The sequence below is a fragment of the Balaenoptera acutorostrata genome, chromosome 9, assembly GCF_949987535.1.
Source record: "Balaenoptera acutorostrata chromosome 9, mBalAcu1.1, whole genome shotgun sequence".
NCBI lineage: Eukaryota > Metazoa > Chordata > Mammalia > Artiodactyla > Balaenopteridae > Balaenoptera > Balaenoptera acutorostrata.
In genome coordinates, this window is record NC_080072.1 from 56,047,016 (window position 1) to 56,189,194 (window position 142,179).

General features: G+C 51.2%; 3 protein-coding genes across 11 annotated transcripts in view; 1 reads left to right on the forward strand and 2 right to left on the reverse strand.

The window, feature by feature from the left end:
- Window positions 1-12,516: 12,516 nt before the first annotated feature.
- Window positions 12,517-25,781, reverse strand: LRRC32 (leucine rich repeat containing 32). 6 transcript variants are annotated; one of them, XM_007187564.2, is made up of 4 exons: window positions 25,646-25,781; window positions 21,843-21,883; window positions 20,880-20,970; window positions 12,517-16,585 (listed from the first exon to the last, which is right to left on the reverse strand). In XM_007187564.2, the coding sequence occupies exons 3-4, from the start codon at window positions 20,964-20,966 to the stop codon at window positions 14,681-14,683; spliced, it is 1,992 nt and encodes a 663-aa protein (XP_007187626.2). In that variant the 5' UTR covers window positions 20,967-20,970; window positions 21,843-21,883; window positions 25,646-25,781; the 3' UTR covers window positions 12,517-14,680. The 6 variants fall into 6 exon arrangements, with proteins under 6 accessions (XP_007187626.2, XP_057409747.1, XP_007187625.2 ...); XM_057553764.1 differs by lacking the exon at window positions 21,843-21,883 and adding an exon at window positions 24,934-25,090; XM_007187563.2 differs by lacking the exon at window positions 21,843-21,883.
- Window positions 25,782-32,429: 6,648 nt separating this feature from the next.
- Window positions 32,430-83,793, reverse strand: LOC103002685 (guanylate cyclase 2D-like). The gene is given in 22 exon segments (XM_057553267.1): window positions 32,430-32,555; window positions 35,206-35,402; window positions 44,864-44,939; window positions 46,525-46,611; window positions 48,206-48,300; window positions 49,159-49,262; window positions 50,257-50,426; window positions 56,361-56,553; window positions 56,978-57,141; window positions 59,915-60,063; window positions 63,518-63,667; window positions 63,970-64,125; window positions 64,365-64,539; window positions 66,937-67,049; window positions 69,028-69,093; window positions 69,201-69,266; window positions 70,572-70,629; window positions 70,950-71,255; window positions 73,000-73,340; window positions 77,449-78,069; window positions 83,335-83,467; window positions 83,788-83,793. Coding segments are annotated over 22 exon segments (3,552 nt in total).
- A 54,933-nt stretch (window positions 83,794-138,726) lies between these two features.
- TSKU (tsukushi, small leucine rich proteoglycan) overlaps window positions 138,727-142,179 on the forward strand; it is a 13,703-nt gene continuing 10,250 nt past the window's right edge. Inside the window, exon 1 of one of the 4 annotated variants that reach the window (XM_007187569.2) lies at window positions 138,727-138,852. The gene's annotated coding sequence lies outside the window, so the exon portion shown is untranslated. Of the gene's footprint in view, window positions 138,853-138,927; window positions 139,659-142,179 lie in introns of those variants that run through there. The other 3 variants (XM_007187567.2, XM_057552640.1, XM_057552639.1) reach the window with 3 other exon arrangements.

Below are 142,179 nucleotides of genomic sequence, written 5' to 3' on the forward strand. Positions count from 1 at the left end.
TCACCTGTTATGGGTAGAATTGTGTCCCCCCACCAAGCCAGATTCATAAGTTGAAACCCTAACCCTCAATATGTCAGAATGTGACCTTAATTGGAAATAGGGTCGATGCAGATGTTACTTTGTTAACGTGAGATTATAATGGAGTAGGATGGGCCCCTAACCCAATATGACTGGTGTCCTAATAAAGAGGGGAAATTTGGACACAGAGACACATACATAGTGAGAATTCCATGTGAAGACTGCAATTGTGCCGCTCAAGCCAAGGAACTACCAGGAAGCCAGGAGAGGGCCCTGGAACAGATCTTTCCCTAGTGCCTTCAGAGGGCACGCAGACTTGCCAACACCTTGATCTTGAACTTCCAGCCTCCAGAACCGAGAGACAATATACTTCTGTTGTTTTAACCCACCCAGTTTGTGGTACTTTGTTCCAGCAGCCCTAGCAAACTAACACACCACCTAAAAGGGGAACTTATTTTTCTGCTACAAATATCATGTTCCTATCCTTACCTTCTTTTAAAAATTATTTAGTATTTATTTATAAATAAACAATATTTTTGTCCTAACCCTTGTAATCCCTTTGTTCCTCTGTTTATGTGTCTATCTTTCTTGACTCCCTGTTGGACTGTGAGCCCCTTGGAGGCGGGGCCTGTGTCATTCTCATTGTTGTATCTTCAGGACCCGGCAAAGAGCCTGGTCCACAGGATACATTAGCAAAGTTTTCCTGGAGATCTCTTGAAAGAGGTAACTCTGATGCTTGCCCTTGAAGTGTGGCCCCTTTGGACAGGCAGAGCTACCAAAGGAAGGCATTCCGGCGAGGAGAATTGCATGAGCAAAGGCACAGAGGCAGGAAAATGCAGGGCACGAATGAGTGAGCAGCTCACCATTGGCTGGGGGCTAGGGTGTGGGACACGGGAAGGCGCAGAGGCAGGGTGGGACCAGAGGGTGGGGAGAGGTGGGCGGCAGGGTTTCAGGGTTTGGGAATGCATTTAATTGAGAATGCAGTGGGGGTGGTGGAGAACCATGGATAAGAGAGGGAACAACAGTGGGGCTCTGGGAACGGAGCTACAGAACAGACTGAAGACAGGGAGGCCACAGCCCAGGTGAGAGATGACAAAAGCCTGAACCCTCAGGGGCCTGAGGATGAAGAGAAGATGAAAGACATTTAGGAGGAAGAAATGTGGGCCTGATGACTGATTTAGAGATATTTTCCCCTTTGAGGTGTCTACGTCCAAGCTCCTCCTCCTTCTGAAGATGCCACACTGACAATTTCCATGATGTCGGCAGTGACATGTAAATCACCCCGCCCCCGGTGCCCTCTGTGACAGCTGTCAGTCTTGGGGAGGCAGCAAAGGGATGAGCAGTCCCCACCTCCGGCTGCTGAGCTTTCTGGTCCACAGTTCAAAATGTCATGGTAGCGAGTAATTTTTCACCATTTTTTTAATAGCATTTTTTTCTTATCACTCATGACTAATGTAAGTTAACTGTATAAAGAAAATCTGAACGTACAGTGGCATTAGATCTTATAAGGTGAAAATTGCATTCAATAAAAATGACCCTGGATAATCCCTTAAGTGGAAGGACCTGGGATATTAGAAATTCAAAAGACAAAGATTACTTTGTATAATGACCTTTTTACTGTGACCTCTGTTTCCCTGGAGCATCAAAGACCAAGGTCTAGTTTGAAATGGGTGAAAGGGCAGAGTTTGGAGGTGGTGGGTAGGTAGATTAAATGCTTGCTGGGTATGAGTCCATTATATGGATAAATCAAAGAAGAAAATAAAAATCACCAGAAATCCTCCTCTTACTCTTAGTTTGTGGTGAATATTCTCTTTCCAGTTTTTTTTTTCCCCCTAATGCACATTAAAAGCTATACTCAGTAGAGTATGAAGTGCCTCTTGATGTGGTGACCTGAGAAAGACACATCACCTCTGTGGTATTCCTGCCAAAAAGGCAGAACCTGACAGAGGAAACATCAGACAAACCCAAACTGAAAACCAGTCTATAAGATTATTGGCCCAGACTCACCAAAATGTCAATGTCATGAAACACAATGAAAGACTAACTGTTTCAGACTAATGGAGATGAAAGAGACATGGCAACCAAATAGAATGCATGATCCTGGATTTCATCCTAGATCAGAGGGGAAATTGCTATAAAGGACATTATTGGGGCATTTTTAGTGAAATTTGAATCTGGCCTGAGGGTTAGATAGCAGTGTTATAGCAATGTTAAATTTCCTGAATTTGATAACTGTACTGTAGTTATGTAAAAGAATGTCTTTTTTCCTAGGAAAAATATGTTGAAATAGTTGGGGTAATGATGTATGCAACTTATTCTCAAATAGTTTGGGGAAAATGTGTATATAGAGATAGAAAATGACAAAGCAAAATGTTAACAATTGCTAACAGCTGGTGAAACTGAGTGAAGGATATTTGGAAGTTCAATTCTTCTGCAAGTTTAAATATGTTTCAAAACTAAAAGGTAAAAAAAAGTCCAGTCCAATTAAAATGAAAACTTCAATCTCTGGGAAAAAATATTTGAAAAGACATATCCGACAAAAGACTATTATCCAAAATATACAAAGAACACTTAAAACTCAATAATAAGAAAACAAACTGCACAATTTATTAAATGTGCAAAATACCTGAACAGACAACTCACCAAAGAAGATATGCCAACTGCATGAAAATCATATGTTATCAAGGAATTACAAGTTAAAACAACAATGAGATATCACTACAGACCTATTTGAATATCCAAAATCCAAAACGCTGACAACACCAAATGCTGGTGAGGATGTGGAGCAACAGGAACCCTCATTCATTGCTGGTGGGAATGCAAAGTGGTACAGCCACTGTGGAAGAGAGTTTGACAGTTTCTTACAAAACTAAACATACTTTTACTATATGATACATCAATTGCACTCCTTGGTATTTACCCAAATGAGCTGAAAATTTATGTCCACACAAAAACCTGCACACAGATGTTTATAGCAGCTTTATTCATAATTGCTAAAACTTGGAAGCAACCAAGACGTCCTTCAGTAGGTGAATAAACAAATAAACTATGGTACATCCAGACAATGGAATATTATTCAGAGCTAAAGAGAAATGAGCTATCAAATCATGAAGACAGGGAGGAAATTTAAATGCATATCAGTGAGTGAAAGAAGCCAATCTGAAATGGCTACATACTGTATGATTCCAATTATATGACATTCTGGAAAAGGCAAAACCATGGGGACAGTCAAAAGATCAGTGGTTGCCAGAGGCTGCAGGAAGAAGGGGATGAACAGGCAGAGCATGGAGGAGTTTTGGGGAAGTGAAACTATTCTGTATGATGTTACGATGGTGGATACATGTCTTTATACATTTGTCCAAACCCACAGAATGTCCAACACCAAGAGTGAACCCTAATGTAAACTATGGACTCTGGGTGATAATGATGTGTCAGTATAGGTTCATCAGTTATAACAAATGTACCGCTGTGGTGGCGATGTCAGCGGGGAGAGGTTGTGCCTTTTGGGGGACAGGGAATATGTGAGAACTCTCTGTACTCTCTGCTCAATTTTGCTGTGAACCTAAAACTGCTCGTTAAAAAGTCTGTTAAAACAAAACAAAATTTTAGTCTCCTACTACACTCCTATTAAATGGATTAAACAGAACGACAACAATACCAAGTTGTTAGTGAAGACGAACAGCAACTGGAACTCTTATTCATGGCTGGCGGGAAGTGAAAACTGAACAGTCGCTTTGGAAAACAGTTTGTCAGCATCTTTGGAAGTTAAACACACACTTGCCATGGGACCCAACACTCCCACTCCTGGGTATTTACCCAAGAGAAAGGAAAACTTATGCTCACACAAAAACCTATAGGTGAATGTTTATACCAGCTTTATTTATAATTCCAGCCCCAAACTGGAAACAACTCAAATGTTCTTCAGTAGGTGAATGGTTGGACAAACTGTCATTCAGCAGAATACTACTCAGTAATGGCAAGGAACCTTGATACTTTCAGCAATATGGATGACTCTCAAATGGGTTGTACTAAGTGAAAGAGCCCAGACTCAAAGGGCTACATATTGTGTGGTTTCATTTATATGGAAAAAGCAAAACTACAGCAGAAAACAGATCAGTGATTGCTAGGGACTGGGGATGGAGGAAGGAGTTGATGACAGAGGGGTGTAAGGGAACTTTTTGGGCTGATGGGAATGCTTTACATGGTGACTCTGCTGGTGGTTACATAACTGTTATGAGTTTGTCAAAACTCATAGAACTGTACATTAAGGGTGAATTTACCATATGTAAATTATATCTCAATTACACAAAAAGACAAACGAACAGAATTTCTCAAAACTTCTCTCCTCCCCTACAGCTCTCAGACAGATACACTTCAGAAACATGTGATGGGAAAAGGAAGGTTTGAGGCAAACAATTTTGGGATTGTGTGGAGCCCCCTTTGTGGTCTCTGCCAGCTGGTCCCTGGGCTTGGGGCACATACCCCTGGCTGACCACCTGTCCCTGCCCCCTCCATTCCTGCTGAGGGGTTCTTCTATAGCGTCCCCTTGTCCTGGAGGGCAGACTTCTTGGGTAGGGATATTTTGGGATGACTTAGGCCCAGCTACCGTGCACTGTGTCCAGTTGGTCCCCTAAGAAACATTTTGTTGCCAAACTCTGGAAGCACAGGCTGCTCCCACAGCAGTCCCCACCCCCGGTTTGGGCTACCGCCAGGGGCAGCTCCCACCGTCCTCTTATCTTCAGACTTTTCCATGTGAGAGGTGGTCTCGGGCTCTGTGTCCTCTCAGCTCCAGGGAAGCCCCGGTGGCCAGGCTTGAGCCTTGTGTGGTGAAGCACAGCACTTGGACAACTCCTTCCATGGCAAGTCTCAGTCCCTTTCCTCCTCTCCCAGGTCGGAGTGAGTCTGGAGGCAGGTGATGGGGTGAGGACATCTTAATCTCTGCCCGAGTCCTGCTGGTTGTGTCTGGTGCTGCTTTTGAGGTTCTGGGAGACAGCAGCAATTCTGAGACAGGAAAGTCCCATTTAGCATACAATTACACATAACTAGTATGTTATTTTAACAAAACTGGGATCTTACACATGTTTTATAATCTGCTTTTCCACTTCACACTATGTTTTGAGCATCTTTTCATGTCAATAAACCCACCTCTACATTCATACCCTTTTAAATGACTGATCAGTATTCCCTTGTATGGATGTATTGTAATTTACTATACTGAACCCTGATTGTTGGCTGTTTTAGGTTGTTTCTAATTTTAGGTTATTATTAACAATGCTATGGTTGTCTATTTACATGTAGCTGATGGTGCTTAAGCTGCAGGGTCCTCACTTGCTCAGAACCTTTCCACATGCCCAGGAGAGGAGTCTGGCAATATTATATTCATGATTTTGTCTTCTTTTTGTAAGAAGGGCCCTCTAAATTGTATGAGCTTCAGGCTCCACAAAAGCTGGATGTGCCCTTGGCTGTGATAAACATCCTCACAGTCGTTTTCCTTTGGCTACATCTAGAAATGTAACCAGAATTGCTGGGTTAAAGCAAATGCACATTTTTAAGATTCCTGGAACATATTGCCCAGTAGCTCTCCAGAAACACTGATCTAATTTACACCCCATCCCTGCCCTGGACAAGAATACCCAAGACTGTGGTGATTTCTATGGGATTTGTAGTTCCCTGTTACTGTGGCTTGGTGGTAGCTGCCATTAGCATTTTCTCCCCAAAGCAGGGGTCTTGACCTGAGATCCATGAGACACAAGGGTAGAATTCCTGGGGCTGTGAACCTGGATGAGAAAAATGTACATCTTTCTTTTCATCATTAGCCTCCAGTTGAAATGTAATAGCTCTTTCCATCATGAATGTGGGCCACAAATCCCTGAAGCATTACTAGGACCTGTGACGTTAGCAGTTCCACTACCAACAGAAATCAGAGATGTTTTCATGTCTCGTTACAGCTGTTGAAGATCTCTCAAAATATTGTTCATGCCCAACAGTGCTTCAAAATTACAGTAATTATTAGCTCTGCAACGAGGTTTTGGTATTTAACGTGTTAATTAAAAAACATGTATTACCCAATTACAATTATTTTTTAATATTTTGAAAACTGCATTCAGTAGGATTGATCCTTTGTAATCATGCATTTTTGTTTTGTTTTATGAATTAAAAAACGTTTTTCTGAAAAGGGGTCCACAGGCTCATCAGACTGCCAAAGGGTTCACGCACAGTCAAGGTCAGAACACTTCCTGTATGGGACTCTTGACTCACATGTTCTTGAAACTTGTGCATGATACAAAAGGAAAGGAATTAAACTTTCATGTCTGCTGCCTGCAGCCAGGCTCTGTGTCAGGTGCTGGGGTACAGAGCGGGCAGGATGGTCCCTTGCCCTTGAGGAGCGCATAGTCTAGGTGGGAGATGCAATTTCACAGCTCCTGCCACTCACTGCCCTGTGGGCTGGGGATTCAGGTTCTCAGATTTTCAAGGATTTTAAGAAAATCAGATGTCCATGTTTTTATATGGTCCCATATAAAACAACTCTTTCAATTTTTAAATGTTGGCACCCAATCCAGATTTTTATAAACCACTGTGTGGGCCAAATAAAGCATGTCTGAGGGCTAAATCTGGCCCACAGGTCACCAGTTTTCAACCTTTGCTCTAGGAGGAGAACAGAATTCCAGTTAGGGTGGAAAAAATTCATTCTGTGGAACAAAGCAGCAAGGATTCTGAGCCCCCATACACACCTCAACTCTGCTCCTGCAAACCAGAGAGACAGGGAATTGGAGCCCTGGTCTGGGGAAGAGAAAACATGTGAGAAGGAGCTCTGTGGTGGGCAATGCGGGGGGCGGGGCGGTGGAAATCCCTGCAACCTGGTTGCAGTCCAGGTGAGGAGAGGCCTGGCTGGAGGCAGATGCTACCGTGGTGAGGGCATCAAGGGAGCTATGGGAACAATGGGGTCAATTAAGTGATCGTATACCCAGAAAACCCAAGAGCCTCTGGCAGAAAAACAAAAACCAAAAACAAATGCAAAAACAAAACAAAACAAACAACAATAAAGACAAAAAAAGGGCCTCCCTGGTGGCGCAGTGGTTGAGAATCTGCCTGCCAATGCAAAGGACACGGGTTCGAGGCCTGGTCTGGGAAGATCCCACATGCCGTGGAGCAACTAGGCCCGTGAGCCACAACTACTGAGCCTGCGCATCTGGAGCCTGTGCTCCGTAACCAGAGAGGCCGCGATAGTGAGAGGCCCGCGCACTGCGATGAAGAGTGGCCCCCACTTGCCTCAACTGGAGAAAGCCCTCGCACAGAAACGAAGACCCAGCACAGCCAAAAATAAATAAATAAATAAATAATAATTAAAAAGCTCTTCGCCTTTAAAAAAAAAAAAAAGGTTATCTCACAGGTTGTTTGTGGAAATATGAAACATTATTGTCCTTTTGAAAAGTAGCTTTAATAAAATTATGTATCATCTATATCTATATCTATCTATCTATCTATCCACTGATGTAGAATCTCACTTATAAGCAGTTATCTGACAGAAGTACAACTCCCAGGGACTATGGGCATAAGAACAAGGATGATTTTGCAGCATGTTTACATTTGCAGGATAACAAAGTGAATATCCACCAATTGTGAATGGTTGAATAAATTATGGAATATTCACGTAATGGAATATTGCGTACTGTCAAAAATGAATCAGAGCTTTTTGTTTGTTTGGTAGGATTTCCTTGAAGTATTGTTGAATAAAAACAGCAAGATGCAGGAAACCATATATGATACGATCCCATTTTTACAAAACAGTGATACATGCATAAGTTTATTTGCATATAATTTAAATGTATCTGTCAACGGTGACTTGCTTATGGAGAAGACATACAGAAAGTTAGATAGGAGAATGTTAGTAAGCTACCTAGGGAGAAAGAGTATGGTTGGTGCAAGCTGACATGGGTGGCTCAGGAATGGCGGAGGGAGCGAAGCCCATCCAACCGCCCCACCCCAAATAAAGCAGGGGCCTTTGGAACTTGACTTTCTTACCCTGTAGCCTAGCCAGTCCCTCACCCCCACAATGCTTGACTCCTGGCACCCATCCCTTGGCCATCCCTCCCACCACCCCTTATGGGTGGCCTTCCATATTTTTCTCCATGATTCTAGAATGGGACAGCCAAGGTACTGAGGGGAGGGGAAGGCCAGGAGGGTCCCAGGGTAGGGGGACCTTTCAATGCATGAGAATGGACCTCAGGGTCTAGAGTGCAGCTCTTGCAAATTCATGGTAGTGAGGGGAAGAGGCTAGAAGGAATATTAATTCATTCACTCATCTTAAGTCCTCCTTCAGTCTCAGCTTACAGATTCCATCCTCAGAGAGGACTTCTCTGAGTCTGCCCATTTCATTCCGTCTCCCTATTATTTTCTCTCATAATACTCATCAAAGTTTGCCATCTTGCCTTTATTCTTGTGTGTGTGTGTGCGCACGCACGCGCACGAGCATCTATTTAATGCCTATTCCCCTCCCCACCAAATAAACAGCACCACCAGCAACACCAGAGGAGGGAGCTTGTATGTACAGCACAGCATGTCAGTTGAATTCAATAATTTCCTACTCACTTATTCTCTTTTTCATTGACTCACTCTTTTATTCATTTATTCCCATATTCATTCCAGAAACGTGCTCTTGGCCAGTGACTTTTCCCCTGATCTGAGTCTTCCACTTTCTAGGGTGGCTTTTTGGGGGGAGGTGGGAGTGGGAACATGACTGCATAATTCTGGGAATGCATCCACAACCTGGGAGAGCTGGGTGAGTCTGAAGCTCTCCAGGGAAGGAGGGAAGATTCCAAAAAGCTAGAGGGTCAGAGCGGAAGGTGCTGGAGGATCAGAGAGGACAAAGTTGGGAGTGATAGGGTGAAGGATGCACAGAGGGAGACTCTTCTTTGCCCCCACCCTCACATCTTCCCACTGCCCAGCTTGTGCTCTGGCAGTCTGCTCTGCCTGGAAGAGGCTCTCCCCATCTCCACATGCTGAAATGCTACCCTTCCCTGCAGGGCCAGCCCAGATGTCCTCGAGGTCTCCTCTGAATCCTCCAGCTGGAAGGGCCGCTCCCTGCTGCAAACAAACTCCCAGAACACAAAGTCTGGACCTCCCTCGTGGCGCTGACCACTTCCTGCTTGGGCTGTGGTGTGGCCCCTCCCTCCGCCCAATAGGCAGAGGCTCTGCCTGCCTGTTCCCAGGGATCCCGCACGGCCCAGGGCCCAGCATCAAGCAGACGCTCAAGCCTAACATGTGAACAGCACTGCATATTTGGGGGGGGTGGGCAGTGATTATGACCCCATTTCACGGATGGGGAAATGGAGGCACAGACCAGGGGCGTGACTTGCTCCCAAAGCAAAGCGGCAGCACAGCTTAGACTCAGCCCTGCATTTCTGGTCCCAGAGGCAGGGCTCTTTCCAGGGCAGCTTGGTGGGAGGTGGGAGTAGGGTGGGGTGGGGTGGGAGCTGGGTCCTGAGAACCAGCAGGCCAGAGAAATTTGGAGTTCGAATGGCCAAGTTCAGGGAGAGCACAGCTGGGGAGGAGCCAAGGTATTTATTATGCTTGGTCTCCAGCTCCAAACAGAGCTGATGGATGGAGCTGCTCCAGTTCCTATAAACAGCTTGGGCCTCCCTCCCCTCCACCCCTCCATGTTCTCAGCACCACAGCTCCAGCTCATCCCAGTGAGAGGGGGTTGGGGGAGAGATGACCAAGGGAGGAGAAGGAGAAGAGAAGAGGGGTTGGGGGGAGAGAGGGGGATGAAGAAGAGAAGCCAGGGTCCTAGAGGCAAGAGGAACTGAGGGGAATGAGAGTGGTGAGAGAAGATTCCTGTTCCCCTGGGCAGCCCACACCCTGCGGTCCCTCTGTGTCCTCTACGTTCCTGGGGTCTGTCTGAGAAGTTTATCACCCATTCTTGGTCTGAGGGCTGATGTTAATCCCCACAAGTGTTTAGGTCCTGGAGGGCAGGGCCATCCATTCAGGAAACCTTTTCTGAACTTGCCTCTGTGTTGGCTCGGGCACAGGGGACACAGAAGGGACTCTGGGTAAGACCTCCTTCCAGGAGCTCCTGGTCTGGTGGTGGATCAGGCAGACATCCCGATGTTGTGAGCCCGGGCAGCCCAGGGCTGATGGCAGCTGGAGGAGGGAAATCAGGGAAGTCTCCCCAGAGGAGGTGATGCAGGTAAGCATTGAAAAAGGAGGAGTTTGGCAGGTGGGTCAGGGTAGGTGAGACATTTCAAGTAGAGGAGGTGGGAGAGAGCCGGAATTGGGAGGGTCAGGAAGCAGTGCTGCCTAATGGTTAAGATTGCTGGCTCCAGAGAGGAGCAGGGCAAACCTGGGTTCAAGTCTCAGCTCTGGCACTTGACAGCTATGGGATCTTGAGTCTCAGTTTCTCTAAAGTGAGGATGATAACAATAGAAATCTCTTCAAAGAGTGTTAGAATTATATACGACCATGTACATCAAGTATTCAGCGCAGGGCCCACCTGGAAGTGCTCAATAGCTGTCAGCTCTGAATAGGAGGTGGGAGGTGGCCAGAGAGAGATGAGGGTGGAGGGCCGCAGGGACCCGGACTTGCAGGGCCTGTGAGCTGCTAAACAACAGGGGCACAGAAAGCAGACTGTGGATCCTGGATCCTGGGGGATTGTGCCAGCACAGGGAACTGACAGGGTGAGGCAGCTGGTGGGCCAGGGATGCTGGCTTCCTCTCCTCCCACCTGGCCTGCGAGCCCGGCTCCTGCTGGGCCTGGTCCTCGTGGATTGAGTGAGCCAGGTGACCTGACACCGCAGTCTGTCTGTGACGGGGGCTGTGCAAGGGCATCCTCTCGCCCTGGAACCTGCCGGATGCTCCGATGACCTAGTTGGCAGCTGTGTCCATGTTCGGCTGAAAACAGGAATTTCTGCCTTGCTGGGGGTCTTGGTCAGGTGAGCAAACTCCCCTGTTTGCCAGGAAAAGGGGTTAGGGGCCTGGTGGGCTCCCGGCTGAGTCAGAGGTTCCCAGAGTCCTGGGTTGAGCTCAGCCCACGCTACTGCCCTCCTGCAGGCCTTCACGGAGCGCCTACTGTGTGCCAGGGCGTTGAGTCACATACCCTGTCACCCCCTAGTCCCATCCATGAACTAGGCATTTCAATTTTTCCTTTGGAGAGTAGGAGCTGGGAGCAGGAACTGGGAGGTGAGAGGTCACAGCCCAGGGAGGAAGCTGGGCTGGAGAAATCTCCAGGATGCTTGCGGATGGGGGAGGTGGAGCTGGAGCCTGTGGGAGAGGAGGTGGAGAAGAGAAGGTTGGCACCTGCAAAGGGGGTGATGTCTGGGTGTCAGGCAGCTGAGAACGGGAGGCGGGGCCACATGAAGACAAGCACAAGGGGCTGCAAAGTGGGAGAGCCAGGGGGACCACTCCCTGCCCTCTAGACTCTGCCTCAGCCCGTCGCCTGACTCCCACCCCCACCCCAGGTGAGGTGGCTCTTGTCCCCTCCCCCAGAGCCCACAGCCCACACCCTCACCCTCCAACCCCCTTCTAGGAACCACGAATGCTCTTCTTCTGGCCCCTCTTGGTTCTTCCAAGTTCAACCTTGAACTGCAGCCTGGCCGCTCACTCTCAGTCCTCCAGCCCCTGGGAGACCTTTAACTCTCTAGCTGGGGAGGCCTCTGGGTGTCAGGGTGTCGGGGCTGGACGCTCAGGAGGGGCTGGGGCTGGAGACAGAGATGTGGGCATTGTCAGAGCGATGGGGTGGCTAGTCAGTGAGGGTGATGACATTCCTGAGAGAAGAGTCCTGCTGAGCACCATTCTGATGGCTCGAGGAAGGTGAGCGCATAGCGGAGCCTGAAAAGGAGTGGCCCGAGAGGAAGGCACCTAGGGTCCTAGATGTCGGGAGAGTGTGCCGAGGGGAAGGTGTGGGTGATGGGGGGATAGAGGTGAGCGGCCCCGCAGCTGACGGGTCAGAGGCGTGGTCTGAAAAGTACACGGCTGGAGGTGGCCTGGGATGGGTTAGGATGGAGGGGAGGGAGAGGAAGCTACTTTACCTAGAAGTTTACCCGTGAAGTAGGGAAAGGAAAGGGGAAAGTGGCTTAAGAGTCTCCTTACTGTTCGTAAGATGGGCAAGACTTGAGCACAGCTGAAGTCTGAGAGGAAGAAGCAAACAGAAAGGAAAGGCTGAAGGAGAGGAAAGAGAGAAAATGGAGCTGCAGAGGAGGGAAAGGTGCTCAGCAGCTCCTGCTGGAAGTCACTGTTTTCTCAGGGGTGGGTGGGGAGTGGGGTCTGCTGAGTGTGAGGGGACAGAGGTGTGGCAGGGACACGATGGGGGCTGAGGCACCCAGGTCCAGGATGGTGATGACCCAGAGCCTCAGTCTCCCACCCAGTGGTCCTCAGCCTGTCTCCCCAGGGGTTTGCCATGAGGCTTCAAAGGCTGGAAGGGAAGTAGAGGAGGGCAGGGTTCAAGTGGACGCAATGATTACCCGCAGCAAGGAGGAGGCCGGCAGGCTGCACTGTTTCTCCAAAATCATTTTTTAATACATTCACGTGGGTTACACAAAGAGCTGGCCCCGAGGCCTGGGTTGTAGCCTGGGTCCTGGGGGGTGAGAGCAGCATTGTGTAGTGTTCTCAAAGATCAGGCATGGAGGGGCCCACACCTTGCCCTCCAGGCCTGAGGAAGAGTGTTTGTGTGCAGTGAGCACCTGTGGTCATGATCCCAAACAGGACTGGACCCACCGGCTGCCCCACTCGCTACCAGGGCCCCAGGCTGGGGCCAAGCCACCAGGTTCTAGCCCCGGCTCTGCCGTTGACTCCCTGAGTCCTCGACCCGCTCTGGGCCTCAGTTTTCTCATCTGTAAAGTGGGGTGGAGAGAGGGGCATTTTCATCATCTCACACTTTACCGAGCACCATCGTGAGCCTGAGTGCGGGCCAAGCACGGGTAAGAGGGTGAAGACAATGACACAGGGTCCCGGGCTGATCCCAGGGCTTCCTTTCTTCCCAGACAGCCCACGATTTCATGGGTATGAGAAACAGGCGGTTATATCTGGATGGGATTTTTCTATCCATTTTTCTAGGGGGAAAAAAAAGTCCCTGCATGATGAGGACTAGTAAGAGAGTTTGGAGCCAGCATCATCTTGTGATGTCACAGCTGAGAGAGAAGGAAACCATTCAGGTCCAACCACCAAGCCCCCCCGCACACCCCCTCAATGAGGTCTGAATCCACCTTGTTTCACAGGCTCTGCCACTGACTTGTGCAGCTCTGAGCAAGTCCCATTCTCTTCACAGTCTTAGCCTCCCTATCTGTGCAACAGGGAGGTCGGACTCGATGGTTTCAAAGTCCAGGCTAGGCTCAAAGGAGGGAGAGGGAAGGAGGGCACTCAAGAGCAAGAAGAGAACAAGGAGAGCCCGCCTAGTCTGCAAATGAGGGAATAAGGGAAAATGAGGCACAGGAGGAGGAGAGGGCCTGTGGCTGCGCATCTTCTCTCTGCCCGCCTGGGAGAGAGGAGGGAGAGGAGCGGGTGGGTGTGCACAGCACAGGATGCTCCCGGGCCTTGATCCGGCCACGTGGGGCCAGTTCCTGTCCACCTAACAGCCTGCAGCCCCTGCAGTGGCCAAGCTCAGGCTCTGGACTCAGGAGGATGTGAGTCTGGAGCTCAGTTCTGGCATTTCTTAGCTGGAGGTCCCTGGAGGGAGACTTTTGGAGCCTCTTGTAAAATGGGATAAAATACCAACCTCAGAGGGTTGTCATAAAGAGGCAGATGCAGGCTTGGGTTTGTCACCACTGCCAAGTGTGGTGCAAAACAGAACCAGATACCTAAGGTTCTTACTCCTGGCTCACCAGCCAGGGTGGGACTGGGATGGAGCAGGGGGCCTGGGCAGGAAGTAGGGGGGCTAGGGCAGTATCTTGGCCGGTGTGTGCAACACGAGAGTGCCAGGTAGGGGAAAGAGCCTGCCCGGAGCAGGAAACGGAATGGTCCAGTGCTGGGCTGGAGCCCAGGGAGACCGCCTCTTAACCAGGCCCTGCTGGAGCTGCCGCAGCCCGCCTGATAGCGCTGGATCCAAGCCTTACTCAAGTGCCTCCAGCTCTCTTCCGGTCACAAGCTTTTTATGTTCCAGAGAAGCTGAAAGTCACTATCAGAAGACGTGACAAAGAGTCTGCCTGGAAACATCTCAGACAAATCCTCTTGGTCTTGCCCCTCTCCTACCCTGGCCCAGCAGGGGCAGGACGATCCGCACTCAGCCAGCTGGGGCTGCAGAGCCCTGGCTTCCACACTCCGTGTGGTCACTGCATGCTCTGCAGCCACCTCCCCACCCAGCCTGGGCGATGCTGAGGGTAGGGATGTGTCTCATTCCCTGGTGTCCCCAGTGCCCAGGGCAGGGTGTGGCACAAAACAGACGCCTGGTGAAGATGTGTTGATCCGATGGGTCAACCTTACACTCTGTCACTCCTGCAACTGCCCATCTTCCAGCTTCCACAGCTGGACCACATGTGTGCCCTGTGAAGTGGGTCACCTACTGATGCAGCAGGATACAGGGAAAGGAGCCCAGGGCTGGGACTGAGAGACCAGGGTTCTTGGATCCTGGCTCACTGGGTAATCTTGGGTCAGTCCCCACCCTTCTTCGTGCCTCTGGCTCCCCCACTGACCTGGCAGGGTCCCCTGACAGAGGCGGTCTGTAGCCCCCAGCCTCTCTAGGCTTTGTACTGTTGGTTGAACTTCTGTCGGCGGACAAAGCAGCAGGTGGCCAGCGTGGTGAGAAGGACGGCACACACCAGTGCGAAGGTGAGGATGATGATGAGGTTGACGTTCTTGAGCCCCCCCTTCTCACAGTCCTCAGGACGCACGTGACTCAGGGACACCTCCTCCTGGGAGCCGAAGCGGCAGATCAGGTCCTGGGTGGCGTCCACGTCCACACGGCCCTGGTGCAGCTGGGCCGCCAGCCAGCCGTTGCCGCAGCAGCTGAGGGGGTTCCCCTGCAGGTAGAGGCGCCGCAGGCTGGTCTCCAGGCCGCCCATGGCACTGCCCGGCAGGAGGCTGAAGCTGTTGTTCCTTAGGTCCAGCACCTCCAAGGACACAGCCTGCGTCCAGGCAGGCAGGCGGCTCAGGCGGTTCTCTGCCAGATTGAGCCGCTTGAGGCAGCTGAAGCAGGGCAGGTCCACCTGCAGGATGGCCAGCCCGTTGCCCTGCAAGGCCAGGACCTCCAGGGAGCCCTCCAGGCCCGCCAAGGCCCCTGTGGCCACATCCAGCCCAGGGTTGGCAGAGAGGTCCAGCTCAGTCAGCGGAGTGTGGAGGAAGGCACCTGCCCGGAGCATCTCCATCTCATTGTCCGCCAGGTTCAGGACGCGGAGGGAGGAGACGCCAGAGAAGGCCACACAGCCCGCGGGTCCAGGCTCACCTGGGCCCCCGCAGGGGCTGACCCGGTTCCCGTGCAGGTTGAGCCTCTGCAGGCTGGCCAGGCCGGCGAAGGTGTACGGGGGCAGGCCCCGCAGGGCGTTGTCCTGTAGGAGCAGCGTCTGCAGAGACCCCAGGGCCCTGGCACCCAGCTCCAGCGTCTCCAGCGCATTGTGGCTCATGTCCAGGAGTACGAGGCAAGGCAGGGAGCCCACACGCCGGGCCTCAAAGGCCCGCAAGCAGTTCCGGCTGAGGTTCAGGAAGCGCAGGGAAGTCAGGTGCTCAAGAAAGCCCTCCGGGACGAGCTCAATCTCATTGTAGCTCAAATCCAGATTCAAGAGCTGAGAGAGGGGTTGGGTGCTGGCGTTGCGGCCGAGGTTGGAGAAGGGCAAGGCGGACCAGCCCTCGGAAGGCGCGTGAAGGCCCTCGCCGCCCTGGGGCGGCCCCGCAGGGAGGCGGATGAGGTTGTTAGACACGTTCAGGAAAATGAGCCTCGGAAGTGCGGCCAGGTCGGGGAAGTGGAGCAGTTTGTTCTCCCGCAGGTCGAGCCAGGCGAGCTGATACTGGGCCCGGGGCTCCGGGGCCGTCTGAAAGGCCTCGATACTGTTGCAGCTCAGGTCTAGGACCCGCAGCTGCTGGAGGCTGAAGTCGGAGATGCAGGTAAGGGAGTTCCTGGAGAGGTTGAGGTGTGCCAGGTGGGGCAGGGCCTCGAAGGCTCCGTCCTCGATGTCCATCAGCACGTTGCTGTGAAGGTCCAGCCGCTCGAGCGCGGGCGTGCCCCAGAAGGTGTGGCGGCCCAGGCGCGTCAGGCTGTTCTCCGCCAGCGAGAGGCTGCGCAGGGCGGGCGCCTCCGCCAGCAGCCGCTCCGCCAGGCCGCTGTACAGGCTGTTGCCAGACAGGTCCAGGGACGTCAGGTGTGGCAGGGGACCCAGACCCCCAGTGCTCAGCGCTGTGCCCACCGCCAGGCGGTTGTGGGCCAGGTTGAGGTGCTCCAGGTGGGGCAGGGCCTGGAAGACCCCTGGCTGGAGGAAGCTAATCTCGTTGGCGCTCAGGTCCAGGTGAAGAAGCGCTGTGTAGAAGCCCAGGGGCGAGGCCAGAATGCTCCGCAGCTGGTTCCCAGACAGGTCGAGGACCTCGATGTCCCGCGGGAGCACCGAGGGGACCTGGAGTAGGCCAAGGCCCCGGCACAAGACTTCCTTGTCCACCTGGGGAGGGGGAGGGCAGCGAGAGCAGCGGGCATTAGTGGGTGCTGTAGGAGGGGGAACCAGACACGTGCCTCTAGGAAGTATGACTGGAGCTGCCACCAGGCTTGGCCAGGCCTCTACTCTGTCCTGCCAGCGTGCTCGACGTCCTCCCCCCGAGCCCAATCACCCCACGTCTGCGTGACCCCTACTCTGCTCCCTGCCCCTGTCTCTGGTACCCAGTATGGCAGTGCTGGCATCAGGGAGGGACTCAAGGAAGCTTTGATTGGTAGACAGAGAGAGAGAGATGACAGACAGATAGAAGGACAAATGCACTAACAAAATACTCTATACTGACTATTATCCGATTTTAGAAGACACTAAGCCATGTATCACCTAGAGTGCCCCAGAGCCAGTGAGGAGCAGGGCCAACTGGGACCCAGGCCTCCTGGTTCCACATCCCAGTTTCCTTCCATGGACCCAGAGAGTTAAACTTACCCAGCTGATGTTTTACAAAAAACCACTTTGGGAGAAATGTTTCCAAAAGGGGAAAATGCTATTTGCACTCCTGTCTTCGGTGTTAATTTTGGTCTCTCACCCTCAGATCTCATTCAAGCCCTCACTCCACGAGGCAGAGCTCGGGTCCCAGAGCCTGCCTTCCTTGCTGACACTCACCAGATGACCTCGTTCTGCTGCTGCCCCCACCCCCATCAGTGGCTTCACTTTGCATGGTCCAGTCCCAATGGGCCCCTGGAGATGGGGTAGGGGCAGGAAAAGATGACCAGAGTCTAAACCCACATTCTTTGATGACAAGACTGATGTTGCTGTGTCACATTACCACTCTGGTTTCTTATCCAGAATGTAACTCATCCTTCCCCAGCACCCATTCAGCATTTTATATTTTATTTAGCATTTTCAGACCCCTTGTCTCACTGGATCTTCACAATAGCCTGCCCATCAAATCTGATCACCCCTCTTTAAGAAACCCAAGCTTAGAGAGGGGAAGGGAGGCCCCAGAATCATCCAGCTGGTGAGGAACAGAGCTGGCTTTTGAACCCCAGTCTCTTAACAACCAAAGACCCCACTTTTGTCCCTCCATCACATGTGCCTTCAGGGGCCAGAATTCTTTCCATGGAAATGCAATCTCCCTCTGTCTTTTCCCACACACCAGGAACCCCAGCCTTTCCCAGCGAAGGCTCTGGCTTCCATAACCACCAAGCACAGGCCCACTCCGCCCTGGCCTCTCTGTCTCCACTGACCCCTTTCCGCCAGCCAAATGCATGGCAACTGCTCAAAAACTCCACTCTGACTGTGCTGCCCTCGGCTTAAACCCCTTCTGGGCAAAGTCCAGCACCCTCAGCAGAGTTCAAGGCTGTCTGTGGCCCCTGCTGACCTGTCCCCTTTCCTCCCAACCCACTCCAGCCCAGCCCGCACCTGACCCCTGCCCACTGTGCCCTCCCACACCCACCTCTGGGCCTCCTCCTTGCTGTTCCCTGTGCTGGTTATGCTCTTCCCAACCAGATCAGCATGGTGAACTCTGTGTGCTGAGCTCCAAGGTCTCCTCCACCTGGAAGCCTTCCCTGACTGCTGGGCAGGTCGGGGCCTCCTCTGAGCTCTCACAGCCCCTATGCTTCCTCTCTCACAGCTTTGGCCCCCTGAATTGTGACTGTTTGTGTGCAGACCTGCTAGACAGTAAGCTCAGGGCAAACAGGGTTTGACTGAGTGACTATTGTGGACCTGGGCCATAGAAAGTGCTCAGTACATTTTTCAGTGAATGAAAGAGTCACAGACATCATCAGCTTAGTAAAAGTCTGAGGGATGGACTGAATCACTTTTCTGAAAGGAAAAGAAAAGAGATGATGCATATATTCAGACTAGAGTCAAAGACCGTTAGAGCAAAAGGGGTCCAGCCCACCCACTTCCCAGATGGGGAGACTGAGCCTAAAGATGGCAGTGACCTGCACGAGGTCACAGAGAGTCAGTGGCTGAGCCGACAGGGCAGGAACACCAGTCTGGGTGTTCCCTGCCTGGCCCAGCTCTCAGCTTCCTCCCAAGAGCTTCAAGGTGAAGTGGGGGGAGGAACGGACTGCCCTCCATCAGGCAATGAGACTCTTCCAGCTCCATGCAGCTTCCAACTCCACAATACTGCCCTACTCAGAGGCCCGAGGCCACCCCTGCAGTTGGGCACCCATGCAAACTGGAATCCTACCCCGGCCACCTTGCTAGACCTGCTTGGCTCCTTGCCCCTTCCTCCCTCACAACAGTCTCTGCCAGCTGGGGCCACTGGGCGCAGCCTTCCTATCCATATCCTCAGCTCCTCAAACCATCCTGATTAAAGAAGAAACAGCAAAATGAACACGAATACAGCGTGTGTTGGGGGATGGGGCTTATCCCACCTGCAAGCCCACACCCCATTTCACCCCAGAGGCAATACTCAAAGGCTCCCTGGGGCACCAGCTCCTGAGAGTTAAACCGGGACACAAAGCTGGCCAAGTCCAGCACCTAATCCTGCTTTCTGCCCAGTGCCCAGGACCTGTGTCACAGAGGCCCAGAGGGACTGCTACAAGGCAGGGCTGCCCAGCTCTCCAGTTCAGTCTAGGAAGGAGCTTGAAGGCGTGGGCAGCTCTCAGAACCCCATTTGTCAGGTACCCACCACTCCCTGAGCTCCAAGCTGAGTGACTTATTTGGGGAGGGGTCTTGGGGGCATCAGCCCTTAATCAAGTTCAGAGCTTCCCCTAATGACCCCCTATCCACTCTCTGGTATGCCAGGATTCCACTGCCCAGCTTTTTTTTTTTTTTTTTTAGAGGGAAGAGGGTGCCACTCATCACCATTTTACCACCTGCACATAGAAGGGAAGCAGGGTAGGGAGAGTTACCCGGCAGTGGACAGCATGAGTTCGGGAGGGATGGGTTCGAATCTTGGCTCTGTTACCTCCTATCAGTATGACCTTGTGGGTCACATCTCTTCTCTCAGCCTTGGTTTCCTCAGCTGAAAAGAAGAGTTTTCTCTCATTAAATGAGAGAAAGCCCTTAGCGTGGAGCAGGCCCCTTGTTAGCCCTCGGCATGTGGCAATTTGTTTTTACTATTTTGAAAAGCATCATAACCGCTTCCATGGGAGTTCAGAAATTGCTTTCCTGCCTGTTACCTCATTTGCCCCAAATCCAAAGCCCACCCAGTTCCCCTCTGCCTGTTGGGTGGCCCAGACCCTTTATCTCTCTGAGTCTATTGCTCCAGGTAGATGTGGGGCTGCATTTGGTGACGTCTGAGGCCTTCTCTGCCTGTTATTCTGGGTTCTGGGAATCCCAGAAGGGCTCCAAGGAGTAAGAAGTGAGGTGGCAACAGCAGGACACTGCAAACCCCGGGGAAGGGTTGCCGGGCCCTGGCTGCCAGCTCATCCAGCCTCCAAAAGCAGCTGCCCATCTTGTGTCATGAGCTTCCCGTCCCAAGTCCAGGTGGGGCTACTGGAGGGCCTGTCCCTTCCCCAGCCCAAGCTCTGGTCTTGACTTCAATGATTGCCCAGCCTTACGAGTGGACCTAGAGGGTTCCTTTTCTCTGTACCCCACAGGGTCACAGTAACCTCAGGGCTAGTCTCCCTGACTCCTGGCAGAAAAATGGAACAAAGTGAATCAAACCTGGTCGCTGCCCTTGAGAAGCTCTTGGTCTGGTAGCTGAGACAGGTGTGGACCATTCACCAACTACCCCATGTACTCAATATTGAGATGGAAGGAAGCTTAGGGCTGTGGGAGCCCCAAAAGGGATCAAACAGAACCAGGTCGGCCTGGAAGGGGTCAGGGGAAGCTTCCTGGAGAAGGCAGCATTTGACCCCGGCACTAATAAGTGACAGGCATCACAGCAGAGATGTGGCAGATGGGCTCGAGTAAAGGAGCCCAGTTAGGAAAGGGGACTTGTCCCCCGAAGGGGCCTAGTACAGAAGAGCCTTTCCCAGATGCCCACTCCAAATTCCCCACACACATATACATATTCCTCATCAGCCAGCTAGACCCACTGCCCTTTGGGGGCAGCTTGAAGGGCCCTAGTTGAATGACCTTGGACAAGTTTCCTACCTTCTCCAAGCCTCAGTTTCCAACTCTATAAAATTGGAATTATGGTACTTACCCAGCAGGATTAACAGTAAACAAGGCATTTAAACATTCTAGTAGGTGCTCATTAAATGCAAGTTTTAAAGGCACTAAATGCATCCTCCTTCCTTTTCTGACCCCTCTAGCCTCTGGCTTCTGGGGCTGGGGCAGCAGGACAGCCCTGGGCCGGGGGTAGGGGGAGACAGGGAGTTCTCCCTGCCTAGGCAGAGCTTCTCACCTTCTTACAGGGCACCTTGTCTTGGTGTTGGGAGGTAGCCAGGCCCAGGGTCAGCACGGCCAGAAGCAGCAGGATCCGGTGGCTCATGGCTCTGCATAGGGCAGGAGGAAAGGGGAAGGCTGTAAGACCACAGGCTCCTTCCCACCGCCAGCCCCCACCGCTCCTTCCTGTCTGCACCTGCCCTCAGGGAACCCCAGACCGCAGCTGTAGCTGGACCAAAGGTGCTGTGAATGGGGCACCTTGTGAAGGGGATGGGAAAAAGGGCTGCAGCCCATCACAAAGGGCCTTCAGTGCCGGGCCAAGGAGCTAGGCCATTACCCTGGACAAGAGTTTTTAAGCAGTGGGTGACATGGTCAGATTTGGGTTTCAAAAGACCCTACTTGGAAGACAGCCTGGAGGAGGTGAGCAGGAGGGAGAGGAGCCCTAAGGGCTGCCCTGGCCAAGCTCAGGGCTGGGGTGGGGTGAGGTGGGGAGCTGGGGCTCTGACTCCAGTTCCACCCAGGCCACAAGCAGGTCCCCCCATCCTAGCTCTTCAAGCCCCAAACGGAATTCCTCAATCCCCCAACCCGCAGACCTTTATTTTGCCCTTTCTCTTTTGATTTTCTGGTTCTCGAGTCCCTGCCATTGTTTGAAGGCTGGGCCTGGAGCCTTGACAGGAAGCCCCGCCAGGAGGCCTGCCCTGCCCCCAGCACTGCGGGCCGTGGACTTCCCCAGGAACAGGCTGCCAGGCCCTTAACTTTCACTGAAGCCACCGCCCACGCAGTGGGACACCCAGGCATGCTGGGCCAGCCCTTCTCGCTATGAGCAGCGGGGCTGAGGTTGAGGGGGACCACAAAGCCCTCAGGAGGGTCACATCCCAGTGCTGCTAGGGGCTCATTCACTGAGAACCTGGGCCAAGTGCTAGGAATACACAGCTCAATCCATCAATTTCATTCATTCATTCATTCATTCATTCACTCACACCTTTACTGAATGCCTCCTCTTGTCTGGCTCTGTCCTGGGAACTGGGGACACAAATAAAGGCACAGAAGAGACCATAATACATACAAAACATTAACAAGGAGAGACACATAATGCCCTCCAAGAGCACTGGACCCAGTCACCCACACCAGACTCCTCCCTCTGTCTCCTCCGCTTACCTGCTGTGTGACTTTGTACAAGTCACTTCACCTCTCTGAGCCTCAGTTTCCTCTTCTGAGGCTAATGCCAACCTCAAAGTTTTGTTAAAGATCAAATGAGACATATTCTATGAAAGTGCCACTTACAGAGCCCTCATTATGCACCAGGCACTCTTCTTGACACTTTACATGTATGAACTCATTTAATCCTTCCAATAATTCAACGACTTGGTTCCATGATCACCATTACCACTGTGCATACAGGAAAACTGAGGGTCAGAGAAATTAAGCAACATGCCCAAGGTCACACAGCTAACAAGTGGCAGGCAGGAAGTCGGGCTCCTGGGTCTGTGCCCTTAACCTCTACACTATAAGGTCTCCTGCAGGTGCTCAATAAATAAGTGCTGAATTGTGACTCTGAGGGATGTTTTGGAAGAGGCATTTATAGAAACTTTATGGCTGAGTCTTGACTGTTAGAACCCATAAGCATCCTTGCTATGAATTTTAAATGAAGGTGGGTGCTCTGAGGTCCTTTCTTGTTCAAACATGCAAAGGCCCAAGCCGTGTCTTCTAAGCCCTGTTCCCTGGGTTCCCCTGGGGCCATGGACCCCCTGCCCCGCAGATGTCCTCCTCTCACCTGCATTACAGGTTGGGTTTTCACAGGAAATTTTGTTCTGCTGTTTAAAAAGCAGAACATCACCACCCTTTTGAATGCTAGTGTACTCAGAACTGAGTGGAAACCCCTCAGAGGGGCCTTCGAGGCCCTTGGGGAGTGCGCCCTGCCCAGCCAGCTCTTTTCTCCAGCTTCATTTCTCATTATCCCTTCTCCCACTGTGTTATGGAAGCCTCGTATTTCCTTCAGTTCTCTGAGCATCTTTTCACTGCCCCAAACCTTCACTTCCTCCCCTCTCTTGTGCTGAATACCTCCTCATCCTTTGGGTCTCAGCCTAGATGTCACCTCCTCCAAGAAGCCTTCTCTGGTTCCCCAAGTCTGGGCTATATATTGTCACCGAGCACTTCATCACTCCGTGGTTCCCTCCCCTTTACCCACCAACCCCCACCACCACCATGGGAAGAGCCCCCAGGGCAGAGGGGCCTCACTCTCCTCTGGGAACCATCTTACACTGTGCAAGCTGGGGAAGGCGCTGAGAATTGACATGAGGCGCCTCGGTGACATGGTGACGCTGGTGAGAGCAGTTTTTCTCCTGGACTCTCCCTTCACCTCCCCGCCACACTCCTTCCCCCCATCAGCGGGTCCTGTCTGCTTTCCCTAAAACACAGACTCTGGATCTGCCTACCTCCATCACTGCCACAGACTTAGGCACCACCACGACCCTGGGCCTCGACCCCAGCAACACCCTGACCTCTTTTAGTCCGTCCTAAGCATGGCAGCATGAGTGATGTCTTTAAATCATGTATCAGATCATGAATCTCACGGCTTGAAAACCTCCCATAAAATCCAAGCTTATACAATCTCCTCTCTGACTCCATCTACCATGTGCTCTTCCCTCACCAAATTCTAGCTTTCTCACCATCCCTCAAACACAGCAAGTGCATTCTTGCCTCAGGGCCTTTGCCCTTGCTGCTCCCTCCACCTGGAATGCTCTTGCCCAGATCTGCACGTATTTTATTGTTTTCCTCTCATTGATCATTTCCCGATCGTTTATTTCTTATTCTATGAGAACAGGGGTCTATTAAGCGGTGCTCACTAAAAGTCTACTGAACAAACAGCAAAGTGAGGGGTAGCAGTCCACGGCAAAGGGCTGAGCGGTGAGTGTGAGGTGAGGATAAGGAAGGACCTGGATTAGTTCTGAACCTGAGAGCACTGCTGCCCAAAGGGGCACTCGTTTCCCCCTCCCCTGCCTGCCAAATTCCACTCTATCCCTGAGGTGAGCATCTGAGCCTCCAGGAGGGGCCCTCCCTGCAGCACGTGGAACTCCACCCTGCCGTCTAACAGAAAGGGGCCCCTCGGCAGTGGACACCCTTGAGCAGTGCCCCAGACACAGTGTGGAGAATTTGAGGGTTACTCGCTCTCAAGAGGGAGGATTGGGATCATTGAGACCCAGGCTCCCAACCAGCCTCTACTGCTCACCAGCCCTGCTCCCTGGGGCAAGTCCCTTAAGCTTTCAGGGTCTCAGTGTCCCATCTGTAGGGCAAGCAGCCTGCTTCCTGTTTTGCCACTGTTTGACCCCAACGGTTGTGATGACCAAGCTGAGAATGGCTGTGAAGGCACCCTAGACACATATTGTCTTTCCCAGCTGGGACAAACCCACAGGGCTGAGCAGCCCAGGCGAGGTGAGGAGTGCTGAAGAGGGAGGCCCCAGGCCAGCAGACAAGTGGCCTAGGCAAGAGGAGGCAGGAGGCATCTTAGGACACTGACTGGGGAGAGAAGTGCCAAAGAATATCTGTGTGTGTGCGTGTGTGCGTGCACACAACGCAGGGAGAGAGAGAGAGAAAAATGGGGTGGAGGGCAACACCTACTACCATAATAAGCCCATCCCTAGTGTTTAAGGATGTAGATACTCTTCTAAGCACTTGACCTATATCATTTCATTTAATTCTCACAACAAGCCAGTGAAGCAGTTACTATAATTTCCATTGTACAGATGAGAACACTGAGGCTCAGAAAGGTGAAGTGACTTACCCCATAGTTACCCAGCTCATAAGTGTTTTGGGATTTAGCCCCAGGTCTGTATGACCCAAATGCTGTGTTTTCTCCAGCAGGTGCTGAGCTGCCTGCCCCCTGTAGAGTTTGCCCATGAGGGAAACGAGGCTCAGAGAGGTGACTTACTCAAAGTCACACAGGCAGTAAATGGCAGAATCAGGATCAGAATCCAGCCTGTCTGCCTCCAAAGCAAATGTTTCCACAACACCAGGCCAAGATCTCCCTCTCTAACCCCCTCCAACCAACCCCCAACCCCAGCAGACAGGCTCACAGTGCTGGGCTCTAGGGTGCTCCTCTCCCTCCTCTCAGCCTGGATCACTGGCAGAGTGGGGTCCTGGGAGAGCTGCTGTGGACGTTCCCAGCGAGCAGTGAATCACTAAGGGCAAGCCCCATTCTGGAGACATGTGCATCCCACGGGGGAATTAGACCTTAACCCAAAGGAATGTGGCTGTGATGGCGGAATTTCAGGCAGCTGAGGGTGGGGGTGGGGGTCCCTCACGTCTTACCACCCATGAAGAAGGCTGGCTGCGGAGCTCCTTGGAGGGAGGTGGGTGCCACCACCACCCCCCATCCCCGCCCCTAGAGATGGGTAGGCTATCTGGTGCGGTGGGATGGGAAGACTCACGCCCAGCCAGGGTCAGAGGGCAGTAGCAGACCAGATTGAAATCTCGAACTGCCCTTGACTAGCTGTGTGTTCCCTGCTCAAGTGCTGGCCTTTTTGCGGTTGTTTTCCCATCTGTCAAATGGGAACGCCGGCCTCGCCCTTCGCGGGAAAGATCCGCTGAGCTAGGAGCCTTGGAGACTTCTGGAGTCAACCCTGGCTCCACGCGCAAAGCAGGGGGCGGTGGCGGGTGGGGACTGTTGAAGATCCGCGTCTCGATGGACTAGTCCCAGCCCAGCTCCGCGCCGGGTGCCCGAGAGGGGCGCGGGACCGCCGGTTCCCCGAGGGGGCCGGCCAGCCTCGCCCGCTGGGCGGCTCCTACCTGGCTCAGCGCGGCCGCCGCTCCTCTCCCGGGCAGCCCCGGCACATTTTGCGCAAACCTGCCCTTCCCGTCCCACCCCGCGCCAGACCCCGGGGTCACGGCCCGAGGAGGCGCACGGCCGCTCCACAGCCCCACGGGAGCCAGACCCGCGAGAGGGCGGCTCGGGCTCCAATTTAAATACCTCTCCCGCCGACCCGCCCCACCACGCCCACCCCCTAGGCCCAGCCGCGGGGTCCTAGCGCCGGGCCGGCACGCCCCCGTGTGACTCGGTTTATCCGGAACCCGCGAGGGGGCGAAGCTTTTTCTTGACACTGAAACCCGGACTGGGAAGGGGCGGGTCGAAGAGGGCGGGGATGGAGAGGGGTCGCTAAGGAAGCGCTGTGCCAGCCAGGCCGCCCCGGGCCGCCGCACGTGCAGTTCGTGGCCCCGCGGGGTCCAGGGGGGCGGGTGGCTCTAGCAGCCGCGGGTCCGCAGAGGAAATCCGGCCTGGCCCCGATTTCCCCCGCTGTCGGCGCCGCCGCAATTAGCCGGGGAAACAGGAGAGGTGACGGCGGGGCTGAACGCGGAAGGAAATGACCCTTTGCTGGCCCTGGGGTGGCCACAGAGGGGGTTCCCCACACCGCAGCCATCCCATCTGGTGAGTCCAGGCAGGTCACTTCTCTCTGGATTGTGGTCTAGTGTCCAGACTCTTCCTCCTTCATCATCTCCTGGACCCTTAAGCAGCCCTGTGAAAAGGTCCCATCAAAGCCCCCAGAATTCAGGTGGAGAAACAAGCTATGGATGGGGTCATCGAGTATAGATAAAAATCACTCGTCTGGGACTAGTAAGGTCTCCATTTATATTTAGGGAAACCGAGTCTCAGAGAGGTTAAATAGCATATCCAAAGTCACACAGAATATAAGAGACAGGGATTTCCCCCCAGTCTGTCCACAAAGCTAAGCCCTGCCCAAACTGGGTACACTTTTCCAGCACTATGTTAGTCAGGTTGTCTTTGAGTGCTGTGCAAAAAGTAGCACGGTGCTATTATTGTCTTTTACGTGGGAGGTTGAGGCGCATCTTCCCAAAACCACCTTCTCTTCTAGATGCCTTGGCCCTACCAGATCACAGCTGCCCCGCCCTGCCCTGCTGGGTGTGGACCTGAGGAAGGGGAGCCTAGGAGAGGAGGGTCACAGCTGTCCTTCAGGCCCTGGTTCCAAGGGTAGAAGAGAATTCCTCCTCCAAAATTTTTCTCTTCCGTGATGGTCACCAGCCCTGAGAGTAGTACAGCGTGTCCCATTTTACCGGTGGGAAAGTGACCACCCAAAGCTTTGTGGTAAATCAGGGTGAAGCTAGACTTAGAAGCTGGGTTCCCTGAATTCTATATAGATGGCAGCTGCATTTCCTTCCTCCCATCTGGCTTACTGTGGGGACAGGCCTGGGGAGATGGGGACAGCTCAGAGAAGACAATCTGTGATAGCTAGGAGGGCAGGGTGGGGGTGGGGCAGGGCCTAACCTAAACTCAGAGGAGGAGATCGGGGAAAGCTTTCCTAAGGAGGGACCTGAGCTGCTATGAGGGCATAGGTAGGAAAGGTCACAGGACCTGGGAAGGGTGTCCACACCTTCCTCTCCCTCCCAGCCACTGGGAACCTCAGATCTATGCTGAGGGAGGGCCCAGCTGGTCAACCCCCTCTCCCCGCCTCGCCAGCTTTAGTCCTCATCTGGTCAAATGGAACCTCAGTTTCCCCATCTGTAAAATGGGAAAGATAGTAGCTTCTTCTCGGGTTGGTGCCAAAACAAAGAATAACGGACTTAGCCTGGGGCCTGCACCCAGTGGGTGTTAGGCAACTTCTGGCTGTCTTTCTTGTGGCAATTAATGATGCCTCTGCCACACCCTGTGGGCTTCCTTTTCCAGATCCTTGTCCAAGGGGCCAAATATCCAGGAAGTGCTTCGCAGCAGCCCTGCAGCATGGGCAGAACATGGCTGAGTTGGACTCAGACAATTCCTGGGCTCTCCCACCTGACCTGCTCCCCCCATATCCAGCGCCACCTCACCCTTCTCTGAGCTGCTGCCAGCAGAAACCGCTGGGCTGGCGCAGAGCTTTGGCTCGGGCTGGGGTAGGGCGGGGCTGGGGCTATGGCGGGCTCGGGGGAGAGCAACCTGCCTCCCACACACCCCCAAACGCTGCGGTTGTGGTTAGTCAGTTCACAGGGGTCCACTTCACTCAGTGCCTGGATGGGGCTCCCCAAGAGTTGGAGACGGATGGGCAACCAAGCGTGCCTACCCGCTGCAGATGCCTCTTGGGACTAGGGGCTGAAATCGGGAACCCCACGTGCTCAACGCCCCTTCCTTCACCTTTTCACTTCTTCAGCATTCATGTTGCTGTGGGACTTTTGGCAGTTTGCTTGATCTTTCTGACCTCAGTTTGCTGATCTGCAAAGTGAGACTAATAATAACACCTGATGTTCTGGCTTGTTGTGAAGCCCAAATTGCAGCAACGTGTGTAAATACCTGGTCGGGGGCCTGGTCTGTGGTCCTTGCCCAGGAAACATGACCTCCCTTCCCTGGCAGGTCCCGGAATCAAAACATACAGGACCGGGGCTTCCCTGGTGGCGCAGTGGTTGAGAGTCTGCCTGCTAATGCGGGGGACACGGGTTCGAGCCCTGGTCTGGGAGGATCCCACATGCCACGGAGCAGCTGGGCCCGTGAGCCACAACTGCTGAGCCTGCGCGTCTGGAGCCTGTGCCCCGCAACGGGAGGGGCCGCGATGGTGAAGGGCCTGCGCACCGCGATGAAGAGCGGTCCCCGCACCGCGATGAAGAGTGGCCCCCACTTGCCGTAACCGGAGAAAGCCCTCGCACGAACCGAAGACCCAACACAGTCAAAGGTAAATAAATAAATAAATAAAGTAGCTATAAAATTAAAAAAAAAAAAAAAAAAAAAGAAACGAAGACCCAACGCAGCCAAAAAAAAAAAAAAAAACATACAGGACCTACCCTTGTGGAGCTCCCAGACCAGATGGGAGGCAGATGAGAACATAGGATGATGGAGTCCAGAAAACTCAAAGGCCAAGTCCGGGAGTCGGAGCTGGATCTGAAGCGGGAGGAGAGGTGGGAACTGAGCAGGGTTGGATTTGCCTGGCAGCCATGTGGAGGGTGGCTTTCTTTTAAAGGCCACCAAGGCCAACTTTCCACCCAATGTTGCTTAGCGCCTGCTCGCACCCCTCCAGCAGTGGGGCGTTCTCCTGGACAGCTCAGCAATGGGAAGCTCATCTTCACTGTGTTGGTGTTTTTGCGAAACACTTCTATACCCTCATGCATCTGTCAGTGAAGATAGGAGACCCATCTTTTCCTGTGTCTTCAAGACTACCGTTCTGAGATGAGAAAACCCTCCCAGGCATGAAGACAGGCTCAAGGCTCCCTGGGGGGGTTTCTTAGGCCTGGCTGATAACCAAAGGTCCCAAGTAGGAGTGAGTGCCCAGGAAAGCAATGATGTGCACATCCCATCTGACCTCGGAGAAGTCGCTAAACCTCTCTGAGCCTTGCTGGCCTCATCTAACTGTAGAAATGGGGTGGGAAGGACCATGGCACCCTGGACCCCTAACTTAGTTTCTGCTGCTCTTTTTACTGAACACCCACTGTGGGCCAATCCTTTATCTCATGTGGCAAATCAGAATAAAGATAGCCACAGACAGCCTTAGGTGTCTTTAGTCTCAATTACTGACTAGGAAACTGAGGCTCAGCGAGGTTAAGTAACTGGCCCAAGTCACACAGCTTGGGAGTCAGGAATTGAACCTGGGTCTCCAGACTCGCAGACTCCCAGACCAGATCGCAGTGCAAGGATGTGGCTCTCCTCACTCCCTGCCCCTGCCCAGCACCTCTGTGGGCCCCCAGGGAGTCAGGGAGTTTCCTCATCAGCCCCTTTTGGGGCCCTGCCTTCTGTGGCAAAACCCTGGGTTCCCCAGTTCTTCTCCTGCCCACCCTCCCATGCTCCCTAGGGCAGCTAGGTTTAGACCATACCAGCTATGGGCCACCTCCCAGAGGGACAGTAGGATAGGAGAGAAAATGCTTGGTGTCAGCTGTAGGGAGTTTGTGAGCCAAAAACCAACCTAGGGTGCTTGGGAAACAAACGCTGATAAAGAGACAGGTGGTGTTTCCTTTCTTCTGAGGACTAGCTTACGTGTTTAATGGGTATAATGAGGGCTGCAGGACCGGGCATGGTGCCAGGTACTTTACTTGCACTGTCTTCTCCTCACAGCCACCCGGCAATAGGAGGCTATTGTTCCCCCCCTTTTACAGAAGAGGGACCGAGGCTCAGGGGTCCTGTGACTTGCCCACAGTCACACAGCTGATAGGGCGGGGCACGGCAGCCCTTCCCATCGAGTCCTCAGACTCCAAGGCCCTCATGCATGTGGCCAGCAACTGGCTTGGCTGGTTTTCTGCTCTCAGTGGGGACACGAGACACCCCCTCCCTGGGCGCTCGAAGCCATCAATGCGGGGGGAGCGGGTGCTGTGTACCCCTTGGCCGCCACACGGGAGGCTCTTGGCTCTGAGTCTGGTTAGTGAGACCTGGGGCTGAGGAGTCTGGAGGCTCCCGGAGGCCCCAAGGGAGAGGGGGGGATGTTAGGTGAGAAACTTCGAGACTGGGTGAAGAAGGCAGGGCAGGATCAGAAGCGTCTCCACAGCTTGACTGTGCTGCTCCGTGGACCGTGAAACCACAGCTCTCTGCAGGCCTCAGGCTGCTGGGAACCTGAGGGTTTGTCCCTTTGAGCCACACAACTTTTTCATCTGTTTTAACCATTTGAAGCTTAAACCCCATGAATCCTTTTCTTGATGATCCAGGGTTATCAGGATGGGCCTTGGTTAGGGTCTGTGATGTCATAAATGTCACGTCCAAATGAACACATGAGCAACAGAACTGAGCCCGGGGTGAGATAGCTGCACACACACGAGTGCCCCCGAAGGCAGCGTTAATTAGAGGCGAGGCTGCTGTGGGGCGGCTTCCCCCCACAGGGGAGCTGGGCGCCCTTGGGCAAGTCACTCTCCCTTGGCGGCCTTGATTTCTCATCTGTCAAATGGGGACAGTCATTCTGCCGACTTCAAGGGGGTGTTGAGAGGATGACATTGTAGAAAGCTGAATGGAATGGGGACTGGGTCAAAATGACTGACATGGCCTTCCTCACACGAAAGCCTGTGACTCGGCGGTAGACTGAAGGGACCTGTGGGCAGAGGGAGCACCCAGTGATGGGAGGCAGTGACCGGGAGGGGCTGAGTCAGAGGGACCGTGGCACTGTGGGCTCAGGACCCGGGGCAGAGGTGGGTCCCAGGCCCTTCGGGGTAAGGGCTGTGACCCAGATAGGACAACCCATGGTGGGGTGCCCCTGCCTCTAGGTGTCCCCTGGAGGTCCCTTCCCACATTCCCAACCCTTCCAGACTTTGGGATCCCCACTGTGCTGAGCTCCCGCAGGCTATCGGCTCCTGTCTCCCTCCAGGTGGTCAAAGCCCCAAGACCTGGCAGAACTTCCAGAAACCGGCTTGCCTGTACCCAGATGGTTCCCACAGATAACGGTCACCTGCTGAAGTTTCAGATGCTCCTTCTTGCCTCCTCTACTTCCACTCCTGGAAGGACAGCAGATTCTAGGCCCAGAGAGCACGAGATCACACGTGGGTGATTCCCCCCCCCCGCCCCCGCCACCCTACTTTCCTTCACTTGCCTCACGTGAGGGACTCCCGGTTCACAGAGCAATCTTTTCAGAGGCCTCACCCAGTTCCTCTCAAACTTGAGAGAGTATCAGAATCCCTGAGGGTTTGTGAAGGCATATTGCCGGGCCCTACCCCCGAGAGTCTGGTTCAGTAGGTCTGAGGCAGGGCCCGGGACCTGCATCCTGAGCACCTCCCAGCGGTACTGATGCTGCCTGCCCGTCCGCAGGCGCCCTTTGAAAAGCGCTGCGCCTGCGAGGGCGTGGGGCGGCCAGGCTCCGTGGTCCTTACGTGGCGAGATGGAGGTAACCCCAGTCCCTCCCCACTGAGCTGCCGAAATGAAGGGATGAAACATGAAGGTTATGGTTAACGGGATTATGAATCTTTCTCACCATGAGTGAAATTCTGAGACCAGTGTGAGGCCCCTGTACTTTTAAGTTGAGAAGGGGATGGGCTGGCCCGGGCAGCTTTCTAATGCAACTTTCATGTTGTAACCCATTTAATCCTACAACACTCAGTGAGGTAGATATTATTATTATTATTATTATTACCTCCATTTTACAGACGACATATGAGGAAACCCAGAGAGGTTAAGTAATTAACTCAAGTTTGCACAGCCAGTATGGCTGAGTCCAGGCAGTGGGGCTCCAATGCCTACCCACTTAATACTCTACTGTATTGTCACATGATGGAGCATTAATTAGCCGAAAGAGCAAGTTATCTAGAATTTTTAAAATTTATCATGACATCCCCTGTGTGTAGAGTTGTATTTTCCCCCCTCTTGGGTGGGGTGAGGAGGGACCTGAGGAGGAGAAGCAGTCCAGGTTTCAGAGAGGGACTCACCTGGGTTCCCGTCCTCACTGCGCTGCCCACTGCTGTGGGACTTTGGGCTGGTGGCCTCACCTCTCTGAACTCATTCCGTCTCTAAAGTGGAGCAAAGATGGACGGACAACTGGGGCTGTTAGGAGAGTGAGCTCCCTGGTGTCAAGTGCCTGCTGTGGTGCTTACCCGGTCCATGGCGCTCACCCAGTCCGTGGCAGTGCTTGTGATTCCTGGCCAGGCGTTGTTTGCATTTGGGGGGCAGCAGCTCTATTTTCTTCATGCTCGTTTAGTTCAGGGCAGGAGTGAAGTGGTTCAGGAAGCATCCCTTGTCGGTGCCGAAGGGATGTGGGGAGAGGACCTGCCTAAAATGTAGCTGTGGCTGCCCTTCAGGGGAGGCGGCGGCATTCCCATCCTGCAAGGGGACAGGCGCAGCCCCCAGAGGTTGGGCGGAGGCCTGGCCACACCCAGCTCTCACTGGGACGGTCCTCCTCAGTGCAGTTCACAGTGCTCCCTTCTTGTTCTACTCACATTGCCTTCCTCCTCATGACCACAGGGCCTTCTTGGAATTCATCAAGTACTGACCCTTGGGGGGAATCTGAGGCTTGAGCGGGGCACTAACTAGCTCAGGTCACACAGCTGGGAGATGGTGAAGTTGGGGCTGGAACTCTGCCCCTTCTGCTGTGTTGGGCTCTCACACCTCCCTCCATGACATCCCTCCTCACACACACGCTCCCCCCACAGACACAGTCACCTGCAAAAGCACACTCTCCCGCCAACACACACAGCACACACACATACGCACAGCCTTCATATACACCGTCAAAGGCAACACAGGACACACAGGGCCGCAACTCAGGAAAACAGGAAGCATGCGTCCACCTCACATGTCACACAGGCACACACACTGTCCACAAACATTTCAATCATTTCAGAGACACCCTCAAAAGTCACCTAGCCACCACACACAGACACACCGCCCCCCCAGATTCAACTCTCGAATATCCACTATGCATGCACACACCACAAGCGTGCACACTGGACATACATGATGTGTACACAGTGCATATATCTCCCATGCAAACGCCAGTCACAAACACTCCATACGCACTGCCCACAGACACACTTCATAACCCCAATATACAGCGAAGACTTAAAATACCCAGGCTCCCAAAAGCAGTGCACACCCACAGGACACAGTGCACAGAGAAACACACCATCTGTGTGTGTACCATCTGTGTGTGTGGACACACTCGTGGGAGCAAAGCTGTGATCTCGAATTGCTCGTGAAGCTGATTTTCTCAGAAGCAGACCACACACGAGTCGAGTGGCTCCCACTAGAGCTAATTCCCTGGGGTGCGAAAGGGAAGAAGGGGAAAGGGCACAGTTAGACTGTCGTGGCTTCCCAGGGATTCCGTGATTCATCCCTATGGGTGCTGTGGGCTCAGAATCCCAGGAACTTGGAGGCTGGGCTGGGGCTCCAGAATGCAGAGGGCTGGATCCTGTCCCCTGGGGAGTGTACGCCCTGCCCTGTCCCCAAAGCCAGCTCCTCTCTCTAGGTCTGGAAACTTAGAGATGGGTATTCAGCCTTACAGACTCCTGCCCTCTGGCCTCTTCTGGGCTGTGTGACTTCTTCCTGTTTGCCTTCCCTACCCAGCGAATAGGAGACCTGGGTTTGAGGCCTGAACCAGACGCAAAAACCAACCTCACTTCTGCCTGCATCAGGGCCCAACTGGCCTCCCGGAGGACAGGCTGTGCTTTCTGCTGGCGGTGACCACCTCTTGGGAAGGCTTCTGGGCAGCTCCTCTCCCTGCAGGTTCTCCCATCAGCATAGACATGCCCCTATTTCACAACTCCCTTCCAGACCTCCCAGGTGCCCTGCCAGCCACTGCCCACCCACCCTCTTGTCTCCTCCTGGCCAGGCCTGTCAAGGCTGTTGCCTACTCCTGTGACCTCCATTTCCCAGCCCCATCATTCCACCCAGCTCACCCCCGGCCTCCACGTCCGGAGCTGCTATGGACAGACACTCTTCCGTCTCCAGCTCGTTTGGTCACTTGGTCACTTGACGGCTTTCTTCACAGCTGCCTGCTCCCGTGACTCCTTGTGACACCCACTCCTGGTCCTCGTCCCACCTCTCCATCACCTCCTCCTGCATCCTTTTCTGGCCCCTCATCTTCCTCTTCCTCCTCCTGACCTTTAAATGGGTCTCCCTCCCCCTTGGCCTTGCTCATTTCTCTCTTCACCTTCCTCTCAGGAGAGCTTCCTGCCCCGGGATCTCCCTTTCCTGTTCATCCATCCAGCCATTCATCCTCCACGTGGCGGCCAGATGGAGTCTCTCTAAAACACAGATTTGACCAGGTCACTCCCCTGGTTAAAACTCTTTGATGGCCTTGGGGGTCCAAGCACATGTCACATTTCCCATTTTCCTGTCTCTTTCACTCTCACAGGGGCCAGAGTCCCTATCAAGCGGCCACATGCATCCTCCATCGTCTCCTCTCTCCTTTCCGGATCTGTCCCAACTGTGCACAGTCATCTGTCAAGCTCCCTCTCCTCGCTTCTCTCTTCTTCCCTCTGCCTCTCCCTTCCCATCTCTCTGCTCTATCTCTGTCTCTGTCTCCGTTTAGAGTTGCCAGAGGGGAGGGCTGTAGGAACTAGCTTGTGGGGCTCGATATAAAAAGAAAAGATAAAAAAGCTAAGCCCTCTGACTGAAAAGGCTCTTCATGTCCATGCCACAGAAGTCCAGAGGCCAAGAGAGGGGAGACTGTGGCCGCAGAAATGAGAAACCCACCCTCCTTTGGGCTGCCCACAAGGGGAACCTTGAAGACATCCTGCCCAGTGCCTTAACCAGCCCTTTAAAAGGCTCCAGGATGGTCAGAGTTAATTCACTCTCCCAGTGTCTCACTCACACTGCAGGTTCCGACCTTGACCTCTGTCCACAGCACACTCGGACGTCTGCCCCATTCGGCTCTTCCATCCACCATCTGGACACCTGACTGTTGGCCTTGGCTTCACCCGGGGCCCCAGCCGCACCTGCCTGCCCCTCCGGACCTCACCCCAGAACTCACCGCATTTCCTTTGGCTGGTCTCACCCTGCGGCTGGTGACTGAGGCTGTCACTGTGCCTGCGTCACTTTTTTCCATGCGGTATGAGGCTGTGGCTGACAAGGCAGCCAGGATGGCGTGCGTGGTGGGGTCTTTGGAGTTGAGCTCCAGTTCCACCACTGGTTTACTGGGTGACCTTGGACTGAGTCGCAGTAGCTTCACTGAAAATACAGGGAGAATGTGTCTCCCTTGCCTGATTGTAGTGAGGACTAAAATGCAGATACTCCATCCACCTCAGGTCCTTCTTTTCAGTGAAATAAAGACCCTCCCATGGGCTGCCTGCAGAGGGAACCTTGAAGACCTCCTGCCCAGCGCCTGGAAGGCCTGAATCAGCCCTTTGAAAGGCTCCTGGGCCTTTGATCAATCCTGTAGTTGCTCTTTGGGTAACTACCAATGAAGCAGGAAGCTGAGGCTGGGTGCTGGTTGACCGGGGGCAACAAGGGGTGATGGGGAAGAGGAGGGGGAAGAGGGGGTAGCTGCCGGGAAGGGACCTGGGAGGGAGAACTGAGGTTCAGAGGGGTTCATGAAGCTTGGCCGCATGATGGGTGATGACGTACTCTCTTCTCTGGCTCCCAGGAAATCTCCAGCAAACTCCAAATTTCTTATTGCTGCACTGGGAGTTTGGACCTGGTTTTAGCGCTGTATCAAGTACTGAGTGTAGGCTCAAGGCAGACACACAGGGAGAACAAAGCCTGCACCCACGGCCTAGCTTCCCCCAGGCCATGCGCCTAATGACAACTCTGGAAATGGGCCAACTGGATATTCTGGTGTTCCTCAGGCTGGAAGTGTTCTGCATCTGGACACAGTGGTGACAGGCCAAGGTTACATAGTCTCCAGACCACTGGTCCCAGGTCTTGGGGGGTTATTATAACTACTAATAGGAATGCTTTTACAATAAAAATCCTCTAGGTTGAAACTGGGGTCTGAGCTATTTGAGAGGACAAGACAGGGCTGGGCATGGGGTTGGGAAAGGCTGGGTGTCAGGGGAGATGGTTGGCAGGAGCTCCATGACGGGCCCTGGCCATCAGCAGTGGGGGAGTGCTAAGGAGGAAAGCAACACGGCAAGGGTGGTGCTGCAGGCAGACTCGGGCTGGCTCGGGCCGGAGGGAATAGAGGCTGGAGAGCGGCACAGAGGCCGGGCTGTTGCTGAGGACGCAGATGATGGGGCCTAGACCAAGGCAGAGACCATCGTGGTGGGTGGGACAGACTCGGGGATTAATTATGGGGGTGAGGGAAAGGGTCATGGGAAGGACAGGAAAAAGAGGGTGGTCACCCCTGGTTCTGGCCAGGGGACAGGGCAGAGTACAGTCAGGGTGACCTGTGGCTCACTGGGGAGATGCGTGGCAGGCAGCCGGGTGCTGAGCTGGAGCCCAGAAGGAAGGTCTAAGTCAGCAGTGGAAGAGAACTGCCAGCCTCACTCTCATCTGTGTGTGGGGACCATCGCCCCTGCCTCCCCGGAGAGGGGGTGGTAGGCTGCGTGAGCCAGCGTCCAGGAGAGCCGTGGACAAGGTTAGCATCACCTCCGTGTTATTTAATAGGAAATGCAAACGGCTGGAGACTGGACAGACCCCCGACAGATGCTGACTCGGGCCAGGCCTTTCCGATGGTGACAGACGCTGAGATCTGTCGTCCGATCTCTGCCCGTCGGTCGTCAGGGAGATTCTCCAGGCAAGGCTCCCCTGTGGGGTGGGGCCCCCGCCTATCGCTCTGCTCAGCACCATCCTCCCTCCCTGGCTGGACAGCTGAGCCCAGGGAGCCTGACAGCCTGGGGAGGGGCCCGGAATCTTGGGGTTCCTGGAGGGGCTCTGGTTCTTTCGGGAACAGCTTGCCTGCCCCCTGGTGGACTTCTGAAGAGTCTCAAGGACTCAGGGAAACCTCTTGGAAAGGAACCTCGGAGATTTATTTAATCACCACGCCCACCCCACCCTCCACCCACGGTCCATGTCCTGATGGGGAGGCTGGAGCCCCAAGCAGGAGCGGTTTCTACAAGCAAGTCCAGGGGCAGAGCCGGGACAAGAGACAGCATGGCTGGCCCTCTGGAAAGCACCGGGCTTTTCATCCCACAGCCCCAGGTGAACTCAGCGGCAGTAGTGGTGAAGGCACCATTTCCTAGGGCTGCGAGGACTACTCCCTGAGACAGTGCACACACAACATGCTGAGTACAGGCGGGGCCCTTGCCTCCTGCTCTAGTCACTTCACCTCCCCTTGTAAGAGTGTAGACTTAGCTCTAAAGTCTTTGATCAAATCTGTATTTTCACGCAGGTGCATTTCCTTAAAGCGAGATTCACCTGCCACCACGGTGGCCTTCCCCACCTCCCCTGCCCTGTTACATTTCTTCTCCCATCGAAGTCACAGAAGGAGGGCTTCGACTCAGCCCTGCCCTCAGGAAACCCCCAGTCTGCAGGGATAGGGCTCAGTGCCCAGGGGTCTGAGAGGGCAGAGGAGGTGCCCCTCCTGCAATACGCAGGGGTGGAAGGGAGGGTTTCAGGGAAGGCTTCCTGGAGGAAGTGACAAAGGAGCAGAGGCATGGAGGGTGAGGAGGAGTTGGCCAGAAGGAGTGGGAAGCAGAGGGGCTGGGGAAGAGCACCCAGTCTTGTGCAGGGGTTGGAGGTGAGAGCATCCATAGCAGCAGGATGGGTGGTGGGGAGGAGAGACAGGGCAGCCATGGGAGCCACGGACTGACACACTGCCCACACCTACCTAGCATGCAGGATCCCAGCTAAGCATTAGACTAAGCAAGCCTAGATGCAGATACAGCAGAGGAGAAACTAGGCAGGAGACTCAGAAGCTGGCACTCATGCAGGAGGGGAGATGGTTCATCGAAACCTTTGGGTTAACTAGTTCATTAGCTTATTCATTCATCAATTCAACCTCCCAGTGCACGCCTCTTCCTGGGCATTGGACGAAAGGAATGAACTAGATAAGGTTCCTACCGACACGTGAGGGTCAGGCAAGGCAACTACTAATTACATACAGAGGGAGGTTGAGAAAGGGTTTTAGGAGGAGGTGGCTTTTTATTTATTTTTAAATTAAAAATTTATTTATTTATTTATTTTTTGGGCTGTGTTGGGTCTTCATTGCTGCACACAGGCTTTCTCTAGTTGCAGCGAGTTGGGGCTACTCTTGGTTGCGGTGCGTGGGCTTCTCATTGCAGTGGTTTCTCTTTGTTGTGGAGCACAGGCTCTAGGCACATGGGCTTCAGTAGTTGTGGCATGCAGGCTCAGTAGTTGTGGCGCACGGGCTCAGTTGCTCTGCGGCATGTGGGATCTTCCTGGACCAGGGCTGGAACCCGTGTCCCCTGCATTGGCAGGTGGATTCTTAACCACTGCAAGGAGGTGGCTTTTTAGATGGACATTGAAGGATGTGTAGGAGTTCACCGAATGTTGAAAAAGTTGAAAAGGTCATGTAGGTAGAGAAAACAACAAGAATAAGTTGTGGGGCTTCCCTGGTGGCGCAGTGGTTGGGAGTCTGCCTGCCAATGCAGGGGACGCGGGTTCGCGCCCTGGTCTGGGAGGATCCCACATGCCGCGGAGCGACTGGGCCCGTGAGCCACAATTACTGAGCCTGCGCGTCTGGAGCCTGTGCTCTGCAACAAGAGAGGCCGCGATAGTGAGAGGCCCGCGCACCGCGATGAAGAATGGCCCCCACTTCCCGCAACTGGAGAAAGCCCTCACACAGAAACGAAGACCCAACACAGCCATAAATAAATAAATAAATAAATAAATAAAATATTAAAAAAAAAAAAAAAGAATAAGTTGTGGCATCATGAATGGTATGGGGAAGAATAAGCAGTCTGACAAGGCCAGAGAGTTGGGAGTACAGGGGACAGATGAGGTGAAGACAGCGTGAGTAGAGCCTTGAATGCCAGGCTAAAATGTTCATTGTTTCCAAGGAGACCATCCCAAATTGTGCCTGCCTGAAGGACCCGAACCAAACAACTCCAGATCACCGGGGCCTGCGAGGACCTTCCAGGGCCCCATGGCCCCATCTGCCATATCGAGAACCCCAGCCCCCAGAGATGCCAGGAGTGTCCCATTGCTGGGAACCGACCTCAAGGGACAGGAGGATAACCCCGGGTTGGTGGGGGGAGGGTAGGGGACTTCATGGGGACCAGCTGGCACTGATTCATCATGAAAGTCATGACTTGGGGCCCCGTCTCTGAGGTTCCACACGAGCATATGCACGGAAGCCCCATGCAAATGCTAGGCCGGCTCCTCACGAGGGAAGGGCCAGCCCCGAGAGCCTCCTCAGCCTCATGAGGAAGGTTCTGTCCTCACCTCGTTCACAGAAAAAAAAACAAATTGTGTGTCGCTGAGGCCACCCCCTCTGGGGTGCCGCTGTTTCTCTGGGCTTCTATAGCACTGTGCAGCCACCTCGGATCAGGAGATAGACAGAGACCGGCGTGGACAGGTCACTTCACCCCTCTGAGCCTCTGTTTTCTCTTCTAGAAAGTGGGCAAAGCTCTCCTGTCCCAGCAGGTGACTGTGGTTGAGATAGTGTCGTGGGAGCTCCAGGCACAGGGCCTGGCCCATAGCAGGCAGCGGGCAAATGTAAAATAAACGAACCCCAAAGCCTCTGGGGGCAGAGGAAACCGGCCCAGCCCCAGGAGGGGACACAACGCAAGAGCCAGACAGGCACTGGCTGTCCTCCTGGGTCCTCAACTGATGAGGGAAGGTTGGAGAGAGGTGAAGACCCCAGTGTGTGGGGTCTGTTCATATGCAGTGTGTTGGCTTTGGTGATAGAGTTTCTCCCTGGAGCCCCCAGCTTCTGCCCTGGGGGGTCTGAGCCGAGGCCTCTGAGAACAGAGCTGCCTCAGCCCTTCTCAGCATGGGCAGCTCAGTGCCAGGGGCTACTCTCCCCTCACTACCATTCTGGAGGGCTCAAGAGCAAGGAGACCCAGGTCAGATCCAGGCACAGCCTGACTTATACCCACACGCACACAAGGTATGCACTGCGACACACACCACACACACACAGACCCACATTGTGGGCACAGACACGAATATCAGAAGATCTGCCGCTGCTCCCAGACTTTGGTGCCCAGACAGACACACCTAGACACATAACATACACAGTTAAGGCAGCAGACATGCAGACACACCAATGCACACACACATCCATGCACATGTACACAGAGGCACGGCACACGCACAGACATCCACAGACAAGCACACACATGCAGATGGAGTCACGTGCACGGGAACACGGTCACCTGTCTGCTCAGGGTCCTTTGAACGCTGACATCCACACAACGTACACGAAGCCACCCAGGTCTGTTTACACACATGCGCCCTCGGTCACAGCCGCTGCACACTCTCCTCGGGGACAGCGTGCTTTCAAAGCGTTGTCTCCTTTGACCTGACAGCATCCCCATAAGGCAGGCGGGGCAGGGCGCTGGTCCCCACTGTGCAGTGAGGAGCTGAGGGCTTAGAGGGGCCCACAGACCAGTTCCTGGGAGGAAAGCAGAATGGAATCCTGGTTTGAATTCTGGTCTTGTGTCTGCCTGCTGCTGGGTCTCCACATACCACCTGTGTGCCCGTGGATACGCACGGAGCCTCACGCCCAGGGGGACTTCATGGCCATTAGACCAAAAGCTCCTTTTACAGATGAAGAGACTGAGGCCCAGAGAGAAAATCCACAGGCCCCATGTGGGCCACACAGAGTTCATTGGAGGAGCCAGGGCCACGCTTCTGGCCTCCAGGCCACAGGGGCACCGCACGTGCAGACACCATCACGCACAGAGCCGTGGGCACGTCCCACAGATGGGCATGTGTGCACCCTCCCTTCTTAGCCCTCCTGCAGGCCTGCTTGGGGCCAGTTGTGGTGTTTCCAGCCCTTTCCATTAATTTTCGCAACGACATGGGAGGTAAGGGTGACCGGTCCCATTTTGCATTTGAGGAAATTGAGGAATAAAAAGATTAAGCCCAAAGTTGTGCAGGTCGGGATGGCAGGGGCATCTCCCAAAGTGGAGTCTAACACTTTCCACCACACAGCAGCTCATGGCTCCACACACATCGCCCGCATCCCTCTCACATCTACACACACACACACACACACACACACACACACACACACACATACACACGGCATAGTCCCCAGCAGAGCATTGTCCCAAAGACACCCACTTCAGTTTTAGTGCCAGCTCCCCCCTCCTAAGGGGTCTTTTGAAGAAGGACGAGTTTGTTTAAGGCTTAACCTGCCCCCTGGCCCCCGCCCTCTCCCCTCAGTCAAGGAAATGAATTCCACGTGTGCCTGGTCTGTCTGCTCTGAAATCAGCCTCGGGGGCTTTGGAAAGTACACTTTGATGTTGGAAGCTAGTTTAATGAGTTGGATGTGGATTTTTTTTTTTCCTGTAAGACAGAAGTCTCATTTTCCTAAGAACCCAGGAATTATGACTCCCCTCCCGACCCCTCCCCTTAGATTCTGGGAGCCCAAGACCCGGATTCCCAACACAGTGCTCACAGATGCCCAAGAGGTTAGGCCAGCTCAGGGAGGAGAGGCGGGGAAGGAGGCAGCTTGTGCTGAACGTTCGCTGTGCGCTGAAGCCCTCTGTCAGGAACTAGCCTCATGCGGGCCCGCTCCACACCCATTTTAGAGATGACAAAACAGAGACTCTGAGAAGTGGTGTAATGTGAGCAGGTGGTCCAGTGGCGCCTGGAGCCCTCGACTGCCTGGCTCCAGCTCCTGGTCCCCGTCTTGCTTCTGCCCGGGGCAGCTGTGCCACTCAGGACAAATGACCTCCTCCCTTGGGGCCTGGGCACCTCGGCTATACGATGGGGACGGTGTTCTCAGTGGAAGGAATAGTGAGCTCTATAACAAGCTCTCAGAGTCAGAACCATTTGTCCAGAACAAAGCGCTCTGGGAAAGGAGAGACTATCTCTATTTTTATTGTTTCTGTGTCACGAGGCAAGTTTACCTGTAGGAGTCACACAGGAACGCATCAATTACTATCACTCTAGGGCACATATTAACGAGTGCCCTGTTGGCGGCCAGGGAGCTCCCAAGGGAGTTCTTTGTGGGGAGTGGAGCAGGGAGAGGGCTTGGGGGTGTCCAGGCACAGGAGTCTCTGGGCTGGACATTGCTCCGTCCCTCTCCTCAGGGCCTGGCCAAGGCCCTCCCCGAGCTCCAGGGCCCGTCTCTGCTCTGGCGGGCTTTGACAAAGGCCACCTTGATTTCTTGGTTTATGAGGTCCTGCCAGGTGTCCCTCGGGGAAAAGGACCAACAAGAATAATAAACCCCACCCAGAACAACAGTGGTGGGCGTTTAGAGCCCACAGCTGCTTACAAGGAGCCCCTCACGCTCCTTGGCTTCTCCTGATCCCTGCAGCAGCCCTGTGACGGGCATACCACTGCCCTCTGCACTTCGAACTTCGGGGCACCGAGGCCCAGGAAGGTGAAGTGCCACTCATTTGCATTTGTGGCTTTGAATCCAGAGGCCTCCCAGGAGATGGGCAGCTAGCCCCAGCTCTGTCCCCTAACGCGCTGCAGTGAGGGGCTCTGTGATACAAATCAGGATAGGGACACTGGCCCCCGAGCCTGCGTACACTTTCATTTTCTCGTCTGCTTCCCACGTGTGCCCAGAGGAGCGCAGAATGGGGTTGTCGCCTTTGCACGGAGAAGGGAACAAGGCTGTGAGTGACAGCCACGGCCTCACAGCAACCTGGCAGGGATACTTCTGAGCCTGGTTGTCAGGGGCAGAGCGCAGAAAAGGGGCCCCTGTATGGAGTGTCTCTGTGACACGTGATGGGAGGCCCATCTGCGGGCACTGCTGCCTGGGTCGTGGATATACCAAAACACGAAGGGGGGCGCGGGGTTTGGTCCCTTTCCCCTGATCTCCATCAGCTTCCCCGAACATCTCCAAATATAAAGATAAATAACTTCTGCGGATATGCCAAATACAGAAAGTGAGGATAAAAGCAACTTTAGAAAACTTGACTTAAAAATCAAGCTATAGCACACAGTTCAAGTAAAAATTTGGTAACTGCCTCATAAACACAAGTCCAAGACAAGTTCCCATCCAGCTGGCCCTTCCTGCAGAGATTCTGTGTGTCTGCCTGCATGTCTGTCGGTGTTTCTGTGGGTCTATCTGTGACCTCATCTCCAGGCAAACGGAGGGGCACGTGGTAGTGTTTCCACGTTTGTATGTATCTGATGCCCATGCCAGGCGGAGTGTGTGTGTGCGAATGCAGGTGCACTTGGGTGCTCGGGGCCCTGTGCGCCCACCTGCTGGATCTGAGCCCGTGGGCCTAGGTGGGTGTGGGATTCTTCCCTGCTGCCTAGAGGCCTGGGAGGGTCCCAGGTCAGGTGGAGCTCACTGGGGCTAATCTCCGCTCTCTTCCCTCTCTGAGTCAAGAAGATAAAAATGTTGCTGGCACTTTCTAAAGTTTCTGGCCTGGAGTGGAAACGTCATCAGCTGAGAGAGCTCAGGATGACGAATGGCTGCCAGACCTGCTGGTTCCCACTCTTAGGACGGGGTGGGTTGGAGCAGGGCTGGGAGCTCACCTCCCTGGGTGCCTGCCACTGGCAGACCCGCAGGCATATCGGCCAGCCAGACTCTCCTGGGGAAAGTTCCATAAATGCATCAGCAAGAAATATCAGGGAGAACCAAGTGCTGCAGTGACAACAGTGTTGGCAGATGGGACGGCAGCTACAGCAGGGCTCCGATTAGAGTGTGTGATGAGAGTCGCCTCGTGAAGAAAGCAGCAACAGAGCTGAGATCTGCAGGATAGGGAGGGACCAGGCCAGGGGACAGCGAGAACGAAGGTGCTGAGGTGGGAAGCTCGGTGTGTCTTAAGGAGCAGCAGGGAGGCCCCGAGGAGGTGACTCATAGCAGAAGGTACTGGAAAGCTGAGCCCGAGGGGCAGGCCCAGGCCGGACAGAGCGGGACCTCAGAGGCAGCATGAAAGAGTTCAGGTAGGAAGCCCCCGAGGGTGTTAAACATGGAACTCCCATGTGAATCGTGTTTGTGTTTTATTGAAAGATTGCTCTGGCTGCCGGGCAGAGATGGATGAGGGGAAATGGCGAGAGCCCCCGCAGTGACCAGGAGAGCGGAGGTGATGGAGAAGTCGTCAGCTTTGGGCTGTGATGGAAGCAGAGCTCCAGGACTTGCTGAGGACTCCAGGACAGTGTCCAGCTTTCTGACTGAGAAGAGAAGAAGAGAACTCTGGTGGAGGCCAGGCTGCCAGAGGGACCTGGTGGGTCTGAGGTCCCATGAGAGCTCCAGAAAGAACTATTGAGGGGGTCTGGGGCCGAGGCCCAGAAGGGGTGTCATCAGCATCAGGATAGGAAGGGATGCCCCGGGGAGGAGCCCTGTGCAGCCCCCGCAAGGAAGAGTTGGGGAGAGGAGAAGAGCTGCCGGGGAGCCCAGGGGGGAGGAGTTGGAGACGGGGAAGCACAGCCAGGGCGCCGAGGAGGTCTTGGAGAAACTTTCTAGGAAGAGGGAGGCCGGGGAAATGTTACCATGCAATCAGGCTGATAACTAAAACTGCCCACGGAGCTGGTGACATGGGTGGAGGGCACCAGTGACCTCACAGAGCCTTCTGGGTGAGTGGTGGTGGAAGTCAGGCTGCGAGGGCCGGCAGGAGAGGAAGATGAGGAAGTGAAGTCAGCGTCAGCAGACAGGCCTTCTGAGAAGCCTGGCTGCCCGTGGAGGCAGAAGTGGGGTGGAGGCCCGACGGCTGTGAGGTCAGAGGACGGCAGCTGGAGAAGAGGACCCAGAGGGACTGAACAGGGTGAAGGGGCCGCAGATGCTCCCCTGAGGGTGGGTAAGCTGGGGCTGCTGTGGCCCACGGGAAGGCCAGGGAGGTCAGGGACCTGCCCCACGTCACACAGCCAGTCCCGGCAAACCGTCTGCAAAGTTGAAGGACCCAGGGCTGCCTGGGGGCCTTTCTGTGAACACAAGCTGGTTTTGCACCCAGGAATCTGGAGTGTCCTTATAAAAAGGGTGCATCTGTGTGTGTGCTGCACCCTGAGCGCTTCTCCATACGCCCATCCATCCCCCTCCTCCTCCCTACCTCGCTGGATCCCAGTGTGTGTCAGGGAGGGCACTCAGGGATGAAGATGAACAGGGCACTGCCTGCCCCCAGGCACTGCTCTGCCCAGGTTCCCTGGGGTCCTGAGGCTTGGGGGCAGCCTGATAGCTGGGGGACAGGGATGCTCTAATGGCCCTCAGCTCCTGTCCATATCAATCCTTCCACTTGGAAGACGTGCAGCCTAGGCTGCTTTAGTGCTGGTCTTTTCCCAGGAAGCCCATGTGTGCCCCACACGTTTCTGGTCTTTGAGAGATGGGAGGGGGGCATCCTGGAACTGCTGCGAGGAGTCAGTTGGAAGTTCTAATGAAGGAAAGACCCTGGGCAGGAAGCTCTGATGTGGTCGTGCTGTGGGCCCCTGACGGGGCTCTGTCCATCCCCAGGCCAGCCGCCTACTGGTGGAATGAGCCCACGGGCCCCTGTGGGCCCCTGGGCCGCCTCATTTCTAGGAAACTAATGCTCAGCTATGGGCAGCACCTGCGCCCTGTGGCCCTCTGTGGACCTCCCGGTGCTTGAGTGGAAGAGAGTGAGGAACAGCATGTTGCAGTAAAATGTTCTTGCTTCTCCCGCTCCCCCATCTCACCTGTGTTGCCCTCAGCAAGGGACATGGGGTCGCAAAGGACAGAGGACAAAGGAAAGAGCCCAACTGCAGGGCAGGCACCAGCTCTGAGAATCTGCTTCTTTTGGCCCCTAAAATATGAGGGCTTTTGATCTGTAAATTCCTCGTCTGCGGAAATAGTCTGCAGTCAAATGCTCTACCACTGAGCTATACCCCCTGCGGAAATAGTCTGAATGGTGACAAATGCCCAGTGATATTTATCAACGTATCACCTGTAATGGGCTCAGAATGGGAAGACTCCACATGCTGAGTGACAAGAGGGAGGTTGAGCTAATGACGGCCGCCACATGTTGCAATCCTGATGCTGTAACTACAAGTGTGAGTGAAGTGCTCTGAATGATACCCAGGGCGCTCAGGACGTTGAGTGGAGAGCACAGATCAGAATGAGAAGTTATGGAGGCAGCATGATCTCATCCACGACATAGACATCAGCAACAGGCTGGCAGGAACCATGCTAAAGTGCTAACAGTGGCTGTCTCTCAGGAGTGGAAAGATCGCGATTATTTAACCATTAAAGAATTCTGTATTTTCCAAGTTTTCCCCGCTAGGCAGGTAATACCTTTATAATCAGAAAAATAACAAGTATCAAATTTCAAACAACAGAGGCCAAGCTTTGGGGGAAATTCCACTTACTCACCCGGGGTTTGATGTCCAGAGATGTGGGGAGGGGTCTGGGGAAGCCTGCCTTCCCCACCAGCCAGTAGGTCTCCTTGAAGCCCTTCCCCTGGAAGAGAGAAGAAAAGAGTTGAACAAACCTTCTCAAGCAGAGAGCCAGGGCAGAGGCAGGATTCCCACAGCTGGGAGGAAAGCAGCTTAGAGCCTGGAGGCAGATTGTCTGGGTCCAAATCCTGGCTCTGTCACTTCTAGCTGTGTGACTTTGGCCAACTTACTTCACTTCTCTGTGCCTCAGTTTCCTGAATACCTCATGGAGTTGTGAGGATTCAATGAATTAATATTTATCTGTTAGAGAAATAAATAAATAATGAATCATGAGTTCTATAACCAGCAGACATGGAATGCTAAGATCCCAGGATTCTGTGATTTGTGATTCTCCCAAACTGTTGAGGGATACAGTGGTCTCCCCTGGGGTGGGGGTGCAGCTACCTGGGGGGTCAGGATGGGCTGTCCTAGAAGTTTCACACGCCACCTGGACCAGGGATGGGTATTACCCCTTGGATCCCTCAGGTCAGCCCAAAGAACCTGAGGTCGGCATACTGCCCTTCCCCACTCCCACTCTGCATCCCCTTCTGTCATCAGAATCCTCTGTTCCTTAGGACATCTAGTGCCTACTCCCCCAAACAAGACACGCCTGCCCTTACTCCACTCGCCCATAACCTCAGCCTCCAAAGCAAAGGATTCCGCTTATGCTGGCCCTCACAGGCTGTGAGACTTTGGATAAGTTACTGCTCCTCTCTGAGCTGCTGCTCTGACATTTCACCGTTTAATGAAGTGAGTCCCGTGGAGCCCCCCACGGGAGTCCCCCAATTTCTGGGGCCCAGTCGCAACCCTGGGTCTTTAAATGCCCCAGCTGCTCCAGTCACTCCAGTAGGCCTGGCTCTAGCTGAGGAATTGGGGAAATGAAAGGGGGTGGGGTAGGAAGAAAAGTCATTCACAGGATGGTACCATTACCTTACTGAACGTTAACATTAAAAAAAGAATGCAGAGGTGACAGACCAGTTTCTGCCTTTGAGGGCTGATGGGCGGGTACAACCCAATATCACACTGACATCAGAGGGCCAGCTGTGGGACTGGTGGGTGCACAGAGAAGGCATGACAGTTATTTCTGGGAGAAAGGAAGAAGAGGGATATTCCTGGGTCAGGGCAGGCTTCGGTGAGAGCTAAGGTCTGTGCTAGGGTTCTGAAGGATGAGTAGGAGCCCAACAGTGCTGTGGAGAAGGCACAGGCTCTGGAGCCACCAGACCTAGGATTCAGCTTGTGACTTTGGATAAATCTCTTTGCCTCTCAAATTTAATTTCCTCAAATGTAAAATGGGGACGTGGATCCTCCTTTCATTATTTCTGTGGTAATAAATATGTTACTATCTGTGGTGCACCAGTGTGCTGCCCAGGTAGGTCATCAAGAGAAGTAACTTCTCTGCCCCGGCCCTTCTCCTTATGAGGAGCCAAATGAGGGAGGGGCTCCCCGGAAGAAATGTTTCCTGAGAATTTGGGGAGTGAGGAGGACATTAAAGGTGATCAGCTCCCAGGTCAGCATTTCCTTTAGCTATATCAGTCAGATGAGACTCTCTCCTGCTGCCCACAGAAACTGGACCTCTGGAGACTGATTTCCCATCAATCCCAGGAAAGAAAGTCTCTCACCTTTAGCTCAGTCTGGCCTCTGATATCAATTTTGTAGCCTTCATCCAGGCTGAGCAGTGTCTGGGCGGTGCTTATGCAGACATGAATTCTGTATGCTGAGAAGAAAGGTAGTAGTCAAGTTACCACCTGGTGACAGCATACCTAGTGTTCGGTAAAATCATTAAGAGCCTGTAACAGCCCCAGTTCCAGCCAGTCAGGCACACAATTCTGATTCATGCAATACCTTTTGCCTGGCCCTCTTGTCCCCCTAGTAGATTGCTGGGCACTAAAGTGGAGGTCTCAAGGGAAAGGAAACTACATGGATTGATTGTGAAGGAGAACTCAAGATGAAGTCAGAACCTTAGGAACATAATCTCTACTTGTAGGAAAGTCTTTGAAGGCTGAGTCAGTGCAGATAAACGGTTATTTTTCTTTTAAGGGCAGGGCTCCCCTCTAGGGCCAAACATCTGATTAAGCAGGATATGTACTGAGCGACATTAGGGAGCACACAACATGTGCAGCCAGGAGCAGAGGCTCAATTTTTTCAGCTGCTCTAGCCAGGCCATCAGAGAGGTTCCTGCTGCCAGCAAGGGTCGAAAACGGCGTATTTTTTTTTTAATTGAAAGGTGTCTCCTCATTGGAAAGATGGGGAAACCAAGACCTAGAGGAAGAGCATTTTGCTCAAGGACACTAAGCACACCGGACCCAGTCAGGGTGAGGACCCAGGTTTCCTGCCTCTGGAGTCATTGTTTTCCCTGCTAATTCTCTCATGAGATCATCACAAAAGCCCTGTGCAAAGTTAAAAGAACCAGTGACATACAGCATCTCCTTCTAGTTGTTTTCCTGATGACTAGGGTACGCTGCCACCAGGCGGTGATTTGGTTACTAAGCACTGTTTCAAACAGCCAGGCTGCAGGGGTCATTGAGAGAGTCCTTCCCTGGGCTTCCCTAGGATAGAAATATGAGACACTCATGTAGCCCTGTAGACTCCATCCGGGATGCGGTGTTAACTGTGTCCCCAAAGAGGCAGTACTGAGGCATGGTGAGACCCACAACCCCCGCCACGCAGGGCCCTGAAACTCAGATGTGCCCAGTGAGCTCCAGCAGGTCCTGGACCCAAGAGAAGTCTCTACAACACTCTTGTCCCCCCCAGTTCCCCCCAAACTGCTGTCCTCACCCCACATCTTGGGCTCCAGCTGGGGGGTGAGGATGAAGCTGTATGGAATCTCCAAGAACACCCAGAGAGGAGATGACATCTATGCCAGGCTCTGGGCTGGGGGTAGGGGGGCACAGATAAATTGGAGCCAGGCTCTGCTCTTAGGGTGCTCCCAGCCTGGTGGGGAGAGATGTATAAACGCTAATCAATGTTGTGAAGAGGGAAGCACCAGGGCTGTGCCAGCCCAGAAAGAAGACTCTGACCCAGCCCAGAGGACTTCCTGGAGGAGGCAGTACCTAAACTGTGTCTTGAAGGATGAGAGAATGAGTCGGCAGGGAACAGCAGGTGCAAAGGCACAGAGGCAGAGAGCCCACATGCCTGTGGGAAACTGCAAGTGGCTGGGTATAGACAGAGTACCAAGTGGAAAGTGGTGGGAGATGTGGCTGGAGAGATTAGCAAGGGCCTTGGAGGCTATGAGGGGGGTGGGGAGTTTGGACTTTATCCCACAGGTGAAGTTATGGAAGGAGGAAGGGGTGAGGGCACGAGAAGGATATTCTATAGTAGAGACCCTGAGGTCTCTCCTAGTCCCCTCCCAGCAAATATTTAGTTGTTTGCATGACCACAGAAGGTCTCTGCTCTGCCTCTTCCATCAGACTATCAGCTCCTCAGCATGGACTTAGATGACCTTGACAGATGCTGAGATAAAAAAATATATATGTGTGAATCTGAGCATCACAGATTCTTTGATTTATGACATCTTAGAACCTTAAAATAATAGAAGAAAAACAGAATTGTAAAAATTTTCTATTATGGATTTTTAGAATCTCAGGATTCCAGAAGCACGCCATTGGGGTTGCCCCAGCCAGCGCCCCAGGCAGGGTTGGGAGACTCCCGCAGCCCCAAGTCCATGTCTGAGTGCAGGCCAGCCCTGATGCGAATGGGCACAGTGGGCGCATGCCTCATCCGGAAGTCGCCCACAGAGCTGAGGATGTCCAAGACCATGTTGGTGATCTCAGCTGCATGCTGGCTCCTGTTGCGCCGGGGCAGCCTCACTGCCACCATTTAGGCATCCCCGATGGTCTCCACCTAGACGTCACAGCCTTCATGCTCCGGGACAAGAAACCCCCTCCTTGGACTGATCCACATCCCACACAAGGCCACCTCTCTGGAGCCCCTGACCCAGCCCTCAAGTCTCTGGCGAACAGTGCCATCTTTCCCAGGCCTCCCATCCCAGCCGCTCTGGCAATGATTAGACCTGCACATTTCAGATCACCTTTGTCTGAATTGCAGGTCTCACCTCTGACCCCAGACCATGAGTTCCTTGGCAGCAGCCCTGGGTGCCCCATCTGCACAATGCCGCAGCAGCAGATCAGGGCTTCATCTGGAGAGGAGTGCCTGTATATTGGATATATAGCCTATTTCCCAAACCCTTGGCCTTCCAAGGTGTACTAAAAAGAATGTAGTGTTTGAAATCCGAGAGATGTGGATACGAACCCCGGCTCTGCCATTTACCTTGGTCAGGCCACTTCGCCTGTGCAAGCCTCGGTTCCTCTTATATGAAATGCATATTAAAGATAACGATTTAAGAGCCAGTTTTGTCACAGATGCTCAATAAACAGCGACTTCTCTCGTTACCATCATCATCATCATCACCATCATCATCCATCACCATCACCATCACCATCATGATCATCATCATCTTCTCCTGGGCTAATGCTTTTGGAGACGATAGACTCCCAGAGTCTCAGAATTAGGAGGGACTTTAAAGGCCACGCACTTGCCTCCCCATGGCTGTCTGGTCCTGCTCACGTCTCCTTCCTGAGGTGGCTGCTTCTCCCTCGGGGCAACTCTGATTTACAAAAGTTGAGTTGAATGGTAACCTGCCTTTCACCTGCTGGTTCCAGCTCTACCTCCTGAACTCAAGCCACAGTTCTTTCCTATTCTGAAGCTCATTCTCTATTCTGAAGGCCCTGTTCCAGGTGCTGGGGACACAGATGTATACCGTGGCCATCTCCCCTGCCACAGGCCAGGCCAGCCAAGGCCACTCCTACAGCAGGCACGTGCAGGCATCCCTCGGACCTGTGGATCAGAGCTTTCCCTCTGGCCAGGCATAGCCACTCTCCCTCAGCACCTGGTAGACAGTAATAATAATGATGATGCTTCTCGTGCCCACAGAGGGTGCTATAATTCAATAAATTTCTTTCGCACACCATTACCTGTGGACTGTGCCCTACTACCTATGTCCCCCAGCTCTTTCCCTCACCCGGAATATCCCTGCCCCAATACCGGGAAGTGATCTGCCCTAATCATACCACATTCTGCTCATATACTTAAATTTGCTCCCTACAGCGAAAGGCTTATAATTCACTCCCCATGGAGCTAGCAATCAGGGACTCCCATGATTTGCAGAATATCCTGACTTATTCCTAACACTTGTTCCTGGTTCCCCATGTTTCAGCCAAACGGGAAACTTCCTGCTTTCTGCAGAGACACTCAGCGCTTGCTCACCTCCAGGCCCTGATGGTCTAGTCCCTCTGCCTAAAATGGTCTCCCTGAGTCCCTATCTGTTGAGATCCAAGCCCTCCATCAGCCCAGTTTTCACTGCATCGAGTCCATTAAATCTCCCCGGTCACCAGCTGGGGAAAAGATGTTTCCTTCCTCAGGGCTGTGACCTCCATCTCCCTCCCTCCCCATCATCTGCACTTACTGTGGGCTGGCCTGAATGTGGCTGGGTCAGGGGCAGGGCTGCCCCCCACTGTGTACATTTCCACACAGGAGAGAGACCTCCCACCCCATGCCCCCGGCAAAAATATGAGCAAGCTCTGGCTTTCGCTCTGCCCACACCCTTCTTCCCCACAGGAGGACAAACACATTATCTGATTGGCAAGATTGGAAAAAGGACTAAGTAAGTGCTCCCTTATTACTCATATAACCAGACACTATTCCAAACCCTTTACAAGAATTAGATCTTCACAAGAATTCTGTGAGGTAGGTACTATTACTATTGCCATTTTGCAGACAGAAACTGGGCCAGAGAGGTTAAGTCACTCGCCGACGTCACACAGCACAGATTTGAACTTGTTCAGTCTAGCTCCAGAGCCCATATGCTTTGCTGCCTCTTGATGTACATGGCTTGGGCTCTTTCTTTCTCTCTGCTGGGGAGAATCTGCCTGCTATGTGGGGTTTCCCTCTGTTCCTGCCCTGCACATGGTCAGCACATGGGTCTGGGCCAGGTCCTGCCTCCGAGACGTAGCCTGGGAGATCTACTGCTTGCTAGCCTCTCTTCCAGCCCACCAGGTGTGCAGCTGCAATTCAGGAAGAGACACCAGCTCTGGGGACCCATCACTGCCTCAGATGGGTGACCCAAGGTCCAAACTGGGGAGGAGGAGCAGTAGAAAGCCCCAAGGTGGCCACACATCCAGACCATGTTCTCCAAGCGGCTAAGCTGACCTCTAACCCTCCACCTGCCTGCCACCTAAGCTGGAAGGGAGAGTTTGGTGTAATTAATAACCACCCCTACAACCCCAGCAGCAGAAAGATGACCAGGCACAGGCCCTGCTCTTTAGGAGCCCAGACTCACAAAGATGATCACTCAGAGACTCCTGTCGTAAGGGGCACTCAGCTACAAACGAGGGCTGTGCAGCTCCTTGAGCACAGGTGTGGTCCTTTTGCAGCTGGGAGAACACAGCCAGAGGAGAGGTGGGTGCAAAGGTTTCCATACTAACAAACGCAGAGGTGAATTCTAACTCCACCACTGGCTTGCTGTGTGACCTTGGTAGAGTCACCCACCTCTCTGAGCCTGTATCTTCATCTGTACAGTAGGGATAATATTGTATCCCTCTGAGGGGCATTTCGAGGGTTAAATGAGATATCCTGTGACAATCCGTAGGCCAGGCCAGTCCTCTGTAGACATTAACTGGTACATCTATATTCCCCCGCAATTCTGTGCTTTCGGGGGGAGGCCTCAGCGCCTGCACGAGCTGGCGCTCATCATCGTGTTGGTATGAACGACAGCACTTCCTCTCACGCTGCTTAATCTGCAGAACCACCCTAAGCCGTAGGCACTTTCACCTCTGTTTTACAAATGGGAACTTGAGGCTCAGAGAGGTGAAGTGATGTGCCCAGGGTGGCTCAGCAGTATGGCCGGGGCCAGGCCCACCCGCCGGGCGGAGCGGCTGAGGTAAACCCTCTCCTCCCCCGCAGCCCACTCGAGCCCTGCTCCAGAGTTATGTCCATGAAAGTGCTCACTCAGCGCGTGCTGGGAGGGAATCACAGACCCCTGTGGAACCAGGAAATGATCGCCTGGCTGCCTCCCAGCCCAGACCGGATTAAAGAGCAGCAACCAGATCCTGCTGGGACGGAGGGGAAACCAAGGCGGCTGCGTGAGCGATGAGAGATGCGCTTGCACACGGGGAGGACCCGGCCTCCTGTTTCCCCACATCTGGATGGGTGTGCAGGCCTTGTTTTATTTCATTTCACTCTGCCAGAAAGATGCAGACCTCTTGGCCAGAGTTCAGAGCAGATCAGAAAGCGTGATTCAGAGCTGGGAGGGACACATGTGTGAGAAAAGATTAGCAGGGGAGGAAGAGACAAGGTCAGGGGTGACTCAGGGCACATCAAAGCTGCAGGGCTCAGCAAGACGAGATGAGGAATCTTTTCCTGGGGCCCATGGTAGCTCTGGAGGCAAGAGGGAAACTCAGCCAGCATGACAGAGAATGCCACAGACGATGGGCTGGGGCAGAAACGTGGGGTCCTGAACGGGGAATGGGAAGGAAGATGTGTGCTAGGAATGCCAGTGGCTCAGGTTTCTGCGGGTCAGTGTGGGGCAGTGGACAGAGCTGGGCAGTGGTGGTGGACATGGCACTTTCCTGTCCTGGCTCTGTCACCTACCAGCTGTGTGACCTCAGGCAAGGCACTTCCCTCTCTGGGCCTCAGTGAGCTCCTCATTTAGTCAGCACCTGTTTCCTGAGGACCTACCATGTACTGGACATTGCCAAGCACTGGGGACAGAGTCGTTTAGGTTGGAACCAACAGGTCCAGGGGTAGTTATGAGAGCATCACACAGGAGGTCCTAACCATGTCTGGGAGGGCAGGGCAGCTAACCTGAGACCAGGAGGGAGCAGAAGGGGAGAGAGAGCAGGGTTCCGGGAGGAGGGAACAGCATGTGCAAAGGCCTTGTGGTTAGAGAGAGAGCAAAGCTTGTGTGAGGAATACAGAGGACTGCAGGGGCAGAGTGTGGAGAAGCAGTGGGGAGGGAGGGGTGGCCAGCTCCTGGAGGGCCTTAGGGGCCGCTACGAACCTGTGGCTTTATCCTGAGGCTGTCCGTGTCCTGGGATGGTGAACCCTGATGAAGTGGGGCTACAGGACCAGAATGCCCAAGTTCAAGTCTCAGCTTCATATCCTGCTGGGACTATGTAATTAGACAAGCTGCTTAACCACCTGTTTCTTCATCTGTAAATTAGGGGTGCTATTATCTACCTCATACATTGTTATGATGATCAAATGGGTTAATACATATAAGGCATCTAGACTGTGTACCAGTGTCTGGTATACATTAAGCACTCAAGAAGTACTGGCGATTACTGTTGTCGGGACACTGTGTGTAATGCTACCAGCAGACTTCCTGGCACCTCAAAGCGTTAGTTCTCTCCTCTGAAACTTCCTGCCCATGTATCCTTTCCATCCTGGCTTCAGCCCAGGGCCTGGCCCTCCCCAGTCCCCGCTTTCCTGGAGGGCGGTGGCAGGAAGGGGGCTGGCATGTCACAAACGAAGGCTAAGGCCAGGGGAGCCAGAGTATGGCTGTTTCCTGGAGCTTCCTCCCCACCTCATCCATCATGTCTGAGGCTGACCTAGGACCCCCCCAACAATTGGATCAGAATAGGGGCAGGGGTGGGGTGGGAAGGTCCCCAAAGCAGGTGTAGAGGACAGAAAGCTATTCACTTTCACAGGCTCACAGTTTACACAGCACTTCTACCAGGGGGAGAGGATCTGCCCATCATCTGTGAACCCCTGGGACTGAAGTCATTATTCCTGTTTTATAGATAAGGAAACAGAGGTCCAGAGAGGGGAAGCCAAAGTGACACAGAAGCTGGTGGTCAGGGTGGGACTCAAACCCAGAATCGAGAGGTGCACAGGGACTAGACTGTGGAGGATCTTGACGGCTCTGCCAAGCCCCTGCTGCCCACTCCAGCGTCTCCCACCCACCACTCACTCCCACTGCTGGCCCACTTCATGTCTAGCCATCACAACCCATTCAGCATCCCTCCCAATTACTAGGTCCACCCTCTCAAGCCTCAAGCTTTAGCACTTTATTCCCCCATTGCTTGCCTGGAGCACCCACACCCAGGCTGGACAATGCTAGGAAGACAACACCTCCTCCAGGAAGCCTTCCTTGCTCTTTACACATCTACTCCTAGCTGGATTGGGGGCCCTCTCAGCCTCCAGCACTGAGAGTTCCCCGAGGGCAGGCACGGAAGCTGACTCACCTGTCGGCCCTTGCCTGGCACAGGTTGAATATCTTTCCCCACCTCTTAAATCTGGGCTGGACTTTTGACTTGTTTTCACCAATAGAATATGTCAGAAACGGCAATGTGCCTGATCCCAGCTTAGATCTCAAGAGGCTTCTGGGCTTCTGCCTTCTCTCTCAGAACTTTGCCACACCATGTAAACCATACCAACTCACCTGCTAGAGGGTGAGATACCATGTGGACCAGAACCGAGTTATCTCAACAAAGGCTCCAGAGTCCAGCCAAGATCAGCAGAGTTTCCTCTCACCCACAACTGACCACAGATGTATGAGTGAGACCAGCTGAGTCCAGGGACATTTCCAGCTGGACCTATAGGCTTGTGAGCAATAATAAATGCTTATCATTTTACACCACTGGGTTTGGGGGGATATTTGTTACACAACAATAGCTTACTGATTAAAAAATGCATAAATAAATGAGTGGAAGTAAATGTATGATGCAAACACAACATAGAGGAGGGAGAGATGGAATGCCTGCCTCTTGGTCCTCTCACCTTATACACGTCATGGTTGCCCAGAACAGCATCAAACAGTGTGTAGAGGTCATTGAGCAAGCCCACCACCTCAATGGGCTCACTCAGGGCTGAGATGGTGGTAAAGCCTACAGTGTCACTGAAGTATATGGTAACCTGGTCAAAGTACTCTGGCTCCACGGTCGCCCCCATTTTCAGAGCTTCAGCCACAGACCTGAAGGGATGGGTAGGGCCAGAGTCACAAAGTGGGAGGACCCTCTTTCCACAGTTGGAAGTGAGAGAGGGATATTTGGGGGAAAATCCTGGGTTGGGTGTCAGGGGATCTGGGATAGCTCTGTTGGTGTGCTGGCTTCCCTCCAGCAAATACCTGCCCCTCTCTGGACATTATTTCCTCTGAGGTCAGATGGGGGACCCTGTGCCTTGTCCTTGTTCCCTAGGGAAAGAGGCAGCAGAAATTCAACACTCATGTGCCCCCAGAAGTGCCTAATACATGTAAGCGTTTTATTAAAATATGTTGGATAAATAAACAATGAATGAATTGAATGAATTCATGGAACCCAGATTTACTGAGCACCTACTATGTCCCAGGTCCCATGCTCAGAGCCACTGAGGCTAGAGGCACAATCAAGTCCACTCACGGCAGGAGCATCTGAGAGAGCAACCCTTCCATCTTCTGTCTCTCCAACCCCAGCTCCTCAGTCCACTCCTGGATCAGGTCCTCCAGGTTCTGGGAATACTTCTCCAGCATCCGCAGCATAGAGTCAGCAACACTGGTCTTCTTGCCTTGGTTGATGCTTTTGAACTGAAAATGGAATGAAAATCCCAATTTGTCCATGAAGGTCAGCACACTCGGCCCTCAGGTTGAGAATCTGGGCCACAGGAATGAACCAGACATAGTCCCTGCCTGGAAGAGCCAGATGGTGGGGAGCAGATATGTAATAGACCAGGGGTGGCAACTCTGACAAGCGAAAGCACAGATGGCTGGGAGGAAAAATGGGTTGGTTCTCTATGAGGTGAACAGGCAGGGAGAGGACTTTGCACAGGAAAGTTTGCCCAGCATTGCATCACCATTAACAAACACATTGGTTCTCACAAAAACACTGTGGAATAGGCAGTCTTTGTTCTCAAAGATAAGTGGATGGATGGATGAAGAGATGGGTAAATAGATAAAAGCAATGTATGTAGATTATTTACGTATATAATCTATTTCTACCTCTTTATTTCTCTCCTTTTTCAAAAAATTGTTTACAAAATAAAATAATAAATATGTACGGGCACTGGGACCAAAGGAGAGTAAAGGTTAAAAAAAAAAAGTTAATCCAGGAGTGAGGTCTATATGCAAAATGCATGCTAGAATTTGGTCACAATTTTGGATATGAGCTTCCTAGCAACAAAGAAAAGAGGGAAATAGAGATTACATAACTATGGAGTCCATGAGACAATGGAGTATTAAACTAGTTGCTCAAAAGGAACACAACTACTGCTGGTGCTGAGCAGAGAGAAGTACCTCTCTTAGGTCGTCATAAGAGGATATTCACATGTTGTTATAAATTGTACCTTCAACAACAACCTTATAGGAAATATGGCACCCCGTTTCCTAGGGAGACTTCCTAGAACCTTCCCCAGTGTGGTTTGCACGTTCCCAAAGTGCAGTCAGTAGGAGAAGCAAATTAATGATGATCAAAGTGGAGGGGTTCATTCCTGTCTAAATCCAGCATCTCGACCTTTGTGTGTGTGTAGGTGTGCATATCCAACCTTCATTAATACTGCTTCTCTCAGGCAAATGTCTGTAAAGTAGGGATTAGCAGCAGCCCCTGAAGAGCACCTATTTTGTATTGCTCATCAAAAGCAGAGGCCTAAGCTTTAGAGGTCAGTTGCCATAAGTGTGACAGCTGCTGACCTTGAGACAGCAATATAGACAAGAAGCTGACTGTAAGGTCATCTCTGCAAGGAAGGCCCCCATTTTATAAAGTAAGAAATAAAGGATCTGAGAAATATAACTTATTATAGGACAACGTAATGGTGGAACAGAGTTTCAAACTGAGGTCTATTATATATTAATGCTATCATCAGCTACCCTTCTGAATTATTTTATCATTTGGAATGTGTTTTCCATTGTTTCCCTTGCATTGCCCAGGAACAAAATCATAGGATCTACAAATAACAATCATTTTCTTCTTCCTTTACAACGTTCATTTTCTTGCTTAATTGCATTGGCTGGTACTCCCAGAACAATGTTATATGAACATAGCCCAAGTCTTTCGACTTCAAGGTCAGTGCCCTTTCTCCTCATTCTCTCCTCAGAAAATTACTTTTTTTTTTTTGGCTTGGTTATTTCACTTGATGGTCACACCAACATGTCAAGTTAGACCAGAGTTAGTCTTTCTAGGCATCACCTAAGGAGATCTGAGGCTCAACAGTGCAATCAGTTTGGCCAAGATCAAGTAGTAGGTAAGTGGGAGCATAGATCTGAAGGCAGGCCTTCTGACCCTTAGCCTCCCCACAATGTGACGTAATTCTCACCTTCTGCATGTGACGCATATCATGTGCCTGTCTCTGCCTTCTCTGCCACTGAGCCTTAGGCAGGCTCACCCCTCACTCAGGGCAAGAGCTTTCTCCCCTACCTCGCTAGCTATGGCAGTCTCTGACCCCTGGAAAGATTCTCGGCTGGTGTTATAAGAACTGGTTGCTCGTCCTAGCTCTGCAACCCACCCTCACAGTGGCCACTGAGAGCTCATTCACTCTGAGTCCAGATTTCCCATAGGACACCTGTGTGCTTCTCCTGTCTTCCTGCCTCTCTCTCCCTCATCACCTGTCTGCAAGCCCTTCTCGCTCACTGAACCTCTCCTTGGCAATGTTCCACTGCGGCTGGGAAGTGGAGGGCAGGAACGGGAGGCACAAAGATGTCACCTCAGGCTTGATGGGTTGCTCTGTGGGAGCCATTAGCCAGCTCAGTCAGGCCCACACACGCCACCACCACCCTGCAAACTCGTACAGGCTTGCTTCCCCCCTCCCAGTGCAGTCCCCAAGGCAGGCCTGGGGGGCCCCAGTCCCCCTCATATCTTCCATCCCCTGATGCGGGGAACCAGCGCTGCCTACACAGCCACAAATGGCCCCTCTGCTCTGGTGCCAGGAGGCCTGGCACAGGGTTGGGTCCCCAGCATCAGCACTGCACAGACAAACCTGGGTTTGGGTTCCAGCCCCACCTTTCACTCCCTCACTTACCTTTGGCAAGTCCCCTCACCGCACTGTGCCTGGGTTTCTCTCTTGTAGAGCCCAGATAACAGCAATGCTTCCTTGGAGAGCTATCATTAGGGTTAAATGAAGTAAGCACAGCACTTAGCACAGGTCTTGGTGCTCAGGAAGGCAAATGTCCCTGAACCCAGAGTTCTGAGAAAGCTTCCTCAGATGGTGGACCTCGGGCCTCACCCTCAGCGATGACGATGCTGGCCCATTGCCCCCTTTCTGCACAGTGGTTCCAGGCCCCGGGGAGAGCGCGGGGCCCCCACTGGGGAAAGTGAGGTGAACTGATCAGCCGTTTCTTGTGAGCAGCCAGCTCCTCTGGGGACACTGACCTGGGTACAGATCTGGTCCAGGTTGGGTCTGTCCTCCGGAGCCTCCTCCCAGCACTGCTCCATCAGCTGGATGCACTCAGGTGGCCCGTGGTCAGCAGACACCAGTGGCCGGCACAGGAGAGGGGGAGACACCACCTTCCTGATGATTTCTGCAACAAGCACGGGCCAGGCAGTGGGGCTGAGGTCCCCAGGAGGGCTGATGGGAAGGGGTGGGCCTGGGATCCTGAGAGGGAGGGCAGGGTGGGCCCGTGGGGTGCAGACATCAGGCCCCGAGGGTATTCCTCAGCCCCTTGATCTGTGCCCCGGGACGTGCTGGCCAGTGGACCAGGATCACTGTTTTCCTGGGTCTGCCCCAGAGTGTGGCCGGGGAAGGGGTCTCAGCCTGGGAGACGGGTGAACAGGGTTTGAATTCTGGATCCGCCACCACCTCTCTATGAGATGGTGAACAAGACAGCAATCTCTCTGAGCCCCAGTCTCCCCGTCTGTGAAATGAGCTTAATAAACTGCCTTCTTAAGAGGGGTGCTGAGGGAGGAGATGACAGATGCTAGATCTTGGGGTACTAGGTTCACTCCAACCCCTAAACCCTGCACAACTTGTTACTGCTCTGTTACCAGCAATGACCACGAATGTGCTTGAGACCTGCGCAGTGCAGCTCTTTCTACCAGCCCTGCCACCTGGAGGCTGTCTGGTACCAACTCTCCACAAGTGTGAAGCAAGACTCTATGCTTATCATTATCACCATCATGATGACTATTTTCCCAGGACCACCCCTACTGTGGATCTTCCTGTCCCCGCTCCACATGGTGAAGACCACAGACTAAGTCGAGATCAGATAGATCAACAATCCAGCTCCGTCTCTGCCACTTGCCATCACTCTGTGCCTCGGTTTCCCCACCTAAAAACCAATGGAAATAACCCCACTTCGGGAAGCTGTAGTGGGGCCTGGGGGAGCTGAGAGATTCACAGGAGCACCGGGAGGAGGTGAGGCTGGGTACCAAGCTCAGGCTCTCAGCAGCACAGGAGAGGACTTCGAGATTATCCACTTATATTCTGTACAAGTTATGCCATCTCTCTGAGCCTCAGTTTCCTCACCTATCAAAAGGGCATAATGATAGTACAGACCACACAGGGTTGTTAGAGGTACAGCAGGTTAGTCTCTGAGGAGGGCTGTGATCTTCCTCAGAGACGGTGAGGAGGTGGGTCCCTTGGAACCAGTGAGGAGAAGCTTCTTTCTGGATTTCCCTTGGTTGGCCTCCTTGTTGGGGGCAGCCCATGATTCACTGTCCCATTTTACAGACAGGGAAACTGAGGTTCCGGGGTAGTAAACTAGGTCACCCACAGCCACAGGGTCAGTAACAAGCAGACGCCGGAACTGAGCCTGATCGCCTCCCAGCCTGCACGATTTTCTCTGCCCAGAGGTTCCCGGTCTGCAGGCGTCAGACCCTGAGGGCCTCTGAGTAAAGGGTCTGGGAAGCTGTATGTGCTTGCAAAGGAGTGTGTGCAGATGGAACCAATAATATCACACACACACACACACACACACACACACACACACGTCCAGCTCTTTTTCAAAAGTATTTGGATGGTGTTGTGATGCGTAAAATACAGATCCATTTCAAAGTGTTGCTGATTTCAGAGCAGATTTTTGTCTTTGGGCATTTCCTCAGTCAGCGGATATTAAAAGTCAAATCGTAGCATGTGAGGCTCCAAACTTTTTTGTCATTAAAGTGGAGTCCTCACAGGCAAGCATGTTGGGAACCCCTGGCCCAGGCCAGGCCGGGTCTCGTGTTCCCTCCCCATGCCGGGCCCGCCGTCCACACCCCATGCATCACTGTGATGGATCAGCCCTGCTGGCCACTGACCGGGTAGGCTGCACAGCCAGCTCTGTGGAGAAGTTGCTCCGTCGATGACTCCAGGAGAGTTTAGGGCAAGAGCGCTGAGCTCACCCAAATCCTAGACCCATGGCTTCCCGCTAGGGAATCCCTTCCCCTCTCTGAGCCTCACTTCATTCATCTCCGAAAAGAGTGCACTAGCCCACCTCACAGGGTTGTCCAATGGAATAACGCATATGAAAGTGCTTTGGAAACCACAAGTATCCCCCCCAACCACGACAGGATCTTAAAAAGATGCTATTTCTAAGAGCAAGGAGGTCTGCTTCCAAATGGGAGAGTCAGGAGAGAACATGGGATTCCCCACTAGCACACCCCTAAAACCGCCCAGGGCCCACCGTATGCCAGGCACTTTGTCTAAGGCATTTCACTGAATCCTCACAAATACTCTGGGAGGCAGGCATCATGGTCCCCATTTTACAGATGAGAAAACTGAGGCTCAGAGCCTGAAAGAGATTTACTCAGAGTCACAAGGTGAACTGGTGTAGAGCTGGTCTCAAGTCCGTGTCCCCCAAAGACTATGCTCTTGACATTTTACCACCTGACACCAGGAAAACTGCAGCCAGGGAGTAGCAGGTCCAGGACTGACAGCCCAATCCAGGGGTGACCCTGGGGTTCCAGACCTCGCCCCTAAAGCATGAGAAGCCCCGGTCTGAAGGGCCCTGCACGGTGGCATGGCTGACAGACCCATCTGGCTGGTCCCCCCTCTCTCAGCAGGCAGATGTTGCCGGGGGTAGCAGAGCAGTTGAGGAGAGTTGAACAAACGGCATGACCAAGCTCCTTCCCTTCCCACTCTTCCACCCCATAAATCTGGGGCCTGGAATGCTCATTATTCATGGAGCAATGCTTTGTGGAGAAAAGAAGCGAGGCCAGGCCTCCCCGTGAGTTAAAGGTTATCCATCTGGGGTGGGAGGGGTGGTGGGTTCTGCTCCATCCCTGCCTGTACTGCGGGCCGAGATGCAGGGTATCTGTGAGACAGGTCCCTGGAACGGGACAGAGGCAGCAGGGGGACAATTAGAAGAGCAGCCTAGAGTCCAGGGAGCCCTGACAGAGAACACAGAAGGGGAGGAAATATTTCTGAAGTTGGGCCCTGGCACTGGGGTCAGAAGAGAAAATGCCTAAGACCAGGTGATGATGAGGAAGGTGTGAGTGATTACACCCAAAAGCAGGGGGACAAAGATGCTCTTCAAGGAGCCCCACTCAGGCAGAGGACCAAGCCCCCAAATACTGAGCCGACTGGTGACATCAGGCATGGACCAGATGTCTGACACATTTTAAAATCTGATCCCCACTATAAAGATGGGAAAACTGAGGCTCAGAGAGGGTAAGTGATTTGTGTAAGGTCACGTAGTAAGTAAGTGATCCAGGGGGAGAACTGAGGTCTACATAGACTCAAAGTCTGTGCTGGGCAGCCCGGTGGTTAGGGCATGAGCACCTCTGGACACGGCAATGACATTGGGAGAGGAAGGAAGGGGTTGGGCTTATACCCAGAAACCAACGTCTTTAGCCCTGGAGCTGGTCAGCTGCCATTTTGGCAGAGTTGCCGAAGGCTGCCTGGCTTAAGTCAAAGAAACCCAGTTCTTGCTGTCAAACCAGGCATGTGTGTCTGTGTGGTTATCTTCAGGCCCCAATTTCCTGATGCTCACAGAGCTCCTCAACTACGTGGGGTCTCCGCCCGAGACAGGCCAAGGAAGGAGGCAGAGGATACTGTGCCTTCCGCTGAGAGCCGTGGGGAACCATAGGGCGGGCCCCAAGTCAGCACCTCCTGCAGGATGATGCCGATGCTGAAGGTGTCTCCTTTGAGGGTGCCCCGCCCGGGATCCCCGGGCCCCCGCAGCAGCTCCGGAGCCGTCCACAGCAGCTCTGCAATCACAGGATGAGGCCACACAGCCGTCACCCGCTGACCACCCAAGCTGGGCGGCACTTCACACATGTGGTGTCGTCGTCCTGTCCCTACAGCCCCGGAGGAGGGAGGTGCTTCTGTCCTCCCCCATTCACAGGTAAGGGCCCCGAGGCTCAGAGGGGAAAAGCCATCACCTCAAGGTCACACCACAGGAAGTACCGGAGCACCGGACATCTCCCCCTCTCCCCTTGCCTCACAAGCACCCAGTGTAAACAGAGGTCTCAGAACCTACTGGCAGCCTCCTGCCCACCCCTGAGCTGACCTTCCGGGGCTGGCCGGGGGCGGGGAGCCCGCTGAGCGTCCAGGAGCTCTGCATAACCATGGTCAGTGACCTGCAGCACAAAGCGTCCAGCCACAACACAGTCTCGGGACTTGAGGCGGCCGTGAGGGAAATGCCGATGGCCAGATACCACACCCCCTGCGGTGGAATAATGGGGGTCCCTGAGGCCTGTGGTGAATGAGAAGGACCCCTGCTTCTCTCAGAATTCCCACGGACCCCAGGAAACCTTCCTGCCTCCCTCACCCTTTGCCACACTGTCAGATTTTTCTCAGTTAGCCAAAGTGGAAAGAGCCCAGGCCTAGGAAATCTGAGCATCTCTTGTCTCCCTTCCCTCCCCATTGCCTCCACAGCTCCAGGTTTGAGAAGAGTTCTCACACGGATCATATCCAGCACCAGGGAGGCCTTGAAAGTCCAGTCCAGCCGCAGATCCTCATTCCGCAGCAGGTCCTCCAGGCTGCCCTGGGCACAGTGCTCCAACACAAGAGCACTGACCCCAGGGGCCACAAAGAAGCCCAGGAAAGTGGCAATGTTCTCATGCCACAGCTCCCACATCTGCCAGGGCAATGGTCCCCTTAGCAGCCTCCAGGGGATTCTCAAAGTGTGGACATCTGACCCCCAATACTTAGCACCCAGCACACAGCTGAACACAGAGAGGCATCAGAAATGTTGGATGGATGTGATGGGTGGATGGATGGATGGTGGATAAAGGATGAGTGGATGGATGAATAATGAATGGGTAGATGGATGGATGGATGGATAAAGGATGAGTGGATGGATGATGGATGTATGAATGGGTGGATGGATGATGAATGGGTGGATGGGTAAGTAGATGGGTGGATGGATGAATGAATGAGCCAGCGAAATGAGTGTGTGGAAGCATCACAGATGAATAAGTGAATAGGCTGTAGCCAACTCCACAGAATAGGGATCTAGGACTATTCTCAACCTAAGTGACATCATGGACCTAGAAACTTTGTAAGTTCCCTCCCCAAGACTCAGAGACTGATGAGCAGAAGAGCAGAAGAGATCAGGCACAAGCAGTCCAGCAGGTCAGAGAGCTCGAATCCAGCCAGCAAGGCTAGCATTCACCCGAGCAGGAAAGATGAAACCATTGTCTGGCATGGCCTTCCTCGCTAAAACAGTTCAGGGGTCAACTAAGTGGAGGAAACCTCAATACTCTTCCCCCTCCTTAGAGATTTGCATGCTTATTAGCATACACGGTGAGGTAAGAATGGCCTCAAATCCTTTGACACTCCTGCTTGCAAGAGCTTGGGCCTCTGACCCCTCCCCTTGAATCTGAGCAGGCTCTGTGACACTGTGACCAATAGAACACGGTGGAAGTGATCTTGCATGTTTTGGGTCCAGGTCTTAGGAGACTGACGGCTTCCATTTCCTGTTTGTTGGCGCCCTCTCAGTTGGAGGCCTGAATGCTCATAAGAAGTCACTCTACCCTGAGTCACCACACTGGCGAGACCACGGGGAGAGGCCCTGAGAGTACCCACGGTGGGAAGGCATGTCATGATGAGTCCTCTCTTCCAACCACGCAGCCAAGGCCCCAAGCATGCAAGTGAAGCCATCTGAGGCCTTCTAGACAGGGTGTCAGCAAACTTTCCTGTTAAAGTCCAGATGGTAAATATTTTCAGCATTGCAGGCCTTGCAATCTCTGTCACAAATACTTCTACCATTGCAGTGTGAAAGCAGCCATAGAGAGTTACATAAACGAACCCATTGGCCCATTGCTGAGAGAAGCCCCGGGGTAGACCCACGCAGGCAGTGCCCAGGCCCAAGCATGGCTGTGTTCCAATCAAATTTTTTTCTACAAAAACAGGCAGTAGACTTGGTTTGACCTGAGAGCCAAGCACTGACAGCCCATTTACAAGCCGAAAAACCACTGAGTGACCCCCAATACAGGTCAAGTGGAACTGAAGAACTGCTTGGCTGAGCGCTGCTCAAATTTCCTACCCACAAAATTGTAAGATATTATAAAATGGTTGATGTTTAAAGCCACTACATTTTGGGATAAGTTGTTACACAGTCATAGATAACCAGAACAGCATAGTAAAGGTTCTGAGAAGTCCTGTATCTAAGCCAAGAAACTTCCAAACTCATTTGCCCACAGATAGAACCTTTTCTTTTAAGAAACATCTACACATATTGATTGCAAGATTCCCACTGGGAAATGCCTAACCTAAACCTCCAGACACTGAATCTCTCCGAAGCTGATTTCAGATGGTGGTGGTGTTGGAAATAATAATAAAATCCACAATTTTCCAAAGGCACTCTACCTGCCAGAGACAGTTCTAGGTTATTTCATCTGTTCTCTCCAATCCTCATAATTCCCCTGGGGTGGATTTCATCAGCTCCATTTTACAGGAAAGCTAAGTGTCCTATGGAGGCAGGATTCCATCTCAGATCTTCCTGACTCAAATCTTATGCTCTGTCCTCCATCCCACAGTGCTTCTCAGGATGGTGACCATCTCGGGGGTGAAGGGGTTTATGTGAGTAGTGACGATAGGTGACTGGAAGCTCCCCGAGGAAAGGAATCCTGTCTCTTTTCTCCACTGCTGTGTCCCCAGAGCCCAGAGCATAGGCGGTGCTCAAAAAATGGTGGACAAATGAATGGATGTGTAGAGGGATGGAGGATACAGTTGAGGTCCTTCAGTGGTGCTGACTGTACCATGTGATGATAGTGATGAAGAGGATTGTGCCCCTCGTAGTCATGGTGATGATCATACTGGTGGTGATGTGACGCTGGGAATGCTGGTGTGTGATGCTGACAGTGACGGGGTACATCTGTGATGACAATGGGGCAGTGATCATGATGATAGGAAGCACTTCCTTTTTTGAGGCTAGAAGCTTCTGCATTGAGTAGAGACCAATCCAGACCAGTAAGGGTCTCCTGACAGCACCCCGTCCGCAGCCCACCCTCCACGCCCTCTGCAGCTCTACCTTTCTCAGGAGGCTGAGGCAGCTCGGCCGCAGCTCAGGGGCTGTGTCAGCTTCAAACTTCTTCAGCCACACCCACTCTCCCTGTTTAAGAAAAGACAACAAGAGTTCACCCGCTGCTGGTCCCCAACTCGGGCAAACCCTCAGCCTCTCTCAGCCTCAGCTTCTTCCCCATAAATGTGCTCTTTCTGTGTGCTTCAAGCCAGGAAGAGCCCGGCCAGTGGAAACTAGTCAGACTTTGTCTCCTTTGGTTGGCAGACCTGAGTTCTAGTCCTCACTCTACCATTTCTAGCTCTGCGACCTCAGACAAGGGACTTCAGTTTTCTGAACTTCATGTCCCAATTCTGTAAAGCGAGGATGACACCCACACCCACATGGAGAGGGCTAACGAGATAGTGGATAGAAAGTGCGTTAGCTCCCAAGGCCGAGGTCGGCTTCACTCTGCAGGCCTCTGGCACCTATGACACCCCAAACCCAGCGAAGTGAGGGGGTCTCTGTGACCCAGGAACCCTAGGGGAGGAGAGATGGGAGGGTGAGAGAGGCGGGGGCCTTGGGCAGGGGCTCTGTCCTCGCCCAGGGCTTTCTGTAACCTTAGCCTTCTCTCCCCTCGTCACTGATGGATTTCTGCCTCAGCCTCGCCCGCAGCTCATTCAGAGGAGCAGACAAAACATGCTTTGTACATCATTAAAGCCTCCTTTCAGCAGAAGAGAAAAATGATGGGATTCCCCAAGGGAGAAGGTGGAAAAGAAGGAGCAAGAGCCTCATGCTGCTTCCCCTAGAAATAATTAGCCCGGTTCATCAACCGTGGGGCGCGGAAGAGGAGAGTCAGAGCATCAGTCAGTTGTTGAATTTGAGAACCCAGCCCCTGAGAAATCACAGTGTCCTCAGCAACTTTAAAATCTTGCTGGTCTCACCTCTGACCTTCCAGCTTCCGTGTCAGCTGGTGGCCCAGGCTCTGTCCAGAGGCTATCCTGGGCTGGGTGCTGCCCCCAACTCAGGGCCTCAGGGACCCAGGATCTCACTGTCCCTTGCCAAAGCAAACAGGAGGGTGACCTAGGTTGGCCCATTGCTGAGAGAAGCCCCAGGGTAGACCCACGCAGGCAGTGCCTAGGCCCAAGTAGCAAGATGCTGAATAAATACTGTGGATCCCTGTCAATGATTATCCTACTTCTTGCACACTCTCCACGATGGGCCACTCACTACCTCTTTTGGCAGCCAATTTCAGTGTCATTCACTTTGACTGTTAGAAGGGCCCTCCTTACACTGAATCTAAACCTCTCCAGCTTTCATATCAGGATTGGGTGTGAAAAGGCTGCTCAGGACCGCTGGGCAAGGTGGAGAGGGCTACTTTGCTTGGGCAACCCCAGCTTCAGCCTGGGCTGGCAAGGTGGTGAAATGCCAGGCCCTGTTCTGGAGAGAGGACATTGACCTCCACTGCCACAGAAGTTCTTTCTTTGCCTCCCTCCCTTCCTTTCTTTTGCTGAAGGATAAGCACTGTCTGTCTGCCCGCTGATGAATCTCCCCCAATTTGAGTTAAGTCCAGATAATAATAATAGCACTGAATAGCTTGTAGTACTCACTATACTATTATACATTGTATTGCACTAAACACCTATGCTAAGGATGTCACGTGTTTCAATTCAGTTATTCTGTACAATGACCTCTAGAAGTAGGTACGGTCATGACCATGATTTTGTGGAAGAGAAAGCAGAGAGATAGGCAACTGTCTGTGAGTGGCAGAGCCTAGGTTCAAACCCAAGCCGCCTTGCTCAGGCATCTGGGCTCCCAACCATCGTCCACCCTGCCCCTCACCCAGGCTCCTAGAAAGGAAGCTTGACTTGCGATCTGGAGGAGGTGAGGGAAGAAGCATAGACAGGAAAGCAGTCCAGGCCTAGGGAGCCGCAAGCACAAAGGTTCTGAAGCAGGAGTGTGCCTGGTGTATTCAACGGGAGGGCAGAACCACATGTGAGGAAGACGGAGGGCCGGGAGCTGAGGGCAGAGAGGGCACTGGCTGGACTCCGGGCAAGGGGGGCATCTGCAGGCTCTGAGCAGGGGAGAGCCAGATCTGACTATGTTTTCCGAGGATCCTCCAACCTGCCACGGTGAGGTCCAGGACAAGAGCAGAAGCAGGGAGGCCTGCGGGGAGGCCGCTGCAGTAACCTAGCGAGAGACGATGGGGGCCTGGACCAGGGAGGAGACAGGAGAGTGGTGAGCAGGGCTCTGCTTCTGGGCGAATTCTAAAGATGGAGCCCCAGGGTGCTGCTGACAGGCTGGGTGTGGGGTGTGAGGAGACGAGGGTGCCTGGGCCTCTGGGAGGATGGGGTTGCCATTACCTGCAGTGGGGAAGACAATGGGAGGAGGCCGGGGGGCAGATCAGGAGTTCAATTTCAGACAAAGTCAAGTTGGAGATGCCAATTAGGCACCCAAGTAAGAGAGGCCGCTGAGGGGTGGGGGGAGCCTGAATGAAACATCGTCCCAACCCTCATGGAGCTAATATTCTCGAAGACCAGCCCCAGGCTCCACTCTCTGGGGGATTCTGTCTGGTGGCAGAGGCGGGAACAGCAGAGATAACACCACACAATGTGGTAAAGCCGTGATGGAGGCAGCCAGGGGCTGCTGGAGCCCAGAGAACTCTACAGACACCTCCTCCATCAGCCCTGGCTCGCAGACTTTACCCTCTGACAGGTATTCATTCATTCATTCAACAAATCCATCAGCAATCGTTTCTGGAACATCCACTGTGTGCTGAGCTCAGTGCCGAGAATTGAAGATGCAACGGCAGATGACAGACACGGTCACTGCCAGCCAGCACTGTGATGGAGCTCACGGTGTACTGGGGGGTCAGGGGTGAGGGCCAGTGCTCTAAGCCAGTGCAGGGACGATGGTTCATTCATTCCTCCTTCCCTAGGGCTGAGCACAGTGCCTGGTGCCTAGGAAGTCCTCAATCAATATTTGTGGAGGAAAAGAGAGACAAAGAAACTGTTGGGTGAAGGCTTCTTCTTATGAGCTCCCATTAGTCTGGGGACAGATGGCACTGGTCCTCCCCAGTGCAGGACACACACCCTGTGAAGTCGTGCACCCAGAGGCTATGGGGAGCACAGAGGTGGGCTCCCAGCCCTGACTGCAGAGTTGTTCTGTAAGGAAAGGAAGGATTTAGCCAGGCAAAGTGGGAGCACTCGAGGAAGAGGAAAATGCACATGCACAGGGAGGCCAGAAAGGGTGGCATGTGTTTGGGGAAAGGAGAAGCGAAGCAGTGTTGGGAGATGGAGCTAACAGAGCAGCAGAGCCAAGGTCACGGGGTGGGGTGGCTGCTGAAGGTCTGGGGCGGGCAGGGACATAAGCGAGCCTGGCCAGACCTGAATCTACCCACCGACGGTGGTAACTGTAACTAGGTGTGCACTAGGAAGTGTGGGTGCACTTGCGTATACATGTAGATGTGTGCTCATCTCTATCTACCTATGTGCTTGCATGTCAGTGCAATTCCATCAGGGATGAAAATCCAGGTAGATGAATGTCAGAAATGAGAACATGTGGGCCTCACAGCTCACACTCCCCAGTGGTCATGAGGTAAAGGGAATCCTGCACTTGGAGTCGAAGACTGGAGGCCTCCCTGTGTGACCCTGGGCAAGTCACCTAACCTTTCTGAGCTTCAGCTGTCCACTGGGGCCCACAGAGGACAGTGTCCTTGTCACAAGGCTGCGGTGCAGTTTAGGAGAGCTGAGACATGGGAACGTGCTCTGTAAATGCTTTAGCTCTGCTAGGCTGAGGCGAGGCCTTGCTAGTCTTCCCTGGAGCTTCACAACCTCTGGGTCAGTCTTCTCAATGGCGGGTCAAGTCTCTTCCTTGCTCCTGCCCCTGCTCCTCACGTGACTGTCCACATGGAGAGCCTTAATGAATGAATGATGGATGGATGGACAGATAGACAGATGGATGGATGGGTGGATGGATGGATGGATAGATGAATTACCTCTCATGCAGAGAGTATTAAGGTCAAACCAGCAGCTGGAGTCACGTACCGGAGGGGTTCCTCCTGGAAAGTGTATGGCCCTGCCCAGGGGCTGCACTTGCCATGGGCCTGTGTCCAGGATGTGAGTGGGAACCAGCTGGCTTCCCCGACCATCTGTGTCCAAAATGACATACTGAGCCAGCCTCCTGCCCTTCTTATCTGTCCGGATCCTCTGGCTAAAGCCAGCCACATCCAGAGACCCTGTGTGGTCCCCTAAGTGGGTCCCTGAGAGTCCCGCCCCGTGGCTCTCAGAGCTGTTCAGGGCATGGGCCAGCAGGAAAACAGCATCATAGGTGGTTCCAAAGGGTGGGGACACCTGTGGAAGAGAAGGTCCCTCAACCCCATAACCCCATGGCATAGACTCCCAGACATTTCTGGGTCCTGGCCCTCCTGCCAGCAGCAATTGATTGAATTATTATCCCCTTTCCCCATTCCCCAATGCAGTGCTTTCTTTAGTCCCACCATTACTTCAGTCCCCACTCAGAAGCCTCACCATCTCCACCATCATGGCGGCCACCACCACTCACAGACGTCTCAGACTTACCTAATATGCCCAAAACTGAACTCCTGATTCTACCGCACCAAACTCCACTCCTCCCAGATTTTAAGAAATGGAACTACCACCTGCCCAGTTTCTCAAGCTTAGGCTTGATTCCCAACTTCTCTATTTCTCTCTTCCAGTTCATCATCAAATCTTTTTGGTTTTATGCCAGAATTTGTTCCCAATCTAACTGACCTTTCGCCACATCTACTACTGTCACTTGGGTCCCAGCCCCCGTCACTGCTCACCTGAACCACACAGGAACCTCCTAAGGGCCTTATTGCTTCATCTGGTCCTCTTCAGACCATTCCCCAAAAAGCAACCAAACCATGTTTTTACAAAACATAAATCTTTTCTTACTTAAACCTCGCTGATGGTTTTCCATTTCATCTGTAAGATCAGACTCCTTACCTGGCTGACAAAGCCTCACGTGATCAGGCCCCAAGCTCATCTCAGATCCCTTTCCCCATCACTCATGATGGTCCTGCCATTCCACACTCCCTTTCCTCCTGTTCCTCTGGCCATTGATGCTCACTCTGCCTCTGGGCCTTTGCACTTGCTCTTTCCCCTGCTTGGTGGCTCTTCATCCAGATCTTCGCCTGGCCGCCTCCTTATCCTTCAGAGCTTAGTTCAAGTGCCACCTCCTCCATTCTCTGCTTATCCTGTCTCTTGTTGCCCACTACTCCATCCCAGCCACTCTCTGTCACTTTATCCTGTTTTATTTTCTTGGCGACACAATCACTATTTAAATTTGGTTATTGGGTTGCTTGGTTATTGTCTGTCTTGCCCTAACAGAATGGAAGCTTCTTGAAGGCCAAGTCTGTCTCACCCATCACCACGTCCCTGATGCCTCGAACAGTGCCACATGAGAGGGACTCAACCCACATTTGTCAGATGAGTGACTGATTGAATGACCCTCCATCGTCATCCACATCCCTGTCACCACCTCCAGACACTATGGTCTTCTTATCACCAAGAAGCAGACATCCCAGGAGAGACTCAGGCAGCTGAGTCCTGTAAGCCAAAACTGAGCCGGCAGCCGCATCCCGGCCACCCACACTCTTCAGATCCACAGCAGTGACTTCAGAAAACCTTCCTGCTCTCCCACACTTCCATTGCTCTCTCTTTCTCATCTTCACAATGTGCTAGAGAGATGTGGAGAAAGGAGAGGAAGAAGGTGTGCAAGAGGAAGAGCAGCTGCGCCGGAGATGAGAATTAGAGGAACTGAGTCAGAGATAGAGAAATGGAGGCAGGAGAGACACAAGAGAAGAATTGACAAAGTGGCCAAGACAGTGAGAGACATGAGAAAGAAGTGAGATGGACAGACAGACAGATAGACACACACACACACCTATAAGAGATAGAAAGAGACAGACAGACAGTACACCCAGGGACTGGGCAGAGAGACACTTTGTCCAATTAGGGACAGGTCATGTACCCACAGCAGAGGCAGGACGGCTGTCCAGGGGGTGACTGGCCGAGGCCAGGAAGGCCCAGAGTGGGCGAGGGGCGTGCACACCTGTCCGTGGCCCCGCGCCCCGGGCCCCGCGAAGGTCTGCACCGACCTCCCTGCTCCGGCTCCAGGTGGGCAGCCGCCTCTCTGCGGCCCCGGCAGCTTCAAAGTCCTTGTGTCTGAGGCCGGACTCCAGGCTGACAGCACGGCACCGCAGGCCTCCTGCAGGTGCCTGCGGTCGCCTGGGGCCGGGTAGGAGCGGTTGCAGTAGGGCAAGGTGAAGAGCAGCGTGTCGTAGGGCAGGAAGGCCAGCCTCCCGTCTGCCAGGCCCTGGGCCCCTGCCCGGCTCAGCAGGGCGGGCTGCTCAGAGCCGCCCAGGAGCGCCAAGCGCACGCACAGCACCACGACTCGGGGAGAGGCTGCAGCTCACCTTCCACGCCTTCCCCGAAGCCCAGAACTTTGTGGCCCTGGAGAGCAGCTCAGGTCCCCTCCTCCCCCTCCGCTGCCCCTCCCCAGGCCCCTCCCCTCCCCCTCAGTCTGGAGAAAGGTGGAATTTCCCCTTTATCTGCTCCCCCTGACAAATCTGGGTTTGACCTGGTGAAAAAAGAATCCCCTCAGCTGAGGATACATTTGTATTAATATGTCCCTTCCAACCTTCCCTCCGAATAATTCTGACCAATTTCCACCCTCCCTCTGCCCCACTGGCTCAGACAATTGCTAATATTTATTGACAGCTTGCTGTGTGTTGTCCTAAAGTATTTTAACAAACATTTAGTCATTCAGTTAACAGCAGTACGAAAAAGTATGCTCACCATTAGCTCTACTTTCAGATGAGGAAACCAAGGCAGAGAGCGGTTAAGGAGTTGCCCCAGGATACATAGCCGTCGGGGACGTAGAGCCAGCATTGGAACCCGGGCAGGCTGGCTCCCAGCTTGTAATCTTTTTATTGTTTAACATTTTAAAAAAATTTTAGACAATTCATATATCATAAAATTCACCATTTAAAAAGTGTATAACTCAGTAGTTTTATATACAAGGTTATGAAACCACCATCACTATTTAATTCTAGAACATTTCCATCACCCCCAAAAGAAATCCTGTACCCAATACGTGTCACACCCTATTTCTCTCTCCTCCTAACCCCAGTCAACCACTAATCTACTTTCTGTCTCTATGGATACGCCTCTTCTGGACATTTCATATAAATGGATTGTACAATATGCAGCCTTTTATGTCCGGCTACTTTCACTTGCCATGTTTTCCAGGCTCATCCATATATAGTAGCCTGTATCAGTACTCCATTCATTTTTATGGTTGCACAATATTCCACTGTACAAACATTTTGTTTATCCATTTATCATTGGCTTGTAATCTCATCTGTGGCTCTGGGTGGCATACTCCAGGTCTAAGCAGACATGAATGCATTCCCCTTTGCCTTCGTAAAAGAAACCAGCCCATGATAATAAGGCAGCTGATTTCATCCCCAGGCACCCAGGACAGAAGAGAATCCTGCCCAAGGTAAGGGTCCCACGCATCTGCCCAAGGTAAAAGTCCTCTGCATCTTGAGTCCCTGACCAGGGCTGCAACCCCAGTCAAAAAAGGGTCACCACTTGTTTTGGCTGGGGCCCAGGTTCCTACTGCAATCCCTTTCTCCAGAAAATCCAGGAATATGGAGCCATCAAGGAAGGCCAAGGGTTTCCTTGCTGAGGAGGAAGTCCTACCCAGGAATAGGGGGCCTGAGGACTCCTGGTCATGTAGAAGCCAGAACCAGGAGCCCCAGACTCTGCTGACCCCTGGTGGGGCCAAGCTATATGGGCCATGGGTGGGAGCCACCCCTCCCTACCCCCAAAATAGTGGGGAGGGCCCTCAGAGAAAGACCCACCAGGACTGAGTGGACACAGAGCCAGGGCTATCTTGGTCCCATCTCCTCTGCCTGGCTTCTGTTGCAGCTTCTGCCAAAATGCTCCTTTCTCTTTCAAGGACTCAGAGGCGCTGTTCTCCATTTGGCCACAAGGGGGAGCTAACCCCACACAACGGGAGCGGTTAAAAGATAAAAGCCCACATTGATTAAAAGCAGTGCTCACTGTGTGCAGGGCACTGTTCCAAGCCCTTTACCTGCAATACAGTAAGTCCCCTACATACCAACCTTCAAGTTGCGAACTTTCAAAGATGCGAACATGCGTTCCATCTACCTTAGGCGTGAGTGAAATTGCAGCTTGCCCTCCATCTCCTATTGCCGATGATCCCTCAGCTCTACCATCTCCCACCTCCTCTCGCTCCTCCAGTCAGTAACTCTTCTTGCTTGTTCACTCGATGCCAGCCCCTGTGTGCCAGCTGTTATAGTGTAAACTGTACTTTTCAAGGCACTGTACTGTAAGATTAAAAATATTTTCTTTATTTTTTGTGTTTGTTTTTTATGTATTATTTGTGTGAAAAGTATTATAAACCTATTATAGTGCAGTACTACATGGCCGATTGTGTTAGTTGGGTATCTAGGCTAACTTCATTGGACTTACAAACAAATTGGACTTATGAACGCGGTCTCAGAACAGAACTCATTCATATGTAGGGGACTTACTGTAGTCCATCTCATCTTCACAACCCCATGAAGTTGGGGCTTTCATTAACCTCATGTCATTGATGAAGAAACTATAGCACAGAGAGGTTAAGTGACTCGCCTGAGGTCACACAACTGGTAGGAAATGGGGCCAGGAGTGGGATCTTGGTGATCTGATCCCAGAGAATGTGCCCCTAACCACTCTGCCTTCTGGCTTCTGAAAGCCAGCATCATGGCCAGAACTCAACCCCCTGCAAGAGGGGTGGAGCAGGCGTCTGGTGAGGTTTCCCTCCCACTGCCACACAGAAGTGAAGTGTTCATTCTCCTAGCCCCGCTAACATGCTACCTCCATTCCTTTGCTCTAGCTGACCCCTGTGCCTGCAATGCCTTCCCCTCATTTCCATCTGCCATCACTTCTCATTTTCAGACTCTGCCCTGATGTCGCCTCCTCGGCAAAGCCCTGCCCACACCCACACCCATGCAGATCAGCTCCCCCAGCCTCTGGGCTCCTAGGTTCCCCGTATCCACATCTGTCTCCCGCCAGCCTCAAGCTCCTCCCTGCTGGAGCCCGGCCGGTTCCTCTCTGTGTCCCCAGAGCTCAGCCAGCGTCAGGCACAGAGCAGAGCTCAGTGCCCGTGGTTGAATGAAGCGTGTACAAAACACTCGACCCTGTGAAGTGGGTCTCATTATCCCCATTTCCCCTGCTGGCAAACTGGACTCAGAGAAGTGAGGCGCCTGTCCTGAGGGGCGGCAGGCACACCTGGGCCAGGCCTCACCCTCCGCTCGGCTCTAACTCACTACAGGCCACATGAGCTCAGAGGCTGCCCGCCCCAGCGCTCCTCACTGGTACCAGCCTCAATTCCCTCAAAGATAGAGCACAGCGGTTGGTCTCAGTGGTTCTCAAACTGTTGCCAGTGCCGCAGTAAGAAACACATTTTACCTTGGTGGGCTAGCAAAGCTGAGTACATAAAAGGAGTACACACGCAAAACTGGAAGTTTCACAGAATGATACCTTCCTAGCTGCCTGCCCTCCACGCTCACATTCACCATTTTTATTCTATCCTACTCAGTTCCATTCTTCTCTCTCTCTTTCTAGTCCAGCCTCTTCCTTTCTTTTTTTTCTTTTTTTTTTTTTTTTGGCAATGCTAGTCTTGATTCACTAAATTGGTTTCTTGACCTAAAAGGGCCATGACCCACAGTTTGAAAAAGCTTCAGTCCAGATGAACGCTAAGGTCCCTTCTGTCTTCCAGGTGCTACCTCTTTTCTACACCCCAACCCACCATGACTCTCCCTGCCTAACTAATTCCTTAAAGACAGGCCAAGTGCCACCTCCTCCAAGAAGCCCCCTCAGATCCCCCAAGGCCTGGACCGATGCCTGCTCTTGTTCTCCTGGCCTCCACTCCCTGGGGTGACCTTGACCTCTCTGTCATAACCTGCTTATACACTTGTCTGTCCATCACTTGGTCGTCCACTAGAGACCAACCACTCTGTCTGTCCTGTTCACCAGACAACCCAGCATCCAGCACAGCAGGGGCTTAATAAATGCAGGAAGCATTCCATCGATCAACAAATCCATGAAGGATCTGACTCTAACTTCAAGAAACTAAGAATGGCTCTAACAGCTTTCCTGGGACTCAGGTCCTACTACACTCTCCTTTTCTTCACTCTACCAGGCAAGAACCAAGAAAGCCCTTGGCTCCCACTTCACAATTAACACATGCATCAGAGCTCAAAGTCCAGCTGTATTGCTTGCCAGTTGTGTGACTTGGGCATGTTACTTACCTTCTCTGAGCTGCAAAATGCAGACCTCAGCAGAACTAGCTCACAGGGCTGCTGTGGGGTTAAATGTGGGCCTGTTGTCAAGTGCTCAGCCCAGTGTCTGATATAAGAAAACTCCCCATCAGCAGCCATATGAAGTCCCGGCTGCCCAAAGGAGGAAAACACCCACATACACTTACTCTTCAGACCATCCACGCTGCAGAGCTGCTTCAGGACCTCTGTGGCCCCCTGCTCCCCGGGTCCCAGAGAGGTCACCAGCCCCACAGGCAGCCCATATGCCCTGAGAGTCATGGCCACCTGCCGGGCAGTAGCCAACCAGATGTCCTGGTGGGAGGACACAATGGCCACGTGAGCCCAGCCAAAATGTCTCATGACGGACAGCAGCACGTGGGCAGCCGAAGGCAAGGCGGGCACCAGCACACCTCCTCCCTCTGGAACCCCACACACCCAGGGGAAGAGGGTCTTTCCCCAGCCTTGGGCCAGCAGGGCTGCTGCTGGGCAGGAACCAGGATTGACAGGGCCCACAAAAACAGCTACGGTGTTCTTGTGGGCCAGGAATGTGGCCAGGGCGCTAGAGGTGTCACAGCCCGTGGGAAGAACCACGGAAGTCAGCTGTGAGCCCAGCGCCAGTGAGGAATCCTGGTGGGCTTGGTGCACAGCCAGCTGGGCAGCCACACTGGGGAAGGCCTGAGCAAAGATGGGGTCACAGTCCCAGGGACCCAGCACCCCCAGGGTGAAGGTCCAGCCAGCCCACAGGAGAGCGCCCCAAAGCAGCACCGAGAGAAGTGGCAGGAAAGGGGCTATCCTTGGATGGCTGAGAGTAGACCCTCACGGGCCCTGGCAGGGTTGGCAGGCCTTCCTATGCAGCAGCTTCCAGGACCACCCTTCAGGATACAAGCCCTCCTGCAGTCCTTGGAAAGAGGGATAAAGACAAGGTTTGCTTTCTAGCATTTTCTGCCTGTGCTTCCTGCATGATTTTGAGGCAGACACCCCTCCTGCCCCCAGAACCTCAGTCTCCTCATTGGTAAAATGAGGGATTTGGACCCATGATATCGGAAGACCCCCAGCTCTAGGGCCTAACCTCCTCCACAGGACTGGCTCACAGCCCCGTGATACCCACACACGGTCCTGGGCTGGAGCTCAGTGGCTCAGCGTGGGCTCCAGAGTGAGAGCTGGCCAGACCCGGCTCACTGCTTCCCATCCTTGTGGCTCTAGACCAATCTCTGAAGTTTCTGAGCTTCATTTTTCTCTTCTGTAAAATGTGGATAATGAAACCTACTTTATGGAGTTATCATGATGATTAAATGACATGATGTGAAGCACTTAGCAGTCCCTGGTGCACATATGTTCAACCAATCTTACCTCTTTCAACCTACTATTATTATTTCTTCCTTCACTCATCTTCCAGAGTGGGCCAAGTTCTCCCTCTGAGCCTCCTCTGCTTCTGACCCTCAAGTCCAGCACCATTCACAGCATTTAAATCTGCCAGACTCTGCGGGCCCCAAAGCACAAGCAGCGCCTGGGTAGGGGTAGCTCCCCTGTTCTGTGCTTGCAGCTCAAGGGTTTACAGTGTTTGTGCACAGCCCCATCTCCGATCCCCCTCACAGCCCTGTTCAAACAAAGGTCCTTCTATCTCCACTGTACAGATGAGGAAACTACAGGAAACTGAATGGAGCTGGCAGAGACAGGATTTGGACAAATCTGTTCAGCTCATGTCCCACCCCACACGGGGCCTCCTTGACATTTGGACTGGGGCATCCCCACTCCATCTTACAGTTCCAAGACCCTCATGCCCATCCTGCAACTCCTGCCTGGGCTCTGCCTGCACCCTGCGTTTGCTCATGCCTCACCCACAGGACTCATCCATCTTCCAACCACACTATTTATGCAGCCAACAGCCTTCCACTGGGGGCACCCCAGGAAGGCAGAAGATCCAATCTCACCCTTAAGAAACTGCCAAGCTGGTAGAGAGGCAAGTCCCAGCCAAGAGAAGAGCGGATCCCAAGAGCGGGCAGTAGCAGGACCAGTGGTGAGGCTCTGAGGGCCCCGGGAGGAGGGCTCACGGACGGTTTCCCAGAGTCTGAACCACCTACACTTGGAGTGTAGATCAGGAGAGTAAGAGGATGCCCTCCCAATGCCAACTGCAATGGTCTGTGCAGAGTAGCTCCTAGAAATTATGTTCAGTGCAGAGGAATGAGAAGGGCCTTGGCATCACACAGAGGAATAAATCCTGATTTTATCACTTACTAGCCCCTGACCTTGGGCAAGACATTTAACTTCTCTGAACCTCAGTTTCCTCATCTGTAAAATGGAGATGACAATAGCTACCTGGCAGAGCTGTGGTGGAGACTAAAATGTGTAGCGTGTTTACAGCGGGGATAGTCATTGTGGTGAGTAGGGAATTAACTAGGCACTTATCAACATCACCATCACCATCATCACCATCTTTGCATCTTCGAGGAGAGGCAGGTGTACTGTGGTGTAAAGGAAGCTGGACAAGGAGGTGGAGGCCTGAGCTTCAGTCCCAGTCCTGCCCCTGCCCCATTCAAGGCCTCAGCCTCCCCATCTGTAGAAGAAGCCGGTTTGCAGGGCTGGCCAGACCTGAGCCCTTCCAGCCTGTGATGCTATGTTTCTCCCAGCTCAGAGGCCAGGGTCTTGGGGAGGGCTGCTCTTCTAGCAGTCTCTGAGGGACCCTCTGTACACTCCCTCCTCTTCTGCTGTGATACTCTAAGTGGTCTCCTAACATCCCACCCCAAGGGATGAACCCCTCAGAGCAGCTGGGTTTGTTCTGGGCTCACAAAGAGCTAATCATTTCTGGTTGGGAACATAGGCATATACGGCTGATATTAATGACAGACACCTCTCCCCTCAATCTGTACTTCCCAAAGCACCTGTGATCCACTCCTTTGCCTGGTGCTCCTAGAGACCCTGAGGAGAGACCTCTTATCCTCTTTTTCAGTGGAAGAAACTGACTCTGGGCAGGGCAGTGACTTGTCCAGGGTCTCACCAAAAGTTAGGGCTGAGTTGGTCCTGAGCCTGGCTTCCCACCTCCCAGCCAAAGACAAAAATCACCTCTTTTATTGAACACCTAGAACATCAGAGCTGAAGGATCCTGGAGATCTAAGCACCTGAGCCAACTCCTCTGTGTACAGATGGGGAAATGGGTACAGAAAGGGGTGCGGACTTCCCTCCATCCCACAAAGCAGCAGGAGGCTCCCCTGGTCCCTCAGTCCTGCTGGCCATGCTCAGTGTCCCAGGAATTCTGCGGCCGATGGCCTGCAAGGGGTCACAGAAGGCTCAGGCCCTTAGCGAGGGCAGCCTCTGGCCAGGGCAGGAGCCACCTTTAGCCCCGCCTCCACCTCTGACTTGTGAGACAGTGTTCACACCCTTTTCGGTGCCATCTGGACAGGGAGGGCTTAGTTTATATGTTTAGGGTCTCCAAAGATCCTTCATCTCCAATATTCTAGCTGTCAACAAAAATTAGGAAACAGGTGATCTTTGTCTCTGCAGCTGGCCACGTCCCCTCTCCTAACCCTTCCCCCAGGAGTGTGTGAGCTGCAAGTGCTCCCACCTCTGGCACAAGGGGTTCAGGTGCCACCCTCCTAGGGAGGGACCGTTTGTAGTTTTAGACTCAAGGGGATGGACACTGAGGACCAGCCACAGATAGCTTGGCTCATGGAGCCAAGTTCATGAAGCTAGTCAACTCCATACTACCATAACGCAAAAAGATGAAGATGCCTTTAGTTACATTAACAAACAAATGACCCAAATATTCCAGGGAAGGAGGATGGGGGATTCCTGTCAGAGCCAGGGCCCCTTCAAGCCCTGTATCCAAGGGTCACTCTCCTGCACCCCAACCTGGTCCTTCTTGCCTCCTTCAGGGCAAGCTCCCCAAAGATCCACCTGCCACGCTGTGCTGTTGGAGCTGATTGACCGCCTCTCGGCAGATCCTGAGGTTCCTGCATGAGCGTCCTCGGATGTCAGACTCTCCAAGCGGGCTCTGTCCTGGGGAGCCCCCGTTCCCACCACAGCCCGCACAGTCCCACAGTCACCACTCCGGCTGCCTGCCAGCTTCCCGAGACTGCTGCTGAGGGAGGGCCTCGTATATGGCTCCTTCCCTCCTGTCCTCCATAGGCGCCTGAAGAAACCGTTTGGACACTTCCATCTGTTCAGACCCTAGGGCTCTGGGGAGCCAAGCACAGACGAGAAGGAGGGAATGAAGGAGAGAGGAACTGAGGGAAGGAGGCAGGGAAGGAAGGAGGATGTCTTCAGCACTACGGACAGCTCCACACCTGGCTGGGACTCCCAGGAGGAAAAAAGAATGGGCGAGCACTGAAGAAACCAGCATTTCTGAGCATCCCTACGTGCCAAGCCCTGTGCTGGGCACTATTCATACAACCCACTGAGAAAGGTACTGTCATTATTATTCTCACTTTATATATGAGGAAAGTACAGCTCAAAGAGGTTAGGTAATTTGACAAAGGGCACAGAGCTAGTAAGTGGTGGGGCTTCTGCTCATCACACCACATTGATTCTTTGGGAATTATAACAGCGGTTTTTCTATCTTCTCTTTTGATGTGGACCCTTATGTGGAGATAGACGCCAGAATCCAATGGACTTTCAGCCCTTCCTCTGCCACCTGCTCTCTCCTACTAAGGTGAAATTAACCTTTACTAAATACAGGAAGTTTGTACTATGTGCTAGGGATTGTACATACCCTATACAACCTCTCTGGGCTGTACATAGTGAATGCTCAATAATGCTGGTTTCTTTAGTGCTCTCCCATTCTTTTTTCCTCCTGGAGTCCCAGAAACGATTGTTTCTGATGGTTAAGTGCTGCCATCTACCTGGCTTCCCATTATTCACACTGAGATCAAGGAGCTTCCATTACAACACACCCCATGGCCATCTCTGGCCTACAAAGGACAACTACCATAGAGTTCCTCAAGGATGGGGAGGTCTCCCACCCCCATGAATGCATTCCTTAATGCTTGGGTGAAGGCAGTGTCCTCCAGCTTCTCCTAGGGTTGCGAGCAGGTTGCATATAATAGATCCACTCCAACGTGCCCACTCTCCTGAGCCTTCAGACTTTCCTACACAGTGTTCCAAGGAAGTTCTGGAATTTCAACATTGTTCAGTAAGGCCATCACTGTGTCCAACCTTCAATTAATCAGATTATTATATCCAAGACATGTGAACAACCTAAATGTCCAATGACAGATGAATGGATAAAGAAGATGTGGTACCTATATACAATGGAATATTACTCAGCCATAAAAAGGAGTGAAATTGGGTCATTTGTAGAGATGTGGATGGACCTAGAGTCTGTCATACAGAGTGAAGTAAGCCAGAAAGAGAAAAACAAATATCGTATATTAACACATATATGTGGAATCTAGAAAAATGGTACAGATGAACCTATTTCCAGGGCAGGAATAGAGATGCAGACATAGAGAATGGACATGTGGACACAGAGGGGGAAGGGGAGGGTGGGACGATTTGGGAGATTAGGATTGACATATATACACTACCATGCGTAAAATAGCTAGCAGGAACATGCTATAAAGCACAGGAAGCTCAGCTCCGTGCTCTGTGACGACCTAGATGAGGGGATGGGGGGTGTGGGAGGGAGGTCCAAGAGGCAGTGGATATAGGTATACATATAGCTGATTCACTTCATTGTACAGCAGAAACTAACACAACATTGTAAAGCAATTATACTCCAGTAAAAAATAAATTTAAAAAAAGAAACCACTCCTGGGTGATCAAGTCAAAATATTAAATTCCACATCCTAGGCTAGGGCACCCATGTCAGTGAATTTGGCACAATCAATTCTTATAATTCTTCCCCTTGGTCTAACACCCTCGGAATCCACTCCCACAGGCTCCTGCTTATACAGATTGACAGAGTCTTATAAGTATTTCACTGTCTAGACTATCTTCTCACAGTGCAGGGTTTTTTTGGTTTTTGTTTTTGTCTTTGCTTTTGTTTTCATCAAATTTAAGATTTATTAGATGTAGCAAGACCACATGGGAGTAATAAACTTACTAACTGCCAAGTTTACCTTTTCGATTACATATCAGTTCCTTGGTCAACTTCTGAGTATCTGAGGTTACTAATTTGCACTTCTCCTCCAGGCTATGCTGGGGCTGAGTGCTGGTTATGGGCTTGGAGGCAATGAGGATGATGAGGGCGTTCTGAGGAGCACAGGTATCAGCTTATAGAATTACTGCTCCCCGGCGACCACTGAAAGGTTTTTATGCAGATAAGGAAGTGCACTTAGGTAGGGAGGGGCTGCTTCCGCTGGTGAAGGGGATTTAGGGGAATTTGCAGATCAGAATTCTCAGCCCCATCCATTTCTCCCCAGATGTCTCCACCCCAAGTCCTGGGGTCCCAGTCCTTTCCTATTAACACTCCTCCTTCAATATAAGAGACCTGGGGTGGAGGTGTTGCAACTCTGCAACCTTTACCGTCAGACCTTGGGTTTGGTCCTCGGTTATACCCTCCTTGCACCCACAGACATGAGGGACTCCTTCAAGCTCTCATGGAAACCTTCTGTTGTTCACACACTTTCTCAATTTTATGGTCATAATTTTCTATTTATTTTCTCTCTCTCTCTCTCTCTCTCTATATATATATATATGATCTCTTGGGCTGTAGGAAGAAGCCATGTTCCTCTACTGTCTGGTTTTTTTTTTAACTTCATAAATGCCCATGATCTTGGAAGATGGTTTTTTTTTTAATAAATTTATTTTTGGCTGTGTTGGGTCTTCATTGCTGCACACAGGCTTTCTCTAGTTGCGGAGAAGAGCAGGGGCGACTCTTCCTTGCAGTGCGCGGGCTTCTCATTGCAGTGGCTTCTCTTGTTGCGGAGCACGGGCTCTAGGTGCACGGGCTTCGGTAGTTGTGGCACGCGGGCTCAGTAGTTGTGGCTCTCGGGCTCTAGAGCGTGGGCTCAGTAGTTGCAGCGCGTGGGCTTAGTTGATTCGCAGCATGTGGGAATCTTCCTGGACCAGGGCTCGAACCCGTGTCCCCTGCATTGGCAGGTGGATTCTTAACCACTGCACCACCAGGGAAGTCCCTCCACTGTCTTTATAACCAGTATTGTTGCCACAGGGCAAAGTGCCACAGCCACTTGATATGCCAAAGTCTGGCCTTCCAACCTGCACTGCATCCCATGCTACTACCCATGATCATTTGAGTAACTGTGTTACTACCAGACGTCATGAATTATTTGCATCCTATTTCCCCCAGCAGGAGATTATCCCCATGTTGCTCAGATACAGGACCAATCCAATTCCAGAATCCTATTTGGAGAATCTAGTTCCTAAGGCCACTCTTGGCACTAGACAGAGTCCTAGCAGGAAACTGAGGGCAGACTCAAATTAGGGTAATTCTAGAAGGGCTTGTTTACAAAGGCCTATTATAAAGGTGGGAGCAGGGGTTTCTAAAGAATATTGCAGTAACTTGAGACTAATGGTAGCAGAACTATTGCCTCTCCAGGTCCAAAGGGATGAGGGGAAGGAGTTTTCTGGAGCCCAGAAGACAGTTGGCTGCCTCGAAAGGTGAAAGGACACATCCAGACTATGATGTCCCCACAGGGAAGAATCAAGGGAAGTAGAAACCCAATCCCATGTCTCTTACCCTTGCTGCTAGGGCTTCTCATTGGCCCAAACTAACCAGAATCCAGGATCTCTCCAGGGGTTCTAGAGTCCACTCCATCTGTCCCCCAGAAAAATGGAAGTCCTTAGCTGATGAAGGAGCCTTAAGTGGCCTCAGGGACACCTCTCAGACAGGACAAGAACTCTGTGTATCTCCACCCACACTTGCTCATATCCACTGGTTACTGGCCACTCACTATTCCCTGGGCCACTGCCCTGCTGTGAGCCAGTCAGCTGTTAATGCTTCTGCCCTGTTGCGTTGAGAAACCTGTGTCCTCTGACCTCTACATCCTGGTCCTTGTTCTATACTCTCTGCCAGCAGGGCAAGCCTGTACCCTCTGGCTGTCATCAGCCCCAGACGGTCAAGAGGCATCATCAAACACAAAGTACCAGTAAATACCATCCATAGAGCCTTTGCAACAGCCAAGATAGTCAAGATAGTCATAATAGCAAACACATTATGTTTAGGACCATTATAGGTGTTTCCCATGTAATGATTCATTTCATCATCATACTCCTATGAGATAGGACAGGCCTTCCCTGTCTTGTTCATTTCTGGGGCCTTAAGACCCTGCCTGGCACTTATTAGATACACAATAAGTCTGTGTTGAATTTACTGTCTCCATTTTGCTGCTGCAGATCACAAAGCTCTTGAGGGGAAGAGCTGGGATTTAGAACCAGGAAGTCGAGCTCCAGAGCCCATGACCTCAACCCCAGTATGTGCTGCTTTTATTTTTTTTAACATAATGCCAAGCTTTCCCTCATCTTTTCTTTTCCCAGGAAAGCATCTCCAAATCCTTTCACGTTCCTCACATAGGTAATAACATGACATGACATAAATGGCACTAAGGTGGCGCTGTGGTATATTCTCACCTCATTTAAGCCTCATTATAACCTTCACAGCGCAAGGCTTGAAGGGGCAAGGACCTGTTCAGTCCTATTCATTGCTGTAGCCCCAAAGCTGAGCCTGGCACAGAGCATATGCACATTAAATATCAATTGGGCGAGTTAACTTTACAGATGAGGGATTGAGGTTCCTAAAGCTTAATAAACTTTCCCGAGGTGGCAGAATTAGTAAGTGACAGAGCCCTGATTTGTAACCTGTCTTTGTCCCCAAAACTGTTTCTACTGGACTGTGCTGCCTGGCCTCTCTGGGTCTCGCTTTCCTCGCCAGTTAAATGGAGATTTTAACGGCCCTTAGGGTTGCTGTGGGGACAAAGGGTACAATGAGGTGGAGGCACTCTGCAAACAGGAAAGGGGGACACAGATGCAGGGCTACCTTCTTTCCCTCTCTGTGTCGCTGAGCCCTGGTGCAGAACAGGAGCCCCAGAGAATGAGGGTGGTGCCTCCAGACAACAGGGAAACTGAGATGGATGGAAGATGGGTGGATGGATGGATGGATGAAAAAAAATGCTCTTTTGAAAAAGACGTTGTTGTACCAGGGTGGACGCTGGCTGGTCTTTTAGCCTTTATCCAGCAGAGGGCACCAAGGCTCCAATAATTAGCCTAGACTAGAGTTTCCTGGTAGGAAAAAGCCTCCTCCAGGAGGGCGCTGTAGCCAGCCCAGGTCCTGGTCTGTAGCTTGCTGGCAACTCTGGCAGGTGAAAGGATAGATACACAGAAAACCAGGTCAGAGACCACAGGGCACGGGGTGAGGCGTAAAGAGCACAGGCTTAGAGACAGACCCTCACGCCTGCCTCCAGTAACAGCGGCCTCAGGGAGAACACTTCACACACCAGAGCCCTGTTTCCCTTTGTAAAATGGGGAAATAAGTGTACCTTTTAGGTTTGTCGTGAGGATTAAATGAGATACACTAGAGAGCACTCAGTATGCCAGACGCCCTCAACAATTACAAGTGAGGTATTCACGGTTCAGAGTGGTGGTTTGACTTACCCGAGGCCACCAAGCAAGGACAAGATGGGAAGTAAAGATGGTCTCCAAGGATCCTGACGAGATTTCTAAGTGAATAGAGAAAATTCTGTTAGGATCAAAGTGGTTTGGGGCAATGGAGACAGTTCCAGGTGAGTGTGGAAATTTTAGGGGTGGAAACTGCTCTGAGGCTGAGGAAGGTTCTTGGAGACAAAGGCTGAGTTAAGTGAACTCATCCTGCCACCTGGGGTGGATACCAAATAACCACTTAACAGCCCGCACAGGAGCTCCAGGTACACTTCTGTAAAGTGGGAAATTAACATTTTAATGTGGAACTCGACTTGCATCTCCTCAGGAGGCTGGGAGTAAATTTGCCATCTGTTTCAGAAGGCTGAGTTTTTCCCTAGGCATTTATTTTATGTGTTGTTGTCACTCGTGATCCCTGCCAGGGATTTATCGCAAGGACCAGGCCTGGCTTGAATTGCCTTGGAATGAGCTTGTCGACTAGCAGCAACCTGCAGAAAGCCAAGACCTTCAAAAAATGAACAGAAAACCAACGTCCTGTTTCCCTGGAGCAAGTGGAGAGTCCTGCCCGGAACACAAAAGAGCGAGCAGGCTTTGGATCATAAGCTGGTCCCCTGGCCCTGATCCTGAGGAGGAATATGGTCCACACTGCAGCGCTCCTGTTTTAGCAAGTGGCTTGTAGAGAGCAGGGCTTCCCTGAGACTGGGAGAGGACCCAAAGGAAAAGTGGCGGTGCTCTATTTGCCCTTTTCCTCCTCATAAGCCAGCGCCTAAAACCTGCCAAGGTGCTGCAGGCCAGTGTAGACTTGAGTGGGACCGTACCCACCCCGGTCTAAACTTGCTTCTGCAGCCCCCAAAGCTGCTCACCATGGTGAGTGACAGGCTCTGCCACCTGAGGGTCTGCGTCTTCCACCAGCAGCATGTGACCTCACTCCCTGTCCTGGCTTGAGCAGGATCTTTGCCTTCATTCTTCATAAAGCTCCTCCCATCCATGAGTCCAGCTTGTTGCGATTCACCCTTTCATCCGACTTCAACCTTTTCTGAGCCCTTATTCTACGCCAGCTCTGTCTTTGGTACCAAGGAGACTGGGTTTCTAAGCCAAGGCCCCTGCTGTAACCTAGTGGGAGAGGCAGAGGATTGCCACCTAGTGGAGGGTGTGTTATAGGGAAGAACAAACCTGACTCCATATTAGATCTGTTTCTTTTACTTTAACCTTTGTATTCTACTGCTTTTGCTTCAAGTTAAGAGTGTTGCCAATAGCCTGAAATGTACAGGATAACCCATTCTCAAGGCTCTGACCTTTAAAGGTATAACACTTTCCCATTCATACAGAGATAAAAAATAATATTTGTCTTCTTGGAGGTTTACAGGAACAACAGGTGACCTGACCTGTATGGACAGCTGCAAGAACAAAGGATTCTGACATCAAGAAGTTTTTAAGAACCAACCACGCCCCTCCCTCACCTTGCCTTTAAAAATGCTTTGCTGAAACCCTTCAGGGAGTTCAGGGTTTGGGGGACATGGCCGGCCCCTTTCTCCTTGCATGGCCCTACAATAAACATTTCCCTGCTCCAAACTCTGACGTTTAGGTCTGTTTGGCCTCACTGTGCTTCGGGTACATAAACTTGCGTTTGTTCAGTAACAAGTGGAGGCACAAAAGGCGGTGGAAGCAACCCTCTTTGGCATGGATCCTGTGGTCTGGTGAATCTCAGCCCCTCCCCTCCTCATGCATGTGCTGGACCCCAATCTCCAACAAAATGATTGAGCAGGACAGAGGCAACAGAGGGCAAGCTGGCAGAGACGTGTCAACTGACAAGGAGCCAGCAGCAAATAGTAAGAAGTAGACGGGAGAATCCAGAAAACCGTGAGCAGCATCTGATGAGAAAGTGAGCCACACTTGTCAGGGGGGCCCGTGGCAGCGCCCTGGAGGGCATAAGGCTGAGAGTTTACAGCCTCAAGTGCTGTCCAATTCTTCCCCGTGGCCCCAGGACCCCAGAAAGCTCTGGCCCAGCACGGTTCTGCAGAGCTAGCCACGTTCTGAGAGCAGGGCTGAATGCGTGAGGTGACACCAGGGCGTGGAGACCTGGGACATCCACGCTGGCTCCATGTCGAGGGCCCTGGCAGTGAGTCGGGGCGGGAGGCAGCTCCTCCCTGTGCTGCCAGACCACCGGCTGGCACCTCCAAACAGGCAGCCTGCCACTTCCCACTCTGACATCTGAGGCCACCCTTTGGGGCCATCTTGTTTCCTTTAAGATTGCACTACTTGTGGGACTTCCCTGGAGGTCCAGTGGTTAAGACTCCGAGCTTCCACTGCAGGGGGTGTGGGTTTGGTCCCTGGTTGGGGAACTAAGATCCCTCATGCTGCATGGTAGCGTGCCCACCCCCCAAAAAGAAAAAGATTGTGCTACTTGTGATGTGTCCCCCAACCTCACTGCCATGTCCCCTCACCTCCAAAATGCAGACCCTAAGCCTCTGGTCAGATATCTGGCTATAACATGACACCTACTGGGATATCAGATCTGACAGCTTTTTTTGCTGTTGTGCCTTTTCTAAGACTAGAACCAGCTGCCAATGGTCTGCTTGGGCAGGATCTCTCAGTTTCTCCTCCCACTGTCAAATTTTCATCGTTGGATTGTCACAGTGGGTACAGGACACTATAGGCAGGTCAGACTTGTGCTGGGCTGAAAATGCCTCTGAACTGGCCTGTGATCTTGGGAGCCTGTCTCCTCACCTGCCTAATGGGGGACAATTGTGCTTGCCTCCTGGGGTTGCTGTGAGGTTTGTGTGGAGTGGCAAGTGCACCTGGCATGGGTTGGGAGGTGCGCAGCAAATGTCTATTAGGGGTTCTGGAAAGCAGGGGGCCAGGCAGCAAAGTGCAGAACCTGTGGGTTTTATAGGACAGAAACCAGATCCTAACCCACGGATGGGTCAGAATTCTCTCTCTTTACTGAGCCTTGATCTGTGTCTACATGGGGAACGTTCCAAGGGCTGAAAGCTTGCAATTAAGGCCATAGTAGACTCCAAAGAGAGGAACACTCTTTAGGCAAACCTGAATGCCAGCTCAATGAGAGATGACTGCCAATGCTCATGCCCCAGCTGTGTGTGTGTGTGTGTGTGTGTGTGTGCACGCACATACACGCATGCAAACATGGGATGCGATTGCTTGTACAGCTGACGCCTGCTCTCCAGGTTTGGGCTGTGGCAGGACGTGACACTCCATGTGAGTGCTGCGTCTGACTTTTGGAGCCTTCTTTCAGACAGAGGCAGCCAACTGGGCCCAACGTGCTTTCTGGAGCCAGCCTCACAGCTGCTGTTTCCATTACAGGGAGGAGCCTAGCTCTGGTAGGGGCTGCGTGGCATCAGCTCCCAGATCCCAGCCCCAGGCCAGGGCATGACTGGGAAAGGGGACTCTGGGCAGGGATAGAGAGGGGGCGTGGACCCAGAAACACTGGTCCAGGAATAGGTTGAGAAAGCAATGTTGGTCAGGGAGTTAAATGGAGCAGTGATCAAGTAGGGATGGGGTAAGAAGGAGAAACAGTTCAGAACACAGTTGTCATAGATGGGGAAGAGGTAGAAAGCCAGGGAGAAGGGCAGAGAGGGAAAAGAGTCCATAGAATCAGAAGCAATAGAAACAGAGGAAGGGAGAGAGGGAGAAAGAGATTCAAGAAAGAAAAATTAAGATAGGAAGTAGATGTTCAGAGAGGGAAATAAAATCATAGTAAGAGGAAAGAGAGAAACTCCAAGAGAATCAGAGGCAGACAGGGAAATAGTGTATGATAAATAGACAAGGAGCAAAAAGAGAGGTGGCAAATAAAAGAGAGTATGCCAGAGACGGGAGGAGGAAGGGCAGAGCCTGGACGGGGCCTTAAGACCTACCACATTCAAACCTCACCCCTATTTTCCAGATGAGAAAACTGAGGCCCAGCAAATCAGTGGCAGAATCAGGCTTAGAATACAGGTGACAAAGCTAGTGAAAAGGGAAAGAAACCTGGAGAAAAGATGAGAGTCCAGCAGACAGCCCCAAATGGTTGAGGATCAAGAACAGAAGGGGTGGAGGACTTCCCTGGTGGTCCAGTGGTAAAGAATTCACCTTCCAATGTAGGGGACATGGGTTCGATCCCTGGTCAGGGAACTCAGATCCCACATGCCATGGGTCAACTAAGCCCCACGCGCCACAACGACTGAGCTCACACGCCTCAACGAGAGAGCCCGCGTCCGCAAACTACAGAGCCCACGCAACCTGGAGCCCACGCGCCACAGCTAGAGAGAGAAAACCTGCATGCCGCAACTAGAGAAGAGAAAGACCGCGTGCCACAGCTAGAGAGAAGCCTGTGCGCCGCAACAAAGATCCCACATGCCGCAACTAAGACCCGACGCAACCAAAAATAAATAAATTAATTAATTTAAAAAAAAAAATAAGAGGAGGGGTGGGGAGAGGGTCTGGGGTCTGGCCCACAGGTTGGGCTGCTGTGATGGGGAGACCCTGGGCACCCAGAGCAGGGAACACTGGGCCTCTCCCTAAGTTGGGGGGCTGGCACTGGCCCACAGACCTGAGGACCTCCTGCCTGTCCAGGTCCCAGCTGCAGGCAGAGAAACTGGGGGTGTGGTATGGGCTGAAACAATACTAACGCAGTGATTTCCACTTCCACACATTCTTATCTAGTCCAGTGATTTGGCTCCTCAGACCTCTTCAAATTAAACCAATAAATCAGAAGGAAGCACCCTGGAGGTGGGCACACTGGCAGGCCTAAGAAATGTCAGCTGACAACCAAGAAGGAGATGGAATAATCGTGAACAACAGATAGCAGAAGTCAGTGTTTCTCAATCTGGGACCAAGCAGAGCAGGGGCACCAGAATCGTTAACAGTGAGCCTGCTTAACAATGATTCATAGTTATCAAGATTGTGTAACCACCCTAGTGAACGCTGCTTACTAAGGTACAGAAGCATAATACGCATTTTAGAGAAAGGGTCTCAAATCAGGAGTCCAGCAATGTATTCTGAGGGTACAAGAATTCTTTGAGAATTTTTAACCGTGTGTTTTCCTTATTTGACATTATTTTTAAAATTCTCTTCCCAGTTATGGGAGCAAATGATTTCCTTTGCAGTGACAATTCAAAGTTAAAAGAGATTTTCATAGAATAAGATTTGAATTTCTTGGTCAGTGTTAAGGACTGACCATTGAGCGGTCAGTTCAACAAATGTTGACCTTTACTTCCCCTTTGCCAAGTCCTGGGCCCAAATGGGAGTTGGCCTGGCACAGGGTATCAGAGCACAGAAAGGGTTAGGAAGTTACCCACATGAAGGAGGGGGGCAGTGCCTATGATGGCAGACTGGTTATATATGATCAAATAAGTAAATATATTCAGCATAATGGAAGCCAGTTTTCTCACTGTTAGGGGAGGGAGTTACAAATATGGAAAGAGAGAAAAATAGAATTTTCTGTGTGATGTTGGAGTGGAATTGGAGGTAGTGGGATGAACACGTGGTTTTCCAGATAGATATGCTTTCTAGCTCTTTCCACTGAGAGGAGCTGGAGTAGTAACATTCCAATAGCAATGAGCTCCCTTAACACTTAGATCTTAGCTTCTAAAAGGAACCGGGGATCCTTGTTTCTGGGCTTATTCCAAGCCTGGAACAGGAAAGGAAAAAGATGAGCCTGGAAAAGCTCATGGAAAGTAAGGAAGTGCTCAAAGAATGACTGGGATATATCAAAAAGACACAGAAGTTGCTGGTCAAATCTGGAATACTCTGTGTGTCAAAATAAATAATAAGAATAACAGATTGTAACTCATTGAATAAGAAACCAGAAGTCCAAACTGTCAGGGAGGGAGGGAAAGAAGGAGGAGAGAGGGAGACTTTGATGTAGAATGGGTTACTGATACAGTTTCAGAATACTTCCCCACAGAATACTTATTCATCACAAATGGAAAAGAAATAATTTTCTGCAGTAATTTTCCTGTGGAGAAGCTTGGCAAGAACCATCAGAGTGATCAAAGTGAACATCACCAGTAATGGAGCAAATGAAATCATGTGCCACCTGATGGGAGGCACTGAGCAGAACACAACATCACTTCTGTGATGTTCCTGCTCAAGGTTCTAATCATGAGGTAGCATCAGACAAACCAAAGTTGAAGGGCATCCTACAGAATAACTGGCCTGTAATCTTCAAAAGCATCAAGATCATGAAAGTCAAGGAAGGGCTGAGGAGCCATTCAAGTCTGAAGGAGACTAAGAGGCACAGCACAACACAAGATTTTGAACTGGATCCTTTGGCTCTAAAGGACATTATTGGGACAATTAGAGAAACATGAATCGGGTGTAAGGAGTAGATTACAGTAATGCATACATGTTCGTTTCCTGATTTTGATGTTCCTATTGTGGTTATGTAGGAAAATGTCCTCGTTTGGGGGAAACACTAAAATATTCTTTCAGGGAAAATATAAATTAGGGCACTCGCAACTTTTCTGTAAATGTGAAACTGTTAAAAAGTTTTTTTGATCTTCCCACAATAAAACTCCCAAATAAAGTTTTTCATCTGAACAATGCCAAACCTTCAAGGAATGAATAACCCCGAATTCATAAACACTTCCATACGAAAATCAAAGTAGGTGTGATAAAGAAAAATGGTAAGCTTATAGAATATATGAACATGTATGTAAAAAATCCCAAATAAAACTGCAAGCTAAGTCTAGGGCACCAGAGTCCAAGGGCCTTTCTTGAGAGTCAGCTGGCTGGCCCTCTGCCCTGCCTGGTGGGTCCTCCACTCCCTGTGTTGCAGGAGCGCCATCTTGGATCCTGAGGGCCGCCCCCTTGAGAGGTGACCCAGCCTGGGCCGTTGAGGGACTTCCTGCAGCAGGTTGCCAAACTACCCCTGAATTGCCTACTTTGGATTGGTATATGAGAAAGACATGAACTCCTCTTATGTTTAAGATGCTATTATTTGGGGATTTCTGTCATTCACAGTCAAATCTTTTTTTTTTTAATTTTTATTTATTATTTATTTATTATTTTTATTTTTGGCTGTGTTGGGTCTTCGTTTCTGTGCGAGGGCTTTCTCTAGTTGCGGCAAGCGGGGGCCACTCTTCATCGCGGTGCGCGGGCCTCTCACTATCGCGGCCTCTCCTGTTGCGGAGCACAGGCTCCAGACGCGCAGGCTCAGTAGTTGTGGCTCACGGGCCTAGTTGCTCCGCGGCATGTGGGATCTTCCCAGACCAGGGCTCGAACCCGTGTCCCCTGCATTGGCAGGCATATTCTCAACCACTGCGCCACCAGGGAAGCCCCAAATCTTATCTTAACTAATATTGATCAATAGCAGATTCAAGGAGAAAAGCCATATTTTCATCTAGTAGGTTTTTTAGAAAAGGATTCAGTGAAATTCAATGTTCATAATTTTAAAAAGAACTCTTGGCAAACTTGGAAGAGACAAAAACCTCCTAAACCTCGTAAAGAATACCTACACAACTCCCGCAAACAAACATTATGGTCAACAGTGAGTTGTTTTTTTAAAAATCCTCTTTAAAATTAGGAACAGGACAAGGATACTTGCTGTCACAAATTCTATCCAATTCGGTTCTGGAGCCCCTAGTCAAGGCAATACAGTAAAGAGAGGAAATGAGAAGTACAAAGATATGAAAGGAAAAACAAAACTCTCATTGTTTACAGATGATATTGTCTACGTGGAATCTACAAACAATCCTGAAACAAATCATTAAAATAATAGCGTTTAGGAAGTGGGTGAATATAAGATAAATACATTAATAGCAGCTGCATTTTTATATACTGGCAACATAAAATTCAAAAATGTAATTTTTTTTTTTTTTGGCCCCGTGGCATGGTTGCGGCATTCCCCACCAAGGATCGAACCCATGCCCCTGGCAGTGGAAGCACGGAGCCCTAACCACTGGACCTCCAGGGAACTCCCAAAACTGTAAGTTTTTTAAAAGATGCATTTACAATAGAAACAAAAATTTAAGTGTACCTTGAAATAAATTTAACAGAAGACATGCAAGTTCTTTTGCGAAGAAATATTTTATTGAAAACATTTTATTGAAAAACATTAAAGACCTTTAAAAAGTAGGGGATATTTCAGATTCATGGATAAAAAATCATCAATTATTGGTGTCAATTATCTCCAAATTGATGTATAGATTCCATATCATTCCAATCAAAATTCCAGCAGATCTTTTGGAGAATTTTGCAAGTCAATTTTGACAAGTTTTTTTTAAAATAGACAAGCAAAAAAGCCAGGATACTCCCCCAAAAGAAAAATCAGGTGAGGGGCCTGCCCTAGCAGCTATTGAGACTTATCATAAAACCATAGAAATTAAGAAAGTGTGGGTGTTGACATAGGTGATAAACAACTGGAGCAATGAAACAGAATAGATACCCTAGAAATAGGTCCTTGCATATGTGGAAACTTGATCTATGACAGCTGTATTGCAGATGAAGAAAGGACTATTCACTGAATGGCGCTAATACTTCTCGTTAACTTTTGGCAAAAAATGAAGTGTGATCTGCACCTCACACCAGACACAAAAATCAATTCCAGATGGATTAAGAGCCTAAATTTGAAAGCCAACTTTTCTGTTAATTTTTGGAGAACATATTGAACATATACATTGCTTTATGAACTTAAGATAGAGGACTTTTTTAAATAAGACATTAAAAATGCAAACATAAATGCAAAAGTGCAATAAATTTTATTGCTATAGAGTTTAGAACTTATGGTCATCAAAAGATACCATAAAGAAAGTGAAAACATGATCTGTAAAATGGGTGTGGCAAATTTTATTTTCCGAAGATGGCTGCAACAATATCTCCCATCCCACATGCTCTTTTAGAACCTTGCCACTCCCCATCAAGAAGCAGAGTCTACGTCCTCTGCCCTTGGACCTGGCAGACACTTGTTGGCGCTTGCCTTGACCAATAGGGTACAAACAAAGTGATGATATGTGACTTCCAGGTCTAGGTCATAAAAATGCCATACATGTTAACCTCCATCCCCTGCTTCTGGCCTCCTCCCCCCTCCCCCCCTGCACTTTGCAGGTGACATATTGCTGCTTTCTGGTTCAGACCCTCGCCTTCACCACATCTCATATGCTAATATTTGCCTGGGCTTGGTTTCTCCAGCTGTCTCAGCAAGACCCTCCCCCAGCACCACCTGGCCTAGGCCTTACTTGGGGCATATACTTTCACAGTCTGCAACTTGAGAGGTGGAGAGAACCACAGAAAACGGAAGTCAAAGGCATATCCAACCTCCATTCGTGCTGAGGAATGGGGGAGAGAGGGATGGTCTGGAGTAAGGGCACAGGAGAACACTCAGAGTGGGGGGCCCCGTCCCCATTACTGCCTGGTACTGTCCTCCAGAGTCATGCCCAGTAAGGGTGGAAAAGGTTGCGACTTAGAGAGTTCAGTTCTTGCTCTGCCCCTGATGTGCTGTGTGACTCTGGACATGTCAATTTGCCTCTCTGGGCCTCAGCTTCCTTAACACCAAGGTTCCTCTGTTTGTTGTTTTCATACGTATAATAACTAGCAGGGCGCTTGATATATGGAGTAGATGCTCCATAAATGGAGTTGAAGGCATGGTCTCTTGCCCTGCCCCCCGCATATTTCCTACCTAGCAAACTTCTGCTCATTCATCAAGACCCATCTCGTGTATCACGTCTGCAGGACGTCTCCCCTGTGACTCATAAAGCTACCTGGGGCTCTCCATGCTTCTCTCCCTCACAATATGGAACTCTGCCTCCTATCTCAGCTACCCCTGACTGTGAGCCCTCTGAGAGCAGAAATCATGTCTGAACCACCTCTGCATCCAGAAGCCAGCCCCGGGCCTGGCACAAAGCAGGCACCAGGAAATGGCTGCTGAACTGATTATTTAATCAGCACATAATGAAATTTGTTCCTTTAAGATGACCCAGGGCTTCCCTGGTGGCGCCGTGGTTAAGAATCCGCCTGCCAATGCAGGGGACACGGGTTTGAGCCCTGGTCCAGGAAGATCCCACAGGCTGCGGAGCAACTAAGCCCTGCGCCACAACTACTGAGCCTGCGCTCTAGAGCTCACGAGCCACAGCTACTGAGCCCGCGTTGCGCAACTACTGAAGCCCGCGTGCCTAGAGCCTGTGCTCTGCAACAAGAGAAAACACCACAATGAGAAGGCCGTGCACCACAACGAAGAGTAGCCCCGACTCACCGCAACTAGAGAAAGCCCGCGTGCAGCAACGAAGACCCAACACAGCCAAAAATAAATAAATAAATTAATTAAATATATATATATATATATATATATATATATTTTTTTTTTTTTTTTTTTTTTTAAAGATGACCCAGAGGGGTCCGTTCTGGCTGATGGCCACTCAGCATGCATTACCAGCCAGACTGGGAAGTGAGCCCCCAGGCTTCTTTGAGATTCCTGTGAGTGAGGCCAGTCACCAGACTGTTGGGGAAACTCCTCGGCTTCCAGACAGCTGTTTTCTCAGCTGATCTCATGATACACATGAGCAGAGGTCCCCAACCTTTTTGGCACCAGGGATCGGTTTCATGGAAGACAATTTTTCCATGGATGGGGGAGGGGTGGTGATGGTTCAGGTGGTAATGCGAGCGATGGGGAGTGATGGGGAGCGACAGATGAAGCTTCGCTCTCTTGCCTGCTGCTCACCTCCTGCTGTGCGGCCCGGTTCCTAGCAGGCCACGGACCGGTCCAGGCCCAGGGGTTGGGGACCCCTGCACGCGAGTGTCTCACGTATTCTTTTATTTTCCAATATTGGCAATATTCCAATAGTGCTATACTTTTTTCTAGTAAGATCTACAGACATATATGAGGATATTAATTTTCATCAATGCCAATTTAAATGCATATTCATACCTTTCATGCCTTAGTCAAACGGCACAGGGTAAACTCTCAATTATCTGCATGTGGATTGTCCATGACTCCCAGGTGGCTTTCCTGGGCCTCCTGGGCCACCTTCCCCTTCTTGTCTGATGCTAAGGACTCAACCTTTCCAATTTAACCTGAACCAAAAGAAATCTGATATCCTGAGGCTTGCTCACACACCTCTGGCCTGTTCCAGTCCAGTCTGGCCCAGTTCAGCTGAACTTGAACTGAACTCAGACACGAGGCAGCCCATGAACCAAGCTGTAGCCCCTCAACAAGCCCCACTGTGGGAGCCAGTCTGTCCCTGCACCCCTCTACCTGCTTCCTCATTTTCATACAGTTCAGCCTAGGACTCTGTGTTCCAGAAAGACCCTTGGGGCTGCAGAGTGGAGACGGGCAGGAGAAGGACAGACTGAGGCAGGAGACCAGTGTCTCAGTTGCTATGATGCCTGGCCCTGGATCCCTTGGTCCACCCCCAAATTCTAGGGTGGCCACAGGAAACAGTTCCCATACCTGCTGACAGCTTCCCACCCCAAGCAACATCCTCTATTTTCTGCCCAGGGAAGAGAAGGCTTTCCCAGGAAACTGCTCTGCCCTACGGACACCTCCGGGGCCCCAGGGAGACTGAGCTTTATTGTTTTTTCTCCTCACTTTTGCCACTGCCTGATTAACTCTTAGGATCACCTTCCAAAACCTGTGTGCATCCAAGTTCTTGTATCAGGATCTGCTTTTGAGGGAACCCAAAAGAATACGCCCCGGGAGGAGGCTGGTGCAACCGTGCAGGGAAGGGGTGATAAGGGCCTAACTAAGGAGAGGGGTTGTAAGGATGCAGAGAACTCGTTAATCCCAGAGAAGTTATAAAGATAGAATGGATGGGACCTGGCAACTAATTAGATATAGGGGACAGGGTGGGAAAAAGGGAAGAGGCAGGAATGACTCCCAAGTTTCTAATTGAGGCATCCCCGTTACTGTGATAAGAAACGATGAAGAAGTAAATTTGGCAAAGAAAGATGTGAATGGATTACAATTTCAAATTTTATATATATTATAGTTAATCCTCATACCAACCTTGTAAGATATTCATAAATATATTGATTTCCCATAATGTCAAAAAGAAAAAAGGGATTTAAAGTGGCTTATAAGATTTTATAAAAATACAAGATGGTGGATCTATAGCATTGAATATCAATCAATGGAATGTTAAAGGCAATTGTTAAAATGATGATGTAGAATATTTAATGCCTTGGAAAGATGTTTACAGCATTTTATTAAGTTAAAAAATCAGCCCACAAGAATATTTATAGATGAATGCTAACTGTGGGAGTATGTAAGTGCTTGGGTACATATAGTGGATTTCAACTGCAGACCACTCAGATGTACCAAAAAAGTGGTAACTTTATTTTTTGGCTAAATTTATTTCTATTATGAACCCCCATTCTGAGGTGGAAACTTAATCTCAGACATTTCTGGGTCCTCCACCCAAACAAAACACCCCCTCCTTTTCCCTGTTCCTACAGGTAGGTCCTCAAGTGTCATCTGTCCACAGTGGTGTCCCCCTGAGACATCCCAACAGCCTGCCCAAGCCCTGGCTGTCAGTCCTCACTGAGCACTTCCTGGTCAAGCCTTATTCCCGACTATGTGACCCTTCAGTTCCAGGCAGCTTTCTTAGCTACTGCAGGGCCTCTGTGGTGGGCAGAAAAATGTCCCTCCCCCCCCCCCAAGACATATTCACTTTCTAATCCAGAACCTGTGACTATTACCCAATATGGCAAAAGATGCATATTGCTTATAGGGCAAAATATATGATTAAGATAAAAATCTTTAAAAAATAAAATCTGGTCCCATAGTTTCAAAGAGGAGGAAACTGAGGTCCAAAGAAATGAGTTCCCTTACCCCAGATCACCCCAAGGGCTCCTGATTTTTCCTCTTCCCTTCTTCTCATCAGAATAAAATATAATGGGGCAGGATAATATAGAAAAGTGCTACCAGTGGATACAATGAATTCATTTATAATGTCATCATTAACTGAGCACCTATATACCCAATGCCCTGCTAAGCCCTAGGGGTGGAGGACCTCTGCCCTCACTGATCTTAAATGCTAGTGGAAAGAAGTATCTTCCATCACCTTTTAAAAATTGGTCTCCTGTATCCAGAAACTCTAAATATGCATATCCAACCCATCAGAGGCCAATAAAATGTTCTACTTCTTTTATTCTGCACATACTTTACGCATTAATTGGGTGCCTCAACCCAGGCAGAGATAAACTGAAAGAAAGGCAGTGAGTGACTCTTGAACCCTGCCTCGTTCAGCTCCTCTTTGGTTCCTTACCTAGGCAGACATGGAGAGATGAGGTACACGGATACACACATGGATGGAGAGGATAGAGAGCAGAAGACTGAGATGTTTATTTTAGTCTCACCTAAGAAATTTTTTAAAATTATTTATGGGTTTATATTATAATTTATTGATGATTTTGATGATTTGCTTAGTTTAAATTGTTATATGTATTTGTTTATAATTTTCATCTTACGTATTTTTGAAATTGTGTTTATTTTTATCTTATTTATAAGGTAAGTTTTTTATTGAGATAATTGACATATATGTTTCAGGTATAAAACGTAATGATTTGATATTTGTATTGATATGTATTGCGAAATGATTATCACAATAAGTCTAGTTCGCATCCATCACCACATGTAGTTACAAAATTTTTTTTTCTTGTAATGAGAACTTTTAAGATCTACTCTCTTAGCAACTTTAAAATATGCACTACAGTATTATTAACTATAGTCACTATACTGTACATTACAACCCCAGGACTTATTTTGTAACTGGAAGGTTTTTTTTTTTTGTTTTGGCTGCGTGGGGTCTTCATTGCTGTGTGTGGGCTTTCTCTGGTTGCGGCGAGGGGGGCTACTCTTTGTTGCGGTGCGCAGGCTTCTCATTGCAGTGGCTTCTCTTGTGGAGCACGGGCTCTAGGAGCACGGGCTTCAGTAGTTGTGGCACGCAGGCTCAGTAGTTGTGGCACACGGACTTAGTTGCTCCGCGGCATGTGGGATCTTCCCGGGCCAGGGCTCAAACCCATGTCCCCTGCATTGGCAGGTGGATTCTTAACCACTGCGCCACCAGGGAAGCCCATAACTGGAAGTTTTTACCTTTTGATCTCCTTCACCCATTTCTCCAATGCCCCCCACTACCCTCGCCCCTGGCAATCATTAAACTGTTCTCTGTATCTATGAGATCTATTTGGGGGATTTTTTATTTGTTTTAGGTTCCACATATAAGTGAGAACATACAGTATTTGTCTTTCTCTGTTTGACTTATCTCACTTAGCATAATGCCCTCAAGGTCCATCCATGTTGTTGGTTTGACAAGATTTCATTCTTTTTTATGTTTGAATAATATTCCATTATATATATATCACATTTTTTTTTATCCATTCATCCACTGATGGACACTTAGTTGTTTCCACGTGTTGGTTATTGTGAACAATGCTGCAATGAACATGGAGGTACAGATATCCTTTCAAGTTAGTGTTTTCATTTTCTTTAGATAATACCCAGAAGTAGAATTGCTGGATCATATGGTAGTTCTATTTTTAATTTTTTGAGGAAGTTTCATACTGTTTTCCATAGTGGCTGCACCAGCTTACATTCCCACCAGCAATACACAAATGTTCCCTTTTCTCCACATCCTCGCCAACACTTGTTATTTCTTGTCTTTTTGATAATAGCCATTCTAACAGATGTGAGGTGATATCTCATTGTGGTTTTGATTTACATTTCCCTGATGATTAGTGATACTGAGCACATTTTCATATACCTGTTGGCCATCTGTATGTCTTCCCTGGAAAAATGTCTATTCAGATCCTCTGCCCATTTTTAAATACGATTGTTTGGGGTTTTTTTCTGAGTTGTGTGAGTCATTTAATATGTTTTGAATATTAACCCCTTATCAGATATACGATTTGTAAATATTTGCTCCCATTCGATAGGTTGCCTTTTTCATTTTGCTGGTAGTTTCCTTTGCCGTGCAGAAGCTTTTAGTTTGATTTAGTTTCACTTGTTTATTTTTGCTTTTGTTTAAGAGAAGGATCTTGAGAGAAGGAGTTTATCCTGGATTATCCAGATGGGTCTTAAGAGCAATCACGTGTATCCTTATGAGAGAGAAGCAGAGGGAGATTAGACAGCCATGACAGAAAGGTGCAGCCACAAGCTAACAAAGGTTAAAAGCCACTAGCAGCTGAAAGAGGCAAAGAGCAGATTCTCCCCTAGAGCCTCCAGAGGGAATGAGACCCTGCCAGCACCTTGATTTCAGCCCAGTGGGACTTATTTTGGACTTCTGGCCCCCAGAACTGTAAGAGAATCAATTTCTGTTGCTTTAAGCCAGCAAGTGTGTTGGCAATTTGTTACAGGAGCGACAGGAAGCTGATGCAGCTACACACCAGGTGCACTGTGATTGTACTTCTTGTGTGTGAGCCACAGGAACCCAGCTAGCTCTCCAGCATGCACCGCGACCTCCAGGGGCCCAGGACCTCCCTCCACCCCCGCCCAGCCTCTCCAGGGCCGTGGAACATTCCACGAGGCTCTATGGGCCCAGCTGCTTGTACTTCTTCAGTCATCTCTGCTCTGCTATCCAGAATCTCAGAAGGCTGCAAGAAAGTCAAGTGCCCGGACCTCTCAGGCTGTGCTGAGAGAGGGGACACAAAGTGGTGGGGTTGTGGAGGGAGATGACGTAGGACCCCTTCTTAACACCCGCAGTTCCTCGCCTTCCCTCCAACTCTCCCGCTCTGCTCTCCATTAGAATACTCCCTGTCTGGCCTGGAATCTGGGTTGCTTGACTCCATCAATTCTTCCAAATGTGGCGCTTATACTCAAACCTCAAAAGCCAAATACTTGCTTCCTTTATTATCTGCATTCCACTGTGGCATGAAGGTTTGATCCCCTCGCAGCCTGGGCAAGGGCATGGAATTAAAGGAACTATGGAGGAGGGAAAAATAAACATTTACTAGCTCAATTACGTATATATATATATATATAATTTATATTAAAATATATTTATATATTTTATATGAAATATGTATTTAAAATATATTTTAAAATATATAAGTATTATATATGAAATATATAAAATATATATATATTAAAATATATTTTTTTATATGTAATCCGAAAGAAATACTACCAAAAAAGATTAAAAGTGGTTATCTTTGGGTCACATATTTTCTTCCTGGTGCTTTACATGTCCATTTCCCAAAATATCTAACATTAACATGTATTATTTTTGTAATTGAGGAAAAACTGTTATTCTAAAGAACTTATTTAAAGGGCATAACATTTAAAAAACTTTTAAAGTAGGCATGGGAAGAACCAAGCACAGGAATAAAGCTTCAGGCACCTAAAGATGGATGAGTTTGCTCTGGGAAGGACACAGGTTTTGCTTTCGGCTTCCCAGCAGCCAGTGAGCATGAGAAGCTCGGCCACGGTGCTCGTGAGATTGAAACAGACCAACTGCTCAGAAGGACTGCTATTCTTAGGCCTAAAAGCAGACAGGCATTTCTGCCAAGATCTGTTAGACACATACTCTTCATCTGCTTTTATACAGAGAGGAAACTGAAACTGAGTGGTAAAATAAATGTCTGGCCCAGTGATGCAACTACAAAGAGGCGGAGCTGGTATTTGAACCCATAAAATAACTCTGCAGAGTGAGCCTTCTAAAACATGAGTCATAGGAGAAGGTGGTCAAAAAGTACAAATTTCCATCTAGAGGATAAACAAGTCCTGGTGATGTAATGTTACAGCATGGTGACTATAGTTAATAATACTGTATTGGGGCTTCCCTGGTGGCGCAGTGGTTAAGAATACGCCTGCCAATGCAGGGGACACGGGTTCGAGCCCTGGTCCAGGAAGATCCCACATGCCGCGGAGCAACTAAGCCTGTGTGCCACAACTACTGAGCCTGTGCTCTAGAGGCCGCGAGCCACAACTACTGAGCCCACGCACCACAACGACTGAAGCCTGCGCACCTAGAGCCCATGCTCCACAACAAGAGAAGCCATCGTGTTGAGAAGCCCACACACAGCGTCGAAGAGTAGCCCCCGCTCGCCACAACTAGAGAAAGCCCACGTGCAACAACGAAGACCCAATGCAGCCAAAAATAAATAAATAAATTTAAAAATAATAATAATAATACTGTATTGCATATTTGAAAGTTGCTGAGAGAGTAAATCTTAAAAGATCTCATCACAAGAAAAAACTTTTGAGACTATGTATGGTGATGAATGTTAACTAAACTTACTGTGATACTTTGCAATGTATACATATATCAAATCATTATGTTGTACACTTAAAACTAATACAATGTTATATGTCAATTATATCTCAATAAAATAAATCAAATCAAGTCAATTACATCATTCCTAGGCTCAAAACCTCTAAGAGTTCCTTAATTCATTCAGGGCAAAAAATCAAAGTCCTTACAATGATCTCTTAAGGCCTGGTAAACAGGCCCAGTAACTGCCCTGCCCTCATGCTCCTGTTCCCCTTCTTCACCCCAACTAGCCAGGTAGGCCCCGCCTTAGGGCCTTTGCCCAGACTGTTCCCCTGGCCAGGAACACACCCCCCATAGATTCATCTGTATGGCCAACTCCCTCACCTCCTTCAATCCTTGGTTCAAAGGTCCTCTTCTAGGTGCCCTATACCAACCACCCTGTTTAAAATTGTAACCCACTCCCCTCCTCGCACCCCACACGCCCCCTTGCACTGCTCTGCTTTTATCCATAGTGCTTGTCACCTCCTAACGCTCGCTGTGCTTGCTGTTTGTCATCCGCTCCCTCTGCTAGAAGGCAAGCTCCACAAGGACAGGATTTGCGGCTTTTGTTCACTGATGTTACTTAGCGCAGTTTGCAGAACCTGCCACGCTCTAGATCCTCACTACTTGTTGATGCTCAGAGAATGCCCCCCACGTTGCCCAGCACATAATAAGTGCTCAGAGAGTGTAGCTCTATCTTGGGATGGTCAAGGGCAGGGCCACTTCCTAGGCATGTATTGCATTGGGTCAGGTCCTGCACTGAGCACTGGGTATGGGGATAAGCCTGTCCTCAAGCACTTCCCATTCTGATGGGGAACACATGCCAATAACATAAGGGGGATAGCAAGACAAATGTTTTAAGGTGTCAAGATAAGGTGGAATTCATGTGTCAAAAATCACCCCGGACACTTTCATATGGGTTTTCTCACTAAATGCTCATAAGACCTACAGCTAGGTATGAACAGCCCTACTTTACACCCAAGTAAACTGAGGCTCTGTGTGTCAGGTAACCTGCCCAAGGTCAGGTTAGTGAGTGAGTCATTTGGACTCAGGGAGATCTTGGGGGGTTGCAGCAGAGCTGGCAATTGAAGGGTGAGCAGGATAGTAACAGAAAGAGAAGGCTGGACTGCACATCCCAAGTGGCAAGGACAGCAAGATGTGGTGGCCTGGGGTGTGTTCAAGGGCAGCCAGAATCAGGTAGGGGCTGCTCTGTCTGGCTTGCCACTCTGGCCCATGCTCAGGTGGGGAAGGGGCCCAGGGACCCACCGGGGGATAGGATGTGCCAGGCTTCCTACCAAGATGGGGTGAAGCCTGTAGTCATGGAAACAGCCTTACCCTTGGCCTCAGCCCTCATGGGCAGGACTGGCTCCCTGACCCTGGCCCCCTTGGGTCTGCTTTACGCTTGCAGCTTCCCTGGGTTTGGAGCTCTGGCTCCTCAGGAGCCACCCTGGCCACTTGGTCAAGAGCCTGTAGAAACAACTTCCAGGCCCCTCCACTCAATCTGCTGTGAGCCTGAGGACCACTGGAAAGCAAGCCAGACCCTTTGCCCACGCTCCTCAGCAGTTTAGCCTTAAATAGAGCAACTGGCCCGTATATAAGGATAAAGATGGATCCTTCTATATTGAATTTTTTTTCTTTTAATTCTTGTGCTAAGATTATTATAATTTATATAAGAGCTAAGATTTATTGACCACTAACTATGCACTTTTACGTTCTTTATTTAATTTCATTCTTGTAAAAACCTTACAAGACAGGAATTACCTCTCCCTTTTATTGAGGACCCTCGATTTAAGCAAAGCCACTACTGATCAGTGACTGAGATTCAATCATTCATCCCCTCATCTTTTCATTTATTTACTCTTCAACCCTTTTTGAGCAGCCGCCCCACCCTGCTCCCACCCCATGCCAGTCTGAGAAAGTACCGGTGGCCTGTGACTCAGGTCTGACTCTTTATCAGGCATTCAGATTCCATCTCAGGTAACATTTATTGTGAGCCTTCAGTGTTGAGTGTACTATCCATGGCTTAACATTTAATTCTCATAGCAGTGCACCAGAAGGGAATCTGCTGTCCCATTTTACAAGAAAGAAAGCAGAGGCTCAGAAAAGGGAAGTGATTTGTGTCAGACTAGCCCGCTGGTGAGGGGCAGAGCCCAGGATCCAACAGGGGAGAATCTTACATATTCAATTCCCACCTCAGGTTTCACATTCCAGCCTCACATTTGTTCTCAGGTTCTTACATCCCTCTAGCTGGGTCCTGCGGTCTAATTCCTCTCAATTGAAAGAGTCCTGAGATCTAATAGCCCAGCTCCCAGCAGGCTCTGCAGGAGGAAGCTAGCAGAGGAAAGCAGTCTCTGCAGGCTCACACAGGGTTGGGGTGAGGCACCTCCAGGCTGGAAAAGGCCCAGGCAGCCCTGGCCATGGGTCACGGTCTCTCCCCTCTCCCCCTCAGGAAGGCCGTGCTAGGACGCTGTGAGTCCAACATGCTCCCCTGACTGTGCTGGGGTGCCTGCCTGACAGAGGGACAGCGTGGGAATTCAGGCTGGCCAGGGCTTTGGGAAAAACCGAGACCACCCCTCAGCCGGGTTAAGGAGGCTAAGGCCTGTGGAAGGCAAGGGGGCCTCTAGGATGGGAAAGGGGTCCGGAGAGAGGAAACGGGAGAGAAGAACACAGAAAAAACAAGGAGAGAGGGACAGAGAGGGAAACACAGATGCAAAGAGCAAGTAGAGGGAGAAAGGCAGAGGGAGGAAAAAGACAAAGCCAGAGGCAGAGAAACCGAAAAACAGCCACACAGAGAGAAAGGAGAGAGGGACATGGCGATAGAGGAGAGAATGGCATACAGAGAAAGAGAGAAGGGAAGAAGGATTCCTCCCACCCCCTGGCTGTGGAGGCAGGGAGAGGCCTTGGGCAGCTCCTCAGCTGGGGCTCAGCCTGCTGGACTCCAGGAAAGAGGCAGGGACGGCCCCCATCCGGAAGCAGTCAGGGTCCCTCCAGGAGGAGGGCGTGGGGAGGGAATCAGACATGAGCCACGTCTGGAAAGAGGAAGCAGCAGAATTTTGCAAAAGCTGAGCTGGCAGTGGGCAGGGAGGTTGCACAGACCGGGTTCTCTGGTCTGGGACTTCTCAGCGGGCAGAGAGGACAGAGGTCCCGCCCCATCCATCCCGTCCCGTCTGTCTTGGGCTCTGCAGGAGGACTGGGTGGGAATCTCAGAGAGAAGCCCACCCCCGCCTCTTTGCAGGTGGAAAACAGAGGTACCAGGTGGGAAAATGTGTAGCCCAAGGTCACAGGGTTTCCAGGTCTTCTATGAAGGCAGCACCTCTCCCTCATTCATTCATTTAGTCCCTCATTTATTCAACAAGCATTAACCTAGCACCTGCCACGCGCTAAGAAGCACCGTGCTAGGTCCTAGGGGTACGTTGATGGTTAGCACAGGCCTCTGCTCCCCAGAGCTCACAGTCTGACAACACGGTGCGCTAAGTGCTGTGGTAAAGGGAGACTCTGGGGTGTGGAAGCCGGTGGGGGCGTCCAAGGGCAGCTCCCTAAGGAGGGCTATCAGGGCAAATTGACAGGTGAGTAGGAGCCATCCAGGAGGAGAGGGGAGGGAGAGCGTGCCAGGCAGAAGAAACTGAGCAAAAAAAAGCACAGATGCATCAAGGTCACAAAATTCAGCTCACTCTGCACTTTCACAAGGAAGCTATAATTATTTTGTTTGTTACTAATCTGACTTTCCTCCCTAACCATTCCTGCCTCGGTCAGCAGGAAAAACTTGCATAATGTCGTCTAACGTGGTTTCAATCTCGGTCTGATCTGATCATTTAAACAGTCTCTTTTGGTAATATTCGGTCTGCCTTGTATGAAAACATTCCATTCCTCAGGTAGCTTCCACCCCCACCTGCCTCTCAGCTATGTGTGTGTAAAGGGGACCTTAATGTGAGCAACCAGGCAGGTACAGGATTACCTGGGAGAGGCAGATGCTGTCAGTACCGCCCGCTTCTCCAGGGCGACGCTGGGTTCCTCAAGGGAGGTCTCTAGCCAGGGCCACGCCCCCACTGGTGTAGCTGGCTCATCTGGCTCCACCTTGGCTTGTGGTGCCCATAGAATCACAGCCTCTGCCTTGTTCCCCATCTACCCCCCTGCCCAGTCCTCTACCCTCCCGGGCCTCTTAGCTCACTGGCTCTTAATTTAGTCTCCTGGTCACTTGGAATTCAGGACAGCCCAGGGAAGCACATGCTCAGGCCTCCTTCTCTTGGACCACACTGTAAGTCCAAGTTTACAGAGTGGCATGCCCCTGTTGCTGCATGGTATTGCATAGAATGAATGTAGCATCTCCTTCTCTTGTACATTTTCCTCCAATTTTTCACTGTTATTAACAATCCTGTAATAAATAGCTTTGTGCCGTCCTCTTTGGGCACATGTGCTGGTGTTTCTCTGGGGTAGATTCCAAGAGGTGAGTCGCTGGGTCAACTACACCAAGATAGTGTATTTTATAGTCTGATAGAGTCTGTCAGTCTGTCAGTTGGGCTCCAGAAAGGCTACACCAGCTTACATTGCCAGCAACTCTCATCAACATTGGATATCATCAATATTTTTCAAAATTTGTCAACCTTATAGGTGAAAACTAATTTCCAGATCAACGCTCATTTTGAACTGGGGGAGATTGCCAGTGCAGGTGGAGAGGGAGATGTGGGAGGAGTCAGAGAAGGGAAGGTGGACAGCATGTAGAGCGGGAAGGGCTTGGACCTGTCTCTGGACACAGTCACGGCAGGGGAGCCTTGAGAAGGAGGAGCCCTCAGAAGCGCCTGAGAAGGCAGAGCCTAGAGAAGAGGGAAGAAGCAGCTAGGGGAGGGGAGCCAATCATTGGCATCAAGTGGGTGTCTGAAGAAGGAGGGCGTGTCTAGAGCACCCAAGACACTAAGAGGGCCAGCCGGTCAAGACCAAGTGAGAGGTGTCCACTGAATTTGACAAGGAGTTTGCGGGGGACTTGGTGGAGAGCATGGTCAGTGGCGTGGTGTGTGCGCTAGACTGCACCAGGACGAAGCATGAAAAAGATAAGGGACAGCGAAGCATGCAGCACTGCATCTGTAAGCACGAGACTGGTCCTATTGAAGTTCACCCGCCTGGAGGCTGGGCCCCACCTCCTGCGAGAAGCAGATGCAATCCTGCTTCTCCCTCCGTCCTCCCCTCTCCCCAGCACCCTCCCAATCCCCAGGTTCAGTAGGAGCCGTCCTACTGCTCCAACTAATAAGGTCTCTCATGGCCAGCGTTGTGGAGGAGGGGTATGGAGTAGAACGTGATGATTCGAGATGAAAAATCTGAAGGACCAGGCAATTCTCCCAACAATTCCACTGTTTATCTGAAGTTTAAAGGTTATTAGAGGGTGTAGAAGTGGGAATAGTTTCATGGGGAAAGAACAAGAACAAAGAATTCCCCATGTGTCGTTCCTGACATAGAGTAACTTTGGTCACTGCCCTCTCTTCCCTGGGGACATCCTCCCCTTCACTATCCCCAGACGTGGCACCCTCATGCCAACCCTAGGGGACCTCCATCGCAACACCAGTGATGACAGTCACAGATGAGTATTGGTCAGGCCTAAATTCTTCCCTCACAGTATCTCTTTTAACCCTCACAACAACCTGATGAAGAAAGTAGAGGGTATCATTACCCCCATTTTACAGGTGAGAAAACTGAGACTCAGGGAAGTGAAATGACCAGCCCAAGATTACCCAGCCAGGAGGTTGCAGACACTGACTCCAAAGCCTCTGTGTTCTTCTAACTCCCACCTAGTCAGGCTCCCCTAAACCAGGCCCTTCAAATCTTGAAGTCATGTTGACCACCTGCTCTATCCTTGGGGAAAGCCCAGGCCTGCCCCTTTCCTCTCCACGTCCCCAGGTAGAAGTTCTGTTGTGCTTTAGGAAACAACGGGGCCAACATGATTGGGCGGAGATTTTTACTGGCTGTGTGACCTTGGGCAAGTCATTCCCCCTCTCAGGGCAATTGTTTTCTCCTCCATAAAGTGGGGATAATAATCTAACCTGCTAGCATGATGGCAAAGAGGAACTGAGTTGTACATGAAGGACCAAGTGACTTGTCTCATCCCAGAGAGTTCTGTTCGTTCTTTCCTCCAGTTTCCATTACCTGGACCTCCCCTAACCGTTCCCTGCCAGAGGCCTGGTCCTCTGCATGGAACTACCCAGTGATGGTCTTTCTGTGAGGTCTGAGCAAGGGCTCATGTTTGCTTTGGGTGACCTAGTATATCTCCCTGGTCCCTGATATTAGCCTCCCCCTAAACTCTCAGCCTAAGGGGCCCCTTGCCCCAAGATGCTGATGGACCCTGAAAAAAAATAGGGCTGGAGTCTCTTGGCTAACTCCAGGGTAACCACTGGGTCCTCATCTGAAACACACACCTTGACTCGGAGGCTGACAGGCCAGCAGTACTTGATGGGTCTTCGTTCAATGTTCTCTGACTTGTTCGCTTGGAGGAGATTTCTCATGTGGGCACACATTCTCACACACAAGCCTCGCTCACACTCTTATGCTCACAGTCAAGCCCACAGTCTCACATACTCATTGCCAATAATATATACTCCAAGGAATCGCCTACTACCAATTTAGCGGCTGTGGGAGGGGGCAGGGGGGGAGGGGGAGGTTGCCGTCGGCAGCCAGTGGGCAGGATACAGAATTCTGGGGTGTGGGAGGTGTCATGGTCCTGCACAAATGGGGTTCTGTTTCAGCCCCCACTCCAAAAAGGGCATGATGCTTTTAGCTGGAAAGGGCGTTGAGCTCCTCCCATTACAGAGGAGAAAACCTGTGCGATACAGGCTCGGGCTGGAGAGAGGGACGGGCTACATCAGCCATGCTCACGGGTGCAGAAATGCAGCCTTCATGGGTAACTTCTGCTGCAGGTGGACACGACTTGGGTCAGTTCTGGGTTCCCTCAGACAATTGAGGGCTTTCCCCCTCCCCTCCTACCTGGGGCGATGGAGTTCTGGAGGTGGGTAGGGTGCATAGTGACAAGACGATGGCAAGGGCCACCTGTCCTTGGTCACTTTCGTTCCACAATGGCAACCCCCACTGCTCCCTCATTTCCACTGGTGGCTCTGGTCACCAGCATCTCTCCCCACTGGCATCCACTGAAGGGCCCACATTCCCATCTGATCTAAGACCCATCTTAGATCTGGGCAAAAGGGGCACCTGCCTGGGCCTTGCACTCTAGAGGTTCGTGCATATCACAGAGGCTGAAATGCAGATACATAGATATAGTCCGGTAAGAAATTATTTTGGAAATCCACTAACTGATTGAGCAAACAAAAAGACCAGAAATGGAAGTAAGAGACAAATTGCCCCCATCCCCGCCAGGCCAGAGGCCCCAGGGCTGAGAATACGTCACTGTGTGAGCATCAAGCATTCCTGTGTCAGACAAGCTGAGGTGTCAGGAGGCAACCAGGCGTTGGAGAGGTGGGCCCCTCCTCACCCTCTCACATACACAAGTGGGCTCTCAGCTTGCCCCCAGCATGCCTGGACCCCTTGGCTCAGCACTACCGGCACCATTAACTTCACAGCAAATCTGAGCACCCCTTGGAGGGGCTTTGATGCAGTAATTAAGTCAGGGCCAACAGGAGGGATGGTAATTGAGTGCAGGGAAGTGAGGTAGCAACTTCAAGGTCCTGAAGAAAAACAGAAGCACAGAGGCATTCATGCGGGGCCTGGCCAAAGCTCTGGGGTTGGCAGGGGGAAGGCGAGAGGAGTCCCAGCTGTGGCCTCTTCCCAGACTCACCGAGCCTCAGAGCTGGAGATCCCAGCAGCCTCTGTATAGCTGAGCAGGCAGGCCCAGAGGGAAGCAGGGACTCCTTCAAGAGCACACAGCTGAGCTGCAGTAGCAGCCAGGTCTTTGGTAAGTGGGCTCTGCCTACCTGTCCAAGTACTGCAAGAGCCCTAGAAGCTCTAGGGCTGTGTCTTGCTGCCATGTGGCTGCACTTGGTTTCTTCATCATGACATAGTGATGTTAACGAGACCAAGGCACTGAGCCTCCCCTTGGCCCTAAGCTGGGCCCATCATTTCCTGACTACAGCTCCCATCCCCAAAGACAAGTATAATCTTAAGAATACTTGGTCGAACTAGTAGATTCAGCAAATAGATTTCCTGCTGGCTAAACTACTTCCATCTCACCTGACCCATCCCCCCCCCCAAGCCCCCAGATCCACACAAGGGAGCAGGCAGCCCAGGTCACATCTCAGGATGATCTATCAGCAGCTTGGGAGCAATTCAAGGACAGGACCTGGGTTGCACTCCTCCCTGGGTCCCAGCACCCAGCATGGAGCTTCTCACAGAGGCCTCAAGGGCACCTGGTGAATGAATGAATGAATGAATGAGTGAATGAATGAATCACATCTCTCTTGCCCGGAATAATATCCTCATACCTGACATGGCACAGTGCCAGGAGAGACGTGTAGGGTGGATGGATACATGATGTGCAGAGTGTCCTCCCTTTGTCCCTCCAGCTCTGTTCTCCACCTTTCCACACCCTGCTCTGGGCCCCAGAGGCTGACCTGAAGGGACTGCATCACTGGCTCAAGTGTCCTATGGCCTCTGGCTGGGTCAGCTGATGGGGAGCCCAGGAGGAGGGGGAGGGAGAGGAAGGGAGGAAGCCGCTGGGGACCTTACTGCTCAGGCTCCTGTCTGTGTGGTGCCTCAGATGGGCGGACACATCTCTTGACAAAGGGCAGAGCTCTTGTCAGGTCCTCTCTCCCCAGGTTCCATTAACATGTCCTCCCTCACCCCTCAGGCTCCAGGTACTATCCACCTGGCTGTTCCTAACGCTCAGGCACTGCGGGGTCCTGTGTGGTTTCCCTTCACACACACACCCCCATCTTTATAAACTGTCTCTTTATTAAGCCCACCTTGAATTAGCCTGAATGAAGTGTGAACCTCTTTTCTGCTGGGACTCTGTCTGATACACATGGGTAACTGGTTAGATGATTGGATGGATGGATGGATGGATGGATGGATGGAAGAATGGAACTAGTATAATGTAGTCGTTAAGAGCCCAAGTCTTGTAGCCTGGATGTGTATCCTAGCTCTACCACTTACTAGATATCTGAACTTGGACAAGTTATATAATATCTCTAAGATTTTTGTTTTCTCAGCTGTAAAATGGGAATAAAAATAGTAACTTACAGGGCTGTTGTGAGGATCGAATGTGATAATAAAGCAAAGAGTTGAGCATCTTGCTTGGCACACCATTGGTGCTCAGTAAATGGTCACCCTTGCTACCATGGCTGGCAGGTCAGATGGTAAGACGAGGGCTCGCATGCTGTCCTTGGCTTGAGCCACCTGAAGTTCACGAACAAGGAGGTCAAGCCAGGTCTTGGTGTAAAACATCTGTGAGTTCTTTCCCTGGGGGCCACCAGATTCCCTCTCTTCCCCGAGCCTGGCTATGGACAGTGCTAGCGCCGTTCTCCCTCCTGCCCTCGGAGCTGGGTGGGCAGACAGCTCTCTCTGCTGGGCATGCCCGTGGCTTGGTCCTCTTCCTCTGGAGTTGGGGGAGGGGAGCATGGCTGAGTCCTTGGTGACATAAGTGACTATGGCAGTTCAGGGGAAGCCTCTAGACACTGCAGCCCCCTAGCAAGCTTCCCACTCCCACCTTTAGGAGGCCCAATAAAGTTCAAGAGCTGCAGGGCTTTCTCTTAAGGGGCATCCCAGAATATGAGCCCCCTGGTGAGGCTGAGAGGGGTCCCCAGAATCTCCCCCTTTAGAGGCCTGCCTGAGGCTGGGCAGCGAGTACTCTCCCCGGTCACCAGGAGGGCAGCCTCCCACCCGAGAAGAGCAGCCCTGGACCCTCTGCCCCCTCACTTGGAGCCTGCAATGCCCACGCACGGTGCAGCTACACACGCTCCCTCCCACCCCTACAGTCAGTGAAAGTTCACTGAGGCCCCCTCTGAGCCAAGGGCCACCCCAGGCACGGGGAACGCAGATGAGGCAGATGTGGTACCAGCCTTCTGTGCACACAGCACACATCCAGAGGCGGTCACAGCAGGAAACAGGTGCATTCAAGTCCCCCCTTTATGGATGTGAACAGTGAGTCCCAGGGAGTGGAGGGACATGCCCAAGGCCACCCAGCACTTGGGAGCAGAGCCTATTCCAGCCCGGGATTCCCAAGCACCAGACCAGTGTCCTTCCACCTCCTGAGTCACTATGAGTTGCAGGGAAGGAGACAAAATGGACTGTGGCTTGAGGTCAGGAAACTGAAGGGCTTTGGAAACTGACCTGAGTTCAAGGCCTGGCCCTACTGCCGACTTGCTGGGAGGAGTTGGCGGATCACCTGATCTCACTCGGCCTCAATTTCCTCAGCTTTGAAATGAGAATAATTCCTTCATTGCAGAGGATTCCCGCGAGACTATAGCAAGAACATCCTAAGATGTGCCTGAATAACATGTATTCGGTTGAACTGTAAGAAACTGTCATTTTTTTGAATAATAATTTCACCTAATAATTATCATATTATCAAATGATAATAAATTATAATTTCTTATTTATTAACTAGCATAATCATCATCAACCACGTGCCTCTCGTACATATTATTTTATCTCTCAGCCTCCTCACCCCCATCCCCACAAAATAAAACAGAGATAATACGCAGAGCGCTCTGTGTGAGACCTGGCACATAGTAGGTGCTCACTAAAGTTTCCTCCTGCTCTTTCCCCTCCTCATGCAGGCACTTCTTCTGTGGAAGGCTACAAGAGAGCCTGTCCTCTTTTCTGAGTATCACAGCCCCATGGAGATGAAGATGAAATTGTGATTGAGACATGGGAGAAGAGTAAATAAAGATCTAAAATCATCTTCTCAGAAAAGTTTAAAAAGTTAAAAGAAAAAGAAACACACACACACACACACACACACACACACACACGGTCATGTTTTTAAAAACATGCACAGTGCAAAACCTGAACAGTGAAACCCTATCAAGTCATGATGGGCTCAGGGACAGGAGACCAGAACACTGCGGATGGAGGCTCTCCCCACTCCACTCCCTCTGTCAACCCTCTCCCAGACTCCCCGAGGAGGATTTAGCAAGAAAGTCAGTTCATTGTGTTCTAGGTCACAGCTGAGCAAACAACCAAAATGTCCTTTTGGCAGCTGGATGCCACGTGGAGCCACGGCAGAACTGAAGATTCCAGATCTGGGAGGATCCCAGCGTCTCTAAGTCCAGCCTCCTGCCTCTAGATGGGTAGCTCTCACACTCTGAGGGCAGAGGCTGGTGCTCTCCCAGGATGCAGATGCCACCCCACCTCTAATGCTGCCTGCAGGGCTTTCTCTCAGGCCAGTCAGGAAGTCCTTCCTTTTGTCCCACCACAGCCCTTCCTTCCTTTATCCATTAATCAATAGCCCCTGACAACATCTCTATGGCGGCCTCATGTGTGCTGGTGAAGGGGACCCGAGGACCAACAGAATGGCCCGTACACTCCCCATCTGTCTCACTGGATTGTCGTTGCCTGTTTAGCATCAATCTCCCCACCACCTTGATCCCAGGTGAGGCTAGACCCAGGTGAGGGCAGGACCCAGGTGACACAGGGCGCATGGAAAGTACTCCCTAAATAGCTGTTCAATGTTCAATGAATGGGTAAATGAATGAATGAATAGCCATGCTCCAGAGGAACAAGATGCTCACTGCTTCACAGGGAGCCCATGTCTCTGGAGGAAACAGGTTGGAGGTGGTGAACAGCTGGCCCCCTAGGTCTCCTTCTGCCACTGGGGAGGCGCTATCCATTGGAGAGGCCACAAGCCTTCCCACACACGCCTGGGCTCCAAACCAGGTGCTGGGGGATCCCCAGGTCTGGAAATTCCCCTGTGCATGGCACTGGGCTTTCCTGTTCCACCCCACCACTCCCACGGGTCTGGACATTCTCAGCACCATTTCTTAGAAGGAGATATTGGCTTGTGAACGGGAAGTGGCCGTGTAAACAAGGGGGAAAGGCCCTGACTGAAGAGCCAAGTTCTCCAGGTTCCGATCCCCACTGCAGCAATTACAGACATGGGCTGCAGGGTCGGACAGACCTGTTTTCAACTCCAGCTCTACTGTTTAGGAGCTGTCAGATTTTTGGCAAGTCAGTCACCTCACTGAGCCCTGGTTTCCTCTTTTTAAGAAGGGATTATAGTATCTGCCTCAGCAGATTCCTATGAGGATTATACGAGGAGCCAGTAGGGCTGATATTCAGCTGACCTACAAAGATTCTAACTTACTGCTTGGTAAATAGCTGCTGCTCAGAGCCCCCTGAGTGCCCCTCCCACCCAGCACATCGCCCACTGTCCCCATGATTCAGCAACTAAAGGGTTAACATCTGGCCCAGTAGAGGGTCTCCAGGGCCCTGGTGACCCTTCTGACTGGCTGGTGCCCATATTAAACTAATGGGTGTGAGTAAATGCTTTGTAAACTGCCAGGTGCTGGTTAATCCCCAGATGTCTTATGGGCAAGGCATGCTCTCCGCTCCCAAACTGAACTGAGTTCCGTTAAATCCATCCCAGGAATTGGCTCCCAGATGATCTGACCAGATGACCTGACCTCTGCCCAGATGATCCAGGCAGTTTCCATACCCAGTCTGTCCCCTGTCTGGCAACTCTCTAACTCCCCCAATCCATCCCTCTCACTCCTCTGCTAAGCTGGCACAAGCTCCCCACTGGCTTCTGGACGCCAGTGGCTTCCTCCATTTCATTCTCACACTGGACAGAGCCACTTCCAAAAGTAGGGGTCTCTCTTTGACCCCTCGATGAAATGTCCACCGTCACTGACATCCCTCAGTGACGGCTGTCACAGCTGGGGTTCCTGGGGAAGGAGATTTTGAGATGCATATTTGCTAGCAGGAGGTTTATTGGGGATTGATCTCAAGATGAATACCTGTGTTGGGGGGTAAATGAAGCGGGACTAGGCAGAGGGACAAGTTAGGCTGTTATGCGGACCCCATGAAGGTCTCAGCCCATCTCTAGGGAGCTCTGGAGCTGGAATGACTTTTCACAATTGTGCCGAGTTGAGGCGAGGAGCCCTTTATCCCCCATACGGAGCAGTCCTCGGATGCAGGCTGGGCCAGGGAAAGGGAGTGACATTAGATGAGGAGGGTCTCCTAAGGCAGTGGCAGGAAGGGGAGTCTCAGTGGCCAGCTCTCAGCCATCGGAGGGGTGAGTGAATGCTCCAGGCTGAGGGGGGAGGCGCCAGCGTCTGGGGAGTGTGCCGTAGCACCCTCTACAAAGGTGCTTTGGGTCAAGTAGATCCTCAGGAAGGTTTTTGTACAGGATGAAAAGAATCACCCTCCACTGCCTCAGGACAAATTTTGAATGTCTATTTAGCACATGAGGCTCTTCATGGTCTGCTCCTGACATCCTCTACACTCCACTCTCTTCTCTCGCCCCTCCCCACTTGCTCCCAACTTTCTAACCATATTGTGCTTCTTGCAGTTTCCCAAGCTCAACATGCTATTTCACACCTCTCTGCTTTTGCACATGTTATTTCATCTGCCTGGAATGCCTTGAAATGGAAAAAAGAAATCCTTTTCTCTTCTTCCAGCCCCTTCCTACTCCTCCATCAAGACTCTGGCTGAATTCTGCCTCCCCTGGGAAACCTTCTACCACCGACAGGCTGGTACTTTTCTTTTCCCTCTTCCAGGCTTTGCACTTACTGGCTGCCATTCCCTGAGACTCTCCTACTCAGGTGCCACAAATGCATCCTGAGTAACCTAGGGCCCTCGTGGCACCTGGCCCTGTGGCTCTGAGCCTGGATGAAGATATCATGCAGATCAGCACCCAACACCTGTACCCTGGGCATGGTGGGGGCACGAGGTTTGGGGGAAGTAGTAGAAGGCACCGAGGCGAGCCCTGAAGTCCAACCCCCTCAGCATAGAGATGGGGAGACTGAGGCCCCAAAAGGGGACAGACTTGCCCAAGGTGAGCCAATGCCAAATCCAGGACGAGGAGCAGGTAGGTCTCCAGGCTCTGCAGAAGGAGGGCAGGCACTGCTATATCTGTCTCACAAAAGAAGAGACCAAGGTCCAAAAAGAGGCAGAAACTTGCTAGGATCACCAAGAGAGTCTGCGACAGGCCACCTCTCTGGCTTGGGCTCCGCCATGGCTGCCTGGGCCCAGAGGCCTCTCTGGAGGAGTCGGAGCCAGGAACCCGATCCCCGCCCCTAGCGAAACCGGAATGAGTCACACTTCCTGAGGCCACTGGGCAGCGTCTCCTGAGTGGAAAAGCCACCACATTCCCCCTGACCCTGTTTCATCTGTCAAAACCCAGAACTTCCAGGAAGGGAGGCCTGCAAGGCACTTATTATCCACCCACTGCGAGTCTGAGGAAGAAACTGGGCTCAGAAAGGGGGAGTGGCTGCTCCAAGACCCCACCACGACCCCGGCCTGGCCTGGCTAGGCGGGCCTTGACCCCCAGCCCGTTCTTTCCCAGGAGAGACAAAGAGAGGCAGAAACAGACACCAGCTCAGAGGGGAGACCGCACTCACCTGGGAAAGTCGGGCGGTAGGGAGGAGACAGACACAACCACCTGGCAAACGGTGGCAGCCCTACCTCTCAACGGGTCGGAAGGAAGCCTTTGAGAAGTGGGAGAAGAAAGAGCTTGGATGGACTTCCCTGGTGGCACAGTGGTTAAGAATCCGCCTGCCAATGCAGGAGACACGGGTTCGAGCCCTGGTCTGGGAAGATCCCACATGCCACAGAGCAACTAAGTCCGTGTGCCACAAGTACTGAGCCTGCACTCTACAGCCCGCAAGCCACAACTACTGAGCCCGTGTGCTGCAACTACTGAAGCCCGTGAGCCTAGGGCCCGTGCTCCGCAACAAGAGAAGCCACCGCGATAAGAAGCGCACGCACCGCAACCAAGAGTAACCCCCGCTCACCGCAACTAGAGAAAGTCCGCACACAGCAACGAAGACCCACCGCAGCCAAAAAGTTAATAAATTAATAAATAAATTTATTTTAAAAAAAAGAAAGAGCTTGGATTTGCACACCCGCCAGCTGTGCTCCCATCGGACCCCGCTGTTCCCTCGGGCACCCCCTCCCAGACCCCAGCATCCATCATCCCAGTTGCTGCACCCATTGGCCCTGCCCTGTGGCTCAGGGCACAGCATCAGACACCTCTAACTCGATGCCATCTCTCCTGCCTTTGTGCCTTTGCACCTGCTCTGCTGTTGTCTGCCCGGAATGCTGTCCCCTCCTTGTCTCTCTAACTCTAACTCACCTTTTATTTCTTCAGCTGAGGCTTCTCTGAGAGGCTTCCCAGGTCCTCCCCTGTGGCCCTTCCTGCTCCTTGGAGCAGATCAGATGCCACCTGCTCCAGCTTCTACCAGCCCAGGTGCCTCCTTCCCTCTGTCTCAGTGCAGGTCATGCTCTGGTCACTGCCTGTGTCTGCTTCCCCCAAAAGGCCAGAAGCCTCTAGAAAACAGGGTTGGGCTCTGACTTAAGCAACATCCACAAATGCAGCAAAGAGCTGACCACAAATGATCGACTCATTCATTCATTCCACAAATAATGACCGAACACTACGTGCCAGGCGCTGTTCTAGGTTCAGGAGATAGAGCAGGGAACAACATAGACAAAATTCCTGCTGCATGACTATCATTCTGTGGGAATGGGGAGAGGGAAGGGGGGCAGGTGAGGGTGAAAATATAATAGTCCAAATAAGTTTGGATGGTGACGGGTGTTATGAAGAAAGTAAAAGTGTTTATTGAATGGGAACTGCAGACAGGGAGACAGGGGTTCCAGACAGGTACCGTGAGCTGGGGGAGGTAAATTTCAGACCCACCCAGCTGTAGGTCCCTCCATTACATTCCCTCTCCAGTGCTGCCAGGCGCTGGGGGGAGGAGGCGTGTAGGAAGGAAGGCTTGGGCCCCCCCTGGAAGTGCCAGACGTCTCTCCCACCCACAGACACGCTTCCTGGCTCTCCAGGAATTCAATTCAGCAACAGTTACTGAGCAGTTAGTTATGAAAAAGTCACAGTAGCTGCCATTTATGGTGGGTCTAGAGAGTCCCAGGGGCAGAGCTGGCTACCCTCTCTCAAGGAGCCTCTCAACAGCCTGGTGAGGTGGGCATTTGTCCAGGGTCACACAGCTGGTCCCAGACCCGGCCGGGATCTGAGCCCAGGGCTGGTGACCCCTGGGTCCATGTGCTTCCCACACACCCTACAGACCCCCAGAGGCTTGGAGGGTAAGCGAGTGGTCCCAGTGGTGAAAGGAGCCAGGGCCTGAGTCTGGATTCTGAGGTCCTAATCCCAGCATGGGTTTTTTGAGTTGGGAGGGGCCCCTTAACTCCTCTGGGTCTCAGTTGCTCTTTGTGTCAAGAGGAGTCATTAGCCCAGCCCACCTGCAGGGGGTGCTGTGAACATCAGGTGAAATATAGCGTGCAAGCATTTGGGGAAATACCACACAACACACCAGCCAGCCCCTCCGCCCCGAGAACCCCCAGGCTACCCTCCCTACCCCTCCAACCCTGCCCTGGGGTTGGCTGGGACCTAAGCCAAGCAGGCTGACCACACACGGCAGGGTTGCTGCTGAACCTGGCCAGGGACGAAAACCTCTGTGAACTCTGACCACCTCATAGCCTGGCAGGTAGAAAGCCAGTGTCAAGGCCAGGGGTGGGGCTGAGAGCCGGATTGCTAGTCTGGGGAAAGGTGAAGGCCAAGTCAAGGGTCAGGTGTCCTGCAGGTTCACGCTGAAGCAGGATGACTCAGGGACATCCCCACCCCCTTCCCTGAGAGAGCCAGCTGCCGTTCCCATGCATGGAGGGGAGGCAAAGCTAGCATTTGCTAAGGGCCTACTATGTGCTGGGGCTTTCTCAGGCATTACTTAATTTAATCTACTATTAAAGTGCAGAAATGTTAAGTAACTAGCTCGATGTTGCGTAATGAGTGTATTCATTTCCTGTGGCTGCTATAATCAACTACACAGACTGGCTGGCTTAAACAACAGAATTTACCTTCTCATGGTTCTGCAGGCTACAAGTCTGAGGTCAAGGTGTTGGCAGGGTTGGTTCTTCTGGGACTCCTCCTCTTGGTTTGCAGGTGACCATCTTCATGTTCACATGGCACTCTCCCTCTATATGTGTCTGTGTCCAAATTTCCTCTTCTAAGAAGGGCACCAGTCATGTTGGAATTGAATCCACCTTAGTGACCTTATTTTAATTTAATTACCTCTCTAAAGACTGTATTTCCAAATACAGGCATTCTGAAGTACTGGGGGTTAGGACTTGAACATATGGACTCAGTTCAGCCTATAACAATGGATAAGTGGCAGAACCAGACTGAATTTGGGTCTTTCTGGCTCAAAAATCTACCCTCTTTCTATCATATCACATTATACTTCTTCCTCTCCCCTGAATCCAAGGCTGATTTCTCATCAGCCTGCCACAAGGGGAGCTAGCATGTCCTGAGCGTCTACTGAATACTAGGTGCTTTGCTCCCATGATTGCATTTAATACAACAACTTGTGAGGTGGGCACCTTGAAGAAACTGAAGCTAAGAGAAGGGACGTGGGGCTTCCCTTGTGGCGCAGTGGTTAAGAATCCGCCTGCCAAGGCAGGGGACACGAGTTCGAGCCCTGGGCCGGGAAGATCCCACATGCCGCAGAGCAACTAAGTCCATGCGCCACAACTACTGAGCCTGTGCTCTAGAGCCCATGACCACAACTACTGAGCTCACGTGCCACAACTACTGAAGCCCGTGCGCCTAGAGCCCGTGCTCCACAACAAAGAGAAGCCACCGCAATGGGAAGCCCGCGCACCACAATGAAGAATAGCCCCCACTCGCCACAACTAGAGAAAGCCCTCACGCAGCAATGAAGACCCAACGCAGCCAAAAATAAATAATAAATTAACTAAATAAATAAAAATTAAAAATAAATAAAATAAAAATAAAAATACCATACACTCAAATAAAATAAATTAAAAAAAAAAAAAGAGAGAGAGAGAAGGGAAGTGGCCCAAGGGCACACAGGGGAGTCAGTAGCTGAGGCAGGGCATGAACTCCTGTGTCTGACCTGCTCCACTCTGCCACACTGCTGCCCCACCTGGGGCAATAATCACACTGCTTCACCACGGCCACACAGCAGTATGGTGGCGTGGCCAAATGGAGGCTGGCACTCCTGGCTAGGGCACTCACTGTTGAATTGCTGGAGTGCCCGATAGAATAGGGAGCACTAGAGGAAATTAAGGGAAATGGCTATTTACAAACCAAAACAGAAGTATATCCATCTTTTTACACTCAGTGAAGCGGTCCCGATGCATACAGTCTGAACACCAGCCCTATTCTCTACCATCAGCCATTCTTTTGGGAGCTAGGACCATCACTAAAAGTCAGAATGGAAAACTGCCAGGAACTCCTCTTGACCTAGAAGGTGCTTGACAAGAAGGAGTTTCCTTCCTTTGAAAATAAAAGCCGTGTCTAAGGAGTTACAGCTATGAGAAGAGGGTACAGGACTGGAAGGGCCTGAGAAATCACTCTGTCCAAGCCCCTTACTGTACAGATGGGAGACTGATGCCAGGGACAAGGATCTGCCTGGGTTGTGCATTGAGCTGGGCCAGAGCCAGGGCTGGCACTCCAGACTGCCTGACCACTTCTGCCCAAGTGCCCTGACCCCACTAGAACCAGCTTTCCAGGCCCACCCATTGCCTCACCCCATGGGGACTGCATGTGAATTCAACAGCCTCTTGGTCTGCTGATTTCCCCTGGAGATAAGAAGCCCAGAACAGGGCACAGTCGCAACCTGCCCTGACCCAGGCTAGGCTGAATAAGCCTGGCAGCCATCCCTGGAGGAGATGCTTCATCCACCTGCCTGCCCAGGACCAGGCCAGCTGACCATGCTGTTGACCACAGTGTCTGGATGGGCCCCTATCCATGAGTGAGAGGGCAGAGGCCTCGTGGCATAATTGGAACTCCCTCCACCCTGAACCCCTGTGTCAATGAAGAGATTAAGAGCACGGACTCTGAAACCAGAGGGCCTGAATTCAAGTCTTGGCTCCACCACTTACTAAGTCCATGAACCAAACAAGTTATTTAACTTTTCTATGCCTCAGTTTCCCTTTCTGTAAAATAGGGATGATAACAGTAATGCCTTCCTCATAGAGCTGCGAGGATTAAATGAGTTAAGAACTGTATCTTGCCCATGGTAAGTTTTAGTAAGTTGTTAACTTTAATTTTATTTACTGGAGCCGCCGTTACAGGTGCCAACAGCACAAAAACTAACTTTAAGTCCCAGCTCTGCCTCTTTCTCACTGCGAGGCCCTGGACAGCCTCTCTAAGCCCCAGTCTGCAAAATGAGGGCTTGAACCACACCTCCCAGGGTCCCCAGGATCATCAAAGGTAACCATGGCATGAACCCTGGGAAACAGTCTACAAATGTTTAATTCCTGTGACTACCACCAGAAATTAAAATGAAAGCACATTGATAGACAAGTATCCTTTTTTCTTTTTGGTATGAGGCCTGCCCTGAAGCTCCAAACAGTAGGACTTGGAGCTGGCTGGGGTGGGAGGGAGGCCCCCAGCTCTGCCATGGACAAGTCACTGACCCTGGCTGCTCATCAAGGGCTGAAGCATCCCTCTCTTGCGCAGTCATTCCCCGGATATTTGCTCTGGAAGCACAGAGCCCATGGCTGATGAACTTTCTTCACCTGCCTGGGAAGGCACCTGAGTTCAGTCATGCTTTTGCCCTGGGCATGCACCGTTATATAAAAGCACACTGGGTCCTGCCCTGTTCTTTCACCCTCTCCTCTCCCTACCCGCCTCTTCCACCTCTTCTCTGCTTCCTGCCTCCCCACACTCAGACCATCTTACTTCCCCTGCTCAGGCTCTGGTTTTGAGGACAGACCTTGACCTCACAGCTCCTAGACCTTTGACTAGAGACACTCAGGATTTCAGTCTTTGGGGTTAAAGGGAGAGGTTACTAAGACTAGTGGAAACAGAGCAGAGGTTTGGAGGCTTTCCGCACTGAAGTGTCTGGGGGCCTGTCGCCCGGTGCGGGTGACCATCATTTGTGTATGCGGGTGGGCAGACGAGTTGTGAGAAAGGAGGCTGGATGGGCAGGCGGAGCCCCCCTTATGATCCCTCAAGAATATTGAGAAGCTAAGACAGGCAGAGGCTATGGGACAAAGCCCTAGTGTGCTGGTCCTTGGGACCAGAGCCCCCTCAGAAGGTCCACTGTGGCCCAGCACGGGGCGTGCACAGGGCACCTCTTAGCAGGTGAGCTAGAGCTGCATCACCAGCTCTGAGGGACGTTCTGGCAGCTCTGAGCCTGGAGGGGCATGGCGAGCGCTCCACGTCTCTCAGGTCCTCAGCCCGTGGTTTAAATCTCCCTCTAGCCACTCGCAAGCCATCCAACCGCTCCCTCTTATTGAGCCTCAGTTTCTCCAAGTCTAAAATCGGACTAACAATAGCACCTACTTTGTTGTGAGCATTCACAGGGGCGATGCTGGCAATCGTGACCTTTAGCACGGTGCCTGGCACACAGCGGGAGCACCATAAATATTACTCCTCTTCCTTGCCCTCTACTCCATTATCCTCTGCTCTCAGGACAGGTGTGTGAACTGAGTACCCCAATTATTCAACAAGGCTTTACCGACCATCTCCTTCTAAAATGTTTATTTAAGAGATGATGATTATTATTATTGATCATAATAAACACTGAACAATTACTACATGTCCAGAATCATGTGAACCACTTTACATAAGTGAATCCATTGAATCCCCTCCACTGCCTTGCAAGGTAATAATTTCTTTTATTTTACAGAAAAGGAAATGGAGTCTTTAAGGAGATCAAAGGAAGCGCAGAGCCAAAATTCCATCCCCTTCTTCTGGCTGTTCCCACTGTATTTTGGGCTCAGTCGTTTTCCCGGCAGCATCCCTGCTCGGTCCACCTCCCAGGGCACGAGGCAGTGATTACCTAAGGGAGACAGCCGAAAGAGCACGGGCCTCAGAATCAGAGAGTAGGGTTGGAGTCCTGGCTCCCCCATCCATGAGCTGAGTGACTTTGGGCAAGTTGTTTTACCTCTGTGAGCCCGTTTCCTCATCTAAACAACAGAGACAAGATGCTGTAATGGATGTGTGCACTCAGCCCAGAGCCTGACCTAACTGCCTCTTTCCTTCTCTTCATCTCACACAGGGGTACGAGAACGCTTTGTGCACATGATCTTGCTTTGGTCATGTAAGGAATAATTAACCTGAACTCTCTGCTCAGCTGATGGACCCAGAATGTAATGATCTGGTACCATCTGAAGAATGAACCCTGAACATCGCCATCTTCAGAAACCCCAAGCATGGTTCCTGTTGTTCTAGACCAAAGCAAATGCCTCCTGATAGTCTAGAACTAGGGAGATTGGGAATTTAAGAAGGAGACTCCCTGATGACTCAGAGCTCAAAGGAGCAGATTCTAGCTGTGGCTCTGCCCCAACATGCTGTGTGACCCTGGACAAGACCCTACCCTCTTTGAGCCTCAGTTTCCCCATCTGTAAAATCCAGGCTTCGAAAGCAGTTCAGCGCACCCTGATTATAGAGAGTTGCTCCTGAAGGGTGTTTGTTCTCTCCCCCAGGGCCTAACCCTGAGTACTGATGCATGCCAGGCCAGGGCAGAGGCTCTGTCCTCTGGGCCCCCAGGAAAATAAGCCCCAAAGCCCAGATAATTTAAGTAAAATAACCCATCCAGGTCTCCCCATGAGAACCCCAGGACAGCTGTTTGGTTGCAAAGAGAATTACTCAGGTCAGAGGGAGCAAGACGTGCATGTTCACAGTCACGTTCACGGTCTCATTGCTTACAACCTGCAGACTGGTCAGGCAGGGCCTCTTATCAACACTTTATAAAAAAATCAAACCAAAAGTCAGAGAAAGGGCTTCATCAGCTTGCTTGAGGTCACAGCTGGGAAGTGGTGGAACTGAATATTCTCTTGTCCCACGAATCTACATCCTGTAAATCAAATCACTATATTTTCATGATTCCAACATCCTATGACTCTGATTGTAACAGTCTGTTCCAAACATCCGTTACTGTCCCTAACACCACGGTGGTTCTGTTACGCTTCCAACATTCGTTGAGTCTAAAAGCGCATCCTTCTACAAATACTCATCAAGTGCCTATGATGTGCTAGATCCTGAGCTGGATGCCAGGACACAACAACCAGCACAGCAGAGTCCCTAGACTCACAGGGCCTACAGTCCAGAGTCAGAGAGGACAAGCATGAGCCCATTATGACACTGCGAGGTGAGGACCATGATGGAAGAGGCAGAGGATACTGCAGACCCACGTGTAGCGGGTCAGAGAAGGCCTCCCAAAGAGCTGCCAGCTCAGAGGCACCTGGAGGCAGAGGTGGACGTTAGTCAGAGTTCTAGTTCAAGAGAACAGCAGGTGCGAAGTCTGGGACAGGTGTGGGAGCACCGTGTCCAAGGAAGCGGAGGGGGTTGCTGTGTCTGCAAAGTGGAGACACGGGACACAGGAGAGGTAGCATGGGGTCAGATTACACAGGGTTCTTTATGTCATGCTAAACGATTACAACTTCATCTTAGAAGCAAATAGTCATGGGAAGATTTTAAACCAGGTAGAGACAAGATCAGTATTGCATTTTAAAAGAAACCCTCTTACTGCTCCAAAGAGCTTGGTCTGGAGGTGATGATATGCAGGCGGGGAGACCTCAAGGTATTTCCGTGGTCAAGGCAAGAATTGCCATCAACTGGACCAGGATCAGGTGATGCAAACAGAGAGAAGAGGATAGATTTGAGAAGCTTGGGGATGCACCGACTGTGGGGATGAGGAAGAGAGAGGAGGAGTCTTGGACGAGTCCCAGCTTCCTGGTTTATACAGCTGGGTGGGTGGTGGCACCTTTCCCTAAGATGAGGACTCAGGAGGGGCAGGTTAGAGTGAAAGCTAAATCTTTGGTTCAGGCAAATGGAGTGCAAGGCCTGTGGGACTCCCAAGTGGAGCCGATAAGCAGGCAGGTGGCCAGAGAGGTCTGACAAAGGCTGATGTGAGAGGTGCCGGCAAGAGGTACAGGTGCACATTCCTCAGCATCGGGGAGCAACTGAAGGCATGGGGCAGGGGTGGGGTGAGCAGCCCCAGGAACCGAGTGCAGTGAGAGGAGTAGGGGCTGCAGAGCAGAGCCTGGGAAACAGTCACATATGGACTGGGGACCAAGGAAGAGTCAGCAAAGGGGACCAAGAGGGAAGCCAAGGAGAAAGAGTCAGCTGTGACAAATGTCATTCGGTGAGGGTTGGTGAGCCATTGTCAGCAGCTTAGCAGTAGCAAAAGACAGTTTATGGTTTTCTAGAAGGGATGAATGGGAGGTGGGAAAGTGAAACTCAGTAAATATTTCTAAGTGAATGTATCAGAGAAAGAGTTGTGGGGAGAAAGAGCAGTGACTATGGAACAGCTAGGCTGCAGGAGGCATTCTTTTGTTCTTTTGCCTTGTTTTGTTTGAACATGGGAGATACGAAAACAGAGGTTTTCCAGTTTCCCATTGTAACCCGTTAGTGGGATGTGAAATCAGTTTACAGGGTTGTGACTACCATCATTATTCCTAATGGAACAGAATAGGAGGGAAAAGAAAATATCATAGTGTACCACCCTGGTAAGGGTAAGTACTGTTCTGTCAAACTTTGGTTTTAAATATATAGAGAGGAAGGAAGGAAGGGAGGGTGGGAGGGAGGGATGGAGAAAGGGAGAAAGAAAGGAGAGAGAAGGAAGGAAAGGAAAAGAAAAGAAAGAAAGAGGGAGGGAGGGAAGGAATGAAGGAAGGGAGAAAGAAAGAAAGAAAGAGAGGAAGAAAAAGAAAGAAAGAAAGAAAGAAAGAAAAAAAGAAAGAAAAAGAAAGAAAGAAAGAAAGAGAAAAGAAATCTGGAAATCTCTTGATAGAATTTGTTTCCTTATGGATCAGAAAGAGTCTAATGTTTTGTTGGGGTTTTCTTGAATATTTGAATTTTATTTTATTTATTTTTTTATACAGCAGGTTCTTATTAGTTATCTATTTTATACATATTAGTGTACATATGTCAATCCCAATCTCCCAATTCATCACACCACCACCACCACTCCCACCCCACTTTCCCCCCTTGGTGTCCATACATTTGTTCGCTACATCTGTGTCTCAATTTCTGCCCTGCAAACCGGTTCATCTATACGATTTTTCTAGGTTCCACATATATGCATTAATATATGATATTTGTTTTTCTCTTTCTGACTTACTTCACTCTGTATGACACTCTCTAGATTCATCCACATCTCTACAAATGACCCAATTTCGTTCTTTTTATGGCTGAGTAATATTCCATTGTATATATGTACCACTACTTCTTTATCCAGTCGTCTGTCGATGGGTATTTAGGTTGCTTCCATGACCTGGCTATTGTAAATAGTGCTGCAATGAACATTGGGGTGCATGTGTCTTTTTGAATTATGGCTTCCTCTGGGTATATGCTCAGTAGTGGGATTGCTGGATCATATGGTAATTCTATTTTTAGTTTTTTAAGGAACCTCCATACTGTTCCTCATAGTGACTGTATCAATTTACATTCCCACCAACAGTGTAAGAGGATTCCCTTTTCTCCACACCCTCTCCAGCATTTGTGGTTTGTAGATTTTCTGATGATGCCCATTCTAACTGGTGTGAGGTGATACCTCATTGTAGTTTTGATTTGTATTTCTCTAATAATTAATGATGTTGAGCAGCTTTTCATGTGCTTCTTGGCCATCTGTATGTCTTCTTTGGAGAAATGCCTATTTAGGTCTTCTGCCCATTTTTGGATTGGGTTGTTTGTTTTTTTTAATATTGAGCTGCATAAGCTGTTTATATATTTTGGAGATTAAACCTTTGTCCGTTGATTCATTTGCAAATATTTTCTCCCGTTCTGAGGGTTGTCTTTTCGTCTTGTTTGTAGTTTCCTTTGCTTTGCAAAAGCTTTTAAGTTTCATTAGGTTCCATTTGTTTATTTTTGTTTTTATTTCCATTACTCTAGGAGGTGGATCAAAAAAGATCTTGCTGTGATTTCTGTCAAAGAGTGTTCTTCCTGTATTTTCCTCTAAGAGTTTTATAATGTCTGGTCTTACATTTAGGTCTCTAATCCATTTTGAGTTTATTTTTGTGTATGGTGTTAGGGAGTGTTCTAATTTCATTCTTTTACATGTAGTTGTCCAGTTTTCCCGGCACCACTTATTGAAGAGACTGTCTTTTCTCCATTGTATATCCTTGCCTCCTTTGTCATAGATTAGTTGAACATAGGTGCGTGGGTTTATCTCTGGACTTTCTATCTTGTTCCATTGATCTATATTTCTGTTTTTGTGCCAGTACCATATTGTCTTGATGACTGTAGCTTTGTAGTATAGTCTGAAGTCAGGGAGTCTGCTTCCTCCAGCTCTGTTTTTTTCCCTCAAGTCTGCTTTGGCTATTCTGGGTCTTTTGTGTCTCCATACAAATTTAAAAATTTTTTTGTTCTAGTTCTGTAAAAAATGCCATTGGTAATTTGATAGGGATTGCACTGAACCTATAGATTGCTTTGGGTAGTATAGTCACTTTCACAATATTGATTCTTCCAATCCAAGAATATGGTATATCTCTCCATCTGTTTGTATCATCTTTAATTTCTTTCATCGGTGTCTTATAGTTTTCTGCATACAGGTCTTTTGTCTCCCTAGGTAGGTTTATTCCTAGGTATTTTATTCTTTTTGTTGCAATGGTAAATGGGAGTGTTTCCTTAATTTCTCTTTCAGATTTTTCATCATTAGTGTATAGGAATGCAAGAGAGTTCTGTGCATTAATTTTGTATCCTGCAACTTTACCAAATACATTGATTAGCTCTAGTAGTTTTCTGGTGGCATCTTTAGGATTCTCTATGTATAGTATCATGTCATCTGCAAACAGTGACAGTTTTACTTCTTCTTTTCTGATTTGTATTCCTTTTATTTCTTTTTCTTCTCTGATTGCCATGGCTAGGACTTCCAAAACTATGTTGAATAATAGTGGCAAGAGTGGACATCTTTGTCTTGTTCCTGATCTTAGAGGAAATGCTTTCAGTTTTTCACCATTGAGAATGACGTTTGAGGTGGGTTTGTGATATATGGCCTTTATTATGTTGAGGTACGTTCCCTCTATGCCCACTTTCTGGAGATTTTTTATCATAAGTAGGTGTTGGATTTTGTCAAAAGCTTTTTCTGCATCTATTGAGATGATCATATGGTTTTTATTCTTCAATTTGTTAGTATGGTGTATCACATTGATTGATTTGCATATATTGAAGAATCCTTGCATCCCTGGGATAAATCCCACTTGATCGTGGTGTATGATCCTTTTAATGTGTTGTTGGGTTCTGTTTGTTAGTATTTTGTTGAGGATTTTTGCATCTATATTCATCAGTGATACTGGTCTGTAATTTTCTTTTTTTGTAGTCTCTTTGTCTCGTTTTGGTATCAGGGTGATTGTGGCCTCATAGAATGAGTTTGGGAGTGTTCCCTCCTCTGCAATTTTTTGGAAGAGTTTGAGAGGATGGGTGTTAGTTCGTCTCTAAATGTTTGATAGAATTCACCTGTGAAGCCATCTGGTCCTGGACTTTTGTTTGTTGGAAGATTTTTAATCACAGTTTCAATTTCATTACTTGTGATTGGTCTGTTCATATTTTCTGCTTCTTCCTGATTCAGTCTTGGAAGGTTATAGCTTTCTAAGAATTTGTCCATTTTATTGGCACAGAGTTGCTTGTAGTAGTCTCTTATGATGCTTTGTATTTCTGCGGTGTCCATTGTAACTTTTCCTTTTTCATTTCTAATCTTATTCATTTGAGTCCTCTCCCTCTTTTTCTTGATGAGTCTGGCTAAAGTTTTATCAATTTTGTTTATCTTCTCAAAGAACCAGCTTTTAGTTTTATTGATCTTTGTTATTGTTGTCTTTGTTTCTATTTCATTTATTTCTGCTCTGATTTTTATGATTTCTTTCCTTCTACTAACTTTGGGTTTTGTTTGTTCTTCTTTTTCTAGTTCCTTTAGGTGTAAGGTTAGATTGTATATTTATAAAAACAAGATTTTTCTTGTTTCTTGAGGTAAGCTTGTATAGCTATAAACTTCCCTCTTAGAACTGCTTTTGCTGCATCCCATAGGTTTTGGATCATCATGTTTTCGTTGTAATTTGTTTCTAGGTATTTTTTTATTTCCTCTTTGATTTCATCAGTGATCTCTTGGTTACTTAGTAACATATTGTTTAGTCTCCATGTGTTTGTAGTTCTTACGTTTTTTTCCCTGTAATTGGTTTCTAATCTCATAGTGTTTTGGTCAGAAAAGATGCTTGATATGATTCCAATTTTCTTAAATTTACTGAGGCTTGATTTGTGACCCAAGATGTGATCTGTCCTGGAGAATGTTCTGTGTGCACAGAAAGATTCTAATGTTTTCTGAGAGTCAACTTCTGTGGGGGTAGCGTTCTGCTGTTCTGTTTGTCCTGGGACAGATGGTAATAAATTGAGCACACAGCCCTTTGCACGCAATAAGATAATCATGCAACCCAAGCCTGATAACAAAGTCCCCGAGTTCATTGGCCCTCAAGGACTAGACTAGCCAGGAAGGCTTCTGCACCGGGGTGTAGAAGAGCCCTCTTCCCCTACAGAGGGCGCTGTAGCCAGGGGTCAAGGAGACAATAGTCCCGAGGACTTTATCAGCGGGGAAACAGCCCCGCAAATATGTTGTTATTAATAAGCTGTTCTCACCCAGGTCAGTTGGCGACAAAGCCAGGCCTGGAATCCCATGCCCTGACCTCCAGTCAGGGGCTCTTTGCCTGCAGAGTGTGGTGGTAGGATACAATCTGTTTCTTGTCAGGAAGACAGAACAAAGAGTAAAAGGGGGAGCGTCCAGGTAACTGATAAGGACTGACAGCCTAAAATGAGAGAGAGACAAGAAAGAGGAGGGAACAGGGAAGGAGGGAATGAGAAGTGGGGGAGGGGGAGGGGCGTAAGGTCTCTGGAAGGAGACTGACAGGCCCTGCGGAGCCTTCCCTCCTCTCTGGGCACCTTCACTGGGGCTCTCTCAGACGAGCACATGACCACGTAAGAGATCACCTGAGGTTCCCATGCATTTGGCACCACAGACTGTCACCTCAGCCAGCCCATAGGGCCCCATGCCCTGCAACTTGCTCTCCTTCTCTAGGAACTGTCCCTGGCTGGGTCCCCTCATGTCCTGTAACCCAGCCGTACTGAGCCACTTATTGCTCTGTACTCTTCCCTCTGGGCTTTGCTCCTTCTGGGTGGAATGCCCTTAGCTTCCTCCCTGATCCCATATTTCCGATCCCTCTATGTCCAGCAGGGCTTTTTCAGGCATCACCTCCCTGATGACACTTTTCCTCATTGCTCCAGCTAGAACCTGACCCCTCTCTGTTCTGAATGCTCTGCACAGATTTCTATCAGAGCATCCAAAACTCTTTAGGACCTAAGACATGTCTTTAGGACCCACCCCAACTATGAGCTCTCAAAGACCAGCACCAGACATGTGTCAGAGGTTTGATAGGTAAACATTTGTTGAATGGATGTTGGATGGATGAATGGATGGAGAGTAAAGACAGTAGGGGACTTCCCTGGTGGCACAGCGGTTAAGAATCTGCCAGCCAATGCAGGGGACACGAGTTCAAGCCCTGGTCCGGGAAGATCCCACATACCATGGAGCAACTAAGCCCGTGTGTCACAACTGCTGAGCCTGTGCTCTACAGCCCGCGAGCCACAACTACTGAGCCCATGCACTGCAACTACTGAAGCCTGCATGCCTAGAGCCCGTGCTCCACAACAAGAGAAGCCACCACAATAAGAAGCCCACACACAGCAACAAAGAGTAGCCCCCTCTTGCTGCAACTAGAGAAAGCCCGCGTGCAGCAAGGAAGACCCAACGCAGCCAAAAAAAAAAAAAAAAGACAGTAGGACAGATGGATGGAAGAATGGCCTGGGAGAAGGGGAAACATGTAGTTGTAGTGGCAACACAGAGAGGTTAAAAGAGCTCTTGACTGAGAGTCTAGAAACTTTCCTGTTCATTAGCTCTGTGACCGGGGACAAGTCACTCCCCCTCACTGGACCTCAGTCTCCCAACTGTACAGTGAGGGACATGATAAGGTAAGATGCCTGATATCTGATCCCCAAAGGCCCTTCAGCTGCCATGCTGGCTCCATGGTGCCAGATGCATCACATTCGGTCTGAACACCCAGGCCGACTTAGCTCCTGGATGCAGGGATGAGGGCAGAGGTTCTGGAGTCAGAGGAAGCCTGGAAGCCAAGGTAGGGAAGGGCAAAGCCTGAGGTGTGGACCTGGCCTCTTGGCAGGAGACAAGCTCTGGCAGCAGCTCAGGAAACAATTTGTTCCTGACCTGCTACCATAACCACCAAACTGAGAAATTTGGAGGCTGAGGCCTTGGCAGATTTGACCAACAGCTTTCCGCCTCTTTGCAAAAGTCTCCTTTCCCAGAGGGTCAAGCAGAGACCCATGGCTCCAGCTGAGGGAGCCTCCTTCTCTACTGTGTCCCCTCTCCCCACTCAAGGTTAAAGCCACTTTCCATTTTTTTCTCTGCAGTGGGAGAAAAAAAACCTTTGTGTCTGCCAAGCTTCGCACACCTCACACTGTGTTCTCCTAGGCCATACGATCAGGCTCCTGCCTCAGTTTCCTTGTCCAGTTTTACAAATGTTTTTCCTATGCTGTAGAATGAATTAATAAATCATAATAGTAGCGGCCAGCAGTCATCCAATGCTCACTATATTCAGGCACTACTCTACACATTCTGCACGAATTAATTCACTTAATCTTTGCAACAACCTTTGAGCTAGGGACTATTTTATAGATAAGAAAAGTAAGGCAGCGACTTCCCTGGTGGAGCAGTGGTTGGGCATCTGCCTGCCAGTGCAGGGGACATGGGTTTGAGCCCTAGTCCGGGAAGATCCCACATGCCACGGAGCAACTAAGCCCGTGCGCCACAACTACTGAAGCCCGCGCGCCTAGAGCCCGTGCTCCACAAGGAAAGCCACCACAATGAGAAGCCCGCGCACTGCAACGAAGAGTAGCCCCGACTCGCCGCAACTAGAGAACGCCCATGCGCAGCAACGAAGACCCAACACAGCCAAAAATAAATAAAATAATAATTTAAAAAAAGAAAAGTAAGGCAGAGAACTAGGCAAGTTTAAGAACTTGCCTACTCTGAAGCTGGGATTCATACCTGAGCAGTATGGCTCCAAAATCCGTGCCTTGCCAGAATGAATGAACAATCTTGTTCATGACAGAGATATCCTCACTGTACCATGGAAGCACAGAGGAAGGGCCTCCAATGGTAGAGTTAAGGATTGGGAAGATCAGGGGAGGCTTCCTGGAGGAAGTGATAACCTGAGCTGAATTTTGAATGACAAGTAAGAGATGGGGTAGGGCAAGGGGCACTTGGGGGTGCACAGCAGGATCAAAGATGTGGAGGCAGCAAGGAACTGCCAGAATGCAGGGAACCCCAATAGCTGAAGATGTTGGGGCATCGAGTCTCAGCAGGAGGCAGGGCTGGAGAGGGGGCTGCACCGAAGCACAAACCAAGTGCTTCCAGGCTTGGGGAACTGTGGGAACTGGAAAAGTCTTTGTGGAGGAGGCATCAGGACTTGGAAGACAGCAAGGACTGCAGCTGGTATATTGGGCTGAGAAAGTCATTCCAGGCAGGGGAAAAAGCATGGAGGTGGGAGAGTGGGAGAGAAATATTTAGAGAAGCATTTGATTTGGCAGGAGGGGAGGAATGTTCATTGTACAGTGACTGCTGAGACACCAGCAAGGCCTATGCACGGAATCTGGCCCTGCAGAGGAATGGCTGGAGTTGTCTCAAAGAGCCAGTTTTACATTCTATCTGTGTGACCCTGGATGAGTCGCTTCTGAGTCTCGGTTTCCACATTTGTAAAATGGAGGTGATAAGAGACTACCTAAAAAGTTTGCTTAGAGGTTTAAAAATGGGAATACGTGTGGAAAGACTTTGCAAACCCTAAGGCGTTCTGCCATGTCCACCAATCCCTGTACTGACATCGGAACCACCATAGGTGCTTTTAAAAAATACAACATATCACAGGCCAACCCAGATCTATAGAATCAGAAGGAGGTTGATCTGGCATTATTTTTCTTCCGGTCTTTTTTTCCATTATTTCCTCACATGGTCCTGATGCTCTATTAACTTTCAATCTGCCAGCTTCTGACAACTGGAAAGAAGAAAATGCAGCAAGAATAGTTAGAGATCCTGCAGCTTCATGCAAATACTTGGATTTGGAGGGTTTTCTGGCCAAGGCTTGACAGCTATGATAAGAGAGAGAAAAGAAGGACCTTTTAGCTTTCTCAAAATGTGGGAAAAGAGCAAGGTAGCCAAAGGGACTAATGGTGACTTTGACCTCCAATCTGGAGAGTTCTGAGAGAAAAGAGATCCTCAACCAACACCCCAATTGAAGTATGGCTGATCAAGTAAAAGTACACAACACCCTACAACTTTCAACATATTTATATATGTATTAATTCATTTGATCCTCTCTATATTCCTGTGAGGTAGCATTTCTTATTTATTCTCATTTTACAGGTAAGGAAACTGAGGCTCAGGGGGAGGGACTGACTAGCCCAAAGTCCATAGGTAGCCAGGGACGAGAGCAATCATTTGCACCTGGGACTCTTAGGCTCTAAGGCCTCTCTACCACACCACATTCTGCTTCTTGTGTTGATTGTAAGGTAGCAGAAAGAGCACTAGAGTCCTAACTATTGTGGCAGCTCTGCAGAGAACATGCTGTGTAACCCCAGACATATCTCTTGCCCTCTCTGGGCCTCACCACTATCAATCTAGGGTGGTTGTTATAGGGATTAAATGATGTGATGACCTTAAAGGTATCCAACACAATCCCTGGCATGAGATAACAGCCAAGATGACCACAAGAAGGGCGAAGAGAATGGAAAGTGACAGTGCACATGTACAAAAGGTGTGGCAACATAATAGAAGGAGGGATCAACTTCACCAGGCATTGGGCTTCCTGGGGGAGGGGAATTTGGACAGAGATTTCAAGAATGCAGAGGCCCTTCCCTCCCTCACCTCCCTCCTTCTGGTTTCATGTGGCTAGAGGACTAGAGCTTGGGATGTATAAGAGGGGAGTGTCCAGAAATGAGGCAGAAGAGGTAGGGGTGAGGGGAGCATATCACATGGGCCTTGAAGGCCAAGCTAAGGATTTGGCTTTTGCCATTGAAAGGTTTTAAGCAGGTGTCATGATACATTTTGCAGCTTTGCAGTTTAGAAAGGTCATTTTTGCTGCAGTGTGGACAGCAGACAGGAGGGGGAGACTGGAGGCCAAGGGACCCTTGTGGGGGAGGGGAAGAGGGCTGATGGAGATTCCCAATCCAAAGTCCCTGGAGGCCACCTCCCACTTAGGGAAGATCAAGGGAAATGATGAATGTGGAAGTACTCTGAAACTATTGCCAGCCACCAGCCAAGGTGTTGAAGGGTTGTTTGTCACGCTTCTGTTACGCGACAGGCCCTTTGGAGGGGCCTGGGGCCTCCAGCCCTGCTGGCTAGCGCCTGCAGACAAAAGGCAGTGGGAGTAAGCATCCCTGAGTTCCCTGGGAGTTGAGTATTTATCTCCATTGCTCAGATGCTGAGCCTGAGCGTCACTCCACAACTCCACAATGAGGGAGGTGAGGACCACATTCTCCAGGCCAGGGCAAAGGAGGGGGGCAGGGGTTCCTTTGAAAGACAACCCCCTCTGCCGCGGTAGGGCAGGAGATAGCTGGCAGGTGGACTAGCCCAGCAGAGGGTCAGGTGACCATTCCTCTGTCTCCTCCCCTCCCAAGCCTGCTCAGCTTTCCAGACTCTACCCCATCCCTGACCGGAGACAGCTTGGTATAATAATAATGGCAATAACAACCCACAATGGTGCTTCCTGTGAGCCAGACTAATACTTTACTAAGTTACTGTTTACTCCTCCCTCACAACAGCTCTTTTACAGTTGCAGAAACTCAGAGAGGTTAAGTAACCTCCCTAAGATTACCCAGAGCTGGTAAGTGGCAGGGCTGGAACCTGAACCTTGTCCAAGCTTGGGGCCCTCACCAAGCACTGATTTTCGGGTCTTTCTCCCCTCTGGGCTGGTAGGTAAGAGCAGGAAGGGCTCTAACCCCTCCTGAGGGCCCCAGGATGCACAGAGAACCACTAGGGGATGCAGAGTTGAATCTCAACAGCCCCTTTATTAAGCATGACTGTGAGGAGGTGACAGGGTGCAAAGGGGCCTATGGTGCAATTTCAAAGATGGTTTGATGAGACATCTGAGCTGGTGGCCTCCCAGTTCTAGAAGCTGGGATTCTAATTAGGGGAGGACAATGGTAGGCAGAAAGGAGAGAGGGGAGCTTTCCCTGTCCTAAACTGATAAGACGGGGCTGCCAGCCTTCTTCCTGCACCTCCTTAACTGGCAGGGCTCCCAGGTTTCGGCCCAGGTGAGCAGAGTCACCACGATCACACAACCACACGGACTGGTGCCAGCGAGGACCTGCAAGAGCACTTTGTTCTCTGGGAGGCAGATTTGTTTTTGCTGCCCTGAGGCCTAGGGTGGTGGCCTCTACTCCTCCCTCCCCTCCTCCCTACTTGCCTCTCCTTCCTCAGGCAGACAAGCAGACACAGACGCACAAGGCCAAGCAACATTTTTTAATTAAAAAAAAAAGTAATAAGGAAAGAAGGAGCAAAAAGACTAGGTGTGCAAGTCTGGGCCACTGCAAGGGGAACACTGCCCAATCTCTGCACAGCACGAAAGCTCTTGGGAGGTCCAGGGTTCAAGGCCAAAACCTCCCTCAACCCCCAGGCCACATACCTCTGGGGTGCCTGAGAACTGTCCCCTCCCTCACCCTGACACTGTCTTTCGGTATGTGGACAGGGAGACTCAAACTCACCACCCCCCAAGCCCCTTCTAGGGAATGCATTCACCAGGCAATTTCTCCCCCCAACCCCCATGTAAAAAAGGTTTTTTGGATGCTTTCCTGCACTTTTTGCCATAAAGAGGGGTGAGAGAGGATGGGCTGCAGGGGGAGGAATCGACTTAAAAACTGCTGCCTAGTCACACTCCCAGTTTCCCTTCTTAGAAATCCAACCAGAAGTCGATGGTTCCCTCCACGCACACACACAAAAAAGTCTGTTGCTTTCTGTCTCCTCTCTTGCCACCTTTTCTGCCCAAGCCTGGCTCTCTCCTCTCTGTCGGTTCGTCTTTCAGCCAGTCTTTCCCTGCTTCAGATTCCTGGACTCCCTCTCACTAACGTCTCTGGACCTCTGTCACCCGTTTTAAAAAACGGGGGGATGAACTCGAGAAGAGGGAACCCTCACCACCCAATCTCTTTCTCTCTCTGCCCCTCTCTCTCTCTCTCTCTCAACACAAACACACACACACACAACACACACACATACACACACACACACTCCAGCGACCTCCAGATGTTCCCGACCCTGTGGCCATCTGCTGAGATGGCTCAGGCGCTCCGCGGAAGGGGGCAGGGACCCGGGATGCAAGAAGCTGGGAGCAAGGCCGACTGGAGTGGGCGGGAGCTGCGTGCGCACTTTTGAGACGCTCCCTATGGTGGAACCCGGGCTGGGCAAGGGCTCTGCCGGCGGGCGGGGGGCGGAGCGGGGAACGCGCCGGGAAAGGCCGGCACTTTGGCGACACTCCCTAAATCGCCCGGCGGCTGGCCAGAGCCACCACTGGGCGCGGGGCGGGCGGGGGAGCGCCCAGCGGCGGGCGGGGGCCGGGGGGCCGGGGGGCCGGGGGGCGGGCCGCGCCGCGCTGAGAAAAGCGCCGGCCAGAGGGCCCGCGATCGGGCCGCCTGGGTGAGCGTGCCGAGGCGGCTGCGGCGCAGGCTTCCAGGTGGGTGCGGGTCCCCGGGCGGAGAGGGGAGTCCGCGCAGAGGGCGAAGGACAGGAGCCCCCCCCCACCCCAACCTCGCAGTTCCATCCCGCGAGCGGACGGTGCTGGACCCAGGGGCGGGGCAGGGGCCCCTCAACTTTTCCTGGACCCAGGGCGTCGGCAGCGGCGGCCTGACGCCCGGGACTCGGCCAGAGTGGGGAACCCGGACCTAGAAGGGGGCTTCCAGGAGACAAAGGCTGTGACCGGGGGCCGTGGGTGTGGGCCGGCGCCTCTGGGGTCTTTGTGCGGACACGTGCATCTCGCGTTTGTGGGTCTTTGTGAATTTGGTCCGGGGACATGCATCTGCCTGTGCCTTTGTATGTCCGTGATTTGAGGAGGCTGTTTTGCGCCTGTGTCCACGTTTCGTGGGCCCGCGTTTGGTTGTGAGTGCTGGTGGGCGCATCGTTGTGTCCGCGTACGTGGTCCGTGCCTGTCGACGTGTCTGGGTTGGGTGTCCGTGGAGTATGTGCGCGCCGAGAGCCAGACACCGCCCCAACTCCTCGCTCCCTTGCTGTCCACCCGGGCCCAGACTTGGCTTCAAACTTTTCTCCCGGTTCCTCGGCAACAGCGCCCGTCCTCCTCCCCCTGCAGCCCGGGCGGGGGTCGCTGGCAGCCCTCCCCTCATTCACCTCCAGTGGTCCTTAGAGCCGCGAGGGGATGGGATAGGATTGGTGGGTGGGGCAATCGGCAGCGCCTGAGGACTGACCCGAGCCGAGGCTGGGCAGAGCGTGCCGCACACGCCAGCCGAACCGGCTGGGAGGAGAGAGGTAAGCAGCCGGTCCTGGCCCCCGATCGGGGGCTGAAGAGAGGAGAGGAGCGGGCAGCTGGTGTTGCCCGCCCCACGCTCCTCGGAGAGAGTGTATGTGACCGAGAGAGATGTGTCTGCTTGGCGGAGAGGCCAGCCACTGCCCCCGGCTCCGCTTTGAGATCCGCTCTCCGTTTGTATCCTGCCCCGGGCGGGGGGCGGGGGCGGGGGGTGTCGAGCCCTCCAATCCCGTAGGTGAGAAGGCGACGACGGCTGCCCGCGGCGCCGGCTCCCGGGACCTCCAACTGGGCTGCTGGGAGGAGGAACCTTGCACACACTATAGTTTCGAATGGGATGTCCACTGGCCCACAATATGGCACTGGGCAAGTTGCTCAGCCTCTCTGAGCCGCAGTCACCTTGTAATGGAAGGGGCTGAGAACTCCCTCTCGGGGCAGAGCGTGCGGTGGTGATAACCAACGCAGGCAGAGACGGCCTGAGGTGCAGTGCCCGCCCACACTTGGCCTGGGTGAGGAGGTGACTCAGGAGCTTCTGATCCTCCCTGCCTGCTCTACCCTTCAGATAAGTCCAGACTTGCAGAGTTCAGGTCTGACCTGAGAAGGAGGGCTCAGGCTGCCGGGAGCCTCCTTTTGATCCTGGGCGGCAAAGATAACCCTAACACCTTCCCTCCCCTGCCCCTACCCCGCACCCGCCCCAGTCTTTAACCTAGAATTTTGCTTGATGCTGCAGATGTGAAGGATGGGCACAAGCCACTCGCCTCACTGTGGGCACTTTCCTTTCCCTCTTTGGGCCTCAGTTTCCCTTCTGGAAAGGGAGGTGCTGACAGCCTCTCTCCTCCCTTCCTGTTCTGGCTGACTGGTTGAGATCCTAGAACCTGGAAACACTTTGATATTTAACACCTCCATTCTGACTTGACCAGTTCCCAGGCACTAATTTGCTCTTTTGAAGAGGGAGAGGGGAGGTGGCTTTGAAGTTAGGTAGGGATGAAGTAAGGTGGGCTGGAGCCCCTGCAGCCCAGGAAGGGAAGGCTGGAAAGCAGCAGGCTGGGGAAGCCAGGTGAATACACCCGGGAGGGAGGCAGAAAGTATCTCCCACAGAGGGAACTGCCCTGCCCGGCTCTGTGTGTTCTGAAACAGGGCAGGGGTGGTCAGCATTGTGGACTGTCAGATGCGAGGTTGGAGAGGGAGGGTTGGAATTCAACTTGAGGCTGGGAAGGAAGGCAGGGGCCAAATATGAGGGCCTTGAATGCCAGACCTAGGAGCTGGGATTTAGGCAGTGGAGAGCCGCTGGAGGGTTTTTTAAGCTGGCATGACAGGGTGGGGTTGGTAATTCTAGGAAACCTTCCTCTGGCTTGTGGGTGGTGCTGGAGCCTGGGAGACCAATCTGGAGGCTAAGTGCTCCAGCCTCTTAGAGTCAGAAGGAGATTTTCACTTACTTCATTGCTTCCTAGCTCTGTGGCCTTAGGCAAGTAACTCTACCTCTCTGATTCTCAGTCTCCTCATCCTTCAAATGAGGTTAGTAATTCTGGTCTCACTGATCTGTTGTGAATGTTAAATAGGATAATGAATTACATGTGCTAATAAAATGAGAAGAGGTTTGTAGTCTGTATTACATCATGCAGACATTTGTTGGATTGCACTGACAATAGAAGGCAGAGCCAGCGTCTACTATGGTTCTAAACTTGATATCAGCCCCCGGGAAAGCCCTAAGTATCCTGCAAGCTTGGACCACTGGTAACCTCTCCTAAGCAGAGGGAAGCTTTTTGCCTAGGACATTTCACTCATTTGGCTTATCCCGTTCACATGGCCAGGCCCCACACAGGAGAGAAGATGGACGGTCAGATTTGGAGACGGCCACACAGCACAAAGTGTGTTGTATCTTGACGGGGCCACCCAGGGGCCACTGGAGCCCAGGGAGAGGGTGACCTTTTACTGGATGACGGGCAGGTTAGACTGGGAAGACCTCACAGAGGAGGTGACTTTTTTTTTTTTTAACATCTTTATTGGAGTATAGTTGCTTTACAGTGTTGTGTTAGTTTCTGCTGTATAACAAAGTGAATCAGCTATGTGGTTGCCCACTCTCACCACTATTATTCAACATAGTTTTGGAAGTTTTAGCCACAGCAATCAGAGAAGAAAAAGAAATAAAAGGAATCCAAATCGGAAAAGAAGTAAAACCGTCACTGTTTGAAGATGACACGATACTTATACACGGAGGTGACTTTTGAATCGAATGAGTGAGAGTTTGCATGGAAAACAAAGAAAAGGAGGGTGTCTCTGTCATCTTCATCTGAGGGAACAGCCTGTGCAGAGATGTGGGGCCCGATGAGTAAGACAGGCCTCTAGACTGGCAAGCTGTCTTTGCAGGATAGGTTTTAAACCAGGAGCAGTGATGGGGTCCTGGTCTTCTGTCGGGATTGTACTCTGGTGCCCAGCAAGGCCGGCAGTTGGAAGTAGAGGGCCAGGAACAAGGCTGTTGGAGCAATCTAGGCCAGGAGGTCTCCTGAACCTGACCTGCGCAAGGTC

Excerpts from the sequence above, each read along its gene's own strand:
- LRRC32 (XM_007187563.2), bottom strand. The coding sequence starts at position 20,966 with ATGAGCCACCGGATCCTGCTGCTTCTGGCCGTGCTGACCCTGGGCCTG. Across the intron at positions 16,586-20,879 it reads ACAAGGTGCCCTGTAAGAAG|GTGGACAAGGAAGTCTTGTG; the intron begins GTGAGAAGCTCT and ends CCCCCTCCCCAG.